The 144,179-nt window shown below is 37.3% G+C and overlaps 1 protein-coding gene and 1 non-coding gene across 2 annotated transcripts; both read left to right on the top strand.

Moving 5' to 3' along the window:
* Positions 1-46,709: 46,709 nt before the first annotated feature.
* On the top strand, positions 46,710-141,522 carry EMCN (endomucin). The gene is made up of 12 exons (XM_029235437.1): positions 46,710-46,913; positions 82,406-82,531; positions 84,127-84,204; positions 95,675-95,785; positions 108,176-108,214; positions 120,052-120,144; positions 120,576-120,629; positions 122,495-122,590; positions 126,082-126,106; positions 127,597-127,658; positions 133,211-133,284; positions 139,443-141,522. Exons 1-11 carry the CDS (start codon positions 46,844-46,846, stop codon positions 133,243-133,245), a joined length of 789 nt encoding a protein of 262 aa, XP_029091270.1. The 5' UTR covers positions 46,710-46,843; the 3' UTR covers positions 133,246-133,284; positions 139,443-141,522.
* LOC114903323 lies at positions 103,756-103,918 on the top strand. Its single transcript, XR_003795709.1, has one exon. It is a non-coding gene; the product is annotated as a U1 spliceosomal RNA (small nuclear RNA).
* Positions 141,523-144,179: the final 2,657 nt, after the last annotated feature.

Here is a 144,179-nt window from a genome sequence, read left to right as displayed (position 1 = left end):
ATGCTAACTTTGTTTATTCCCCTCTTCAATTACTAAAGTTACCACCCTAGACTCTGGAAAATAACCGGAGACGATGTTTGTTTGCTGGCAAATTAGAAGCTGACGTCCCAGCTTTCCCTGAGTGTGACTATGTGTAGGCAGTTTAATTATATTGAAACTGAGCATTATGATGTCTAAACTAACTTTCCTTTATTCTAAGATTGACTTCATGTTTGGGAAAAGCCAGGGAAAGTGGCAAATGTCTTCTAAAGTGGAAAATTTCAGACTCGAGCTACAGAGATGGAATGCACATTCATAATATTTACATAAAACGTAATCATTTCTCCTGTCCTCACCGGAGAGCTGAAGACAGGGGAAGTGAGGGCTCAAGCTGCCGCCCTTAATTGAGTTAGAGGAGTGCATGGTCTAAGGCCTCTATCTTTGGGCAAAGCAGTAAACCATGATTATGACTGTGGCCGGGAAAACATTTTAAATGTAGAATAAGCTAACAGAGGACTGAGAACACCTACTTTATGGACACTGTGGGTTTTATTTTCGGCATTTGTAAATCTATAGTTCTTTATAAACAGAACAAAGTGGTCAATTTTCACAGGGGCTGTGCTGGCACAATGGTACCAAGGGCTTAGTCTGGGAACAAAGTCATTAAAAATAACTACGTACAAAGAACTCAGTCATAAATAATGTGCCACAAAGGATCCAAAGAAATCCAATGGCAATAAATGATATACTTCAGTGTATCTAAAAGTCTGCTGCGGGCTGCCTGATCCTGTGTATGGTGATTCCCCAAAGAGCTTTTCCTATTCCTTCCTCGCTTTCTCTTGCTTCTTCCTTTTTTCCTCCCCTTTTACCCCATCTTCCTCTCCCTGAAAGCTGATGGCTTGCTTTCATTCAGGCAATCAGCAGGAGAAAGAGAGAAAGAAAACAAAAGATAAAAAATTCCTGACACCACTTTGCCTTTCCACTGGGCTTCAAGTTGTGATATAGCCTTTCTGTGATTTTTTTTCTTCCATCAATACTATCTTTAAAATGTAGTTTTCACCAGGATAAAAAAAAGGTTAAAAAAAAAAGAGGGAAACTGACATTGCTTGGAACCTGAAATATAAAGGCCATTCAAGACCTCCATGATCTTGCTTGCTTTTTACTTTATCTTTTCGTCTTTCTCAAATTTTTGTTCCTTCTAATTACTTGTGGCTTCCTCTTGACTCTTCCTCTCATAGCAGACATCAGTGTGGCAGGAAGTTCTGTTGTCTCACTCATGTGTCATTCATGTATAAATAGTGACCTCTTCTTGTCCCCTCCACAAGCCTGGACTTTTCACACTTCCAAGGCTTAACTTACCCTGGGCTCTCTGTGGTACATGGTCATCTCCTCTATGAAGACTTCCCTGACTCTCTGTCCTTCCCGAATAGAATTAACCTCTCTCTTCTCTGGGTCCCAATTATGTGTTATCAAAGCAAATATGACATTTAGTTGATCAGAAAAACAGCAGTTCTTCTCTTGCTAAATGAAGGCCAAGAAAATATTTCCTTCTACACTCTGTCTTCCAGTGTCTGTCACATATTAGGTTCTTAAATGATCCTGGAATCAATGTGTATATCATATGCCTGGCACCCCCAATTGCTTTCTTATAGATTGCCATTTAATCTTTACAACAATTCTATGATTATAAGCATAATGTTTTTTTTTTTAATTAATTAATTTATTTATTTATGGCTGTGTTGGGTCTTCGTTTCTGTGCGAGGGATTTCTCTAGTTGTGGCAAGAGGGGGCCATTCTTCATCGCGGTGCGCGGGCCTCTCACTATCGCGGCCTCTCTTGTTGCGGAGCACGGGCTCCAGACGCTCAGGCTCAGTAGTTGTGGCTCACGGGCTTAGTTGCTCCGCGGCATGTGGGATCTTCCCAGACCAGGGCTCGAACCCGTGTCCCCTGCATCGGCAGGCAGACTCTCAACCACAGCGCCACCAGGGAAGCCCCTATAAGCATAATGTTTATTCACTTCTTCTGTTTTTGATTTTCTGTGACTGAGAAAACTGAAGCTCAGAGGATGTAACTGGTGAGAAGTCACAGGTCTAATTACCGGTAGTGACAGCATTCAGCTGTCATGTTGCCTCTCTTTCAGAGGTTCTCTACTTTGAGTGTGCATCAGAATCACCAGGAGGTCTTGCTAAAACAGATCGCTGGGCCATATCCTTAGAGCTTCTGACTCAATAGGTCTGGGTTGGGGCCAGATAATCAGTATTGCTAACAAGTTAGCAATACTAACCAGGTGATACTGCTGCTGCTGCTTCTGGGAACATACTTTGCGGCCGAGTGCCTTGCATCATCTGTGCATCCTAATCTGTGAACAACTGCACTCAACGTGGGACAGTGCATGGCTGAACCTTTGCAAGGCGTCTAAGAGCTTATTTGTATATCAAGCATGCCAGTAAATTCAATAGTCCTCACATCCTATCTATCTGTCTACCTAAAATTTTAAATTCAGATAGATGTTGTTCTAATCTACAACGCATTGAAGGTGTCACTGAATTGGTGGGAGATTGTTATCATTATATGTTCTTTCCTTCCATGGATATTGGAAACACAATCGCTTTATGTGAAGAGAAAACATGTTTAACGTGTTAAGGGGAGGTTAGTCGTAAGGTTACAATAATTGGGTAAATAACTGTCTCAACTTTATTGGATAACTATGCAGCCAATAAAAAAAAAGGTGTGGTCAAATGTATTTACGGTCAGAAAAAGATGATAAAGATCAGATGTTGAGTGAAAATAGTGGGTTACCAAAGATATCATTTTTAAAATCTATGCACATTTTCATAGAATCCGTATGCAAAAAATAAAACATGAACAGTACTTATGTTTGGCTGGTAGCTTAATAGATGATTTCTTCCTCCTTTTCCTCCCTCCTCCCCCATCCTTTTCTTTTTCCTTCTCCCTTCCTTTTTTTATGTCTGTGCCTTCTTAATTAACAAAAATGTTATTAATTTCTACAATAAATATTATTTATTTATAAGTAAATACATTTTCTACAATAACTATCCCTCATGTAATAAATACCTTCTCCAGATGATGAAAGCACACTTTCACAGTATGTTCTGTGTGTAGACTGTGACTTCTCAGCCTGGAGAGCTCTAGAAATCCCCTGGTTCTGGGAACTCTGTGCAGTACAGCTGTCCCCTACCTACCTCTGGCTTTGTTTTCTGGAGGCCAGCAGTCTGGATGACCCAAGCTCAGAAAGGCACGGCATTATCCTGTGGTACGTCTGGGTGGGGCAAGTCTGAAATCATTGCTCCTTGCTTTGCCCCAAAGGGGAACCCTGTCAGCTTACTTCTTTTCACAACAGTGAGCCTGTTGACTTAAAGAACAAGAGAGTCTCTGTGCCATGGTGTGCATAATTAGATCCTCTTACATTAAACAAAATAATAAAAAGGGGGAATATTTCTATTTCTGAGATTCAGACACTAAACAGAATTGATAATACTTGGAAGACTTTCTAGGCCCCAGGCATTGAAAAAAATATGTCGTGATCTCATTAATGATATCACAATTCACCCAGCTGCTCAAACTTGGCAATAATATTCCCAACACAGTACTTTGTAATTGCTCTTTTCTCTGCCTGGAAAGTTCTCTTCCCTGGTATTTGCATGACTTGTTTTCTCACTTCATTCAGATCTCTGCTCAAATAAAACCTTCCTGGAGCAGCTTTCTCTGACCTCTGTATCTAAAGCAGCATCCTGTCATTCTCTATCCCCTTAGCTTGTATCCTTTTTCACCATAGCACTTATCATAGGAGGTGCCCAATAAATATTTTTAAATATATGAATGAATTTTATCCTCATCACAACCCTATGAGGTGAATACTGACATGATCCCTATTTTCAAGGCTTCAAGAGAGTTGAGTGAATTGCCCATTTGAACCAAGTTGTCTGACATCCAAGTATACATCCTTAATCAGCACATATTGGAATGTTCTTTTATTAACTGGATGAAGTCTATTGTCTTAATGTTAAAAACAGGCACTTGAAAGAGCAGAGATGGATAGATAGTAAAATATCATTGACAATGAAATGTCCAGACACATGACAAAATACTAGGGGTATGAGTATGAAAAATGATGTGTACTTCCAAGCTATCAGCGAGCAATTGAAAATACTTTCTTTTATGATAGAGTCAAGATGGTTTTATTTTAAGATCTTTACTTACCGACAAAATTGATTGAAGTATGTGCAGGGGGAAATATTTCATTCTTCTCTATCTCTGACAGAAAGTGGAAAGAGGAAACACTGAAAACAGGAAAATATGTGTGATATCTATAGAATAGCAGATACGTAACTCACTGAGCAGCTGAAGAATTAAATCAGAGGTATGTTTTGGCACCTTTTACAGGCGCTACTCACTTCCCTTAGATTCTTTTTCTTTTCTTTTCTTTTTTTTTTTTTATCATGCAGGCCTTGGATCTGGAGCCCCTTTTCTGTCCCTATGTCTGACAGTTACAAACTGTCACTAGCAAGGCTCTTTCTGGTTATAGCAGGAAATCATCTGGACATTCAAAGAGTCAAAGAAAAGGGATTCTGGGAATCTAGCACAGGGCTGAACCTGCTGCCCCTGCAGTAGTTCTGAACCTGGTCTGAACCAGGAACATTAGGGACTTACTTGCCAACATGATTATTTCTTTGGTGTAAAACCTACACCTCTGGATAACAAATCAGTTGCACTGAGACCTGAAATTCTTATGCCCTTCCCTTCAGGGACAGTCTGGTCCACTCTCTTTGTCATTGCCTGGGCCAGGTATCTGCCACAAGGAATTGCCCTTTTGTCTGTCATCTATACTCTTATAGGACCTGATTCTATTCTTGTAGAGACTGTCTCTTAAAATAACATTAAGCATCTTCATATTTTTCAGAAAGTTTTAGAAGGAGATGGAGCAGCCTGTAAGTAAAGTTTTAAAAAATTACATTTCAAAGTCTACAGAGTAAATATCACCGTGTTTTGGGTGGATGACATAATTTGGGGGGGGGGGGCTTCAGGTTTCCCTCTAATCATACTGCCACTCAGTATACCAGACCAAGACTCTGTCCCAAGCTCCAACAGAAAAAAGGCCTATAATGCTCTCAGTAATCTGGGACCACCCACTTTGCATATCCTAGTATAACTTCAAATAAGACCCGGAGAAGGTCATTGGTTAAATTACATGCTGATGTCTGACCAAAATCAAGGCAAGAGTATTGAAAAGATTTATTTGCTTCTCATGGCCAAACTTCCTTTTTAGTTTCTTTTCTTCACAAAGAGAAAAAGAAAAAACTACTAAAGCAAGCAAACAAAAACAACTCATGGTATTATATTACCTCTTCATAGGTATGGAAGATAAGCCAATGAGACCCAAGATACCATATAGGGAACTATAGAATAAATTGAAATAAAAGAAAAAAAACACAAGTATTTAAAAATGTAATTTATTAAGGCTTTCCTGAAATAAAAGACTATTGCAGCCTATATATTTAAGAGGGATACCAAATGCAAGAATTCAAGGGAATTGCTCCCACCTGTTCTTGAGGACTCTAACTGTAAGCGAGATTTAGCCAACCGAGCAATGACTAGAAAAGCCACAGCAAAGAAGTCTGTGGTGATTACTGAATATATTTAACCATAAAACAAAGACTGAAATAAACAGTAAGCTTATGAGGTCAGGTCAAAATGTAAATAATATAATCTGCAGTAATTAGAAAATTAACCAAAGTTAGAAGAGTAAATGTCCTGATCTCTTTAACAAAGAGTGAAGATGCTGAGTATATCTAACAGCACCAAGGTAGATATACCCGTATACCATCATGGGATTCCTGGTGAGCCTATAAAGTATTTTTAAAGCTATAAAAATAAAAAAATCTAAAATAATAAAACAGAATAAATCAGTCATATCAATAAATGTAATTAGACTAAGCTTACACAGTAGCAGACACAAAAATGAGAAAAGACTATTTGGATTACAAAGCAAAATGCTATGCTAAAACAAAAGAGGAAAGTTATGCCAGGTGAATGCTAACAAAAGGAAAGCAAGGTTCCACCCCACGCCGGTATGAGACAAGATGTCTTTATGAAAGAAATAGAGAAAGATGTTAAAGACCTTCCTTCTTGTCCAACTCTCCTATGAGCATTGTACCCAGATCATTTCACCAGAAAAATCTACAATTGTAATATGAATAACAGAATAAATGAAACTATTCTAGTACATTAAAAAAGAATGGAAGAGCTTAACAACACACACGTATTTGTTTATATTTGCAAAATACACTTCTGTAATGCTATCCAAAAAACAACAACGTTGAGGGGGAGAATTGCATAACAGGAGGAGACAGGTGTTGAGGTTGAGGGGACTCTTCGTTGTACATCCTTTACTACCAATAGGAGATAAAAATACAATTGGATAAAATTAACGTTGTCCATGGTAGTAGATCTGCTCATTTTGTCAAAGGGCACCTTCACTAGGTTAAAACTAAAGGAAGTTGTATCCTCTTTCAAATCTCAAAAAACCACTGTAGCCTGGGCTTAACTGGTAGGATCAGTCCTGGCAAGGAAGTGAGGAAGAGGAGATGGTGGTCTAAATGGACCAATTCTCTGAGTGCTACTGAGGCTCCAACAGGTGGAGACAACCTCAGTGATGGCTATGCACAAAGCATCCAGACTGTCAGGGTCAAGTGGTCCTGGCAAAGCCCCAGGTAATCAGCAGTGCACTCAGAGTTGACACCATCTAAGTAGGAAGGGGTGAATTTATCATGAAGCTAATAGAGTTTCCGTTTCAGGGACTCTTCCTTATCCAGACTGTACTCAGGGACGATTTCTATGAAGCATTTCTGGCAAATTGCCTGAAGTAAATCTTAAAAGAAAGGGACCTGAATCTCTAATGATTGTGCAACATACTATGATGTGTTTCCTCGTTCAAACTAAGTATTTTCCTCTGTACCTAATTATGTATCTAAAATGTATGATTTTTTTATTAAAAAGGACTCAAATTATATAAGATTTAGTCCCACACAAACCTATTATTGCCCCTGCATATAGACCTGCACTTCACTGATGCCAGAGACCTAGTTTAGGGATCCTCTTTCCTACTACCCTTTTAGACAAGCATAACAGAAAGAGCTCTGGGATCATAGAGAATGTCAAGGTGCAGTGGAGGACAATGTGAGTCCATCTACTGTGGGCTCAGTGATTTCCTGCCCTTGGGACACGAGGCTCGTCTGTACGCTGACGGCTTTGGGAATGACCACCAGGCAGCCCCAGTGAGGACTCTATAGGCCTCTTGGGTGAGATGGAATTTATGACCCATTAGCAAGCAGCTAAGACAGCAGCGACCCATGGGAGTTTTTGACATATCAAACTGGGCTTCCGGCTGAATCAAACAGGTGGGAGCATTGAGTTTGGGTACTCTGTAATATCAATTAAAGAATGACATGGGGCCCTGGGCAGGTGGGAATTGGCCATCCTAGTTATATAACTGAAATTCCATTAAGCATGTTAAATTGAATCAAGGTGCCCCCATGATACCTTTCAGGTTACCAAACATATAGAAGGGAAAGTGGGTTTAATGGGATTCCGAACATCCCAGAAATCACTTTTTTATACCAATTTCCTGCCTTTTAAAAATTTCTCATACTGTTTCTCTTTCTTTAAATTCATTATATTTTTCCAACCAGGGCAAACAGTCGCTCTTGTGTAATGATTATTCCAGCCCTCATCTACGTTTCAGGCCTAAGGATACAAAAAAGTGAACCACCTATTCTCATTTCACAGCTGCTATACAATAGCAGAAAGGGTCCTGAACGTGTCATTATTTCAGGCAAAGGAAAATTAATTGAATGAAGAAAGAAAACCATGCACAGTTCAAGTCCGATCACTGTTTTATGACAGTGTATTCAAGTAGTAGTATAATCATGGCAAGGCTTTCCGCTATTGGCTAGTTAATTATAAAGAAGATATGTATCATTTCTACCTACACTTAGCCTTCAAGCAGGAAATATTTTAAAATAATGGAAAGCTTTAGCAAAATAAATATTTAGTCTGTTATTTTTATTGACTCATGGCAGGGCAGGGGGGTAAGAGAAATAGAAAAAGTAATGCCAATTTTATTATATTTTAAAAATGATTTTTGAGGAATTTGTGAGAAAGGATCATTTTCTCCAAGCTTCTTTTTCAACCCCTGTCTCTCACGTTACAGTTGGAGTACTCATAATTCTACCAGATGGTGAGTATCTGAGGAGGTGGTCAGTCCCTTCTCTGGCCACTCAGGAAGGGTACCTCTCAGGTTACATCACATGAAGCACAGGCCTCCCTGTCCTGTCACTCCTTTCCCCAATTACTTGGAGAGAAAATAGTACCACAGGTGGATTCACCAGGTCCCTCCCCTGAATGGATACCATGAAAGGCCTAGGAAGAGGTTCTAACAGTGTGTCACTTGGTGATATGTTGTTGCCAAACTTGAATATTTTTCCAGATTTCCCAAATAAATTCCCAAACAATCCTACACATTTACATAGAATTATTAATAAGTTATGAATCTGAAACTTTTCTAAACTATCAATCATTAAAAATTGATCAGTTTTAGTCATAAAAGCACAACTAATTTATCTTTCAATTTTTTTCTATAGAAATGGCATTATGAAAACTTTGTCATAGGAGGATATAATCAAAGACTTTTTTGCAGACAAAAAATGTAGGAAAAATATTATAGAAATGTGTTCACTTGTTAACCTTTAAGAATCACGTTAATTTTCCAGATTTCGTGATGCTTGCGGTACTGCACAGCTTTTAAAGCACACAATTTGTTGTAAATTCTTTTCTCATTTTAAATATTTAATTCCAATTGTAATTTTGTAGCTGTGAATTTACTTTTTTTTTTTTGCGGTACGCGGGCCACTGTTGTGGCCTCTCCCGTTGTGGAGCACAGGCTCAGCGGCCATGGCTCACAGGCCCAGCCACTCCGCGGCATGTGGGATCTTCCCGGACCGGGGCACAAACCCGTGTCCCCTGCATCGGCAGGCGGACTCTCAACCACTGTGCCACCAGGGAAGTCCGAATTTACATTCTTTTTCTTACAGAGGACGCCCCAAATTGCATATTCTTTATTTTTTTTTAAATATACCATACTAATGGTATGATTCTTTTTATTTGTTTATTTATTTATTTTTGGCTGCGTTGGGTCTTTGTTGCTGTGCGTGGGCTTTCTTTAGTTGCAGCGAGCAGGGGCTACCCTTCATTGCGGGACGCAGGCTTCTCATTACGGTGGCTTCTCTTGTTATGTAGCATGGGCTCTAGACACACGGGTTTCAGTAGTTGTGGCATGCGGGCTCAGTAGTTGTGGCACACAGGCTTAGTTGCTCTGTGGCATGTGGGAATCTTCCCAGGCCAGGGATCGAACCCGTATTCCCTGCATTGGCAAGCGGATTCTTAACTACTGAGCCACAAGGGAAATCCTGCGTATTCTTTAGGTACAACAAAACCTGGATCCACTTGATCAGGAGTGGTTTTGGTTGTATGTATGGTGATTGCAAGTTAGTGCTCTCTAGTCAGTCTTGGTTCAAATCTTGCCCTTGAAGCTTTCTAGTTATATGACTTTGACATTATTCCTCTACTTCTCTAAGTCTCACCTAAGTTAGAATAATTTTAATGTCTGTCTCATTGGATCAATAAGACAATATAACACATGACACAGTGCATATGAAAGCAGTTGACAGTTGCCAGCACTCCTGTGAATGTTTGAATAGCTGTCATATAAGTTTCTTAAACTTATAAAGCCCAAACAAAACTCTTCTTTTCTCCCTCAAACTGACTTCTCCCTTTGCCTTGTCCACCTAGTGTTAACAATCATCCAGTTTTTCAGACAAAATACCAAGGAGCTTCATGCTGTACATCTAGTTCCATCAATCAACTCTGTTGACTTTACCTTCAAGGAATGACCCTCAATGATAATTTCTCACCACTTCCACCTCCACTGCCCTAATCCAAACCACTAATGTCTCTCTCTGTACTACTGCAGCAGGCTGAAACTGGTCATCGTGCTTCCTGATTTGACTCGTCCCTCCCATCCCAACTCCATTCTCGTAGCTCACTAATGTCACTTCTATGCCATTAACTGGACACTCTTTTCTTCTTCTGAAGCTATAGCTGCCTCTCTATACTACCCCTAATCAACTCCTTCTACCTACTTCTATCACTCCTTCTATTTACTTCTATAGTATAACACCTATAAGATTTCTCGGTCACTTTCACCTTTGTGGGGCATACTGGACATGACTCAGAGTCCACATCTCCAACCCAGTTCTTGAAAACTCAACCTAGAACCTCGTTCTCTATTCCTTGGCCTTTTCCATCCATCCCCCATGCTACACAAACCTCAAACAAAATCATTCTACTTCATGATGACATTTTACCTTGACTGAATTATCACCTAGAAATGGAAATACTTTTAAGTAATAAATTCCAATATCATGTTCTGTGACAAAATTGACTATATTTTGTCTCTCACTCCTCCCACTCTTCCTTCTCTCTGACTCCACTGGGTCTTCTAATCCCTACACTCCTGCCTTTTGTCCCAGTCTCTCCATCCCCTGTGAAGTCGCTTTTCTTCCTAATCAGTCTACATTCCATGACACATCACAGCAACTTTTATTAGAGAGGAGATCAATTATTTTAGAGGGTGGAGGTGTTAGGGCAGTAAAACCATCTGTTTCCTTGTCCTTGCTAGTGAACATTGTTGAAAGAAATCGTATAATCAGGTAGACTGTGGTCACAACAGACTTTCCTCAGTTGGGAAATCCTTTTGTGGGTCTCTGATTGTCTACTTTTATAATTCCCCACAATAATTATTACAAATCTTCAGCATTTCTTTTGGACCGCCTTAACTCCTGCATTCTTTCACTAGTCAATAGTTAACCTTGTCTCGTTCACAAAGAAGGATTAAACAATGGATATCTTTAATTCATTCAACAAATGGTTATTAAGAATCTACTATTTGCTGGGCACTGTTTTAGCCACTCAGATATGTCACTAAATAAATCAGGCAAAGTCCATATTCTCATCTTTAACTTTTCTTTGTTTATCCAAACAAATTCAGAAAATATCCAACAAGTATTTTGAAGTATCTATTTCATGCCAGGATTTTTTCTTGGTGAAAAGAATACAACAGTGAAGAGAATAAGTCAAATAGTCTTTCTTCATAAAGTTTCCATTTAAGTAAGGGGATGGAGAGAAAAAGACGGCAAGAAATAAATAAATTTTAAAATGTATGCACATAAAATGTCAGATGAGACAGGTAAGGGGGGTAGGAAATGGTAAGACATAGAATGTAAAGTTAATACAATTATTCATTAAGTTCAATAACTTTCAAAATTCACATGCAGTTTATAAAGAATGAAAATGGGAGAGCCAAACTTCAGATTCTGTACCCATAAGGAGAGTTGACCTAACCTAATACACAGCTGAAAAATGGGAAGGTTGACTGACCCATCTCTCTTCCCTTCTTTGTCCTTTCTATAAAGCCAACGTTGAATAACAACAGTAATGTTCAAAGGTTCTAGACCATCAGTTGTCAGGTTAACAAATATTCCAAAAGTTTTAGATTTGTGTAAATTCTGTGGTCCCTAAAGTTAGCATTGGTCTCACGCACGTTACTAAAGCCTCCCCCACCTGGCCATCTGCACCTCCTTCTCCAGCTTTCTAGGCTACCAAGCAAGAGAACACAACCATCTGCCTTCAGCAAGTACACCCAGTTGCCTTACAGACAGATTTCCATGAATTTCAAACAAAAAAAGAAAGAAATGGAAAGCAATGGACTTAATATGTTTCCCCAACACCCACTCATCAGTTTCTTCACTAAGTGTCCTGAGCAGATGTTTATTAGTTGCTGTGTTTCATTGCACTATTATTCCAACTAAAAGTAAAATTTTTCTTTAATTGTACATTTCTAAGTTTAAAAGCCTGTTATTTCTTGCAGAGTTTTCTATACCTAAAATTATATAGTAGAATTATGTTGATCTTTGGCCTCCTGGAATCCATTCAGCCTTCCCTAACAGTGCCACGGTTTCCCCCTGGGGAACCACTTCCTCCCAACCCCCAGCATATGGCTTATAGTGCAGTTAACTCAAATTCCAGCCTCAGCAGGGACCTGTGGTGCAGACCTGGGCCAATAGAAGCCCAGTAATGGCTTTGGGAAAGTTGTGTGATCCAGGCAGCTCTAGTAAGATCTGTGAGACTTTTACTTCGGCTGCCGAGAGAGAATGAACTACTCCATCCAACCAAGTGTTGATAAGATTGAGGTGCAACTAAAGATCTCCTAACTGCTGAGTGGAATGCAAAATGGTACAACCACTTTAGAGAACTGTCCATTTTTAAGAGAGTCAAACATAAACATATCATAAAACCCAGACATTCCGCTACTAATAATTTACCAAAAAGAAATGAAAATGTATATCTTGGCAAGGGCCTCAAAACTAAAAATAATCTAGATGTCTATCAATATGTGAATGGATATCCAAAGTATGATACATGCATTCAGTGGAAAACTACTTGGCAATGAAAAGAACTGACTTACTGATAAATGTAACACACTGAATGTTCAGTGAATAAAAACGAGACAAAAAAGCATACATAGTATATGACTCAATTTATTTAAAATTCTAGGAAATACAGATTAATCTACAGTGACAAAAACCATATCAGTTGTTGTCTACAGCTGGATTTGATGGGAGATATCCATGGCAGAGGGGCAAGTAGAATATTTTGGGGGTTATGAGAATATTTTTTTAATTGATGGTGGTGGTAAGTCACAGCATATGCAACTGCTAGCATTTACTGGATTGTGCACTTTGAATATTTGCAAGTGAGTTTTACGTCAATCAAGTTGGGTTTTTTAATTTATTTATTTATTTTTGGCCGCATTGGGTCTTCGTTGCCGTGTGTGGGCTTTCTCTAGTTGTGGTGAGCAGGGGCTACTCTTCTTTGCAGTGCACAGGCTTCTCATTGTGGTGGCTTCCCTTGTTGCAGAGCAAGGGCTTCAGGCGCATGGGTTTCAGTAGTTGCGGCTCGCAGGCTCAGTAGTTGTGGCTCACGGGCTCCAGAGCGCAGGCTCAGTGGTTGTGGCGACAGGCCTAGTTGCTCCCCGGCATGTGGGATCTTCCCGGACCAGCGCTCAAACCCATGTCCCCTGCATTGGCAGGCGGATTCTTAACCACTGTGCCACCAGGGAAGTCCCATGTCAATCAAGTTGGTTTTAAAAATAAAAATTAAATAAATAATAAAGACATTTGAAATCAGTCTGTTTTTTAATCACCATGTGCCAACAATTCTAAATCATTTTTTGTCCATCTAAGTTTTAAACAGTTTCTCCAGTTATGTCGTCATCTATGTGAAAGTTAATTCAAAGAGCTCCCAGTTATACGATTGGCTCCCAACCTTAGGGACTTATTACAGGCAATTATTTTGAGAGTAACTTCTCAAACTTTTGAAATAGTTTGGGCTCACTTTGACTACATTTTGATCTGTGATGTACTGGTAAATGTTTAACAGTGGATCCTTGAAGAAATAACCTTGATTTGATGTACTTCCTTATTTCTTTGGTATTTACTACACCTTCCATGACTAATCTCAACCTGCCAGTGTCATGTCACCGAGCAAGAAATTGGGAAGAGATGCTCACAATAGCCTCTGTGCCAATGTAAGCCTCCACCAGGACAGCACTAGGTTGGATTATCCAGTGTCTGTGGTACTGCCGATCACTACGTTTAAGCATTATACCTGATAAACATGATCACACTGATTATATAATCAAGGATACAGAACTTTAGTTACTTCAGTTCATCATTCCATTTGCAACTTATTAGCTGAATCTTGCAGAGTTTTCTTTTTGGAAATGCTTATTTTTATGTTTTACTTTTCTATCTTTAAATAATACATTAATGTAATTAAAAGTATTAGTTTCCTTTTTATATTATAACAATTTAATTAATGTTTCCATTTACATACCTACATATACAAAGTTCAATTAAAGAACATTTTTACATCTATGATTCTTTTTTTGCATCATTAGAATTTATCTCATTTCGTGAAAGTTACTGAAAATAATTTTGTTGTATAGTGGAGCGTGTTAAAAAATCATCCATTCCAAGAGCCCAATATAAGAAATACAGCACAGAGTAGATTGATTATATAAGTCTGGAAATGTCAGATATAAGCCAAATATCATTTTAAATGAAGATTCCAAATGTGGACAGAGTTTTCTATAAAAATAAAAACCAGACTTGGTACTAGATGTACTATTTCTAATTTATGCATAATTATTCTTCCACCAAAAAAAATAAACTGGAATGACATTTATTGCTAGTTTCTAATTCATACTGCCATAAAAACTTACTTCGTTTCTATTTTTCAGTTTCTTTTTCAATAAAATAAATACCTTGCAATCGATAGTAGCTACCATCTGTTCTATATTTAAAATTCTAAGCTACAAATGGATGTTATCATTTCTTTTTTAGCCTTGACAAATTTTTGCAAAAAAGGTAAAATGATCTAAGGAACCAAACTAGAAGAGGCGAATTCAGGCTGTGTATCTCAGTCTCTAATGAAGCCATAGACAATTATTTAATCCACAGAATTATCTGAATCTTCCAACATTTTTACAAACTTAAAATGAAGCTGATTCTTAAGTTTTGAGAACTGTTTTTCTGGAATCCAATAACAATAGATAATATGATGTCAGTCACTGTGCTGATCATTTTATCAAAATCACCTCACCTGTTTTATGTAACTCCAAAATTTTTTTGATGTCTCCATTTGTAGATGACGAAAGTGAGTTACGGAAATTTTAAATAACTTGTTCATAGTCAAAATGTTAATTTGTGGAAGCAGAAAGCTAAAACTACTGTCTGTCTAACTTTAAAGCTCAAGTTGACACCAATGATAATAATTCTGGCATTAAATATTAAAGTGCATAGATAATTTCTATTTCATTTTGACTTGTGTTTATAAACCCAAAAACTTCTTGATAAGAGATTCAAATTTCAGAAATGGAAATTATAATATCAAAAGAAGGTTTGGAGTTTGCTATGATTCTAGCCAAAATTTCCATCCTCCTACAAATATTCTTCTGAACTCAGAAGCAAAAATATTTATAATTACTGTTACTGTTCTTTTCATCTCTGTCCAGGTAATCAGTACATGACAAAAACTTACCTTGGAAGTGTCATTATTTTTTAGGGTAAAGAACAGATCTGTCATGGCCATCAATTCAGAATACCATCACAATGATGAAAAGAATCTAAACCATTCATCTACTCAGTCCATTTTTTTTTTTTTTAAGAAAGAAAGAGACATTGAAGATATGTTTTCTTGCTCATGCTAGCAAAGGCTGTGTGCTTCCAATTTGAATAATGCTCCTAAGTCATTTTTGCAGGTACAGAAGGAAAAGGATGGGGAAGGCAGAGGACCGTGCTTCTGTATAGAATTAATGTGTTTATGTAAAATTTGTGTCACATTTAGGGAGTATTTTTATGCATAAAATTCTTGAACTCAAAGTAATTTTACAGAAAAAGAGTTATATGCATAGAATATCCATTTCAATGAGTTAAGCACTTCTGAAGACCCTTTCTTCATACAAGAGTGAAAAATACTAGGTATGAGATGGTGGGCTGCAGTTCTAGTTTATCATTCACTAGCTAGGAGATCTGGGCTAATCCCTTAGCTTCTCTTAGCTTCAGATTTTCATCTGAAAAATGGTGATAATATAGAGTTTTGTGAGCTTAGTGGTCAGCAGAGCACTCCCTAAAGGGCAGTAATAGTTACAGCGCTTATTCATCATTTCATTGCATGCTATTCTCTGCTCTCCCTCCTCCTAGTATGCTCAATAGTCTACCTCCATGGTTTTGAGATACATGATGAAAATTCCCTATGCTCTCCTCCTCTTCAACTACTATTTAAATCAATTAGTTTCTCCTTATATTAACTCATTTATTTAATATATCCTGATATATCTGCCTTGCCTTATCTATTTTAGATATGCCCTTCAAGCGCACCAATTTTGTTCATACACTGTTATCATGGTATTGCTATCTATTTACATATTTGTCTCTCCAAATTCACTGAAAACTTCTAACAGCAGGTACCGTGCCCTGTTGCATTTTTCCATCTTCATCATTTTAGCACAGCATCTGTTAGCAAATGTTTGATGAATGAGCGTTTCTTTTGCTTCACAGATTGATCACTACTGTATGCTAAGAAGTATTCAAGCACTTCTTTTGATGATCACAGTGAAATGAAGACTAAAAATAATAAGTTTGAACAGTAGGTATATAACAGTATAGTAATAGAGAATATTCTAGTTATCAGAAAATAAATATAAGTTTTAAAATCAGATCAGATCTTTAAATGGCTTCACTGCCAGTGAGGTATATATTTTTCAGCGTCCTTCTATAAAGTCCTCACCAATCCACTCCAAAAATAAAAAATGCTACATGTAAAATATGATACTGGATTTTAACAGTGAGGATTCCACACTTTATTCATGCATTTTAGTCAACAAATATTTATTGAACTTGCTATGATGAGCACTTTGTTAGGTGCTGGGGAGCTTATGGTGGGTCAGGAGGAAAGAGCCTCTGCCTGCACAGAGCTCACAGCCCCCAGGGAAGTGGGGCATATGGACAAGTTACTGATGATTACAACCTGCGGTGGGGGCTACGATGGGCAAGCAGAGGGAGCTGGTACAGCATCAGGAAGGCCACTCCCACCTAGAAGCTCTAGCAGTCACCTCAGTTCACAGTGACACTTGACTCCTCTCCAATTGGGATCTCATTGCTTGTAAATTCCACTTTCAGTCAAATGATCCATCTTCACTCTGAATTATTTTTTATGAAATTGAAGGCATCTTGGGGGGTTCTCATTTATTTAGATTACTGATTACTCAGTTATCAACTGAAAAAGTAATGTTCTTTGAACTGAAGATCATCTAACCACTAAATCCAATGTTCATTAGATGAAGCATTTTAAAGCTAACCCTGAATCACTTTTAGGACTAGTGAACTACAAAAATAAGAAACTTCACAAGACAATAAGGAAAAAAAATCCAACCACACCTTTACATAGAATCAGAGAGATTTCCCATTAGAAGTGTTTGCAGCAGACACCCGTCCATCTTCCTTTAATTTGATGAGACTTTATCTTCTTAAAGTCTCCTTTGGCATAGAGCTCACGCTCGGAAAGGTTATCATTCCATTTTTGGATACCTCTACTCATTTTAAAGATTTCATTTTATCGCAGAAAAAACATGTTTAACTTCCTCTGAAACTACTAGATAAACAATCTCACCCATCCTTTACATGATAGGCCCTCCTTTACTTACAGGCAGCTGTTATCACTCTGTTAAACCTTCTTTTCTTTAGATGAAATTTTTCAGTTCCTTTTTCTATGCCCCATGTTACACAGTGTCCCTGATTTATTAATTCAATGCATATTTACTGAGTGCCAGTTTTATTCCAGACCCACAGCTAAGCAGTAGAGATATGGGAGCAGTTAAAATATTCATTGATCTTTCCACTCTTTGTATCTATCTCTTTTGGGTGAACTTTATTATGGCAATGTATCACTTAAAATATGCTTTGTATGGTCGTGCCAATGAAAAGAAATGAGGCTGAGATGGATCTATCTACATGAAAAGCCATTTTATACTGTTGCCTACAATTGAATTTGTAATAATTAAAATCTTCTGGGACTTTTTTTTTTAATCATACGATGAAATGTTAAGCCACAAATCTTCCCTTTGTTAACACTGAATTTTTTAAACTCAGTGTAAAACTTTTTATTTCTCTGTTAAATTTCATGTTGTCTATTGACGTATCAAAATTGGGTTGCATTTTTATTTAGAACCCAATATGTTAGCTGTTCTTCATAATTTTCAGCATCTAAAATTTTTTAAAATATGCCTCATGCCTTCATTTGTGATGTAGATTAAAATGTATTAAAAGAGGGTCAACAACAGAGCCCTATGGCAAGTCACTAAAGACTTTTTTCCAGTAAGCTTTTGAGATAATTTTCAACCAGCAGCACACACATCTACATGTATCATTAAACATTAAGACATCAGAAATACGTGTGTTGAAATATTTGAGATGTGTTGTCAAATACTTTTCTGAAATGATAATCATTTGCAAATTAAATATGATACGTACTTCTGGGAATCACACAGCCTCCTCATGATTACTACTTATTTTTAAGTGTTCATATATCATTGGTGAAAAACCTGTTCTTAAATTGACATTGGATTTGCCTATTTATAGTTTCTGAAATATATATACATATATATTCCCCCTTTGAATACTCAAGTATTTGTACTTTTGTAGTATCCTAGGAATTGCTATATTTCCAATTTTGTAGAATGACAACTGATATTCTACAACTACACCTGCAATTACTTTGCACCTAGGTTGTGACTCATATGAACTTTTACTCTCTAATTAAGAGAGAGTCACAGAATAGAAAGAAAATTACATGGCTTCTAATGTCAGACAGGGTTAGATCCCCGTTTCAGTGTTTCTTTTAAATATGCGTTATACCTGTGGGTGGCTTAATGACCTTCTCTTAGCCTCGATTTCCTCTTCTGTTAAAGGTAATGATACCTCTTAAATTCCTAGGAATGCATGAGATGTGTGTATAAAATTTCACTGGTGATCAAAGCTTTTGAACTCATGTATTTAAGTTACTCATCCCTATACTCCCAGAGTCTGTAAGAGAACATGTAGCAAATTTCCCAAAAAGTAATTTTTGAATAAATGTATGGCACTGAACAGTTACCAATTAACATAGGTTTAATTTCTTCTTCCTCGCCTACTTTGGGCCTAACTTCTTAGCAAAGTTCTACCCTGTACACTTTGAAGATCATTGGCTTTCATGTGGAAAGTAGAGGTACAATAAACTCATGGCCAAGACTAATCCTTCCTTTATGGTCTTTTTTCATATAAAATAGAAAAACAGACATTTTTGTTGTCCTCAGTATATTTCACAAACCCTAACTTATTCGGGATTTTAATATTTTTGTGATGAATTTTCTGGCTGGAATACTTTATATTCTTACATTGAAATTGTGCTTCTTTCTCCATGATGTTGCATTCTTAGATAACTCCCTCTAGAGCTACACTGATTTCTTTAGAAGTCACCTCCTTTCCCTTATTTAGAGGATTTTTTTTTTTTATTTTCGGTACGCGGGCCTCTCACTGTGTGGCCTCACCCGTTGCGGAGCACAGGCTCCGGACGCGCAGGCTCAGCAGCCATGGCTCACGGGCCCAGCCGCTCCGCGGCACGTGGGATCTTCCCGGACCGGGGCACGAACCATGTCCCCTGCATCAGCAGGTGGACTCTCAACCACTGCGCCACCAGGGAAGCCCTAGAGGATTATTATTATTATTATTATTATTTTCGGTACGCGGGCCTCTCACTGCCGTGGCCTCTCCCGTTGCGGAGCACAGGCTCCGGACGCGCAGGCTCAGCGGCCATGGCTCACGGACCCCGCTGCTCCGCGGCATGTGGGATCTTCCCGGACCAGGGCACGAACTCGCGTCCCCTGCATCGGCAGGCGGACTCTCAACCACTGCACCACCAGGGAAGCCCTGAATAGTCAGAATTTATTTTCTTAGAGATTCCTACCCTTTTTGAATTACCCTCTTCTTTTAAGTTCCTGAACACAGACTCTTGTTTTTTATGAATATTTTGAAGCTGCTTTTCTAAAGGCCAGTGCACACATCAGACCATACCCTGTATGCACCCTTCCTTTGATTTTATGCCAATGTTTATACACCAAAAATCAGCTCTTCATTTTTTTTTTGCAATGATTTTCAAAGTAGCAATCCCCATAGTTGCTTCCATCACCTTCTAGAAAATGAATCTATTAGTGAGAAGAGTCAATAATGTATCAGGTTTTCTATTTTAAATGGAATGAAGCTTCTAAGATATCTTTATATATTAGGCCTGCAGTATACTTCCGTACCTTTTATATGTTAGTTACACCTCGGTATCCCTGTATTTTAATTGCATTATACAACTTAACCAACTCGTCTAATATGTTAGCTTCTAAAATAGCAGCTGCTAGTACTTTTCTGTCCTTTATTTTTCTTTCAAATGCCTTCCAAATGCAAACCACCGCAATAACCTCATGATTTCCCCTACAGTTGAATGCTACAATAACTTGAATGAGACTTGGTTGTGAGCTCTGTGAGATTCTTATCGAAAAATGTCAGCACGAAGATGCTGGGTCAGGCTGAAGTGACACTGACATAGTATGATCCACCCAAATTTCAGGGCTGGCCTTTAGGTGGGGGATGATATGAGCAGCTGAAATTCATTATATAGTTTTGCTTGTAACAAACCAAGCTAGAGTTCATCTGGTGGGGAAAATACAGCAGCATTATTTCAGAGTATAGGTTGAAACTGGAAGTCAGATGGACAGAGAAGAGCCCTCAAGTCTACGACAACAGTAACTACTGCTGAGCAAGGATGGGAAAAGCAGGGGTAAGTATACCTTCTTACACATGCAAGTATGCCACCCTTTCTAATCAGCTCAGCTCCATAAATAAAGCTTTCTCTTCTGGGAACACTTGTGTGCTGCTGGTGGGATTGTAAACTGATGCAGCCACTGTGGAAAATAGTGTGGAGGTTTCTCAAAAAATTAAAAATAAAACTACCATATATTCCAGCAATTCTATGTCTGGGAATATATCCAAAGGAAATTAAAACACTAACTTGAAAAGATATCTGCACCCCTATGTTTATAACAGCATTATTTACAGTAGCCAAGACATGGAAACAACCTAAGTGTCCATCAGTAGATGAATGGATAAAGAAGTTGTGGCATAGATATATGAATACTATTCACTTTTTTATTTTATTTATTTATTTATTTATTTATTTTTGGCTGCATTGGTTTTTCATTGCTGTTTGCAGGCTTATCTAATCATGGAGAGCAGGGGCTACTCTTCATTGGGGTCATGGGCTTCTCATTGCAGTGGTTTCTGTTGTTGCAGAGCACGGGCTCTAGGCACGCGGGCTCCAGTAGCTGTGGCAGGCAGGCTCAGTAGTTGTGGCTCGCAGGCTGTAGAGCACAGGCTCAGTAGTTGTGGCACACGGGCTTAGTTCCTCTGCAGCATGTGGGATCTTCCCAGACCGGGGCTCAAACCCATGTCCCTTGCATTGGCAGGTGGATTCTTAACCTCGGTATCCCTGTACCACCAGGGAAGTTGTGGTACATATATACAATGGAATATTACTCAGCCATAAAAAGGAACGAAATTGAGTCATTTGTTGAGACATGCATGGATCTAGAGACTGTCATACAGAGTGAAGTAAGTCAGAAAGAGAAAAACAAATATTGTATATTAACGCATGTATGTGGAACCTAGAAAAATGGTACAGATGAACTGGTTTGCAGGGCAGAATTTGAGACAGATGTAGAGAACAAATGTATGGACACCAAGTGGGGAAAGCCGCAGCGGGGGTTGGGTATGGGGGTGTGCTGAACTGGGCGATTTGGATTGACATGTATACACTGATGTGTATAAAATTGATGACTAATAAGAACCTGCTGTATTAAAAAAAAATTAAATTAAATTAAAAAATTAAAAAAGAATCCTAAACTTTCTTTGGGTTATTTGTATGGAAATATGTTAATATAAATGTTTCAGACATTACATGAAATTCCTGAATATCTTATATGTTCTGGTATAATGTTATAAGTCATAATTCTAGTTATTACTTTAAAATGTATATCTCAGAAATAACTAAATTTCCTTGTCTATTGCATTATTATGAACTTTCATCGAATCTTTACCCGTGGTCATTTTTAGTCTTTTGTCATTTCCAGACAGTTCTGGGTGGACTCTGATGCTTTTGCAAAAATGTTCCTATAAAGGGTTTCATCTTCAAGGAATTCATGGAAAAGACTCTGACACGTACAGGTTTCTGGTAACTGACTATGCTGCTGAACTGAATGAATAAGCATTTTCAGAACTCTAACGGAAAACTGATGAACTCATAAAAGTGCGAACAAAAGATCAAGATGAAAAAAATTAATCACATGAGACCGGGTGAACTGATGAGGATGATGATAATTTTTGTGACTTTCTGTTTGAATAAAAAAATGTTAAAAAAAATGCATTCCAATATGCATCAGGTGCAGACAAATACTGGTTGATTCCACTTATATGAGGTACCTAGAATAGTCAGTTATAGGTCAAAAAGTACAGTGGTAGATGCCAAGGGGAAGGGAGGGCGGGTGGAATGGGGAGTTAGTGTTTAAAGGGTCAGAGTTTCACTTTGAGAAGGTGAAAAATTCAGGTGATGGATGATGGTGAGAGTTGCACAACAATGTGAATGTACCTAATGCGCTGAACTGTACAGTTAAATATGGTTAAATAGTATGTCTTATATTATGTGACTTTTACCACAATAAAAAAATTTAAAAAGAAACCGCGTTTTCCTTGTGATGAGAACTCATGATTTACTCTCAACAACTTTCATATATAACATACAGCAGTGTTAATTATATTTATCATGTTGCACATTACATCCCTAGTACTTATTTATCTTATAACTGGAAGTTTGTACCTTTTGACTACCTTCATCCAATCCCCCCTCCCCCAGTCCTTCGCCTCTGGCAACCACAAATCTGATCTCTTTTTCTATAAATTCGTTTGTTTGAAGTATAATTGACCTACAACACTATGTTAGTTTTTGGTACACAACATAGTGATTCAGTATTTCTGTACATTTCAAAAAGGTCACCACAATATGTCTAGTTATCTGTTACCATACAAAGATATTACATTATTATTGACTATACTCCCCACACTCTACATTTCATACCTGTGACTCATTTATTTTGTAACTGAAAATTTATACCTCTTAATCTTCCTCACCTATTTCTTTCTTAGAAATATCTCTCATAGGAAATATCTGTTTACTTATTGAGAAATAGCCATTGGCTCTAAATTCCAATTTATAATGTTTACGCCTTTGAACATAATCTTAATTGAAACATTAAAACATATTTTGCTTTTCTCTTCATTTTTATTCTTGAAGAGAAAATGATGAAAACCTGTGGGCATCATCTTATAGTCAACTTTTAAAACACTTTTCAAAGGCCTCTGTTGCTAATTGTTCTTTAGCATTTATGTCACATGTTGACTTTTGAAATCTTGGTTATGCTATCAAAAATTTGTTCAATAAAACATTTTAGTTATGTGAATACCAATTTTAAATAGGACCACTTTTTTACATTTAAATACTATAGCTTTAATATTATAATAATATTTATTTTACATTGACATTCATTTGTCCAGGTTTCTGGAGTAAGTCCTCTGTGCTAATTAGATTTTTCCATTTTCTGTAGTCCGAAATTGAAGAATTTAAAGAATTTGCATGTGGAGTCACAGGCACTATATTTTTATAATCTTAGTTAACATTTCATTATTCCTACTCACTATTAATAGAGAAGGAAAACAAGCCAGTGAAATTTACACAGTGATCTCCACCATGAATTAAAGCTGACAGAAGAGAGAATAAATGTGGAGTGAATGCTGAAATACACTTGGGATATCAGCTTCCTACGCTGCCCATTAAAGGTGACATAGGCCCAGAAGAATGAGCTCCTCCTGATCAGAGGAAAAAGGAGACAAGATTAGTGTCCGGGTAGATAGTGATTGAATTTTTCAGTCTTCTGGAAAATTAAAGCCTGACCCAAACATACACTTCTGTTTTGTTTCCTTTGAGACAGCCAAGAGTATGAGATAATAATTCCAAGCATTTCAAATACCAAGAGATGCCAAGACTGATGCACTGTTTCCTATTTCATGAGCTCAGGACAGGATGCTCAGCTCATAAACACATTTAGGGAGCTTCATGGGACACAAAATCACTTACACAGCACTATGAGTCGCCATGTTTAATTCCCCTCCAAATTAATTTTTATGACTTCTCAGGAAGTCTTTTCAATTCCCTACACAGGTCATGAAATTTTGATTAAACATTTAATGAGATTCTTTGCATAGATCTGTCTTATTTCCCAAGCTTCTTCATTCTACCATATCTATTCAATTCAGTGGCCCATCCCTAAAATAAACTATTAAAAGAAACTCATTATCCCTTCATAGTTTTAGAGCATACAATTTTGCAGTCTCGGCCTCCATAGTTATAAGTTTTTTAAAAATATGTTTTTATCTAACGCTCGTTGGGAGCCTACTATGTGCTAGTCACTGTGCTGGAGGGTAAAAAAGACAGAGATAAATAAAAATGGTAATTTTTTTTCTCTCAAATAATTCACAATATATTTGGAGATGTCAAGAAAGGTATTTGCAGTGTGAAGGTGAGATGAACACAAATTGCTATGAAATATCTGGTGCACTGGTACTTTCTGGCACATCATTTTTTTTTTTCAGTATGGTGTGGATATAAATTCACTCAGAAATTAATCTAGATTTATCTGTTCAAGGCAAACAATAAAATTAGTCACTGCATCTTGACTCTTCTACCAATAAACATGCAGCATATCACATATACAAATATTTTAAAAAACCTTTATTTTATATTATTATTATGGTGATAGTTATTAATGTGTGTCTGGTGTCCAATATTTCAAGTGTATACTATAGATTTTGATGTTAAAATAAGGTAAAATAATGATAGAAGAAGAAATTAAAGCGTTGTTGATGTAAGAATAATAAGAACAGAGAGCAGAGAATAATGAGGAAGAAGCTACTAACTCTGCCTGAGGCTGAGGAATTAGGCAAGGCTTGATGAGGGAATCACATTTATATTGAGATTCAAAGAATAGACATATAGATAGACACATAGCTAGCTCGTTAGCTAGACGACCAGATGGATAGATAGATCGATCGATCGATAGATAGATAAAGAGTTCGTGGTCAGGAAGAGATGGGAGAGAGAACACCTTAGTAAGAAAAGTAAATGTATGATTAAATTTGTTATTAAATATCTTACCATAAAGAAATTCAGATCCAGATGATTTAATTGGTATTTCATACCACACATTTAACGAAGAATTAAAGCAACGTTATCCAAACTCTTTTGGAAAATATAGAAGGGAACATATCCAAACTTGTTTAATGAGGCATGCTTAGCTCTATTACCAAAACTTGACAAATACACTAGAAAAACTAGAATCCATTAAACCTCCATGAACATAGACAAAAATCCTTAACAGTAGCAAAAAATATTCAGCAATATACAAAATAAATAATTCACTATTGAGGGATGCAAGTCAAAAGCAGTCAATGTAATTCACCATATTAAAGAGAATAAAGGGAAAAATACCTTAAAAAATGCAGAAAAAGCATTGGACACAATTTAAAACATACTCATCAAAGTTGGAATCAAAGAGAATCTCCTCAATCTGATATAGAGCATCTACAAAAAATACCTGTAACACATATTTAATAGTAGAAAAAAGGACGTTTCCCCATGAAGATTGAAAAAAAGAGAAAAGTGTCTGCTCTCATCGTTTCATTCAACTTTCTATCGGAGGTCCTAATCAATGCAATAAGTTAAGATAAAGAAATAATAGCCATAACGTTTAAAAGAAAGAGTTAAAACTCTCTTTAACAGGTACCAAAATTGTTACATACAAAATGTTTAAAACTTTAAAAAAATAAGATTATAGAACTCAGAAATAATTTTAACAAAGTCACAGGATATAAAGTCAATATACAAAATCAACTGTATTTTTTAAAGCTAGAGGCAATAAATTGGAAAGGAAATTTTAAAAACCCATTTACAGTAATGTAAAAAATATAAAATACTTAGGATTAAATTTAATGAAAGATGATAAACCACTGCACATTGAAAACTATCAAACGTTTATGAGGAAAAGTGGAGAGATGAACCATGGTCAGGAGTTGAAAAACGGTTAAGAGAGTAATTCTCTCCATTGATCTACAGATGCAACTCAATCCCAATCCACATCCCAATAGACTCTTTTGTAGAAATTTAACAACTGATTTTAAATTTATGAAAACACAAAGGATCTGGGATAACCAAAATAATTTTTAATAAGAACCAAATCTGGCTTCAAACTTTCTATCAGGCCACTTTAATCATGCTAGCATGAAAACAAAGTGACCAGTGGAACAGAGTCATTTGTTTTTTTAAAAAGGTGCCCAGGTAATTCAATTGGGATAGAAAAAATCTTTTTAGCAAATTTTACTGAAACAGGTAGCTAATATATAGAAACACAAACTTAAACACTTGTCTCACACCACACACATACATGTAAATGCAATTCAGATGGATCTTAGACTTAAATGTAAAAGTTAAAACTACTAAGCTTCTTGAAAACAAAACGTTATGAACCTGGAGTATGCACAGTTTCTTTCAAGATGACAAAGAAAGCACTACTGGTAAAAGGAAAAAAAATAAATTGTACTACGTTAAAATTAAAACCTTCTGCTTCACCAAACAGCATTAAGAGAAAGAAAAGGGAAGTCCTAGATGGGGAAAAGATATTTTTAGTACATATATCTGATAAAGTCTTGTATCCTGAGTATATAAAAACTTCTATAAACCAACTTGTAAAACAAGTAATTCAATTTAAAAATGAGCAAAATACTTTGTTCCAGTTTTCTATCACTGAGTAATGAGCCACCCCAAGATTAATGACTTGAAACAAAAACTATCATTTATTTTGCTCACAAATCTGCAATTGGAGCACGACTCAGAAGGGATAGTGTATAACTGCTTTATACGGTGAGAGCTCAAATGGCATGAAGACTGAGGGTAACTCAATGCCTGGCGGTTGGAATGAATTATCCGAAGGCTTACTTATTTGCATATCTGGAAGCTGCTTTTGGATGAAGATTGGTACCTCATCAGGGACTGTTGTGCGTAACACACTGCACATGTCCTGCCCATGTGGCTGCTTGGCTTCCTCGTAGTGGAGCAGTTGGGTTCCAAGGGTAAGCATCCCAAGAGAATGTGGAAGCTTCAGGTTATTAAGGTCTACACAGAAACTGGCACTGTTGAGTAAGTGGCATCTGTTGTCTATTATCAGGAGTAGAAGTCTGAACACTTCTGCCCATCGCATCTTGGTATTGAAGTTGCCAAGGAAAATACGAGACAGTCAAACACGTGTATAGAGAAGAGACAGAGCTTGCTTCAGTAGTGGGTGTCTGTCTCCCATAGCCTGTGGGTTCCGCCTTGCATCCTATGCAGGGCAGTGAGCCTGCACACACCCTTCCCGTGCTGCAGCAGAAGGATCCTATCGCCTTCTTACAGGTGACAGGTATTGCAGTGGGGCTGGTCAGGTGCTGTGTGCCATGTTTAAGCAGAACAGAGGAGCACACGTTGAGTGTCAAACAGGGAAAGATATTTTCACACAAGTTGAGAAGTCCAGCACTGGCTATGAGGAAGAAACTGTTTGGTGAGGAAGTGTTTTGGTCGCAAGGCCCATTCTTATGTGACTAAGTGGGGGTTGGAAGACTGCAGGCACAAGACTCTTTCCCAAATGTCACAATGCTTTTTCTGCCATATAAGATTAGTCAAACTGTCACAGAGCCTAGAACAATGAAAGGAGCTATAGAACCTAATGAAAGAAGTGTCAGTGAACCTTGGGACCATGTTTTAAAACTTCCACAGTCTACCTTCTAGCCACAAATTACTAGTATTCCTTTCACAATGGAAATACACTCACCCCCTTCAAAAAAACCCTTAAGTACATATCTCATCCATTACTTCATCAGGCTCAATTTTAAAGTCCAGGATTTTGTCATCTAAATGAGATATTGGTGAAGACAAGGTGAATTTGTTTTAACTTCTAAATGTGGTTCGTTTCAATATGAAGATCTGTGAACTAAAGAAACAAGTTATCCATCCTGTCCCCCAATTCCCCTGCCATCCAACATATACTGGTGAAAGAGGCAAAGAGTAACTGAATAACTGCTACAGACACATTCAAAAGGAGGGAAAATTGGAGACACATATCAGTTACCAGTCAGTAGCAAGTTAGAGATCCAGCCGGGCATATGTCATCACTTTCTTGATTAGGGTCAAGTACTGCTCCCTGAAAATGATTTTCTGTAACTCATGGCTTCATACTTTTTTTTCTACTTAAAAGATTTTATGAAGCATCGCCTTAGATCTTCCTGAGCTCTTAACAATGGATCTTAAGGTATCCCCCTACATTGAATTTTTTTCTCTGAAATTTTTTCTTACTTTGAGAATTTTCTGCCATCTGGAAAGGCTGGGAATGAGGAACAGTTTTATTTTCAAATCCAGAAAGTACGGGCTTCTTTATATTTAACCAGTCATTCTTAAACTCATCTCTCTCCTCTTGCATTTTATCACAAACAAGAATACATAAGGTGGACCTTTCAATATTCTACCTGGATATCTCTTTAACTGTATGAGGGCAGACTGTGTCCTGCGATATGATGTCTATTTCTGTAAACAAAGTTTTACTATAACACAGATGTGCACATTCATTTATGTATTTTCTATGCTTGTTTTCACACAACAATGGCATAGTTCAGTAGTTCTGACAGAGATTGTACAACCAGATAGCCTCAAATATTTACTTTCTGGCCCTTTAAGAAAAAGTTTGCTGACCCCTGATAAACTTATCATGGAGTTCGTTTGATAAATTTGGCAAATTTCCTATTTTCCATGTAACCTCAGATGCCAGTATCACCACATATCTCACCAATAAATTACGAGGGTCCCCTTTCCTCCTGCTTCCAGTATTTTCTTCACATAACTTTAAACCTTCACTGCAGCCTTCTCTTAAGCTTCTGCTTGATGTCTTTAGGATTTTACTAATATCCTTTGGTTTTCTCTCACCATTTAATCACAAAGCCATTGTCACATGTTTTAGTTGCTGTTATAAAGCAACCGAAGTATATTCTAACGTTGTATAGCAAACCATTCTATAGCTAAGTCTCAAAACAAAAACAATCATTTGTTTTGCTCATCAATCTGCAATCTGAGTAAATCTCAGTGGAGACAGTTTGACTCTGTTCCACTTGGTATCAGCTAAGGCAATTCAAATGGGGCTAGAGGACCCACTTGCAAGATGGTGCACTCACATGATACAAGTTGGTGCTGGCTGTCTCTTCTTATCCACGGGGATCTCTCCACAAGGCAGCATGGGTTTTCAAACTGTGTGATGGCTGGGTTTCAAGAGAGAGCATCCCCAGAAAACCAGGTAAGGTAGGCACTGTCTCACTTGTTTTTAAGATGAAGTGACATACACCCCTAGTGGCAGGAATGTCAAGAAAGCATTGTATGAGAAACATACGTTATGGGCGATATTATTGTGGCTCTTTTTATTATCATTATTTTGGAAAATGTATCTGCAACAGATTTCAACAGATCCTTCACAAAAGAAGATAGATAGCTGAGGGGTGAGCACACACAAAAAGAAGTGCTCAACGTCACTTGTCAACAGGGAAATGCATTTCCAGGGTTTCCAGGGAAACCCCAACAAGGCACCATTTCACAGCTACAACCATTTCATGTGACTAAAATTGAAAAGACTGGTAACACCACACTAAACACTTGCAAAGATGTGGAGCGACTGGAACTTTCATATGTTGCTGGTGAGGACATAATATGGTACAACCACTTTGGAAAACTGGCAGTTCCTTAGAAAGTTAATAGCAATTCCACACCTACGTATTCACTCAATAGAAAGAAAACATTGTCCGCAAAAGCCTTGTATAAGCATTTTTATAGCTGCTTTATTTATAAAAGCCAGAATACAAGATACAACCCAACTGTCCATCAGTAGGAGAATGGATGAGTGAGTGTGGTATGTTTGTACAGGGATGAATAAATAAAAAGTAGTTAAGTATTCATATGTGCAACAAAGTGAGGTGACTCTCAAAAGCATTATGTTGAGGCAAAGTGTCTAGATACAAAAAAGTACATAATAATACTTAATATATACTATGTAATTAAGAACAAGTAAATCTATCTATGGTGATAGAAATTAGAGCAGTAGTTGCCTTTGGGGATGAAAATTAATTTGGTATGATGAATATGATATATATCCTGGTTAGAGTGGTAATTGCCTGGGTGTATACATTTGTCAAAAGTTATCATGGATTTTTTTGCATGTAAATACCTCATTAAAATAGTTTTAAAACTCATTGAGTTGTACACATGATTTGTGCATTTTTTCTTTTATGTTCTATTATAGTAAAAAAAACATTTGAAGAAAAATTGAGATAAATCTGTGTGAGTTTTTAGGAAAAATGTGTGAAAGGTACCTGTCCTGCCTGTGACCCTCATCACCTCTGCCCCCTCTTTAAGAGCTATATGGATGTCCCTGAGTTATTCTTGGCAGTTTTATATAATTTGAATTTGCTTTTGAATTCCCAGTCTCTGTGTGATTCCGAACTCTGGACTCTCACACTTTCAACATCAACTACATCTCTTGACATTGAAATCCCAGCTCTCACTAGTGTAGCACTTTTCGAACTTTACTGTGCCCAGGAATCTTGTCAAACTGCAGATTCTGACTCAGGAGGTCTGGAGTGGGATTTGAGAGTCTGTACTTCTAACAAGCTCCCAGGTGATGTTGCAGCTGCTGGTTCAGAGGCTGTCCTTAGAGTGACAAAGCTCTAGTGCACACTGGTGTGGCTTTCCTCTCTGACTCTCACTGCCCTGAGTGGGCTCAGGCAGGAATCCTCCCCAGTTTCTGGCACCATAAATACAAATTATGACACTACCCGCCAGACCACTTCCTAAGCCAGGCTAGCCCCAGGTCCAATACAAGGGAATTATTTAACCACTAACCACATGGAAAGTATGTTAAGTATCTCATTTATCTGGGGATAAATTTTTCCACTTGTTAATTTTCCAAATAACTGAAATTTACTCTAATCTACATTCATATTATTTTTGTGCATCTAACTCTTTGTAAGACTCATTACACTTCCCAGAAGTCATATTTGGAGAATACTAAAAATGATTGAATCTTTCATTAGTAACTCAGGGACATTACCAGTCTGAAATTCAGTGATACCGTCTGGAGCTATTGAGATCTGTTTATCCCTACTTGAAAAGGTCCTAGACTGCCATTCTTTCTGGGCTTTTATTTCCAAAAAACTTTTGGAAATAGTTTTTGTTTTCCTCATTCCCCAACCGACTCTCAGCTGTTAGTTCTTAGTATTAGACTTCAGCTTGCCTGTCTCTAGCAGGCATCTTTCTCTCTTCTAATTGCTGTTTTGATTCAATTATAAAAATTAAAATAAATGATCAAGCATTATTCATTTGTTTAAAATAAAATTTTAAAAAGCTCTTAATGAGGCCATAGAATTTCCTCCTGTTGGAAGACGCTGGAGCTTTAGTGTCTAACTTTCACCAATTTGGTAACTTAGAAGCTAATTTTGCCTTCTTTTTATTATGGACTATGTTCTACAACAGTGTTTGTTTATATTTGGTTTATAGACAATGTACAATAGGATCAGCTGTGGCACTGACATAAAATTAAGACTCTAGGGCCCAGCGTTAGAGGTGCTCACACTTAGATCCTGAGTTGGACCCAGGAGTCTGCGTTGAGCAAACACTTTGGAGGCTTCCTGTCTCAAGCAAATTTGAAACCCACCGTTCCTGTGCAAGTGTCACTACTCATCTGAGGATCATTGTGCCTTCTTTAAATTCTCTTTACAGTATCTCTTTTATCTCCCATCTTCTCGATTATAGCTGAGACACTCTTCATGCTGCATTAGAAGACTCGTTTGTCACAATTAGGAAGCTTCTTATCACTTAATGACTCAATCCTTTCCATTTCTTGGGGGTAGAACATCAGAAGGGAATGTACTAACTTACATATCAGTCCTCCACACCTGATCTGTGACCCTTCAAACTTAAACACTGACTGGGTAGAGCATCTAAGCTGCAAATTCACAGATCTGCCAACAAATACACGTTTTTCCTAGATGAAAAAAACGGATGTAGAACTTAAGGTTTAAACTGAAGCTCCTCTTGTGGATGTGGAAACAATTTCCTCTATTTTAAATACGTATCATGTATCCAACAATTAATAACTCTTGTCTGAATTTTAAGAAGTCCTCCAAAAGTGACTCATCTTTCATTCTTTTCTGTCTAAAGTTGCATGAGACATAAAAGGAAATCCAAGATTTTGTCTAAGGTAGAAAACCAGAGAGAAAGGACATCTCTGAGACCAATTCTCGTGGAAGAAAAGCCCTCTCCTTCTCTGTCTCCCTGTGCCTGTCTCCCAGCAATTGACAGGTGTGGAAGGAAATCACATACTCATGGTCACCACTCTCAACTTTGTTCCTGTGTTACCTTAGCACGTTTTAATAAGCACCTGACTCTCCACTCTCTATAACAATTCATGTATTCCACAAATATTTATTGAGCATCTATGAGGCAGGAACTGTGCTAGTTGCTAGGGATACAGGAGCAAAAAAGGAGATTAAAAAGCTCTGCTTTCCTTGCTTTTACATCCTAGTGGGAAAGGTAGACAATAAACAAGACAAAAAATTAAGTGTGTAGTATGATAGGTAATTATAAGTGCTAAGGAGAAAATAATAAAAAAGGGATGGAGATAAGAAATGTTGGTAGGACAGTTGACATCTTAGTGTGGCCAGGAAAGTCTTCTCTGAGAGGCAAGTTTGGGGTAAATCCTGAAAGATGTGAAGAAACTAGCCACTTGGACATCCGGAGAAAGGGAATCCCAGGCTGAGGAAGTAGTGAGTGCAAAGGTCTTGCACTGAGATCATGGCTGGTGTTTTCATGGAAGGCTGAAGCTGAGTGAACAAGGGAGAGAGGAGTAGGGGAAGATCTCAGACAGGAGACTAGGAGGAACAGAGGCAAATGATATGATGCACAACAGGTCTTAATTCTTGGCCCGGTTCTTCATCTGAACCAGACAAGTCATTGGTGGGCTTGAACAGAATGATATGATGTGAACTGAGTTTTAACAGGATCATGCTGCTGCTACGTTGAGAACAGATTGGAGAGAGATGAAGATAGAAGCAGTATGAATGGACTAGAGGTTATTGCAATAACCTAGGCTAGAGATGAAATGATTTCTACTTTTCTATACTGTTATCAAGTTCCCAACATACCCTTTTCCTGCTCACTCTTAGATGATGGTGCCATCCACCGGGAAATGTGGAGCAATCCCACGAGAAGTCCCTCACCTTCCCACCGTGAACTTATTCATATCTGCAACTGTGGCGAACCTCTCTTCCTTTCTTCTAACCACAATGGAGGAAATTATCTTCTTCTAATAAAAGGTACGTAGTAAAATACACTGAGTGAATACTGGCTCTGGAAATAGATGCTTGAAATATAATTTTGTCTCCTCCACTTAAATTCTCTGTGACTTGGGAAAATTCCCTGTAGTTCTACGCCTCAGTTTCTTCATCTGCAATATGAGGACAATCGTGAAAATCACTTCAACACATTGCGTGAGAACTAGAAAACCAATAATAGTATATTCCTATCATTGAGAAGGGAGCCTGGCACATAATTAGAGCTCAGTAAAACTTGGTTTCACTTTCCATGCATGCTCTGGAGCCCCTCTTGCCTCTGTCCTTGAAAACGACACCCCAGTGATGAGTCTCCCTTTCTCCTGCATTTTCAACATTTTCTTCCCAACAAGATCCTTTTCTTCAGTGATTAAATATGCTCAGGTCTCCCCTATCTTTAAAAAAAAAAAAAAGGCTCCCTGGACTCTTTTATTAGCTCAGGTTTACTATTAACTAGGAAGCCTGTTACAAAAACTGAAGCACGAATGCCATATTTGAAAGGAAAAGAAAAGTGAGGCAGGGAAGGCGTAAAGCAACATAAAATGAGGTGTTATCAAACAGCTACCCCTTCATTATTAGCTCTCAAGTATGCAGAGGGTTATTCAACAGATAGGACTGCTTGACTCTTGCACTTTCTCTGGAAAGGCTGCAAGAAGAAAATGTGCCCCTAGTAGTAGCGGGAGGAAGAAAGGTGAGGGAATCGATTTGCCTAACTCTTGTGTAGCTCTCGTTTTCCAGAGGGCAATGCATGGCCTTTGAGGAGTGAATTTCTCTGCCCTTTGGAGTTTGTGGTCTGAGTCTCTGGGATGCCAGAATCCACACTGGAATATGTCAGTCTGGCTGTGGTTGCGATTCATCCAAGCTTAGAAGTGACAGGAGAAGCCAGAAGATCCTGTGGTGCAACTGGTCAGCTTGGCCACCTAAAGGAGCCAAGAGAGAGCCTATTGCGCTTAGGGGCAAGTGACTGGTCAGGCCCAGACAAGGAACCTGTGTTGGTCAGAGCTGTTTAGCTGCCATTGAGGCTGAGCATCTGAGAGGCGGGTGGTGCCAAAGGAATATGAGTCACAAAGTACGTATGGCTGATGCAGCCTCATAGCAACTCACATTTACTCCTGTTTCTTCAACTCTTTACCAATTTCTTGAAATAGCAGTCTATACACTCTGTCTCTTCTTTACATCCTATTAGCTCTGAAGTTGCTTTTCACACTAACCCTAACCATGTATTCAAATGGCTCCCAGTATAGTCATCAGCGACCTCTATGAGCCTAAATCCAAATAACGTTTTTCAATCCTTATCTTATTTGACTTGTCAGCATCATTTCCTGCAAATTGATAATCTTCTTCTCTAGTCATTCTCTGCCCTTGCCTTCCAAGACAAGGACTTCTAGATTTCCTCCTATCTTTCGGCTTGCTGCTTTCCTTCTCCTCTACCGCGATTCCTTTAGGTGGTAGAGTTCCTCAGGGTTGCATTCCAGATTGTCTTCTCTCCTTTCTCTACTTGCTCTCCCTTGATATCGCATCCATTGCATGGCTTTAATTACCACATATAATCCAGAGCTGCCTCCTATGAAACTATACCTTTGACCAAATCTCTTCTGAGGCCCAACCCAACTTCTGTTTATTTTTATTTGGTGTTTTTATAGACACCTCAAACTTAATCCATACTCAAAATTTAATGCTCAACGTGGGAATCATCCTTGACTCCTCTGTCTGTCTGTCTCTCTCTCTGTGTACATATAATCACCATGTCTTGCATATTTTACTTTCAAAATCTTTCTTGAATTCATCTAGCTCAACCCATTTCTTTCCTAGGTCAAGCCGTCTTTTGCCTGTATGAAAACAATGACCTTATCTTTAGTTTCCTCTCATGGGCCACTCCAATCTATTTGCCACACTGCAGTATAAGTGATCTTTCAAAACTATTTCTTAGGCCCTGCACCCACCTCCCAGTAGTAACTTCCCTCTCCTCTCTTCTCAGCTGAGCAGAAAAATCTCTAATATGTACTTGCAATCTACATTTCCTGTTTCCCATCTCCTAATCATAATTGGCCCACTCCAAATGAGTTTCCACCTCCCAGTAATTCCCTCTCTTCTCCAATTCTTCCCAGTTAAACTAAAAAAAATTAAAATTGCTCATATAATTGCAGTCAACATTTTCTCAGGATAGTTCCCAATCTTCTAATCATGCATTAAACCATTCCAAGATGGCTTCCATCCACATTGCCTGCTGAGATGTTGCTAAATCCACAGGGGCATTTTAAAGTCCTCATCTTATTTAACCTCATAGCAGCATTCCAGAGTGCGGGTCTCTCCACTTTTCTTGAGATACTCTTCTTTTTTCTCTGTCAAGAGGTTTTAATCTTATATTTTAGAAGTTCCTTTTGTCTTCATAGACTCCTCATCTTTCATCCAACAATCACGTGTTAGAATTACCATAGACCCTTTCTTCCTTTTCAGTTTTATCCATTGCATTTATTTTAAATGACAGTGTATGTATAACATACACTAAATTCACATTTCTAGCTCATGCTTTTTCTCTTATCTTCAGATAGATATATGCATGTGGCTACTTATATCTCATCTTGAATAGCTCAAGAGAACCTAAAACTCAACATCTTCAAAACCAAACTTATGAGCTCACTCCCGAAACCTTGTGTATTTTTATTGTTCTTTGTCAGTGAACGGCACCACTAGTCTTTGAAGTTTGCAAGTCAGAATCTTAGCAACATTTTACTGTCCTCAATTGTTAATTCAGTCCTGCATCAGGTCAGCTCAATATAACCTTCTGCATATCTCCTTAAATAATATTTTCTTTCGCAAGGCATCAGCAACTCACTCCCCTGCCTAGAATAATTCCCTGAAAACTTTTGACCCTTATGATAAATTTCAATATCCTTATCACGGCAGGCTTTTGCATGACCTGGGTCCTGATGATCTTTCTGATCTCATATTGTATTACCCCCTTCTTGCTCATTTCTCTCTAACCACAATGACCTCTTTTCCTCTGCCTTGAATGCAATAAGGTTTTTCAGTTTCTGGGCTTTCACAATTTCCCAACGAGGTATCTCTTTGCATATCTAAGACTCACTCATCTTCTAGGTCTTGAGTTAATGTCTAGTCCTCAGAGAATTCTAAACGACTAGAATAGAGTTTCTTTGTTATATATTTTCACTGCATAATTTACATTTCTTTTGTAACTCTCATTACATCTTTAATTAAATGATGATTTTAATAGTTAAATATTTATAATTATGTTTTTATATATTTTATTAAGTGCTATGGACTGAATCCCATTCCCCCCCCCCCCCCCGCCCCGCTCTAATTCATTTGTTGAAGTCTTAAGCCCCAGTGTGATGGTATTTGGAGATAGGGCCTTTGGGAAATAATTAGGTTTAGATAAGGTCATGAGGTTGGGCCCTCATGATGAGATTCATGCCCTTAGAAAAGAGACACCAGAGAGCTGGCTCTTTCTCTCCCACCATGTGAGGACATAGTGAGAAGGAGACCCTCTGCAAGCCAGGAAGAGGGTTCTCACCAGAAACTGAATCAGCAGCATCTTGATTCAATCTCAAGAACTTCCAGCCCCCACAACTGTGAGAAATAAATTTCTATTGTTTAAGCCACCAGTCTGTGGTACTTTATTATGGCCGTTTGAGCAAACTAATACAATAAATCATTAAATATTATTAATTAAAAAATTTTAAAATAAGATTTGCATTCACATCTTAGATATCATGAGAGCAGGGACTATATCTGTCTTATTGTTTTATACCTGTTCCCTACACCAGTGATGAGCTCATAATAGGTACTCAATAGATATTTGCTGAACAAATGATGATTTAATCTTTATAAACTGCTGTATCTTATTTGCTTGATTCCAGTTATTCTGAGAATTCCAAAATTGTCCACAAGTCTTGAACTCTAACTAGTTTTTAAGCCCTGGGTTTATTTTTTATTTTTTATTTTTTTTTGTGGTACGCGGGCCTCTCACTGTTGTGGCCTCTCCCATTGCGGAGCACAGGCTCCGGACGCGCAGGCCCAGCGGCCACGGCTCATGTGCCCAGCCGCTCCGCGGCATGTGGGATCCTCCCGGACCAGGGCACGAACCCGCGTCCCCTGCATCGGCAGGCGGACTCTCAACCACTGCGCCACCAGGGAAGCCCCCTGGGTTTATTTTGTGATGCTGAACCTTAATCCATTGCTATTTTAGACCTACCGTCTCTTGCTGGAGTTCTGGACAGAGAATAGGAGTATAACCAGAAAAGCACTGGACCAAGAGCAGGGATGCTGGTTCAGAGCCTAACACTGACCTAGTTAGCTTCTGAGACTTTAGTATGAGTGTTATACCAAATGAGGACCTCGCAAGTTTATTAGCATAAACTCATCCAGCTAAATGTTTTTCCTTTACTTCAAAGACTTTGTACAAAAAAATAAAAATAAATCCAGTCAGTAGTTTTGTAGATTTAGTTATATATGATCTATTCATCTGATCAAGGAATATCTTCCTTCTGGTTTTCTCAGAGAGAACAGAGCCTTTCTTCCACACGATTTTGAGTTGCGTTCTTAGTTAGCATGTGCAGCATAAGTAATCAAGGACAACTGCTCAGAAACATAAGAGGAGTTTAAAGATTTTCTCTCAGGAGCCCAGAGCAGGTAAACATTGTTTAGAGACATAAAGGCTTGAGAAGAGTGATCTTTCCAAGTAGATTTGGAGTCAATAGAGGGGAAGTATTATTTGGTCTTTTGGGGAAACAAGAAAACAAAGTTACTGTAGAATTCCCTCACTGAGGCTTAGTGATTATCTATGCAAATTACAATGTTGAATGTAGAGAATGTCTGTTCTGTTCTCTAAAGTATGAAAAGCCAAGACAGCCTCTGTGTGTGTGTGTGTGTGTGTGTGCGTGCGTGTGTGTGTGTGTTAGAGAGAAAGAGAGAGAGAGAGAATGAAAATGAAAAACAGAGAACTGGTACAGTTTCATGCTACCTGTACAGATTTAGAGACATTTTTCCAGAACCATATTATTTTTTAGTTGAATATTTTAGACATTTTAACGTCCTCCATTTAGCTCCTCCAGGAAGGACAAGAAAAAGATTTTGTGGGAACTGAAGCTTCTAAAAAGTGATAGTTATTTTTAAGGAAAGGATATAAGGTATGAAGGCAATTATTCATTTAGAATGAGAGGGAAAAAGCACAACTGATGATGTATTTTAAAAGCCAACAAGTATCACAAAAGTCACAAAAAACACAGTTCTGTAATACTTATTTTCTACATATTTTGGCTTTGTAATATTTGATCACTTCCTCATATGACAAAAATTTTGTAAAATCATTTTCTACAGGGAGAAGAGAAAGATAATCATTCTTTCTCTAGCTGGGTTGAACAAAATTTGTTCTAGGTTACTTATAGTTTAGACGTCTAAACCTGTGACTGCACACATATATACTTGCTACTTCTGCTACTAATCTAAGAGATACTGGCAACGTGATAAATTCTACTTCTCATGATTCTTATCAAAAAAGAAAAAAATTACATTGCATTTTTATGTGAATATGTGGCATTTGTTGTTTTCCTGACAGAAGGGAACAAAAGGAACCACATGTTCAGCATGTAATTTGGTGCATCTCACGATTAGAATTATTCACAAACTACCATTTGACTCCATACATTTCAAATATTATTTTGCTTCCACAGTCCACAAAATTCCAGTTCCAAGAGCTATCAAATGCATTCATATCACAATCAGACACATGCCTATCCATGTACAGCGCAAGGCCTGTCAATGCAGTGACCAGTGAAGACATTCCTGAAAGGCAGTAGTGCGTTGAAGCAACTAGCAACTTAATAATACATAGAAGTGACTGTAAACCACAAAAAATACCTGTCACCAAATCCTAACTAAATTCCCAACTCAATTTCCCCTAAGCCATAGCCTCATAATATCCATTCCAATGCTACCCAGCAGAAGAGGAAGGGAGACAAGGGAGAGAGAGACAATAATCCTAACTAATTTCAGCTAAAGCATCTTCCTTTTATAAAGTTTATAGCAAAAACATATAACTACATGAAAACTTTGCTAAGTCCCCCCTAGATAACCTTGATATTAGTATATGCATGTGAAAGTCTCTGAAACATAAGTTTCATTAGCTTTGTGATAAATCTGCTTTTGCCCCCAGATCTGTCTCTGGTGGAAGTTTCATTCATCAATGTATGGTGTTTCATGCAGAATGAAGCCTGTGGAAAGGACAGTAGGTGGAGAGGAAGCCTGGCCTCCTGCAGAGTAGAGGTTCCACATGGCCTCTTAAAGGGCCATTAGTCCTGAGCCTCATATTTTGTCTTCTACATCTTTGTCTCTTGGAACATCAAAGGGGAAAATATGTTTAGTATAGCAGGAGCTTCCATTTTTCATTATTTTCATCATGAAGAAAATCAATCAAAGGAATAGACACTGCTTTTCCAGTGATGCCCAGGCAGGGCTGTCATAGAGGGAATACGTGGTCGGGCCACAATGGATCAGTATCTAGCGTTCAGTTTTGTAGCCCCAGAAACTCAAACTTGTTGAATCTGGAGAATTAAACCAAGCTAGTTACACTCAAAGAAGCTGGTTGGAGAAAAACACAAATGCTTATTTAGTAATTTAATAGAACATAATTACTGCTAAGGAGCTGAGACATTTGCCCTATGGGTCAATATGTTTTTTGGTTGTTTTTGGTTTTTGTTTTTTTCCCAAGAAAACTTGGGTTGCAACTTGGGTTGCAAAGGTGTTATTAGAAGATTATTTGGGCAGCACAAAACAAAACATGGTATTATAAACTGATTAGATAGAATGCCCTTCTAATAGAATCACACCTTGGTCACCATGTCTCAAATTTGAGTGTTCACAAAAACACCTCGGCCAAATAGAAAGGAAAAAATCTAAAACCACTTTGAATATAACCATTACTTCACGAGTTGGCAGTATTTTATTCTTGTTCTATGAATCAGGATGCAAATATAATGAGATTTAAAAGGGGTTCATGAACAATTATTCAAGGCAGTTTGGAATGTTTGGGATTTAAGAGCTCAGAATCATAAAAACTAAATATGTCTTTCCACATGGCCACTTGAAAAGATCATGACAGGCTTAATTAGCTGTGAGGCTGACAATATAAATGGAATTAATGGAATTTATATTTTAATGTAAAGCAGTAAAAATTCTGTAAAAGTGAGTTTCTGAGATATTGTTGCTGCTTTTTTATTTTTTATTTTTGCAGTATGCGGGCCTCTCACTGTTGTGGCTTCTCCCGTTACAGAGCACAGGCTCCCGACGCACAGGCTCAGCAACCATGGCTCACGGGCCCAGCCGCTCCGCGGCATGTGGGATCTTCCTGGACCGGGGCACGAACCCGTGTCCCCTGCATCGGCAGGCGGACTCTCAACCACTGCGCCACCAGGGAAGCCCGTCAGCCAGTTTTGACAAGAGTCAGGGTGGGGTGTATGGAACATCATAATCTGGGAAATCTCTCCACAGGTTAGTAAAATGTTGATCTGGGATACAGCATCCAAGGGGAAACCAAACTGAAACATCAGTAGGTAGAGGCCATTATGAAGGGCATCGACTGGATCCTGGGAGGGAATGACCAAAGAGGATTGGGAACAAAATAGACAAAGAGAGCAAACAGCAGTTTCTTGAATCCCCGGGGGAGTAGCCCAGGAGGCATTAGTAAGGTAACTCTTTCACTGAGTTATGTGTAAAGAGTGGTTTATTAAGAGGAATGAACCAGTACAGACACTCCATTTCTAACTTTAAGTTTATATGTTTCTATGAATACCAGAAAGCTGTGCCTGCAGTTGGCTTTCTTTATTTGGAAAAACAGAGAAAAAACAACCCAGTTTCTAGAGAATTAACTTCAACTTCCATTTGTCTGGAAGTTTGGAAGGGAAAAGTAAATAAATCACCTCATCATGCTTTTAAATTGTTTCAGATCTAGTCCTGTGAAAGATTCCTTTGAGTATTACGAAATGGCCACAGAGATGGACAATGCAAAAAGGGATGTGGGAAACAGAATAAGAACTAAAATGGGTAGAAAAAAGGAGTAAAATCTGAATAGGTAAATTAGTTAAGCTGGATGGAGTATATATGAAGTGAAAGCACTTAGATGCCATTCGGTTATGTCACACTTTTGTATGAACATATCTGTAAAAAATCCCTGGCATATACTACTCATTCAATTTTTATTAGGTATCATTTGACATAAGAAAAGAATATTTCCCTAAGATACTATTTCTAGCACACCAAAAATAAGACATCGGAGCAGAAATCTTGGACATAGGGTATGTGGTAACAGCTGAGCTAAATGGAAAGTTGAGTAAATAATGAAGCACTTTATATTTGCTTATTTATCAATATTTCTGAGTTCATTTACATATTACAGAACTCCAAGGAAGTAATCATACCTGTGCTTCATTAGATATAATTAAATGAATTATATTCTATCTTATTCCCCAAAAGTGCTTATAAAAATCTCATATCCTTATTAATATGATTAATGGAAAAAACCCTTAAGCTCAGTTTTGTACACAAAAAAAACAATTTATGACAATGATTTCCAAAGCTTCTTAAGACAGATAAGGATGAGAAATGGTGATTGAACTTTTTAACAAGAAGCGTGGCCCAACAGGAGAACTGCCTTACAGAGTAATGAGCCCCAGTCATTTCTACTTTTGACATGCAAGCTCATTCACCATTTGTCAAGGGGATTCCTGACAAATGATAATGTTACTAAGAATTGTACTAAAGTAACTTTTTTGAATATCTTATCCATGAGCGACTGTGCTTTTACAATTTTCCCATATTTATGCCCTTATATATCGAGACTTAGAGACTGAACCCTATAAGGTTAGGGAGTTAGTGTGAGGTGAGAGAATTGTCTTTGTATATTGAGGTGTAAAATTATAATGGACCACTGCAGAATGTAAAAGACAAGCTCTTTGGAAACTTCAAAAATCAGCTTACCGTGTCTTCTTTTAACTTGAGCAATAATGAAATAGCACTGGCCCTTGGCCACTGGGAGTTGATTATTAGAAATACAGTAAGTGAGGAAGATATTTTACTGACATAAGTTTGGCCAAATGACTGGGCCCGCCCACTATTGATCCTCATATCCATTTTGGCTTTGCTGGAGGGGGACTTAATATCTCTAGGACCATGAGCCTGTTTGTCTTCAGCTCTGTTCCCAATACCTTCAGGAGATTCCCCAGTTGCCGTTTCAGATAGACAAGTAACAAAAGGAATCTGTTAGGTTCTCTCTCCACTGAAGAAAGGACCTGATATTTAAAGAAACTTAAAAGTGGAACATGGAATAAATTCCTAAAAATAAGATTTGGGAGTCTGTTTAATCTGCTGTCAACAATATTTTGGGACTCTCATCATTGGAATACTTCTTAGGAAACTGGTCAATCACTTTGGAATAATATGGTTTATTTAAAATCTGAACAACCTGAAAGCATACCATGGAACGAAGACAATCTATTTTAGCCTAAACTACAAGGTTAAGGTTTGTCTGTTTTAATATACAATTTTAGAAGACTTTCTGGAATCTCACTTAATTCTCTAAACACATTTGAAGTTTCCATGGTGATTATCCCCTTTTTTTCATGGGGAGACCAAGGCATAAAGAGGCCAAGTAATTCAGTTGAGCCATGAAGGACCAAAAGAAGGAGCCAGGATTGAACACAGAGCTCATGCTCTTTGCTAGTTCATGATCCCTTTTTTTTTTTTTTTTTTTTTTGCGGTACGCGGGCCTCTCACTGTTGTGGCCTCTCCCGTTGCGGAGCACACGCGCGCAGGCCCAGCGGCCCGCGCGCAGCATGTGGAATCGTCCCGGACCGGGGCACGAACCCGTGTCCCTCTCATCGGCAGGCGGACTCTCAACCACTGCGCCACCAGGGAAGCCCCATGATCACCTTTTGGCCTTCCTACCATTTTAGGTGATTTTATTCAGTGACGCGCTAGGAGAGAGGAAGGAGGCAAGGATGGAGAGGAAGTTTAATTTGGGGCTGAGTAATGGTGCCGGCTGAATAATCTTCTCAGCACCACACAAGTTAAAGTATGCCCATCAGTGTTGGAGTCTTCACTATACAATTTCTTCAGTGTCAAAGATGTCAATTGCAAACCTTGAGATGTGCTGGTAAAGAATTCTGAGATTGCTCTTGCACGACCTCACAACAGCTTATCTCTCAGATTCAACAAGAATGCAGAGGACGAATTGTGAAAAAAACAAAAGCAAAAACATCTTTTCATTTCTCAGATTAGTTTGTAGTGGTTTAGTTCTCTTCACAGGTTTTCTGTTAATAAAGTGCTCTTAAATCACACACTTCCAAATAATGAAAACATTCAAGTAGGTTAGAATACAAAATGTTTGTATAAATATTCCCTCAAAATATTAAATTAAACAAAAAGTATCAGGTCAAACAAAAGCTTTGTTTTGTTTTGTTTTATGATAGAGATAATACGTTTTACTCTGAAAATGTTTTTAAGAAAAATAAAAAAATACAAGATAGAAACCATCCACAATTCGCTGCCAGAATATAAGCACTGTTAACATTTTCTATTTTAAATACATGTATGTATTCACACATATGTATATATGTATATGTACATACAAATGCATAGATACATGCAACAAAATATCATGAAGGTGTTTCCACATCCATAAAAAAATTTTTAATACTATTTTGTGGCAGAATATTCCATCTTATTCCCCAATAATTAATGTCCCTGACAAGTGTTTATAATAACATAAACTTTAATGAGCATCTTCCTTTTTAGAATAAGTTCCTAAACATATCATTGCAAGTTCAAAGAGTATGGTTCTTTAACATAGATGTGTATTGTTTTGGTGTATCAATAACCTTGATGTATATTGTCAGGTCACACCCCCCTGAAAGGTCATACCCCAAGAATAAGACAGTAACTTTCCTTGAACATTAATTAAAACTGGGTATTGTCAGAAAATATACCTAATTATATTGGAAAGGCAAAAAAAAAAATCTGTTATCTCAGTTCTTGAATATCCATGTGTTTAATTTCTACTGAGATAAATATACTTTTCCATTTTGTTGGCCTTCTCTTTCTTCTATGATGTTGTTATTTTCAGGTGCAAAGTCATTGTTTTATTATTGATTAGCAAAAGGTCTTTTCATATGAAGGATATCAAATCTGTATTATGTACTATTTTTTCATGAACTTTTACATTTGCCTTTTCATCTTGTGTGTTGGGCCAAAAATCTTTTAATTCCTATGAAAGAAAAAAGATCAAGTCTTTCTTTTATGTATTCTGCTTTTGGAGTTATGCATAAAATGTCCTCTCTACCCCAGTTATATGCAAATAGTCACCCATGTTCTCTTTTAGAATGTTATAATTTTGTTTTTTATGTTTAAATCTTTAACATATAAGAAATTTATTTTGGTATTTGAAGTAGATAGCTAACTTTAATTTTTTTAAGATGGTTAAAAACCTGTCAAAAATCACCTATTAAATAATACATTCTACTCATCACATTTGCTGTATATTAAATTCATCTATATCTAATCTCTCCACACACACATATGGGCAAATATACCTATGTATACATGTAGATAGCTATATATATTTCTGTGTCTGTACTTTCTATTTTATACCATTGATCTGTCTCTTCTTGCAGTCGCCACTGTTTCAGTGAATTCTTTTACCTTAAAGATACCCCTGATCTATTAAGATAAAGCTGACCAAATGTATTACTCCTATTTTTCCTTTTTTTCTTTTGCCTAACCATTTAAAAATGCATTTCTCAGATTTTGTTTTTATTTTCTTCATCTACAGGTCTTATCTTTTAAATGGACATAATATTCTATTATCAAGCATTCTTGGAATAGGCATCTAATGTTTTTCACGGAAATGCCTAGCAGTCAGGCATCAGAATCAAAGAAATCAAAATGCTATTGAATTCCTGCAACAATGATTGTGACCAACATCAGGACTGACCATGTGTGCTGAAAACTCCCTAGTTAAAGCAGAGCAAGGAGCAGGAAGTGAGGTAATGTGAGTGGCTCCACTGTGAGTTCATGGCCACACCCCAATTTATTTCTGGAAAGTACATGTGACATCTATTCACATACATTGCTATCTTTATACTCTCCAGGATATGACAAATAAAGTAACAGCTCCAAAGGCAGTCTGTTTTAGAAAATTACTTAGAAGAGAGGGTAAAATTAGGTTTTTACACAAAATAGACACTTAGAGGCTCTTCTGAGACTTGGTATAACTTAGGATAAAACAACCTAGTTTTTGGGGTGTTTTGATCAATCAACTTGCTCTATCCACTCTCGGAATAAGTCCTTCCTTGCACCGTGCAGCAGTGAAATGTATGTCCTCCTTATAAACAGATAAAGGTGTACTTTTGGAATAGTTTTCTTGGCGGAACAGATGAATTAATATTGACCCACTGACACTCTTTTGTCCAGGGACTTCATGCCTAAAGGTATATAAAGGACGATTGGCTGAGTTTAGACGTGTAGCCCGTGGCTGGGGAGAAGTGTAGAATTACTTGGCACACACACACAGGGATTTTAGTCAGGGCTGAGGCTGCATTAGCACCATGTTTTAATCAATTGCTATTAACATCAAAGAGATCCTTAATACACAGTGTATCTTGCCTGATTGGCATTCTGGTCCAAAGACTCCATCTCTCCCTACTTCATTGACTTGTTACAAGGGCATTCCATCCCAGTGCCATTCCCATCACATTTCCTAGAGAAGAGTATCCACAGGGTATTATAAGTATTTTTTCCTTTTCCTTCATTGAATTCCAACAATAAGACCAGGAATGAGCCATGAGCACTCACGTGTCTTTACTTAATTCTATTAGAAATATCCTGAAAAACCTCCCTGGCCATCAGATAAGAAGTCTTTTCACTTACTCAAGTCAGAGCATGATCTACTTAATAAAGTTTTGCACTTATCTCCAGAAGGTGGTCTTTACTAATCTGGCTTTCAAGTTGGAAAGAGAGAAGAAAAGTTGATTCTTTGTGGATTCTGCTCTCAAATTTAACCCTCAGGCAATTAAAGCCTCTTTATCCAAACCAAGTCGTTGTTTAATAAGGCCCCTTTATAAACACTCCAAAACATACTTTCAAAACAAAAGTTAGAAAGCCTGTAAGATCCATTCCCAAGAAAGATCTCTTTCTGTTCAAAACCCGTCCTGACCTTTTTGTTGAAGAAGAACAAAATAATGTAGTAACAAAAACACAAGTGGCTGCCAAAGGAAGAGAAAAAAAAAAGTTCCTGTAAGGGACTGAAACAATAAATCTCCTCTCTGCTGAACTCCCAAAGGGAGTGTGTGCATTTCCTCCTGTTCTTTATCAGAGCCCCCGAAATAAGTAGGCATGGGCAGTGGCTGTTCAAATCCAGCACACCTTTTCCATTTGCTAAGAAGGCCCTGCCAGGCTGGGAGGGAGTTGTCCCTGCCTGACTCTGGAGAGAAGAGCCACTGTGACGATCCACAGGCACCATGAAACTGCTTCAAGGGACCATACTTTGTCTTCTTCTGTCCAGTCTTTGTAGCGGTTTGGACGACGCAGGTACCCTTTTCTCTTATTGTTCTGACGGTGTGGATCAGAAATCACTAGTGGGCGGCTCTGAGCCTCAGTTTACCTTCAGGGAGCCTCCCCTGAGAAGTAGACGCAGCAGTGCATTTGCTGAGTTGAGTGTGTGTGCGTGGACGGGGGGATGCGTGGAGAAGGCTCCGCAGAGAGGATGTTTGTTTTCACGGAAGGAAAGTGCTGCTGCAGCGGCCTTGAAGTGTGTTCCATGGCATCGTAAAGGTACCGGGAATATACAATAGCCTTTTCAGAGAGTAACAATCTGGGGATCAAATGCTGGCTAAAAATGGACTATTTCTCAAAAACGTGCTCTTTTCAGACGTAAGTCTAGAAATAACAAGATTGTCAGGTACCGGTGAAAGGCTGTAATCAGAAACACTGCTCGGCAGACGCTGGCCTATATTTGTCCCAACTATCTTTTGGCTCTGATAAATTGAGAGGTTGGATAAAACTGCCTGGGCAAGTGAATCTTAATATCTTGAGCGGTGAGGGTGAGAATGGAGGAGAGTCACTTGATTAAAGTTTATGGATGCTTGCTCTAGAAATTAACACAGATCTACACACATACGTACAATACTTTGCATAACGTTTCAGGGAATTTATAGACATAAAAACCTTACCCATTGACTGCAGGTTCTGAAACTTAGATAAAGGATATATATGCACCTACATAAGCCCTGACTATATTAATGACCAGTTGCAAGAAATTATTACATTTGACTTTTAACCCTTCCGGAGGGATTTACTGTAAGCAATTAGATTTAATCAATATTTATTAGGCTCTCACCATGTATTCAGCAGTGCAAGGAATACAAAAATGAGTTAAGACATTGTCCTTGCCCACAGTGGCAAATGCACTATCGGGAGAAATAAGCATGTAAATCTAACATAAGACAGATTTAATAGGTGCGAAAACTAAAGTACAAACTATCATAAAAGAACACGGTTGGGACACATTGATTCTGGCTCTGAGGAGCCCTGGAAAAAACTCAATTCTAATTTTATTGTGCATGTGTTCTTTTCAAACTTCACTGCTTACAAAATTCCATTTGCAGTGATTAGGTAGGAAAAAATAAACACAGTCCTTCTTGAACAATATTTATCATTAATTTCTCAAAATATGTATATAAATTTAGTACAAATGCCCAAACACTGCAAAATCACATACGATTGATTACAATCCATCTGGGACTTTCCAGGGTTAAGCTGAAGTGGGTATAAGACCAGAAAATTTAACTTAGATGAGTTACAAAGTTCTGATTTTTTAAAAATAAAGAATGTTTATGAGATGACACAGAAATCAATGCACTAGCTTATAAGTAACTCTTCAGTTTGCATGGGAGAGATAGATAGGAATGGATTACATGTACTTCAGAAAGCAAAGTGGAATAGAATCAATAGAAGTAGCCTACAAAACCTGACCGTAAGGAAGCTGGAAAGGTGAAGGATAACCCAGAGATGACCTGGCAGATTTTTCTATTATGATCATTGTAGGAATAAAACCAGCGTCCTTTAGCTCATTGGTAATGAGCGCAACCTCTCTATTAATAGTGTCTTCTTTCTAATGAACTATTAACCAAAGTAAGATAATTTCTTTTCTTTTAATTTATTTTTTTATACAGCAGGTTCTTATTAGTTACCCATTTTATACATATTAGTGTATATATGTCAATAGTAAGATAATTTCTTATTTGAGCAGAGACAGCGGTTACATAATGACTATCTCCTTCAACCTCTGCCAGGGAGCCTTTGTTAATTTAAGGCGAGTGTCTGTAAAATCTACCCCATTTATCCTAGAAAAAGAAGTGCTGGCTCAGGAGCATAAATTGACCATCGGAGTGAGGCCTACAAGGAACTGGAAGAGATTTTCCCATCCACGTGTATGATTTTTTTTGCACCTGGTTCTGCCTGTTTTATGTTTTCCTTCCCAGATACGGTTCAGGAAATGAAGCATTTCCTAAGCTGATTTATTATGTTCTTTTCCTAACCCCCTGTACCGGAAACACATTGATTTCAAAGCTTTATATGTTCCCCAAGCTTAGAATGCTTATCATATCTCATCAGCAGAGTTGATTATAGGAGTACAGAAGGAGGCATTTCATCTGCCTTAACTTCACAAGTTGTCAAGAAGATCCATGCTTTTTTGCATAGTAATTTATTCCTAAATAATGATCTTTTAGAGAAATTGACTACTTTTCTTTCTCTTTCTGTCTTTTTTGTCAGTTTCAGATTTAAATAAATACAATATAGTTTTTTGTGCTCTTCGTGAAAACCAAGGAAATCTTTCTGCATGGCAGTGAGTGACTTTATTACTTGGTGAGCGGTACAATATTTTACAGTTTCCAATTTGGAAAGCTGTTCTATTGAAATACGTATGGGAGGTTCTTGAAAAGGAACTGTCATTCTTTCCCAAGGTTTTCTAAATTGTATTTAAAACTGAACAGACCCCTGCGTGGCTTTTAAGCTCCTTTGGCTTTTAAGTCTAGACTGATGAGCTTTAGACTGTCAGGACTGAGAAAAGTTAAACGAAGAAGGATTCCAAGAAAAAGGAGGCCCTGGAAGCAATTTACTTTTCAAGTGCCATTTGCTTTTTGAACTTTACATTAATTTAGGAAAGATTAAAATGTTTTAGCCATCTGCAAGCAGGAACACACGTCACTTTATTGGTGTCTGAAGAAGAATTTAATTGCTTGTTGAAATTCATTTGTTAGGGATTGAACATTCAGTGTCATGGAAAAAAAAATGGATTGAACACCCTCTAAGACAAACACTATGCTAGATGCTGTAGGTTTATAGTGATCACTGTGACTCAGCCCTTGTCCTAGAAGTGGTGGGGAGAGAGGAGCGCCAAATAATTACAAGTTTGATTCTATCGTAAGTCTTAAGTGGTAAATAAAGAATGCTGTGGAGAATTCACAACTAGCTTAGTTTGGGGTGTAGGAACATCAGAAAAGCCTTCATATAAAAGTGGAAATTATGATAAACTTTGAAACTTGAGAAACAGGTTGGATGGATGGAATTTCTTGAATAGGAACTTTAAAACATCAGTATGTTCCAGTCTAGAAATGTAAGGTCGTCACAGATTGGACAGAGGTTAAGTGTTGGAAATATAGCCTCAGGATATGTTGAATACCAGGATGAGTAATATTGACTCAGGTAGTTAATTATATTGGATTCTCTAAATGTGTTTGAGCATGGGAATTATCTGATTGGGACCATAAACTGAGAAGATTAATCTGTCAACAGGGTATACATTAGACTATTGCAGTCAGGAGAGAGAAAAGCTAAAGAAAATGGTTCAAATGTTATTCCAAGTCTGAAAGTCTGTCAATAAAATGAAAAGAAGGGTCTAGGGAAGAGCTTTAAAGAAATAGAAAGTTTGTGACGCCATATTATTGACTGGCTATGAGAGAGATAGTGACTGAGATGTAGAGTGTTATTTGAATAATAGAAGTAGGGAAATGGATTGGGACCAGACGTATGGAAAGATAGGAGGAGATGGTTTCGGGAGAAAGTGATGAACTTGATTTTGGACATGGTGAGTTCGAAGTCTTAATAAGATATTCAAATAGAGATGTCCAATGGTAGGTTAAAATTGTCTGGTTGGTAGATGGAATGCCCCTGGAGGTGATGGTGGGGGATGAGTGTTCTTTACACTTGTCTGCCAAGAGATTTTAGTCCTGTCCTACTCACTGGAAGATTAATAACATAGCGAAGCAATTTATTTCTCTGCTGGACGCCCATATTTGTAACTCTCTTATGGCACTTATTTTCCAACTTTATCTTAGTTATTTGTGTGCATATCTTATCTCCTGTACCAGACTATAAGCACCATGAAAGTAAGGGTCATATTTATTATAGTCTGTATAGTAACAGTTCTAAACACATAATAAGGATATAATAAGCTGAATGAATGCATAAATGAATGATATAGTTGCCTATCCATTTTTAATTTCTTCCTCTGATAATCACTTTTTGTTTACTACCTTATCCTTGTGAAAGAGTTGTGGACAGGTATGAATCACAGAACATAACATGAAAACAAGTGGAGTTTTTTGATTCCTGGCTATGAAAGCGCGAGCCAAATATATGGAAAGGGGCTTCTTATCAAAGTAAGTCAATTCCCAAACTCCAGCAGAAGAGAAGATGTTAGGGGTAGGTGGACAACCTAGTACCAGGTGACAGTAATTTACAGCAAACCTGGACGAATAAACTACTCTGACTATAATCATTGGGAGGAAGAATATCTAAATACAATTGATTCTACTTCTCCTTTTTTGGGTATCAAATACTTTATGTAATATCTTCTATGGTTATAAATATTCAAGGAGAAACCTTATTACCAACCAATTTCTCAAAAATACAAAATGGCTTTTTTTCTAAAAGCAAAGTTCACATAAGAGAAGTTGGAAAAAAATTAAATAAATATCGTACATCATTAATTCATGTGTTATTTTAGGTAACATATGTGTTGCTTCAGAGCAGATTAACTTACTTGTTACTTCCTCTTAGCTTAGTCAGTATCAATAGATCTTACCTGAAGTGGGTGATCTACTATAGAAAGAGTGAATCAGTGTGGAAACAAATTCAGTGGGAAAAGTTTCCAAGCCTTTTATTTAGCATACTTTCCTTACTACTCTTTTTTTCTTCAATGATCTTTAAAAGTAGAAGTGATCATTCTAGAATTCTTATTTTTAAGAGATTCATAACAGTTGTCACTGGCAAATTGGCAATTTTGTCTTGCTGATTGTAATTATTCAGATATTGAGAAAAAAAGATGAACGTCTGAACGTTTCAAAAAGCTTCTAATTTACTGGATAGTTGCCCATCCTTTCCTTTTCATTGATGACATTATATTTCAAGCTTCAGGTAAATATTTTAACTTGTGAATAATTATCTAGTCCAAGTTCCTTATATTCTCTTTTTCTTAGTCATCACTTTCCAACTTCCTCTTTACCTCTGAGAACAATTTGAGATGTGTTTTTCTCAACCTTGAATGTCAAAGCAGGAATTTACTCTAAACGACATTCCATTCAATTCCTGTGTGGTAAATGTCTCCATTCCTGTTACTGAATTCCTGTGAGTCGTTATAGCTCTGTCAGGTTAGGATAATAATGCCTGTTGAGTGTTAAAAGAAGCTCTTTTAGTTAACAGGTAAGATCCTTTTTCCTTTTCTACTGTTGCACACAATATCAACAGTAGCATGGGAAACATTAGTGGTGTCAATCACATCTAGAAGGGCCACTATATGATTCCCAAATTTCGGCAACCATAAAAAAAAAAGTTTTCTAAACTTGAATAGAGGTTTTGTGTCTTGTAGAATGACATATCAGTAGAGATAATCATAACTAGTCTCTAAATAGAAGCAGCCACCTACATCCTCTCTGGATGCCTTTAATCTAACCATTGCTATGGCAACCTCTCAGGTGTAGCTTGACAGTATCTTGTCTCACGTGAATGAGTATCTCTTGCTTTCCTGTCTCCTGTTGTTCTCATACTAAGGCATGCTTCACCTACAGAAACCCACCTGGCACTGTTGTGTATCTGAGCTGGAAGTGCAGGAGCCTTAGCCCTCTATGAGACAGGCTTTGCCCAAAAGAAGAATGGGGCCAGTGAATAAATGCTGCTCCATTTTCACTATTTTAGTTGTCTACTCCTTTTCTTGAGATCACTTTCCTTTACAAACTGCATACAAACCCTTGTCTCAGGCTCTGCTTTTTGGAGAAATTCAGGATTGATTATTTTCTGATGGGAACATCTTCGTTTGGATGATAATATATACATTATACCAGAGTTTCTCTGATATTCTAATTGATATTCACTACCTTTCTTCCTCTTCATTTCAAGAAAAAATTCGATAAAGCTTTTGTTGAATAAGTTAAACAATATTCTAAGCAGGTCCTTTCCTAAGGCAATCATTTGTCTGTATAGAGTCAATAAGGAACTATATTGTGAGGTTGGCAGTCAAAAATGTCAATGTCATTGATTTTTTTCTTAGTGTGCTGCTCATCTGAAATGTAAACTGATTTTTATTCTGTTTAATCAGTCATATTCTGGCCTAAACCTAAATTAGTTGTGTCAAAAAACAGAGAATGGAGACTTCCCTGGTGGTCCAGTGGTTAGGACTCCACACTTCCACTGCAGGGAGTGTGTGTTCCATCCCCAGCTGGGGAACTAAGATCCTGCAAGCTGCAGGGTGTGGCCAAAAAAAAAAAAAGAAAAGAAAAGAAAAATGGAGATCACAACTAGGTCTGGTCCAAGTTAACCAAGATATATATTGTTACAACATCTACTGACATCTACCATGTGTTGTACCTGGCACTTTACACACATTACTTCCATCACAACATTTCAAGGCCAGCTTTGTCATTCCCATTTTACTGATTGATTAGGACACCGAGGCTTGGAGATAGTGTAAAGTTATCCTAGAGTGATAGTGCTTAAAATCAAATCAGAGAATATTCTTCTTCAAAATCTTCCCTTCTAGCTTGCTATCTTCCAATGCAGTACAACTTCAATAAGTTGAGTTTTTCTGATCAAAAGAATAAGGGTAGAGACGTTCCACTTGAGTCGTTTGGAAGCACTGCTGCCTCTCATAGCCCCTTCAGCACCTCTAAACTGCAAACTAAGACCACAGTGCTATGAATGAATTTCTACTTAGTGCTAATTAGCCACTTAATATCCTGGATTCAATTAATTATTAGGGGATGGGTTAAAGGAGTTGTAGTCATTTCCCTACCTACTCACTGTTATGTTGGTTGGAAAAAAATAATGTTCTTGGCTCTGATACAAATGTCAGTGTAGCTAATATGGGACTTAGAAGAGAAGGAAAGAAGCAAAGAGGAAATAACTATTAGTGAAATAATTACTTAGTGTCACATCTATAATTCTCCTGGAGCCAGACTGTCTGGGTTCAGATTCTAGCTCTGCCACTTACTATCTGTGTGAACTCGGGCAAGTTACTTAACCTTCAGCTTTCTCAGCTATAAAATAGGGATGAGTACAGTCTTACCTCATAGGGATATTGGGAGGATCGTGTGAGGTAACACACAAAAACACTGAGAACAGTGTCCAGCATATAATGACTCTATTATGTTTTGCTGAGTTTGGGAACTCAGAATCCTACAGATTATAATACCCCATTCCTTAGACAAACTACTTTACTGCCAAGTTGATTCCAATCTAGAATCAGCAAATATTTAAATAATTACAATGTTCATTCTCACAAAGAGAAAAACCAGCACATAATTTTTCACAATAGAATTGAAGTAGGAATGAAATACGATTGCCAGTTATGTTCTTAATCATAATATATACATTCACAATTTGACATATACAGGCTGGTATATTATCTAAGATGCTTTTCAGATTTGTAAGTTATTTAACTCACCGTATAAACTAATCACTCAAATTAATAAGCAAAATTGTACTTGTGTTTAATGAAAATTCTAACTTTTTAGTCTGAGAATGGTCAACATCCTCAAATATTATTTCTCATCTTAAAGTATTGAGCATTGCTTACTCTTAGAGGTGGGATAGGTTAGTGGAAGGAACTTTGTTCTTAATGTGAGAACCAACCAACTTTGGATCCAGCTTCTTAGTATGCTGAAGCCGGCCAAGACACTAAATGCTTGTTACCCTCAGTTTCTTTATCTAAAAATGAGAAAAATGATAATTGTTGACACAATATTGGTGTTAAATGATCATTGGAAAACCTATTTTAGATGCTCTGTAAGTCATAAATCACTATTAAAATTTAGTTATTAATATGCAACCTAACATTTAACTCACGGAATCAATAGATGAAGAGGAATGTACTTCATAATTTGAGAATTTTTCTTTACTGTCTGGGCCTTTAACTGCCAATCCATCATTGCTCTTTTAGCCATATACCTTTACATATTTTTTTATGGCTGCTACACACTCAAATTGCCATGTGTTGAAATTATGCCCAAGTTAAAAAAAACACACACACAAAACACAGAAAATCATTTGTATCACACATTGAACTCATTTTTTTCCCCCACATCTTTATTGGAGTATAAGTGCTTTACAATGTTGTATTAGTTTCTGCTGTACAACAAAGTGAATCAGCTGTATATATATATATATATATCCCCATATCCCCTCCCTCTTGAGCCTCCCTCCCACCCTCCCTATCCCACCCCCCTAGGTCTTCACAAAGCATCGAGTTGATCTCCTTGTGTTACGCAGCTGCTTCCCACTAGCTATCTATTTTACGTTTGGTAGTGTATATATGTCCATGCCACTCTCTCACTTCATCCCAGCTTCCCCTTCCCCCCCAAACTTATTTTTAACTGAAGTGGGAAAAGGAACGATTTGTGTGTGTGTGTGTGTGTGTGTGTGTGTGTATGTGTGGTATGAACTGTGAAATCGTCCTCCTAGGGCATTCAGCAAGTATGAGGACATAAATTCTGAACTCTCACACACTTTCCCTAGGGAAGAGAGGCCACTCCTGCATTTGTCAGCTCAAGGCTATTCTGACAACTCCTCTGTCCAACAGTGAGACATCCCCCAGTTATCTCTCCCCTGCAAATCCAATTTTAAAAAGTGAGAATCACCTTTTTAAATGCACATAATTAACTAATTTAAAGGTTTATTAATGGTAATTGCATTATTGGGATTAAGATAATTAAATTATGTGAATCTATAAACTTTCTTTTTTTTCATTTTCTGAAGGCCTCATTTGTTGGGTGCAAGTTTTATATCAATTAATGTTTAAAACTCTATAGATTTGCAAAGCAGAAGAAAAATGACAATGTTGTCAATCATTTAAAAAACCCTTATTAGAGTCCATTACAACCTAACTAAACATAAATCTCTTGGAAGCAAGGACAATGTCTAATTGATCATTGTTTTCCCCATGACCTATCTTTGAACACATAGGTGATGCTTACCAACTGGCTCTTGCTTTAATTTGGAGAACTGTATTTCTTCAAAAGTCAGCAGAGTTGAAAATACCCCAAGGCATTCCTGGCTTTGTTTTCAGTGACTTGAGGACAATATTTATTTATTTATTTATTTTGCGGTACACGGGCCTTTCACTGTTGTGGCCTCTCCCATTGCAGAGCACAGGCTCCAGACGCGCAGGCTCAGCGGCCATGGCTCACGGGCACAGCTGCTCTGCGGCATGTGGGATCTTCCCGGACCGGGGCACGAACCCGTGTCCCCTGCATCGGCAGGCGGACTCTCAACCACTGCGCCACCAGGGAAGCCCACAATATTTATTTTTATCCTTGGCCTGGGTTGTGGAGAAGCTGTGAGTGTCATTTTAGGATACTCTCTTCATTGGTTGAACTTATTTGATTTGCTTTATGAAGTTGAGCTGTCTTATATTTGTATGAATAGCAGAAACATTGTTTACATCAACTGTCCAAATCACACAAGAATGGCGTGATTATCTGAAGGCAAGTGTTGAATCATTCCTGTGTCTCGCTCACAAGAAAAAATTGGTATCCTTTTATTCTAGGCACCGAACGTTCATCAGGTAATCCTGAATCATTTAGCTCAGAATAATCCTTACCCCCACTAGAACAAAATGTAAAATGATGGAAATTCAAGACACGCTGATTACAGAAGTCACCTCTCTGTTTCTGAAGTCTTGGTTCAGAAGGTCGAATAAATAACTTTACCCTATCTAATCCTGTTCAGAAGTAAAGGTATCCAATAATTCAATTATTCCCAGGTTTTAAAATTGTCACTGATCAACAAATAATCAAAATGCCATCTGGGCAGTTGACATGGGACTAACAGCTTTTTCCTTTGTCAAATAAAAACACAAAAGTCCTACAACGCATGTACCATTTTACGATCGTATTACATAAAAGAAAACCTGCTGTAGCTCCTTCCATATATTTGGAATATAAGATGCTCTCTTCCCTTCTTTTCTCATTGAGCTCTGGCTGGTGTCACAGACCAACGCTGTGCACCTGTGCGGGGTGCGCCGTCCTCTGAGCCAAGACCCTTTGGCTTTCGTCACCAGCAGCCGCAAGCTTGCTGTGTGACTGAGCTAAGCAATTTTTTTTTTTAACCTCTCAAGACTTTCATTTCTCCATCTATAACATGATGTGGTTTGACTAATCGATACTGAAGTTTTCTCCTGGATCTACAATTGTATGATCTTCCTGTAGCGAGCAATTTCTGTACATTTCGCCTCAAGTTATCTTGCTTCATTTTCATTCTGTGATTCCTAAATATGTTCATTCTGGAGCAAGATGTTCAATTCTGTTCCCTAAGGTTTACCTCCTTTGGGAATTTTCAGATAGGGCTGTTAGAACGGATCTTCTTTGCATGTGAAAAAGCCAATTCTCTGCCGTGAGCAACATTTCTCAGAGTACGTACCAATGAAAGATATTTTTTCCATTTTTCTACATGGCATTATTTGTATTTGGCTTGGCTGAGGGAGGGGTAGAAAAAAGGACTGAGAGAGAGAGAAGGAAATTTTCTGACATCAGAAAAAGATTGAGAGGAAAAATGAGGTTAAAAGAGATGGAGAAAGTGATGGAGGCTGATAGAGAGACAGAGGCTCTCTGAAGGGGCTGGGATGGAGAAAGGTCAAGAATGAGAAGTGGAGGAAGGCTGATAGAGAGATGGGGAGACATTCTTTTTTTTTTTTTTAACATCTTTATTGGAGTATAACTGCTTTACAATGGTGTGTTATTTTCTGCTGTATAACAAAGTGAATGAGCTATACATATACATATGTTCCCATATCTCCTCCCTCTTGCGTCTCCCTCCCACCCTGCCTATCCCACCCCTCTAGGTGGTCTCAAAGCACCAAGCTGATCTCCCTGTGCTATGTGGCTGCTTCCCACTAGCTATCTATTTTACATTTGGTAGTGTATATATGTCCATGCCACTCTCTCACTTCATCCCAGCTTACCCTTCTCCCTCCTGTGTCCTCAAGTCCATTCTCTACTTCTGGGTCTTTATTACTGTCCTGCCCCTAGGTTCTTCAGAGCCATTTTTTTTTTTTTTTTTAGATTCCATATATATGTGTTAGCATATGATATTTGTCTTTCTCTTTCTGACTTACTGCAGTCTGTATGACAGACTCTAGGTCCATCCACCTCACTACAAATAGATGGGGAGACATTCTAAATGCTCTAATGATTTGGGAGGAGCTTTCCCCATCGGCCCTCTAGCCACTTTTACAGATCCAATACCTTGTAGATTTCTTTCTTATCATTAAATCTCTTGCCAGTTCATTCCTCCATCCATTGCTTTGGCTGAATGCTGAATTTTTCAAAGCACTTTCACTGATCAAATATCTCATTTAATCCTTGACATTAGCCAGGGGATTGGCCAAACTGGTGTTATCTGTGCTCATTATCAGAGGAGAAAAGCCCAAGGACTCACACTTAGTGACTCAAAGCAGTAGCCCTCAGTGTTAAAATATCTATTAAAATATTTTTTCCCAGTGATCTCCAGGCCACTCCCTTTCAGTAAAACCCAGAAAACTATTTTTCCAGCAGTTACTGCAGATAATTTTTATACACTTGTACATTGAAATACCCTCTGAGAAATCCTAGACTAGACTCAAGTTTGTGACTAGTCATCTGAGCTCTTTTCAGTGTCCCATACCTGCAAGATAACCAGAGGTGTCTGGAGGTGTTTATCTTTCAGAAAAGTGCTAGGGTGTAGTGCCTTCAGGGAAAATTTTGGTATTAATTCAGTATAACCTAATTTCTTCTTTTCTTTTTTACTTATACTAGTTTAGGATAATAGGAAACTTGATTTGGCCAAGACAAATATTAGTGGAAACGCTGAAATCTTCCTAGTCACATAGGCTTAAATTCCAGCTTTTTTTGACCATCTCTTTATAAGGAGAGAGTCTTTACTCCCTATTCATTGTAAGATCTTATTGATTGCTTTCCATTCTGCTATTAATCTCCCTTCTGTTTTCATTAATACCAAAAGACCATGAGCCTCTGCTGTATAGGCTGCTCAAGAAAATTAGCCACCTTGAATAATGGATTGATTAGGGAAACAGCTATAGTAGTCCTGTCAAAGTTTCAAGTGGGGTCAGGATGTGTTTGATAATCCAAACACAAGTATTTCTGGTTCCCAGAGAACTGTTAAGAGCCAGAGGAATTTGAGAAGGTAGGGAGGATTAAATGATTAGCATTTGAGCATGAAGAGAAATGGAGAAGCGGTGAGGTTATGAATCTGGGCAATATATACAGGAAAACCTCCAGTATTAGAAAATGACAAACAAATCTGTAAACTGGTCATTACCCTGCTATTTCTTAATAAACCAGGATAAGATAAGTTTTAGAAAGAAGTCAACAGCCTCTCTTCCAGAGTTTTACAAACTAGAAACCTCTGATATCTAACTGGCAGAAGTGTGTTGTTTGGCCACACAATGTTTTATGACTACAAGCTACTATTTAAAAATCAGCAAGTTTCACAAAACAACAACAGCGACAGAGAAAGAAAGAGAAAATCTTATTTTCAGCTCTTTTGGCAACTCTGGGTTTCATATTTCCTCACAGCAGCACTCGCTTAAACCTGAGTAATAAGTGCCCCCTTTAAATTGGGGAATGCTCTCATTCCTACAAAAGTATGTGCACTTCCACCCAATCTGACTCTCTCATTTGCTGCTTTGCACATGTGGGCATAGGGTTAATCCCTTCACCTGTAGGATTTCATCTAAGCATTACGTGTGCAATTTGCAAAGCTATCACCATGTGCATGGTGGTTCAATAGATTTTTGAAAGGACGGGGCTCTGGGACAATTTTCTACAACTAACTAGGCTTGCCAGCTCAATCTCAGAATTTTACAGACATTCCAGTCACCATTTTCTTTTTTCTTTTTCTTAAAAATTAATGTTTTTATTACAATATGCTATAAATAATTAACTTAGCCCTGATTAGTACTCTTGTTCCACAGTCTTGAGAAAGCATAAAATTTAGAAAATAATTTAAAGAATTTAGAAACAACAAATCATAGCATACAATTAAAATGTTACTTTATTTTTCTTTCCCATCACCTCTTTAGAATTTATTTGGTGAACATAAACTTCCTGCCCTTAATAAAAATATTGAAGCTCCATGACTTTTTTGCTTGCTCTTAAGAAATGGACAGTTCTGTGGACAAAATTTGCAGAGGCTATCAATTTAAAATTAGAATATATGATACAAAATCATAACTGAAAATTCTCTCCTGTAGCTCATGCCTGTGTCAGATGGAATTCTACAAGTGGCTTCTTTACAAGCTCTCTATTTTCTGGTTCCCTATTCCCTCTCCAGCCCCTTTCTGACCACTCCACATTGGGAGCAGGGTAAGAGAAGAATGAGACAGTTGAATGAAACTTATTACTTGACCTGGCACCATACGTAGTGCCCAGAGCCTGGAAGATGGTTAAAACCAATAACCAAATGGTGCATTTTCATGGGTTCCACAAAGGTGTGCTTTTGGACCTGTCTCCCCATGCAGCAACTTGGTTCATGAGGATGGATCCTAGTCTGGGAGTTCAGTGGTTACTCCTTCCAAAGCACTGGTAATCCTGTGTTACCTCAGAGCTTCTTGATGCTAAAGTGTCCGACTCTCCACACAGTCCCAAGGAACAGGACTCAAAACAGCCCACTCTTTCATTCTCGCTCTTCATTTGGTCCACAGGAAACAGTCTTATATCTCTTTCTCTAACACTCCTTGCTCAGGTAGTCTTATTCTCAACATAGTAATAACCTTCCTGGTCCTACACCAAAGCAGCTAGGCAGCAATCCTTCATTCTCTTGATTTTCCTGGGGTAAATCAGATCCAAGGCCACTATGCCTTTCAGCTGTAGGGACCACATAGTAAGGTAGGTTTGAATTGCAGGGGCACAGACGAGCCTGGCTCCTTAGGGGTGAAGGAAGTTGGAATGGGATTCAAAAGAAGTATTTGGCAAAGATGACCTCTACTCAAATAATATCTATATATCTCTCCACACTTTTATTCTTTTTATGTTATACAGTGGGTAAAGAGATTCAAGGGTCCACAGACAGGTTTCAGATATTTTATTTGAACTTCTGCATACAATGATTTATCCCACCCCTTTGTAATTTTACCTATTTTGGTACCTGATTAAAACTTTAATGTTCACATATTGTGCCAGATGTCTTACACCAACATTTCCTTTGAAACAGCTAAAGACCTGGATGTGTATTTTCTCTTGAGTTTATTGTAATCATGCTATAAACCAATATTATAATTAGAACAGTGAAATTTCTGTATGCTTAGAAATGAAGATATTCATTTATAAAAAACCTATGGATATAGAGAAAAGAATCATGATAGAAATTAGAACGATATTTTGAATATGAAGGGAAATAAAATATTTTATAAGGGTATATGTATGATACAGCTAAACCAGTAATTAGAAGAAACTTTATAGTCTTAAATGCACACATTAGAAAGAAAATAATTTTTAAAAGGCTAAAGTAAACCCACATAAAGTATAAGGGAGAAAATAATAATAAAATCAAAGTTAATGAAATAGAAAAGAAATATATAATGCAAAGAATTCATGTGTATATTAATAAGATTGCTAAACCTCTGCCAATACTAATCAAGCAAAAGGAGAAAAGAAGCAAATCAATAAAAATGAAAAATACAGGATCATCTGAACACATGCAGGGAACACACTTTTAAGAATTCAACATTTCTTCTTGATAAAAACATTTAGGAAACAAGACTATAGGGGATTTTCTTAATCTGATAGGGTACCTTCAAAAACTACAGCAATCATTATACATAATGGAGAAATGTTAGCTTTCGCTTGAGAATGAGAATGAAACAATCTTGCCCAGCAATGCTACTTTTATAAAACACTATACTAAATATGCTAGCTAGTTCAGTAAAACAAGAAAAATAGATAAAAAGTAATTAGAAAGGAAAAATAAAAGCTGCTTATATCTGAATCACTTTGCTGTATACCTGAAACTAATATAATATTGTAAATCAACTGTATTTCAATAAATAAATAACTATCTTTTGTAAATCATCCTTTCAAGTAAAAATGGTATTCTGCAGAAAAAAACAGGAAGTTCACTTTGTAACTCAAGCTGCATAGGTGCTTTTCCTCGAGACACCATTGTACTTGTTATGCTGCAGAAGTGTTTTATGAATACTTCTTGTTTTGTCACAGATAACAATTAAAAAGTGCATTCAAATAATATTTAATAACTTTTACTGTCATTAAAGAGATCCTAAGAGAAAAAAGAGAAAACCTTAAGAAATACCACGAAAAGTTATGGAGAGAAATGTCAGCAGCCTTCAGAAGCATTTTGTGACAAGAACAATCTTGTTTTAGCAAATCAATCTCTATTGTCATTAATCATACACTATTTGCAAGTTCCCCATTTCCCTCACATCTCTGGAACAAATCCCTTATGAATAGGGAAGATACTGTGTACTTTTTAAAGTTTTAATTTAGCTATTATTGATTTCCTCCCAGTCTCATTCTGTTATTCTCTTACTGCAGGTTGCCATTCACCTTTACTTACTTAGGGTCAGAAGCCTTTCACCTAGACTTGCCTTTGCTCAGGTTTGTCCTCTTGCATTGAGGTAGCCTTTTGTAAGACGTTTCTACCTGGGATTATCTAGTAGTCAGAGGCATTCATCATATTTAATTTGCGTAGTTGATTTGTAAATCTGCCCCACTAGACTGAAGCCTGACCCTTATGTTAGTGTACCTCAAGATCTCTGGTCTCCACCAGGTCCTTACTGTGAGGCTAGGACCTGTCTTCTGAAGTCTAGATTGAAGCTTGCTTTGTATGCTTCTTGGTGTTTCAGATAGGCTGTCATGAGAAGGAGCAGTGTTTAATCCTCCTTAGGACTTTAATTTCATTCAGATTCGCCTTTCTCCTATCTCCATCTAACTCAGGGTAAGAGAAGTACTTTAAAAATTTTTTACCATTTTTAAAAACTGTTAAAACATTTATTAAAAGTACTTATAAGCAAAGCCATGTGCTTTGTTTTCTGTAAAATCGTTTCAACAAAGTGGCACATCTGACTTTATAATTTAACAATAATGCCATATTTGCTTATTAATTGAGATTTTACAAAGTACTTTTACATACATTATCTCTACAAAACCCTAAAATGCAGGCAAACTGGTATATGTTAACTATTTTCAATTTATAAATAGAGTTTTAAATACTTAAGGGAGTTTAATTAACCAAATATATAAATGGGATTAAATGTTAAAGAGACCCTAAGTGATTGCTAAACTTTCTATATTAATAAGTAGAATAATAATATTTGTAAATTGAACTTAAAAACTTGAGAGAAATAGACTTTTTATTACATGAATTAGAAAAAACCCTGAATATTAACTTCAAAACTAAATTAATCTCTACAAAACCTTTTCTGCACACAAAATATATACTTGGGGACATTAAAAAAAAAAAGTAAAAACACACATTTAACAACTTGAAGAATATACTTGAAAAACATATATTAAATATCAGTATCATAAATATAAGATATATAAGTGAATTATTTGGACTCGTAAGGGAAATAAATAATTAATTGTATGCCATCACCTAGCACAGTCCTAGAACATAGTAGGCATTCAGTTATCATCTGTGTTAGATGAATGAAAAGGGACTCATTAAATGTTCAATTGTGTGATTTAAGAATTGCATATTTAGAAATTCTGAGGAGAGGATAGTCACTGTAGATGCAACTAATAAATAAGGATTCATGCAGATACTACAGCTTCAGTTGAACTTTAAAGAAAAAAATTATCCATGTTCTATAAAAGTTTTATTAAATAAAGAAGAGGGAGGAACAACACGAACAAAGCTACAGAGTAGGAAATAAAAACGCGATGCTTAAGGGATAGAAAACCAGATTATCTATTGGGGAGCAATGGGAAATTTGAGTGGGTAGATTCAGATTTTAAACAAAACTTTGAAGTTTCTTCCAGAATACAAAAATTTATTTTTTAAAATTGAATAATCTTTGTACTTGAAAGTAACCTAACAAATTGTAAGTAATGTGGTAGCCAGTCTCCAAGATGGCCTCCAATGATCCTTTCCTCTTGGTATTTAAGCACTTGGGTGGGCCATTCTCACACTTACTTAGGACTGAATTGTGTGAGTCCTGGAAGTCAGTGGAAGTGATGTGTGATTTCCAAAGCTAGGTAGTAAAAGACACATGGCTTCTACCGAGGTCTCTCAGATTACTCTCTCTGAGGGAAGCCAGCCATCGTGTTATGTTGTGAGAACAGTCAGGCAGAGAGACCCAGTGGAAAATAACTGAGACCTTCCACTGACAGCCAGCACCAACTTGCCAGCAAGGGGAGTGAGCCACCTTGTAAATGGATTTTCCAGACCCATCAAGCCCTGAGCTGACTGCAGAAACTGTGAGAGACAATAAATGATTATTGTTTTAAGACACATGCTTAGGAATAATTTGTTGTGCAGCAATAGATAGCTAATGCAAGTGTCATCACATAAAATTTGAAATACATTTGAGTTTTTGACACTCAGATGAACAGAACGAACATCCTGTATCAAGAGAATTTTTCTAGATTGCAAGGTAAATTCTTTTCTCTTAAACTATATCCACAGTAAATATTCGATTAATATTGGCAACATCCTTGCCTATTAAATTCATAAAGTTGAGAGCCTTAATTTACCATTGAAGAACTGGTGTAGATAGAACTAGAATGATGCTTTATTACCTTTTTTGTGATACTATATTACTACTACCAACAGTAATAAATTTTATAAGCATATAGTTTTTTCTGTTCTTCCAACATAGATAATTAAAAAGTTACACATTCTAATTATGGAAGTTATCATGTTATTTTCATGGCAGATATATTTTACTAATTAATTTGGTTTATAGTTATTATTTGCATTTCATGATATGCTTACATGAGAATTAATTTGTTAGTGAACTGTATTTGTCCATTTATTTTCTCTGCACATTAGTAAAATAATTACCAAATTTTTTCATCTAATGAAACAAAAAGGTGAAATTTTAGGGTGAAATTTTTAACTTTCATTCACGTATTGGGAAATTAAGTTAAGGAGACAAATAATATTAAAGAAACAAATTTAGAAAGGATTAAATTAGTTTCAGATATTATTCCCTCAGATTAAAGAGTAAGTCATTCCAACTCCTTTTTCTTCTCCTCCTGGAATTCAGTTTACCTCTTTACTCACATAAGTTTCTGTTCTTTGACAATTTTGCTCCTATTTGTTTAAACTGCAGAGATGTAAATTGAATTCATGTTATAATAAAAATCTAACCACTACTGAGCAAAATAGCAATAGTTACTTCTTAGTTGTATAGCACGATCTCGTCACACAGTTCCATTTGCAAGTATAATTTTATAAAATATATTTTATAATATGGTAAGTATCATATTAATTATTCATTTCTTGCTTAGAGTTTCCTTTGCCTTTACACCTTTTTCTGATGTACTTATTTTTACCCTGTTTTACTAAATTTGCACATTTTTTGCATTTGCTCTTTTGTTGTTTACTTTATATTTATTCCTACTAAACTTCGTCCTGTAAATGAATAATAATTTAATTATTTTTATATTGCAAATTTCCTTACTATTATCCAAGATATTAAAAATGCAGCTCAACACACTCTCCTTTAAAAACCTGATTTAGATTCTAACTGGATTATTGTAGGTCATATGGCCCCTTTTTTTTATACAGTTGATCCTTGAACAACATGGGTTTGAACTGTGTGGGTCCACTTATATGTGGATTTTTTTAAATAGTAAATACTACAGTACTATGCAATTGGAGGTTGGTTGAATCCATGGATGCAAAACCTCAAATACAGAGGATAAGGAAGAATTGTGGAGAAGGAGGGCAGACTATAAATTATGTGTAGACTGCACAGAGGGTCAGCACTCCTAGCCCCCATGTTGTTCAAGGATCAACTGTATAACATTTTCTCCACATAGGTATTTGAGACATTAGATAATTATTGATCACCTATTCAGCCCTTAGTTTCTACCTGTATTATCAGTCCCTTAAACAATACTAAGCTTTGGGCTGCTTTGACCCTGATTGTTAAAGAAAGATGGGAATAACGCATAGTGGTATGAGATAAAAAGGGAAGGATAAAAACAGAGTTTGGGCTGACGTTCTGTCATATGGAGAAGCTAAAATTTAGGACATTACAAGGTACTTTAAAACTTACTGAGTGGGGACTTCCCTGGTGGTGTAGTGGTTAAGAATCCGCCGGCCAATGCAGGGGACACGGGTTCAAGCCCTGGTCCAGGAAGATCCCACATGCCACGGAGTAACTAAACCCATGTGCCACAACTACCTAGCCTGTGCCCTAGAGCCTGTGAGCCACAACTACTGAGCCCACAAGCCACAACAACTGAAGTCCACGCACCTAGAGCTCCATGAGAAGAGAAGCCACTGCAACAAGAAAAGCTACTGCAATGAGAAGCCCGCAGACTGCAATGAAGAGTAGCCCCTGCTCGCCACAACTAGAGAAAGCCCATGCGCAGCAACGAAGACCCAACACAGCCAAAAATAAATAAATAAAAAAAAAAAAAAAAAAAAAAAGACTTACTGAGTGGCCTTAAAAGGCTCTCACCTAAAGCAGTATTTCCAGGGTGTGTAATGGGTACAACTGGTTGTACTTGAGATAATTTTAGGCATAAATGGAATTAAACAACATTGACTCAAATCTCTATGATACTTACAGTTATACAAGTGTATGTTTGGTGTTATGTCTTACTCTGCTGTAACACTCATTAATTTCACTTTTCAACATAGGGAGAGCAGGACTCAAGCATGGAACCATCATAGTCAATGATATCTTTATAGAATATGAATTTTGTCATAGTATTTATTTATTTGCGGTACGCGGGCCTCTCACTGTTGTGGCCTCTCTCGTTGCGGAGCACAGGCTCTCGACGGGCAGGCTCAGCAGCCATGGCTCACGGGCCCAGCCGCTCCGCGGCATGTGGGATCCTCCCGGACCGGGGCACGAACCCGTGTCCCCTGCATCGGCAGGTGGACTCAACCACTGCACCACCAGGGAAGCCCCCATAGTATTTATTTTTATAGTTAATTTTTTAAGTGAGTTGATTTTAAGAAAAAGAGTAAGGAACCAATAGCAGATAGAGTAGAGAATATGAATAAGCTCATAAAACTTGTACAGGAGTGAATGAAATTTTGGACACACTTTCCTAGAGATTAAACCTTAGGAGGCTGCTATAACCAAATATGGCGTTTCCTTTTGCCAGCTTTTCTTTTCTCACTAGGAAGTTGCTAAAATGCACAAGAGTTTTAAAGACACTTTTATAGTTGGTAAGTGACTCTTCTGAATTTTAACAAACATATTTCACTTCAACCTTTATCACCCAGGAGAATAGGAAGTGTAATGCTTTCAAATGTTACAGAAGTCTCACTAGAAATAAGAAAAATGCCCAAAACATAGAAAATTCCCCATAAATTCTTCCCAGATTTTAAAGTGACCCATATATCAGAAAAAAATCATAAATCCAAGTTTATGCAGCATTCAACACTGTTGAGTTCACAAAAAAAGCAGAGAAATGTTTACAAATAGTAATAAAGCATAAAGGAATAATGATTCAGCAACAAATTTAAACTCAGAAATTTTATTTCAGTATGAAGTTTCAATAGTAGATCATACGTTCAATATAAATTCAACCCAAGTTTGTATTTTCTATTTTTAGTTTAAAGTGATAGATTAATTAAAATAGTTTGAAGATTCTGGCTATTCCGGTAAAACTTATATTTAGCATATAATAAACAGTTAATAAACACCTATTGTCAAGCACTAGTAATGGGAGATACACAGATAAATGTTAATGCTATTAGAATTGCTTGAAAATTGATTATTCTGGTATATTTTACATAATGATTCTAAACTAATAAAAATGTTTAGTTATCACTAATCAGTAGAGAAATGCAAACCAAAACTGCAATGAGTTATCACCTCACACCGGTCAGAATGGCCATCGTAAAAAATCTACAAACAATAAATGCTGGAGAGGGTGTGGAGAAAAGGGAACCCTCCTGCACTGTTGGTAGGAATGTAAATTGATACAGCCACTATGGAGAACAGTATGGAGGTTCCTTAAAAAACTAAAAATAGGGGCTTCCCTGGTGGCGCAGTGGTTGAGAGTCCGCCTGCCGATGCAAGGGACACGGGTTTGTGCCCCGGTCTGGGAAGATCCCACATGCCGCGGAGCGGCTGGACCCCTGAGCCATGGCCGCTGAGCCTGCGCGTCCGGACCCTGTGTTCCGCAATGGGAGAGGCCACAACAGTGAGAGGCCCGCGTACCGCAAAAAACAACAACAACAAAAAAAAACTAAAAATAGAACTGCCATACGACCCAGCAATCCCACTATTGGGCATATACCCTGAGAAAACCATAATTCAAAAAGAGTCATGTACCACAATGATCATTGAAGCACTATTTACAATAGCCAGGACATGGAAGCAGCCTAAGTGTCCATCGACAGATGAATGGATAAAGAAGATGTGGCACATACATACAATGGAATATTACTCATCCATAAAAAGACGAAATTGAGTTATTTGTAGTGAGGTGGATGGACCTAGAGTCTGTCCTACAGAGTGAAGTAAGTCAGAAATAGAAAAACAAATACCCTATGCTAACACATATATATGGAATCTAAAAAAAAAAAAAAAAAAAACGGTCCTCATGAACCTAGGGGCAGGAAAGGAATAAAGACCCAGACATAGTGGACTTGAGGCCATGGAAAGGGGGAAGGGTAAGCTGGAATGAAATGAGAGAGTGGCATGGACATATATACACTACCAAATGTAAGGTAGATAGCTAGTGGGAAGCAGCCGCATAGCACAGGGAGGTCAGCTCAGTGCTTTGTGACCACCTAGAGGGGTGGGATAGGGAGAGTGGGAGGGAGGGAGACGCAAGAGGGAGGAGATATGGGGATATATGTATATGTATAGCTCATTCACTTTGTTATAAAGCAGAAACTAACACACCATTGTAAAGCAATTATACTATAATAAAGACGTTAAAAAAAATGTTTAGTTATACAGAGCACCATGCTTCTTAGGCATACTGGATAAAAGAAACTAAGTATGTATCAATAATAATGCGAGATTACATCTATTGGTTTTCTCTCATTAATATTGCTGTTAGGAAAGTAAATTTAATTGTTCTGGCATGAATTCATCTTCAAAACCAGAAAAATCAGTTTACAGATAAATGTCAACTGCGATCTAATGGTAACCTTCACACTTAGAAAACACTTTATTACTTAATAATGGTGGTATCTCAGATTTAAGTAATTATCGCTGCTGCATTGAAGTGCTTGTCCTATAGCTCCGTAGTCTATTTGTTCTGATTACCCATCCTGCCATATTTGTGAAGCAAACAATTTATAGCCAACTCTGGAATAATTTGCTATAGAGCAAATTTACAATTATCTTCTGCAGCAAGCACGTAACTGTGACTCAGCCAATTTGATTCTGAGTCTGGTAAACAGCGTTTAATAAAATAAAAATAATTTTATATAATTCAGATAGCTCCTGGATATCTCCACCTTTAATGTAAAAACATGTTCAGATTATAGACTTACTTGCTGCTCTGGGAAAAAGCCCAATGCAGCCCATTTCTTCAAATCTTTCGTGGTGGAGGGAGGATTGAGTTCTCATGTTCACCTTTCTTTCCACCTTCTTGCATCCTTCAAATTTTGTACTCCACTTGGCTTCTTGTGACATTTTCTTTAACTTTGCACTGGCAACAACAAAAATGTAGTTCTCCTTTCTTTCCTGCATGCCCAGAAAGATCCACTTAACTAAAGTCTTGCTGGGTATTTGCGGACTGCATGTGGAATAGGTGACTTTACCGAAGGAAGGGAGGTTTTACAACAGAGTGGTGCAAAGTTAAGAATGTGTTTTAGGTATCTCCGTTCTTGAAAGTCTTTTGGATGCTTTACCTTCTTTCTTGGTCTATTCTCTCTCCTCCTCCCCCATATCTTCTGCTCTCTTACCCTCAAGGGTAAAAAATAACAGATCATTTCCATTTTCTTGGGCAGAACAATTCAGTTCTCTCGAGCTCTTTATCTTACATTTCTTATAGTTTTGGACATCCTTTTGAATTTCCAAAATCACTCTGACAAGTGTACACCTGACTGTTTGCTCTTAGATAAGAACAAATTTTCCATCCTAGTCGTCATCTTGGCATTTGGGAAGGGATTTTGGAATGGTTCTTTCTTCTAGTTAAATTTGAATGATATTATGCGAGAGGGCACTACTTTTAAATGATGAGGCAAATTTGAGTTGATTGAGAAATAAAAGTATACAGTCATCTTTCTCTTTAAATATGGATTTCCTGATTTCTTCCATTGTCAGCAGAGCTGAATGTATCAGAAAGATACTTTCCAACCAGGCTTTGAAAACATATTCTGTAAACATGTCTGTTGCCTACTATTAAATAACAAAAATCTGTTGCAATGTTCAGTGTAAGCTCTTTCTTTTTCCAAAGGCTGCATCTGTCCCACAACACGCAGAGTTATTTTTAAATGTGTTAGATTTAATTAACCCATCACAAGTGACTCTTTGATGGCATCCTAAAGGTATGTTCAAAATATTTTTAATTTGGAAAATATACCATATAAAAGCTAGTCTCCAAAATCAGAAAGTAGACACCATGACTTCTTCTTTGTTCTTATATAAATACATGATAGGCTTCTACTGGGCATGTGGTTCCATCTGAGCAAAACTGAGCAGTTTTTCCATCTCCAGTGTGGAGAAACCGATTCACAGAAAGAAAAAGTATGCTTTTATTCTAGCACTTAGAGCCGGCACATATTGGAAACAAAGAGCTATAAATCCCCTTCTCTGTAAGTCGCTGCTTGTTTGTTTCTAATTAAAAAGTATGAGTCATGGGTGTTTAAAGACTGACCCTAATTATTTGCAGGGAATGGATAAGACAAGATATCAAATTCCGGCTCAGTCTGTGATGCTATATAAAGTCATCAGTCAAATAAACAAAATTGTACTGTTATTGACATACTAAGATCCACAAAGGAGTGGTCCCCCAATGTTTTGAAGATAAGTACCTCATTTACATGGAAATTGTGAACCCCTTCCCAGTAAGATAATAATTGCACCCACTAATTGAGAAGACAATGCTGCTAAATATTTAGCAATTTTTAAACATTTGTATTTCATTAATCACAATAGAAACTATATAAATTTTAAAATGGTAGCATATATGTGTGAATCATTTTTTTTCAATATGCAGACAATATTTACTTTGAATATAGATTCAGCGATCCCTGGTTGAAACTCTGTAGATCCCAATAGTACTGTGCCCACCACATGGTAGCAACCATGGACCTATGGAACAGCAACATGGAAAGCCTCTTTCTTCTACTACATGAAACTGACTTTCATGTTTTCTTTATTCTATCCTGGAATCTTTCTGTTCCATTATTATAATCACAGTTTCTTAAAAGAAATGGTATAAGGATATCAGAAAAAGATAATACTAAAAATAACTTATAAAATCTGGCAAAGTTGTTGTCCAAGTTAGGATGTAATTGGGAGAATCAGGTTATGATTTAGGGAGGAGCTTACGTTTTATTTAGAAAGACTTTACTAGCTTGAACTTACTGACTGTGTTGGACATGGCACTGTAAATAGTTAATCAAGTATTTAGGGACAGTATAAGCAAGAAACATCAATTTGTCTGACCTATTGGTAGAGCTCTAAAATGTATCTCATGTCATTGACTTTTTTTTTTTTTTTTTTTGGTACGCGGGACTCTCACTGTTGTGGCCTCTCCCGTTGCGGAGCACAGGCTCCGGACGCGCAGGCTCAGCGGCCATGGCTCACGGGCCCAGCCGCTCTGCGGCATGTGGGATCTTCCCGGACTGGGGCCCAAACCCATGTCCCCTGCATCGGCAGGCGGACTCTCAACCACTGTGCCACCAGGGAAGCCCGTCATCGACTTTTTAATCAGGATAAATTCAAGTGTAACCTAGATGTTAGCTGCATCTCTCAAGCTTTTATATATATTAATGTTTTGCTCTGCACAGAAACCCTACGTTTCTATAATTTTAAAAACAGAGGCTAAAGAGATTAAGTAATTTGCATAAGGTCACATAGCTGGCAAATTGTGGAGACCTGCGGTCACCTACTTCCTACACTACACTGCCCCTTGTTTTATTCTGTGCTAAGATATTTTTTTCATTTATTTAGTGTCTTTTCTTGCATTCACAGAAGACCCTGAATATATATGCTAAAAATAATTTGATGCAAATGAAATAAAGAAGGCAAAATAGTTATTTGATGTGATCAATGTAAATTAATTGGTGATTTTGCTGTAAAAGTGAGACTGAACAATAATATATTCACTATATCACTGTTGCTTTACCCCAAAACAAGAAAGGAAAAAAAATTTTTTTATCATTTCCCTAAATCCAGAACTAACAAATAAAGGACACTGACAAAAATCATGTCTTAGAAAGCCCTTCATAAATTTTCTGAGTCATATGATATTACAATAAAAGTTACTTTCTTACTTTAAAATTTTTTAATAAAGTTGTTTCACACTAATATTCTATTGATGAACAAGATAAGATATAACTCTGAGTGAAAAGATTTTCCTCTGTTTTATTTAATAATCCCTGATGGATGATGTGACTGGTCCACAAAAACAAAAAAGGTGGAGGTACTACTGATGACAAATGCTTTCTACTTTCAGTAATTTACCTTAATTAGTTTCATTTGTTTTCATAATTATTAGCAACAATATGAGAAAAACAGTTGTGCTCTAAAGTACTCTAAATAACACCGAATAGTAGCACAGAAATACTGCAACCACAAACGTGACATTGCAGTTCTAAGACTAGCCAATGTGGAGGAAAAGCACATGAAAGATGGGATTAGAACATCTGAGTGTAAACAAGGCTCTAACATCTTCCGCTGCTGCAGAAGGTAATTGTAACTGTGACTCTTGGCAAGTCACAATCAGACCTCAGTTTCTTCATCTATGAAATGAAGATAACAGTATTGTCTGTTCTACTGTTCTATGAAATTGTTAAAATCAAATGATGTCAGTGAAAGCAATTATTGTTACACATGTTTGCATTCTTGGAATGTCTGTCATTTATAAAGTTTTTTGTCACTTCAAAGAATTCTTTTTAGGGCAAGAAAAGATTGTCTTTGACTTTTCAGAAGATAGAAATAACATTTTGTCCTTTTATTTTACCCCTTAATAACTGAAATTACCATCTTTCAACAGATACAAATTAAAAAGCATTTAAAATCAGAGAGTTCTTCTTTACACTTAGAGAAGACAAAAATAGAGTAGATGAGGTGATAAATATGACATCTCAAAGTCAGCCAAATATCATTTTCTAGCTTCAAATGCAATACTGTAGATTTTTTACAAACTCAGCTGTCACTCATTAAGTGTAGACATGAACACACACACACACACAGACCTACACATACACATTGCTGAGAAGGAGCTGTCTAGCTTATTGTATATGAGCTCTATTCATTCACGTAGATGCTAGTTTACCTATATAAAATATTTCATCATTTGTTCTGCTATGTAAAAGAAAAGTTTCAGGCCTCCCTGGTGGCGCAGTGGTTGAGAGTCCACCTGCCGATGCAAGGAACACGGGTTCGTGCCCCGGTCCAGGAGGATCCCACATGCCGCGGAGCGGCTGGGTCCGTGAGCCATGGCCGCTGAGCCTGCGCATCCGGAGCCTGTGCTCCGCAGCGGGAGAGGTCACAGCAGTGAGAGGCCCGCATACCACACACACACACAAAAAAGTTTCAACACAAAGTATTCCAAATACCTATTCCAAACTTTGTCTTTCACATTTTCTCTATTTCTGGGTAGACTAACACCCTAAAGGGAAATACATTTTGTCCAGGTAACATTATCAGATTGCAAATAAACATAATCATTTTCTCCCTTGTAATACAGAATGCCTTTTGGGGCTTAGATTTCTCCCAGGTGATGAGTTGATAACTCTATAAAGTCTTTGTATATAACTGCTAAAGTACAAGCCTCCTTCTTGGTATGTAGAAATGCAACTTATGCTCAATTATTTGCCATAATGGATATTTACATTGTAATTTAATCTTACAGGTAATATAATTTTACAGTTGAAGAGATTTTGTTCAACAGACACTTTTCATAGAGAGGAAACTGAGGCCCCAAGTGGTGAAGTGGCTCACACAGCTACATAATTAGTTGATGTCACAATTGCCAAGGCTGTGTGTCCTTCCACCTCCCGTGGTGTCATTTCGTGTGTGTCAATCACTCTTCTAATGCCACTGCTAGTGGAAAGTGTCTAGTGAGACCTTCCCTGTTCCTGAAGAAATGCCAGGAGAGCCTGTAGTGAAGACCCAGGATTTCAAGTGGCGACATTCTAAGCTCAGAGGAAAGCTGGGGGCGCCATTAGAGAGAGAAGAGGACCACCTTCTCCTCCGTTATCACTGCCCCTGTGTGGAGCCCAGACAAGGGACAGAGCAGTGCTGTTCCTCCCAGGACTGAGAGGGCCCTTGATTGATCCCCTTCCTGAGACAAGCCCAAGAGACTTGCTTGTAAGGTTTGCTGATGCCGACAAGAACCTGCAAAGCCTAAGCATCTTGTTTCCTGGGAAGATGCTTTTTGAGCCACAGAATCACAGCTCCTCTCTGGGGTCAGAGCAGAGCATGGTAGGAGGGATCTGGGGATGGTTGATCTAAGAGCCCAGGAGTATGGCCAGGTCACTCCTTTCCCCTAATACTCCCACTCCTATAAATATTAAATATAACCTTTGCTTTTTTATACCTCAAAGAGCTGAAACTTTCCAAACCTGATACAGTATACAAAAAGTCCCCTTATAATAGAGTCCACAATCTCAAATATCTTGTTATTATGCAACCTGAGTTTTAAAGAATCACAATTATTTTGTGAAGGAAAAATACCTGCATTGCCCCATAATTCCAAACCTGACACGTGGGTGAGTGGAGGAAACTTGCCTTGGGAGGCTCCACCTGTGTGCCAGCCAGAACACCCTGGATTCTCAGGTCCATTTTGCAGATATTGCTTTCTGTTTAAGAAACTCGCCAATGTACTGCTGCCTTCCCGTTCTCCCCAGAGGGGCCAGGTGGCTGAGACACCTGTCCATGCTCGAGCCTGCCAGGCCTGGCACTCCTTCCCCACCTCACAGATGGCTGGCAACCCGAGGAGATTCGTCTTTAAGGCATAGCTCTCTCCCACTTACCTGCATATTTTCCTCTCTGTGAGAGATGAGATCTTCTTTTTCTTTTTATTTTTTTAACATCTTTATTGGAGTATAATTGCTTTACAATGTTGCATTAGTTTCTGCTGTATAACAAAGTGAATCAGCTATACGTATACATATATCCCCATATCCCCTCCCTCTTGCGTCTCCCTCCCACCCTCCCTATCACACCCCTCTAGGTGGTCACAAAACACCAAGCTGATCTCCCTGTGCTATGCGGCTGCTTCCCACTAGCTATCTATTTTACATTTGGTAGTGTATATATATGTACATGCCACTCTCTCACTTCGTCCCAGCTTACCCTTCCCCCTCCCCGTGTCCTCAAGTCCATTCTCTACATCTTCGTCTTTATTCTAACTTATCCCCCAAATTCATTCCACCTAGGAAAGGTAAGCATTCTAAAACCTTTTGTGCTCACTACAGTATTTTGTCAGCCTTAATCAAAAAAGTAAACTTCAAATCCTTTTTTTTTTGAGTTGCCACTAGCTCTGATGTTTTCATTGAAAATTAAATTTTTCTGTTTTCCTCTCCCCAAAGATTCTATTTTTAAGTGTCTAATATCCCCAAGGCCCCATTTCAGGCCTTATGTTATATAGCCTCTGTTTTATTTGGCACTATTGTCTTTGCCCTTCTCTTTGAATATCCTTTCTTCTTTTTCTACCATGAAGCATGATTTTTCTTTCCTTCTTGTGCTCATTTATCTGATTCCTTTTGAAATCTGTTCCACGGAGAAAATGATTCTCATTATCCTAGACACATAGACATCACCTTACTTTGATTTCATTTGTATAGAATGAGCTATGCATAGCATTAATTATACAGCACCATTTTTATATGGCACCTTAGCATAACCTTATAGGTGTTTCATGCATGTATAGCTTGAGTATCAAAATAAAGTCTAAGATCCTCTAGGAAAAACATATTTTTAATTTTTGCTTAGGTCTTATTGAAATAGATGCTTAGTAAACGTTTATTGAGGTATGTTACTCATTGGCTAGTAGTTTACGTTTACATTTCATATAAGATATCATGAAATTTTTAGATCAATGCAAGTAGAAGTCATCAGGAATACATCATCACGTAATAATTGTTGTTTTATTTTAATTGAGGAAAAAAATTAACTACATTTAATGTGGTTGGCAATGAACCAAAGTGACCTGTGCTGTATAAAAGAGCAAGGATCACCATTAATGGAAAAACGTGTTGCTATGACACTGATAATCAAGAGGAGTTGGTGCCTTGTCTTTCACAAAGGCTCTCTTTTGATGGGAATATAGAAAGTGGTATCATATTTCATTTATTTATTTTTATATTACTATAGAAATATATTTTACTTATATATAAATTTTGTATATTATACTATGTAATTAACATTTTAATATATTTTTAATGGGTGAGGAAAAATTGAAATTTTCCACTTAAACTCTGCTAATTCTTTGCTACTTCTTTTCTGACAAAGAAGATATAGGGTATATGTTGAACAAAAATTATAATTCTAGCAACTACTGACAAAGTACTACGAAAAAGGACCTTCTCACTATTTATAATACCCCAATTTGTGCATTGCCATCACATACAAACGTTAAGAAGTGGATCTCTATTCACTATAAGCCATGATACATAGGGGAGAAGCAACCACAAATGACAACTGAAAATTGACAATTACTTTATTTCAAGATAAAATCTGTATAAAGTTCCTAAAAGCCTAAGGGGTGGCATATATGGGAGATGGCATTGCATGAAGACAATATGAAATAGTAGAAATAGTATGTTGTAAGCTATTGAAACATAAAATTAGCTACTTTACCATCAATTCCATAGAGCAGCTGATCTAGGTGATGAGATTATTACCTAATAATGGTACTTTGAAGGTTTATAAGACCATTTAGTAGTTAGCATTTTGAATTTACTGTAATTATATATTTCTAAAGAAACCGTTCTTCTGTTTCCTTAAAGAACTTAAAACCTTCTTCTGAAATTGTGTTTATGGTTAAAACTAGCAAAGTAAATATTTTCAAAGGGAAACTTCAGCACTGTCTCTGCCACACTTGCATTCCAGGTACCCAAATGGTAGAATTAGAAAAAAAATCAACTTTTTACTAATTGGTGCTATGATCTTTTGAAACTACCTTAAACTCATACATTTTCTAAGCTATAAAATGTAGGACTTCTATTACATTAAGATCTTTTTGAAAAGTTCTTTCCAGATCTCAAGTTCTAGAATTCTAAGTTACTGTCACGCAGTGTTTGTGTTGATCTAGAAGAAGCAAGATCAATCTTCTTTAGTAGTGGATTTTCAGTGGACTTTAGAAACAGAATTGGTAGGGAAAAAGAAAGCTGGAGAAGCAATTGCTCCTTATGAGGATGGATGAAATTCTAACTCTTAGAGACTATTCATGAGTTACCTCTAAATGTAATTACAAAGCATGTCTGAGAAGACTGGAGTCGATGACTTGATCATTTGAAAACAGGAGAAAGTATGAATCTTGGTTTCTAGCCATAAACTGAATTCTCAAAGTTCTTATGATTTTTATAATTAAAATACTTATTTTATTAAAATCCCAATAATGCTTCATCCTTTCATAGCGTAGGAAACTGGTGCTATGGCATCCCTTGTGCTCTCTCAGTTGGAGTGTATGGATATAGGGTAGAGTCAGGATGAAATGCCATCTGTTTCTCCCAAAAGCAGCACTATCTGGTTTGGCACAAGCAAAGCTGTGAAGCACAGGTCTCCTTGTTAAATTATTATTTAATCACTTTGGAGATAAAGAGAGGGGAAATGCTACCTCACAGTGTCCTATGAAAACACTTCAGAATTAACCATTTTCCTCAATGGTTTATTATGAGATCAAATCAGACCTAGAAGAGATTTACAGATAATACAGTAAAAGCATAATTGATGGTTACTTGAATCCTGGTCAATAAAACGTTCAACAGTGGTAGTTACAGGGAATAATTCTTTTCCACCGTATGAGGAGAGAAAGTTTCTATTTGCAGAATTTTTTTAAACTCACTAAATCTCTATTTTTATTTTTCAATTATAAATAGTTTTAAAAGATTGGAAATATTTTAAAGCTTTCAGTCTACTATGGAAACATTTTATATGTGTGTTTATGTATAGGTACACGACAGTATGAATGCTTGTTATTAAAAAAGAAAAAAAACAGTGAGGTGTTTTGTCTGTTTCCTCATCCTAGGCACATAGAGGTAAAACATCGGTGCATCTAGTCACTTCCACATTTTTAATATCACACTCCGTCAAAGGCAGAAAGCAGGTGGGGCGGGGGTATGTGGCTTGGCATGGAGCCACCTTCCCATGGCCAGATGTGTGATGCTTCAGGGTATCTTCTCCGGAGTCAAAGGTGTCTGGATTCAAATTCCAACTGTATTACTTCCTATAATATGGACAAGTTGCTTACCATTTTTGATCCTCTTCTGTAAAATGGTGATCTAAGCGTATAAACATTGTAGGGTCTTAGAATTAAATGATATAATCCATGGAAACTATTCACATACTACCTGGCGCATAGTGACACTCAGTATTCTTAGGGGTTGTTTGTCAGTCCTTGCCAAAAGAGGGAATACTCTCTGTTGAACAATCTGAAGAACTAGTAATGGAGACATTGATGAGTGCTAATGGATTAAGGTTTTCCTCAGGGAAATCCGTGGCCAAATGTGTAGAAGGGCGGTAAGGAGGAGAAGCCTTACAGCACATTTCAACCTTACCACATAAGTAGCTAGAAATGTGTCTTGTTGTAGTTTGCCTCAAGTCATTGTACGGATGAGAACTCACTGATCTCACATGATGACTTCAAGAGGGCCGACCACATTGGTAAACATAAAAATGGTGGCTTTCAATTCTGTTCCACTGGTATCTTCTCATTCTCTGCCCCACTTATTTCCCCATTGTGTTTCCTACGGTTGAATTTCCATTTGGTCACTTCATATGTCTCCCCACAGACTCGTAGATAAAGTCCCAAGTCTCTGGCTTGGTGTTCAAAGTCCTTTACAATCTGGTCTCCAGAATTTTACCAGACACATCCACCATGTCCTGTCGTAGTACACAGCAATACAGCCAAACAGAGCTCTTTGCAGTGCCCTCAAATATGTCTCACTCTCCCACTTCAGACCTTTACTCATGCTCTTTCCTCTTCCTGTGTCACCATATTACTCACTCTTCAAGCTCCAGCTCCTATGTCAACTCTCTCATGAAGTATTCCTTGCTCATGCCAGCAGGGTGGTCATTTTTTTTTTTTTTTTTTTAAATTTTGCGGTACGTGGGCCTCTCACTGTTGTGGCCTCTCCCACTGCGGAGCACAGGCTCCGGACGCGCAGGCTCAGCGGCCATGGCTCACGGGCCCAGCTGCTCCGCGACATGTGGGATCTTTCTGGACCGGGGCATGAACCCGTGTCCCCTGCATCGGCAGGCGGACTCTCAACCACTGCGCCACCAGGGAAGCCCAGGGTGATCATTTTTTATCTTATAAATTCTTGCCCCAACTTTTTCTTGTCCCACAGTTTTCACATTTTTAGCTGGAATCACAGTAAGAGATACATTTTGCATTAACACACATTTCATTCTCAAACACACACACACACAATGCTAAACAAAAGCTTCATGAAACAATACTTACCCTCATTATTTGCAGTATTAATCTAATATTGCCTCTTTTCTCTTTCATTTGGAAAAAAAAAGCTCTGGCTGCAATGTATTAAATAGACTTAAATTACTCTTTAATTGTATCATAATCTGAAGTTTGAAAAACACTGGTCTACACAACTCATACAGAATATTCTTTATTATTTATTGTGTATAGGCATTATGTTCCCTACCAGATTAAAAGCTACTCAAGGGTGATACTATGTGGTGCAACATAGAGTCTTTTGCAGTATCTAATCATGCTTTTCATATTAGTTCCCCAATAAGTATGTGTGGAAGCAAAAAAGGAAAGAAAAAAGTAAGGGAGGGAGGAAAGAAATATGAAAAATATCTCTGGAGTTGTTGATTATACTCAGAAATTAAGGTTGTTGCTATTTAGCAAGTCAACAGAGAGAGATCATTCAAGTTATTTACTGATGAAATTTCCAGTCCATGGGGGTATATGCCTCTTCAAATAACTTCTTCTTCAATCTCAGTTTAAACTTAGAAATTAATGTTACCTCATGGACTCTAGGACAGAAAGAAAAATAGTGAGAACAAAATGACTAATAGAGAAAAGGTAACCTCATACACGCTGTGTTCCTTTTCTCTGCTGAGTATTGAGGGGAAGGAGAGGATGGGAGTAAGACCAAGGGTGTGAAGTGTTTCTCCAGAGGTGAAAAAAGCTTTTGACTTGATTTCGGTAAAGCCCTTGAAAAAGCAGTTCTGTCATTCCTGTATGTGCGGAACACATCGGTATGTGCTGCATACATCAAGCAATTTCTGTGAGCTGTCTGTAAACAAAGTCAGCGCTAAGCACAAACACTCCCAAGGCCCTCAAGTCTATAAAATAAAACAGGAAGTACACTCTATCTCATGACATCTCAAATATTGCTTTTCAATGACTTGAAAGATTTTTGGTTTTTTTTTCTCAGATTCAAAGAGGAAAATTTTGGATGAAATTTAAATTTGAGAAGTCATACAAATGACATACAATTACTGTAATGACATACTCAGTTTGACTGGGATTTGAACATGAGTCTTTGTTATTCAAAGTCCATCCTCTCAACTACCTGCTGTACTGACTCTGTATACAACTGACCCTTAAATAGCATGAGTTTGTACTGCGTGGGTCCACTTATACACAGATTTTTTTCAATAGTAAATACTACAGTGCTAAAATCTGAAGTTGTTTGAATCTTTGGATGCAGAGAAACCTCGGATAGGAAGGGCCACATATAAGTTATACTTGGATTTTCTATCGCATGGAAGGTAGACGCCCCTAACCCCCAAGTTGTTAAAGGGTCAACTGTTCTGTATACAAAGTAACAACATAAAAATAGTGCTTTCCATGAACAGGAATATTTTTTCCACATCCTTTGTAAACATCTGTTTGCTGTTTTTTGATCTGCAACATAACAGTAAGTATACAGAGACAAGTCCAACAAATGCAGGATTAAAAAAGTATATAAATGCCAATAAGTTACAATAATATTATATGAAACAAATCTTTCCATAGATCACTGAGAATTAAATCCTACATACTTTACTTTTAAAAAATAACATTGCAATGGAAGTTTTAAGAATTATTGTAAGATATTGGCTTTCTATTGCCAAAAAATAATTATTAAAAATAAATATAGGGCTTCCCTGGTGGCGCAGTGGTTGAGAACCCGCCCGCCTGCCGATGCAGGGGACACGGGTTTGTACCCCGGTCCGGGAAGATCCCACATGCCGCAGAGCGGCTGGGCCCGTGAGCCATGGCCGCTGAGCCTGCGCGTCCGGAGCCTGTGCTCCGCAACGGGAGACGCCACAACAGTGAGAGGTCCGCGTACTGAAAAAAAAAAAAAAAAAAAAAAAAAAAATATATATATATACATATATATATATATACACATATATATATATGTATATAAAATATACATAACAACGTACTGTCTTCACTTCTGTGCCTTTGAGAGAAATAAGTCATTTGAAAAGGCAGATTTATGGTGGCTCTATTCCCAAGAATGTAGGCTTGTTGCAATTGTTGAATTTCTTTAAAATTTATTGTCTCTTTAGAATATATATGTAGTATATGGAGAGAGAGAGAGAAATGCTATGTACCAAAAAAGAGATGCACTAATACTGAGATTTTAGTATTTAGTAACTTTAACATGCTCTAAAACATTCAGTAAAATATCACTGCCCAGAGAGTGCCTATTTAATGATTTCATCGGACAATGTTAGTTTAGTTGGATTAAAAATATTGTTCAGCTTCAAACTCATACATTTATTCCTCACTAGTTTTGTCAGATATTATTTTGTTTCAGAACCACAGACTGATTCTGCCAACCATCTTAAAAATTCACGCCATTGGTGAGAAGCAGATGGAGTTAGTGAATGAATACAGAAATCAAGGCTGAATTCATTACAATTAGAAAATTAATTCCAAAGCCATACCCGATGCAGTAGTATACATACAGTTTACTTTGTTTAAATATACTAGGCTGTTGATTGGCAAAATAAATGTAAATTTTAATGCAACTGTTTTAACACAATTTACTTTTTTCAGAAGTCAAAGATACAGCCACTCCTGTATTATCATCAACTTCTGCAACAAAAACGTCTGTACCAACATCAAACACAACGTCATCACCAAATGTTGCAGAGAAATCAACAGTTGAAATATCTGCTAAAGGTAGGATTAACTCTTCATGACACTTACTTTAACAAATTAAATTAGTAGCACCCATATAAATTAATCATAGGAAAATAATTTGGGAATCTCATATCTGTGTTATGAAGGTCTAGGTTATTTCACTATTTTGAAACTCATGTGTTATTTTGGGTTGAATACAGAACCATGAGATCACAGTGGGGTTCTTCGATGATATCGCTTTGGGTCACTTCCTGTTTGGGAATGATCCTATTGTGATGGTTACATATACAAAGTTTATTTTTAGAGAAGAAAAACTGTCATTTCTCAGTCATAAAAATATCTTTCTAAATATTCCGGTTCCCTACTTAAGCAGCACAGCTCACAAGGTGAAACTGTATTAATAACAGAGCTGCTTGTATATTTTGGAGATTAATCCTTTGTCAGTTGCTTCCTTTGTCAGTTGCTTTGCTTGCATAGCACAGGGAGATCAGCTGGATGCTTTGTGACAATTTAGAGGGGTGGGATAGCGAGGGTGGGAGGGAGGCTCACGAGGGAGAGGATATGGGGATGTATGTATACATATAGCTGATTCACTTTGTTGTACAGCAGAAACTAAACACAACATTGTAAATCAATTATACTCCAATAAAGATATAAAAAAATAAAGTACTAGGTAAACTGTGCAGAGCCAAATATCTCCTCCCTCAAACACAGCATGTGTATATATAAGAACCAAGATGTTATGAATGTCACATAGTAAAAATAGAACCCTTGCCCTAATCACAAAAGGACATTCTAACATGTTTTAAGAGAAAAGGGAATGCTACCATGAGTAGCAAATCAGTAAGTTGTGTTCACTGCTTAAAGCAGATCTTTATCCTTTTGTTGGTCCCCCTGTCCTGTATGAGTGCCATCTTATCTGAAACAACATTTACTACATGCTCACTCTATGCCAGGAATTATTCTTCATACGACGAAGATTAAAAAGATGACTAAGGGCCAGTCGGAGCATGCGGCAACTGCGGGGAGCGGGGGGAGGGGCATGGGAAAAAAGAGGTGACTAAGGGTTAGGTACCTCAGACGCCTAGGAGAGGGCTTTGTACAGAGTGGGAAATCAATGAATTGTTTCATAAATGAAAAAAATTAATTAATTACAGGAGTTTGCAAGTTCCTTTATTATTTATGTTTATTGGAAGTTTCAAAGCCACAACTAAATCAACAAAATGAAATCTTATTTTGGGAAAAAAAGGCACATTACTCCTAGGTCCTATTGACCAGGTAATTTTTCCCACTGGGAAAAATAAAATGATTTTAAATAATTCACTTTTAAAGAGACCTAAGTAACAATCTGCAGTAGAAATTTGCTTTTGGGACCTCTCATACAAAAGTGTATGTGTGTGTGTGTGTGTGTGTGTGTGTGTGTGTGTGTGTGTGTTTATCGGGCCACCCAAGCATTCAGTACTTACATTCCTCACCTTGGACAAAAGAAGCTGGAAAATGGAAAAATAAAGATAGACAAAGGTTTACCCAGTACCTATAGAAGGATTTTAATTCACCTTCAGATTTGACTTACTTTTCTTTACTCCATGACAGGTGAGATGAAATTGTAATTAATAATAATGTCATCTATCTAGGAGCTACCAGCAAGGAACCCTTAGAAACATCTCTGCTGTCAACACTGTCTTCAGTAACCACAGCAGTTAATGGTGAAGGTGAGTAATGTATCTGCTTTGTCACCATTTTTCTTTTATGTATATCATCACATACCATACCGTAATAGTCACCCTTTTAAAGTATTCAATTAAGTGGGTTTTAGCATATTCACAAGCTTCTGCACACATCTGGGACATCTTCATCACCCCCAAAAGAAACCCTACATCTATTACCAATCACTCTCCCACCCTTCCTCTAACCCCTGGCAACCACTACTTTCTGTTTCTATAAATTTACCTATTCTAGAAATTTCATATAAATGGAATCATATGATATATGATCTTTTGTGTCTGGCTTCTTTCACTTAGCATAATGTTCTTAGATTCATCCATGCTATAACATGTATCTGTAGTTTATTTTTTTCTATTACTGAATGATATTTCATTGTGTAGATAGACCACATTTTGTTTATCTGTTTATTAATTGATGGACATTTGGGTTGTTTCTACTTTTTGCCTATTGTAAATAATGATGCTAAGAACAATTATGTACATGTGTTTGTGTGGCCATGTGTTTTCATTTCTCTTGGGTATTCTCAAAAATTAATGAACAGAAACCTCAGTATTTTAAATAGAGTTGATGGGCCAGAAGAGGGAGCTCTCACACCCTGAGACAATAGCAGAGCCCAACAGGAAGCAGAGACTCTCTTCTTTCCTGGCAAGGACTCAATCAATGAAAAGTCAGGGACTCTTTGTTTACTATCGCCCTCCCCTATCGCCCTCCCCACTTCCTTTTCCCCTCTATAAAAATTTCTTCTTCCCTTGCCATGTGGGAACTTACACATGACTTGCCATGGTTGCAGACCCTGAATTGCAATTCTCTTCTGATCTCAAGTAAGTGCATCTTGGCTGGAGAAATATCTGTCAGTCCATTGGCTTCAGGTCAACAGTGAATAGGAATTGTGGAGTCACATGGTAACTCTATGTTTAACTTTTTGAGGAACTGATTTCCAAAGCAGCTTCACTATATTACATTCCCACCAGAAAGGTATAAGGGTACCTTCTCTGCACTGATGAGTCTGTCTCCAGTAAAAGGAAAATTTATATCCTGCCTTTAGGCAGAAAAGGGAGGTATTTTTATGCATTTGCTACTTCTTAATTGCATTCAGTTTAAAATAATTTTATATCAAAGATGCATATTTTGGGGTGACATATTCTGGTTTCCTTTAGTAGTTTATGCAGTGGATCAAATCAGAGAAATACTTGTTCAACTCAAGATCACAAAGATTTAGACCAACGTTTTCTTCTAAGAAGTTGATACTTTCAGCTTTTAAAGTCTTTGATATAGTGTGAGTTAGATGTCCAGCTTCATTCTTTTGCATGTAGTCATCCAGTTGTCCTAACACCATTTGTTGAAAAGACTATTCTTTTCCCACTTGAATTATGGTAGAACCCTTGATAAAAGTCAGTTGGCCATAAAGGTATGTTTTTACTCCTGGACTTTCAATTCTAATCCATTTATCTATATATCTATTCTTATGCCAGAATCATACAGTCTTGGTTATCATAGTTTTGCATTAAGTTTTGAAATTGGGAAATGTGAATCCTCCAACTTTTTCTTCTTTTTCTAGATTGTTTTGACTATTCTGGGTCACTTGAATTTCCATATGAATTTTAGGATAAACTTGTCCTAACTTTCTGCAAAAAGTCAGCTGGGATTGTGATAGGGATTGCATTGAATCTATAGATCAATTTGGGAAGTACTGCCATCTTCACAGCTGTAAGTCTTCCAAATCATGAATACAGGATGCCTTTATTTAGGTCTTCTTTAATATCCTTTGATAATGTTTATAGTTTTCAGTGCAGAAGACATTCACTTCTTTTGTTCAATTTATTCCTAATATTTTATTCACTTTATTGCTACTGTAAATTGAATCATTTTCCTCAATTTTGTTTTTGGATTGTTCATTGCTACTGTATAGAAATACAATTTATTTTCATATACTGATATTATATCCTTCCACCTTGCTGAACTCATTTCTTGGTTCAAGTTGTGTGTGTGTGTGGTGTGTGTATTCCTTAGTATTTTCTATATATAAGATTTATCTGCAAGTGGAGATAGTTTTACTTTCTCCTTTCCAATATGGATGTCTTTTATTTTCTTGCCTATTTGCCCTGACTAGAACTTCCAGTTCAATACTGAATAGAAGTGGTGAGAGAGGGCTCCTTTTCTTGTTCCCAATCTTAGGGGAATGCTTTCAGTATGTCACCATTAAGTATGATATTATTGTAGGTTTTTCAGAGATGCCCTTAATCAGGTTGAGGAAGTCATCTTACATTACTAGTTTGCTGAGTGTTTTCATCATGCAAAAGTGTTAGATTTTGTTAAATGCCGTTCTTAGTGTATTAAGATTATTATGTGGTTTTTAATCCCTTATTTTATTAATATGGAATATGACATTGATTTTCATATGTGGGACCAATCTTGCATTCCTGTGGTAAATCCCACCTGGTGATGGTATATCATGCCTTTTATATGTTGCTAGATTTGTTATCAATTATTTTGTTAAGAATTTTCATGTCTGTATTCATAAGAGATATAAGTTTGTAGTTTTCTTCTGTTGTCTTTGTCTGATTTTGGTATCGGGTTAATAATAGCCCCATAGGATACACTGTGAAGTGTTTTCGTCTCTACTAATTTTTGGAAAAATTTGTAAACAGTTGATGGTAAATATTCTTTAAATGTTTGGTAGAAGGTACCAGTGAAAATCTGGGATTTTCTTTGTGGAAAGCTTTTGATTACTAATTCAATCTCTTTACTTGGTATAGGCCTTTTCAGATTTTCTATTTCTTCTTGACTCAGTTTTGGTAGTTGATGCAACTGGGGTGTTAAAGTCTTCTATTATTATTGTGTTATTGTCAATTCTCCCTTTATTTTTGTTAATATTTGCCTTATATATGTAGGTGCTGCTATGTTGGATGCATGTATATTTACAATTATTTGATCTTGTGGGTTGATCCCTTGATCATTATATAATGTCTTTCTTCATCTCTTGTTGCGGTCTTATTTTAAAGTCTATTTTGAGTAACTCAAAGTGGAGTAAATACTGCCAGAAGTTTACATTCAAGAGTTCAGAATGCTACTCCCACTGGAAGGGCTGTGTCCTGGCAAGCAGCCCTCTGCCTGACTTCCTAGAATGCCCTGGACGGTGCATTTTTCTGACCAACAGTCAGAATTAATTACTTTTTCAATTGCTAAAATGTGGGGGCCAGAGCTGTGTAGACTTAGATGAAAGGGAGGAAAATATTTCGATTTTGCAACTCCAGCCTGAATGGGCAATATTGCACATTGCTCAGCTTGATTTGTTTGTTAATTCAATTAAGCTCAACAGCCCACCTACAGGGGTTTGGTTAAATAAATTATAATACATGGATTTAAAAAGAAGTAAGTAGCTCTAAAATATACCATCATAAAAATGTGTCTAAGGTATGAAGCGTTTAATGCACTTTGAGCAATCATACCCCAATAAAGTGGTTTTTTAAAAATAAATTAAAAAAAAAAGTCTAAATTGTCTGTTATGAGTACTGCTACCCCAGCTTTCTTTTCATTTTCATTTGCATGGAATACCTTTTTCCATCCTCTCACATTCAGTCTATGTGTGTCTTTATATCTGAAGTGAGTCTTCTGTAGGCAGTGTATATATGGGTCTTGTTTTTCGTTTTGTTTTGTTTTTTTAATCCGTTCAGCCACTCTATGTCTTTTGACTGGAACAGTTAATTCACTTACATTTAAGGTAATTATTGATAGGTATGTATTTACTTTCATTTTGTTAATTGTTTTCTGGTTGTTTTGTACTTCTTTTCTGTTCCTTTCTTCTTTTGCTCTATTCCCTTATGATTTGATGACAATCTTTAGTGTTATGTTTGGACTTCTTTCTCTTTTTTGTGTGTCTCTATTATAGATTTTTGGTTTGTGATTATCATGAGATTTATATATAATTCTCTCTCTCTTTCTCTCTCTCTATATATATGTTTAATGTTTTTGACATCAACTTTTACATCTTTTTGTTTTAGGTATCCCTTAAATACTTATTGTTGATCTAGATGATTTTACTGCCTTGTCTTTTAACCTTCCTACTAGCTTTATGTGGTTGATCTACTACATTTACTGTATGTTTGCTTTTACCAATGAGATTTCTACTTCCATAATTTTCATATTTCTAGTTGTGGTCTTTTCTACTTCACTTAGGGAAATCCCTTTAACATTTCTTGTAGAGCTGGTTTAGTGGTGCTGAACTCTTTTAGCCTTTGCTTGCCTGTAAAACTCTTTATCTCTTCTTCAAATCTGAATGATATGTTTTCCAGTTAGATTATTCTTGGTTGTAGGTTTTTTCCTTTCATTACCTTGAATAAAGCATGCCACTCCCTTCCGGCTTACAAAGATTCTGCTGAAAAGTCAGCTCATGGTCTTATGGGAGTTCTCTTGTACGTCACTAGTTGCTTTTCTCTTGGTGCTTTTAAGATTCTCTTCTTATCTTTAATATTTGTCATCTTAATTATGTTTCTTGCTGTAAACCACTTTAGGTTCATCTTGTCTGGAACTCTCTGGACTTTCCAGAAATAGATGCATGTTTCCTTTCCCAGCTTAGGGGAGTTTTCAGCTATTATTTCTTCAAATATGTTCTCTGCTTCTTTCTCTCTTTCTTCTCCTTCTAGGACCCCTCATAATGTGAATGTTAGTATGCTTGATCTTATCCCAGAGTTCTCTTACACTGTCCCCATCTTTTAAAATTCTTTTTTTCTTTTTTGTTCAGCTTGGGTGATTTTTCACTACTCAGTCTCCAGTTCACTGATCGTTCCTCTGTATCATCTAATCTCCTGTTGATTCCTTCTACTGTATTTTTTATTTCAGTTATTGTATTCTTCAGCTCCGTTTTATTCTTTTTTATATTTTCTAACTCTTTATTAACTTCTCAACGTGATCGTTCTTTCTTCTCCCAAGTTCACTGAGCATTTTCATGATCATTACCTTGACCTCTTTATCATGTAGATTACTTATCTCCACTTCACTTAGTTCTTCTTCTTGGGTTTTGTCTTGTTCATTCATCTGGAACATATTACTTTGTCTCTTCATTTTGCCTATCTCTATACATTTATTTCTATGTATTATGTAGGTTGGTTATGTTTTCCAATCTTTGAGAAGTGGACTTATGTAGGAGACATCCTATGGGGCTCAGCAGCCCACATCCTTCTGGTCACCAGAGCTGTATGCTCTAGGGGTGCCCCCTGTGTTGACTGTGTGGGCCCTTCTGTTGTGGTGGAACCAACTACTGTGGGCACACTGGTAGGCAGAGCTGGCCCCAGGCCAGTTGGCTGCCAAGCTGTAACTCATATGGTGACTGCCAGCCCACTGGTAGGTAGGGCCAGGATCTGGTATGGCTGGCTGTGTGACCCAGCAGGTCCCGGAGCTGGTGCCTTCCTGCTGGTAGATAGGACCAGGTCCCAGTGTGGCTGCTGTGCAACCTGGGGAGTCCTAGGGCTGGTGACAGCGTGTTGGCAGGTGGGGCTGGGACCCAGAGCAGCTGGTGGCAGAGCCCCAGATCTCTAGGGACTGGTGCCTGCCTGCTGGTGGGTGGGTAAGCCCCTGGCACTTCAAGGCTGGAGGGAGGTTTCCAAAATTGTGCTTGTCATCGCCAGCATCCTCATGGTAGAACAAGCTCCCCAGAATGTTTGCTGCCAGCATCTATGTTCCCAAGGGGAATCCACGTTGCTTCCTCTCTCTCTGTGAGGCTCTCCAAGATCAGCAAATGAATCTGACGCAGGCTCCTTTCAAATTACTGCCTCTGTACTGGAACTCGGAGCATGTGAAACTTTGCGTGAGCCCTTTAAGAGTGGGGTCTCTGTTTCCTATAGCCCTCTGGCTCTCCCATTACACAAGCCCTGCAGGCCTTCAAAGCCAGGTGTTCTGGGCACTCATTTTCCTGGGAGTGTAGGACATGCAGGTAGCGGGTCCCAATGTAGAATTCAGACCCCTCGCTCCTTGGGGAGAACCTCTGGAATTGTGATAATCCTCCCGTTTGTGTGTCACCTATCTGTGGGTGTGGGTCTTGACTATACTACATCTCTACCCCTCCTACCTGTCCTGTTGTGGTTCCTTCTTTGTATCTTTAGTTGTGGAAAATCTTTTCTGCTAGTCTTCAGGTGACTTTCATAGACAGTTTTCCTGTAAATAGTTGTAATTTTGCTGTACCTGTGGGCAGAGTTAGCTCAGCGTCTTCCTACCCCATCATCTTGCCCACACCTCAGGATATATTATCATTTTTTAAAGATTATTTTAAAATTGTTTAAAAACCGAAAAACTGAGTTTCAGAGAGCTTAAATGACTTAACAAAAAAGCACAAAATTCATAATAACAATTTGGAATTTGAAAGTTGGCTCTTTAATTTAAAATTTTTCTCTCTATTGAACTAATTCATAATCAACTATTACTTAATGAGTATTACTATTTTAATCTCAACTATTTAGACTTCACCATTTAATAGTGAGCCCCTCAGGTTTTAACAGTGCTTATATAGCACTTTTCCTTCCTACACAAAATAGTCACAGAATTCTATAACTTTTTGCCTTTCTTTTCCCTTTTTGGTGCATGTTCTGGTTCTTTCCCTGCTTTTAGGCTATATTTTGGGTGAGATTGCCAGACTGCTATGAATGGTTATTTCTTTCAGGTTGCTCCTTTAAGTGGAAAACACATACACACATACATAAACACACACAACCAACTTGTTAGCATTGTGTTTTAAAAAGAGTAAATAAGTCCAAGTGAAAGGTGATATTCTTGAGCATAGTATAGAAACATTATTAGCACATGAATTTCACAATAACACAAGATCTTGTTATTTCTGCCTACTCTGTTGTTCATCTTACTTTCAGTGTGGTCAGACAATGTCTGATTTTAGGACCCTCATAATTAATGCCATTAGTTGTTGTCTAAAATTGTTTGTAATTAGCAGAAACGTTTCTCATAAAATCTTTTGCGAAAGTCCAAAATGTGAATATATCAGATAAATAGAAGTTGAACCTCCCAGTTTGAAGCAGTGTGGTGGTATGTGCAGGGTGGACTGCTAGCCATTTCTCTCTCTTACCACCAAGCCTGTGAGGCTTCCCTACTGAACCCTCAGGACTTTAGCAGTACAGTTAAAATTTACTGAAATAAGTCATTATTCTGTTTAGTTAAATTCTATTCATAGTAAAATAAGTAATGAATGTGTTCTACAACTGGAAAACAAACAAAGTAATTCTTTTGCACCCTCCATCTAAGCTGGGAATAACCTCATCTGTAATTGTTAATTACAGTTTTTCCAAAGGGGCAGCTCAAATGTTTGAGAAGCTTTTAATGTCCCCATAAGCACTGTTGCTGATTTTTCCTATGTAAGAATTTATAGGGTAAATAGGATCAATTGATATGAGAAAATAAAGAAGAAGCTCCTACCAATATTTGCTCTGGCTCCAAGAAACACTGTTAAAATAGATTTTAAGGAAATAGAAAGTCAACATCTATTTGTTAGTGACGTCTCTAAGAAAGAACGAAGGGATTAAAAAATTACTACATTGCTCCGAGGGCACCAAATACCTCAACCCACTTGATTTGGGGGATATATAACGCAAAAAGCCACTCTAAGTACAGATATAAGTTTATTCATGACCTAGGATCAGTCCCAAGTTCCTATATGAGCTTACCTTGGTAAATTGGGTTAGAGAATTGATAAATCTGGAGACACCTAAACACCTTATTAGGCCAGGCCTAAACAGCAGGGAGCTCTCAGCAGTCTGCTGGGGCCTACTTTCCTGGGGTCATACTACACGGTACTTGATGGTTTTGCAAGAGGTAGGACATTGCTAAACACCCAATTCCAAGGGACCCTTAATGCCTACCTTAATCTACCCTCTAAATAATATGGAAAAGAAAAAGGAAATTTAAATCTATATAGAAATAAAACTTTCCCCTCTTCTTGTCTCCCACTGAAAGCTATAGTCCTACTTTACGTACATTCCTTCACCAGCACCATTTTGTGCTTCTCCAGAGTCTCTGGGGACACCGGGATAGTCTGGTTGCATGATCTGAGCTCCTCTTCCTCAGGAGTGAGTACTGGAGAGAACGACGTCTTACGTTCTCTTTGAATTGTTCAGGTATTTGGCCGACATTCCTTCACATCTTTTTCCCTTGGGTTTAGCATTTTAACTTATTTACATTCTGAGGTATTGCTTTTCACTCCAATGGAGGCGTTCAGAAGAATCTGAGCAAAACCTCAAGCAGCTTCTTTTCCATTCTTTGCCACTGCTTTGACACATCTTCCTAGGATCATTGGTATAAACATTTAGGCCCTTCACAGTCTTTCTATGGGCTCTTTAATATTACCTCAGAAGTCACTTAAATGAATCAGGATATTAAATAATTTTACCCCAGACTACCCTCATTGCTATGGGTACATAATTTCTATGAAGCACTAGCCCATAAAATGATGCCTGAAAATGGAGCTACTTGGGCAATTGTTTTAGAAAATACTACCCTCAGAGGGTTTTACAATGCACAATAACATCTGTAAAAATTCTCAGTAATCCTAACACAAAGACATTCATTTGATGTTTTTTCAGAAACTATGCAGCTACAAATAATTTGACTATAAAAGTGTTTTTTAACATAAACAAAGTAACATACCAAAGTACTGGTATTCTATAGCATATGTTTTAGTAAATGTTGATTTCGTCAAAAAGTCACTTATCCCATATTCTATTTCTGAAGACAAAGTGACCACACAAGAAGCTTTTGTTACGCATATCGGACAAAACAAATACTGTAAGTCAAATTATGTAATTTCAAAGGAATAAAGCTGCTTAATCCCCTTTGCTTCACAATTTAACTCCATAAATCCTCCCTTTCAAGTCAGTCCGTTGTAAACACACCTTAAATTCCTAATATAATTAAAGTTCACATTTGTTGCTTACTCCCAAAAATTTAACCTCCCAAAACATACAACATGAATCTCACATTGATAATACCAAGACAAATGATAAAACAGCCCATATTCCTCATTCTGCTTAGTTCTAGCCAATGGTTCTAATTTAGGGCTCTGGTTGGAGTCAAAGTCTCTTCTCTGCATTTACACTCTGGTATCGATGAGACTTTCTCAAGCATCTCTTGTGTTTGATTCTTTATTTCAAGTTCAATATGGTTTAAAAATTCCTCATGTTTTGTCTTTCATACATTCCACCTTCTTCTAAGACTTAAAAGAACATAAATTTCAAAAACACAAGTCCTAAAGGTAAAGCCACTATTATCTTGATGCTGTGATTTAAATTAGTATTGCTCAAGCAAAATAATGTTTGTCAAATCTAATACATATATTATTACCGAGACTTAACAGTGTGAGTCACACCTGTAGACCACTGCTGGTATATAGTGTTTTCTGGGGGAAAATGGCCAGACAGAAAAACTGAAAGAGAGCAAACCGTATAAGTTTAAAGAACAGCTTTGAGATTGGTTTCCTTTGGCTCTGAGGTGTCAATCACTTCTTGGCAGAAGTCCAGAATCTACTACCTGTGAACCTGCAGTGCAATTGGGAACATTTTCCCAAGAAGATGTTAATATAAGACTATGATTCTCATATTTTAATAAATGTAGGTTTTACTCATTTTCTTTTCTTCTGAGATTAGGATTTGAAATATTTAGTACACCAGTAAAGTTTGAAAGTTTATGCCTGTGGCAGCATTAGTCTCCACATTTTTCATCCTTTTCACTTTTCATTCAATACATCTTTCATTCTATTCTATTTTCATTGTCCACCATGAATATTTCTAAATATTCGGATCACTTTCAAAACATTCCTGTCTCCTTCCATGGCCTAATTGACATGTGTAATTGACAACCTGTCCTGAATTGAGTGTGGGCTCTAATTCTATTCTCATTTGTGAAGTATATTCCACATTAATAATAAGCAATTCTCTAAATAAAATTTTGGGGGTTGTGCCCCCAGCTACTCCATTATTCTCCTTTTCTCTTTGTATTTTCGTAAACTGGCAGCTCCTCGCATCTTCCTTAGCTATACATTCTATTTTTTCCCATCACCGAGACTGTTGAGTCTGCTTTATACAAGGGAATTCTTTAGCCCATCAGGATAGCTTTTTCATGCTTTCCAATTTTAGCTCAGCAGAAGAATTCTTCTCTGAAGATTTCTGAAGAAGAACTCCTGTTCTGATGTTTTCAAAGCATATGTTCTTGGAGTTCCAGTGAGAAGCAAGATCTTTATCCCCACGTTCCTTCATCCTCAAGTGTTGAGTTTCTGTAACTTTCCCACTTCCATACTATTACAAAGATCAATTTCTGCTTTCCTTACATAATAAGACATTTCTTTTCTTCCTCAAGTATTTCCCTCTCAATTTAATCAAGATTCCTCTGAAGTTGGTGACCATTTTCACTCATTCTTTCTCATATGCAGTGTCAATCCTGTAGCCTCTATTCAAATTTATTCACTTTCTTTAGCATATCAATTTCTAAAGGCTTTTTGCCTGAAGACATATTTACCCACTGTCTATGAGGTCTTCCTGCAAACTATAAACTTCTCCAGCATGAATCTCTCAAGTGCACTAAGAATTTGCATTGCACTATAGATGCTTATTGCCATAGAATGAAAGCTCATTGGCACTTCTGGAAGGCACCAGCAGTTCAGGCTTCCAGACCTCTTTGTGGTAGGAGTCTATTAAACTGTCTTCCCCCCATCTCCAGCCAACATCGTATCTAGCTAACACTAAGCGTGCACTAACCAGCATGCCTATCTTTTCTTTACTAACTCAATGTTCCCCATGCTAGACTTTGAAAAGACTGAAGGTCATCAATCATTTTGTTTTATAATATTTGTGCAAATATAGATTATTTAAAGTAATCTTATTCCAATGCTATTTTTGAAAACTCAGCTTATTTTTTCTTTGTTGCTGAATTTCCTTTTTGCCCCCCCAAAATGAACTAAATACAATTAAAAGTTTATTCTGTTTACTTCTTGTTATCTCTCTCCTCCCTGCTATTCCACCTACCTGAAAATTCTCTCCTAGACAGCATGGGAATCATACTACCACTTTCAACTACTACCACTGCCTTACCACCCCCTTTCTAGGGTAGCTGCTATGTTTTACATCAGAAAGGTTTGGCTCTCTGTGACTGTGGGAAAATTATATAACTTTTCAGAATCATACGTAAAATTATGATAATTACTACTTAATTCATAGAATTACTGTTATGATCAAGTGAAATAACCTATATCAGACATGTAGGAGAGTCTAATGTCCCTCCACTTTTAAAAATGTAGTTAAATGACTCACCAAAAGACAGACATCAAAACACTGGATTTCTGTATCTTGATCAGAGGACTTTAAGTAACTAACCTTCAAGTTGTAACTGGATGTTTATATTAATATTAATGATATGATCTAGTGATTGTTTACACCCCTGATGGCTACTCATTCTTTTTTACATAATTAGGATCTACAGCCAAAGGTGTCACGAAGACTGAGTTCATCACTACAAGAACAACAGTGATAAATCTTCCACTTCCAAATGCTATTTCAACATTACAAAGTCCCCAATCCAAGAGTAAGTACAAGAATTTGTGCTGAAATGTTAAACTAGTATATTGGATAGAACTAAACTCAGAATGTTTTCCAGCCCACAGCTACCAAAGAACAATGCCTTACTTATATTCTCTCCTAGTCTCTACCAAATGGGACAACCATTTAGCGACATTGCTTTGTACAGTGATACTCTATCCCTCCATAGCCACAAATGAGTGGATGCCAAGGAGGATCAGTCCAAGCCTGAGCAATAATCCATGATATCACCTGGCACAAAAAGGTGAGCTTGGCCAAAAGATTAGACAACTTTGATGAAACGGAAAAATTCTTAGAAACAAATTGCTAAAACTGCCTCAAGAAGATAGGAACACTGAAAAGACCTAAAGCAATTTAAGATTCTGCATTAGAAATTTAAAATGGGCCCATGGAGAAAACTCCAAGCAGGATGGCATCAAGTGTGGATTCTATCAAAATATTCACAAAAGAAGTAATACTAATTCTTCTCAAACTCTTTCATGATGTAGAGGAAACATCGCACAGATAATTATGTGAGACCAGTATTACCCTAACACCAAAGATAGAAAAGAATGAAAAGAAAACACAAATAAAGAAAGCTACAGACCAATATCCATCATGAACACAGATACAAATATCCTTAATAAAATATTACAAAAAAATCTGTAACATATGAAAAGTGATATAAAGAATGAACAAATGGAATTTATCCAGGAATGCAAGGTTGGTTTAACATATGAAAATCAAGTAATGTAATACACCATATTAGTAGACTCAGTAAATGCAGAAAAGGTATTTGACAAAATATAACACCCACTCATAATTAAAACTCAATTAAATATAAATAAAATGGAACTTCCTCAAACTGGTAAAGGATATCTATGAAAAATATACAGCAAACATCATACTTAACAGTGAAAGACTTAATACTTTACTCTTAAGATCTGGAACAAAACAAAGATTCCACTCTCCCCAATTCTATTCAAAATTATAACTAGAGGTTCTAGATAGTACAATAAGCTGATAGATAGATAGGTAGATAGATAGAAAGGGACAGATAGAATCATTCATCCAGATTGGAAAGGAGGAAATAAATGTGTTTCTCTCAGTAGACTGCATCATTATCTATGTAGAAAACCCAAAGATCTCACAGTAAAGCTACTAGAACTAATAAAGAGTATTCTATACCAGAGGATACAAGATATGCACAAATAAATCATATTTCTTTATGTTAGCAATGGCAATCCAAAAAATAAGGAAACAATTCCATTCATAATAGCATCAGAAAGAATAAAGTATTTAAGAGTAAATTTAACAATAGAAATGCAAGATTTGTACACTGAACTATAAAACACTTCTGTGAGAAATTAAATATATAAATGGAAATTTCTGAGTTGGTGAACATGTGAAGATTTGAGGAGAGTGGTGCACTAGGAGAGGACATGGAAGCTCCACGTCCTTTCTCCATACCTTGTCCTGTGCATCTCTTCCATCTGGCTGCCCCTGAGTTATATCCTTTTATCATAAGCCAGTGATCTAATGAGGCAACGGAGTGAATTATCAAGAAAGATTTGTCCCCATCAGTAGGGCTAGTGAGTACCAGAATTAACACCTGGGCATATCTGATTCCTTGCCCTGTGTTCTCTTCTTTATTGCATGCTGCCACCTCCCTGAGTTTTTTGTCTTAAGGCAGACAGTCATATGAGTATAACTGAACTAAGTAAGACTAGTCAGTGATACCTGGCACATCACCTGGAGGGGCTCTAGTGGGTGTCTGGGACCCTAAAAAGGACACATCATGGGGTCAGTTTCCAGGCAAGAGGAGCAAAAGAACTAAGGGACCCCCAAAGCCAAAGCAGAGCTGAGCCTATTCTGATCACATGCTCTGGACATTCACAATGTGGAGCCTGGTATCAGAGCACATCTGGGAGATGTGGCAGGTGTGAGCCAACAGGCCAGACACAGCAGAGCAGGGAGCGAAAGGCAATATATGCATTTTTAATGTAATGCACACACAATTTAAATAATACATTTATTTTAGTATTATGTGAAAAGACCACTTGTTAGTTTTAGTGATTCAGACAAGCCCACTAAGGATCAAAAATGAAAATTTTTCATTAGTACAATTACATCTGGTACTTGAGCAAAGAAATCAGACTTTAAAACATTACTGCCGGTGGGAAAGTGCTAGTGAGATGCAAAAATGACATCATTTTGATTCTGACTTTAGCCACATGAAGCCATTTCAAGGGTTCACAAGAAATATGGAATCACGGGGGAAAGAAAAGTAGAATATGAGTGTGTTGCTTCTGTATGTTTAAAAAATTTTAAAAGCCAATGATGAATGTTTTGAACATTTGCTTCCTTAGGTTTTATACTGTAATAATCTACCACCAGTTTTCATAACAAATATATTTGTTTCTAAGTATATAACCATCAACAAAGACAGAAATAGAAAAAGTTAAATGCAAACAGAAACACTTTACCTAACCATATATAAAATTGTTAAAAAAGCACACAAAAAGAATCCAAGTACTTTAAACAACATAGTCTTAACTGCATACCCTCCTCAGTAGAACAGATAAAAAGGGGGAGAGAAAAGGAAAACACTGCAGAGAAATCCTGAAATTCACTTGATGAGTTTGTTTTATTGAAATGAATATAGCGAATCTAAATACTTGGTACTACAAGATTGAAAAAACATATAGATGTGTTCTCAATGTGAAAAGGGGAGATACAAATACAGAATGGGGGAAGGAAAAAAACACTGCATTATCATATTGAAACCAAAGGCATCAGCATAACCTCACGATTAAAATTCAAATACGTATTTAACATTGCAAAGAATAAATAAATAAATAGACAAACATTACATGTTTATGGATTGGAAGACTTGATATTTTAAGACGGCGGTTGCTTCCAAGTTGATCAATAATTGATAAAATAGTCAGTGCAATCCCTATTAGAATACCAGCAGGTTTTTTGCATAGAAATTGATAAACCAATCCTAAAATATATATGGAAATGAAAAGGACCTTGAATAGTCAAAACACTTTTGAAAAAGAACAACAAGATTGGAAGACTCGAACACAGCCAATTTCAAAACTTACTCTAAAGCTATAGTAATCAAAACAGGGTGTGGTTAATGTGTTAAGAATAGAATGATTCATAATAGTCAAACACTGAAAATAATCCAAATGTCCATTAACTGGCGAAATAGAATATCTCATTTGATTTTCCATTTGGAATTCATCTGTAATATTCCAAAACATGGGATATCTGTATAATAGAATACTATTCAGCAATTTAAAGGAACAAAATACTGATACATTCTGTAATAGCATGAATCTGAAAAACATCATACAGTGAAAGAAGTCTTTCTCAAAATACAACGTATATGATTCCGTTTCTGTGAAATATCCAGAAAGGATATTTTTATAGGGACAGAAAGCAGATAAGTGGCTGCCTACACCTGGAGATGGGCCTGGGGATTGACTGCAGAAAGACCCAAGGAAGTTTTTTGTGTTGAAGAAAAGGTTCTAAAATTGTAGTATAGTGATGGCCACACAACCCTATATACATTTACTAAATATTATTGGGTTGTGTACTTAAAATGAGTGCATTAAGTGGTGAGTTTCCAAATAAAGATTTGTTTAAAAACAAAAAGAAAGAGAATGTTGATCTAGGCCAATAAATTCCCTTCTGGGTAATCTGAACTAGAAAACCCAAAGAAACCAAGGTAGCAAGGTTTTAGTAGAGTGAGTCTGAGACAGCCACGGTGATTGGTGTGTATGCCTGCAGCATAAGGAAGCAGGTATTATGAGTAAGCAGAGTTGGTAGAAGAAGAATGGAGAGAGACTATGTGCGGAAATAGAGAGACCCGGCGAGCAAGATGAAGTTGTTCAGGCGAGACAGAGAGAGTAGCAGTTCTGAGAGGTCCCCTGATTCCTGACAGATTTCCAGTTCCAGTCCACATGTATCTTCACAACAAGGACTTTCCTTACTCTGGCCTCTGTGACTGGAAGTAATCAGTACTTTTAGTCAAACTATCCTGAGTAGAAAAGCTAGCAATCTTCTGTAAGAGCCTTATCAGATCCCGTTCATTATAAATACAGGATGTACTGTTGGCATACCCATAGTCCTTAAGAAAAAGCAGCTACAGGTGACTCACAGTCTCCAAGTCTCTTCTTGGGAGACCTCTAGGGTAGAATGACACAGCAAGTGGGGACTGTGGACGCCAAAGGCCCACTGTTGTCTAGAAACACATCGAGAACCTCCATTTCCCCCCTTTTTTATTGTAATCATCTTAGGCACGACATAAAAAAGGTTATCTAGAAAAAGTTGAATTTCACACCATAATTGTAAACTAATCATTTTATTTAATTAGTCACCACATAAAGGAACTTAAAGAAGAGGGTAATTTTTCCTTCATAAGAAGAACATTTTTTTGTGGTAGTGTTTTGGGCTCTGATGAGTAGAACCTATTTTGTAGGCAATATATGTCTGAAAAGTACCTTTGGCAAACCAAAACCTCATCCATCTCATAATATGACTGCACCCAAGACAAACAAGAATAAAAGTGAGTACGCATCTGCAAAATGTGTAGTAGTTGAGGATTAAAGTCAAATAATTTGTACTTTGCCCTGACACCCACCCAGGCAGTGCCTGATGTGGAAAATGTCATTCAAGAACCATGGTTTATTAAAATTAGCACTTAGAAGTCTGTGGTCAATCCCATGGGTCACTTGAGGTTCCTAATTCTGCCTTGATTCATGCAATAAAATGCCCTCTGCATCTCAGTTCTGGAGACTCCTGTATTTATTTAGCTTCTAAACACAGTCTGAAGTGGCTTTCTTCCAAGTAGTTTAAAAAATACACCCACAAAATCATTTCTTGAAAAATGAAACACCCTGGAAAGCAAGGTAATGAAAGAAGGGTACTTACTGCTTCCCTTTGCATTTGCCATTTGATTAACCAGTTCTACGCTAAGTCCTTTAGAAATTTTATTATAAAACTCATTCTTTGGGCAGCCATCCTCCCTAGATCTCTCTCATTCCTCAAGGTGCTTCCTGCTAAGCATGGACTCCACTTGATATAATGAGTTTGCACACATTTCCATCGGTGCCTGATGAGGCCAGGAGTCTGCCCAGATTCCTGGTTAGCAGGGCAATGCTCCCTTTCCATCTCCACCCCTCACACACACAAGCATTCAAAATTAGTGGAACCAAGACAGAGAAACAGAAGGAGAACAAAACAATCTATAGGCAGGGGAAGGTTGAACACCTCTTAAACATATGGGCAATGGGTCCTCGCAGAGTGACTCTCAGATAAAGGCACTGTGGGTACATTATCTCAAATGCAGGCTTGTTTTAGAGTAGAGCTATTGAGGTCTGTTGCTTTACCCCCTAGAAAGGTGGAATGTAGATCAAAAAAGCATGTTCTCCAAACATTTCTAATTGTTTCCCATTCTCTTAAAGTTGTGTGTATTTCTCCTGTTTTATTCTTTTATTCTGCCTGTAGAAGACAAATTTCTACAATACTAGGATTTTTAAGATAGAAATCCTCATTAATTCAGTGATCTGACTTTATAAAGAAACGTGGGCCCTTTGGATTAATTAGTAAATTAATTTATTCACTAAAAATCTTTTGGAGAGCATCGGTGACCTGACATGCCCCCTAGCTTCTGGAAATTGCCAGTAATTCTCTGCATTCCTTGGCTTAGAGATACATCACTCTAATCTCTGCCTCTGTCTTCACATTGTCTCTTTCCCTGTGTGTCTACATACGGCCTTCCCTTCTGTGTCTCCTCTTCTGTCTGTGTCTTCTTTTTTTATAGAGACAATTTCTTGGGATTTGGGGCCCACCCCAATCCGGAATGATTTCATCTCAAGATCCATAATTACACTGGCAAAGATCCTTTTTCTAATAAGTCTGTATTCACCAGTTCTAGGTACACATATCTTTCCAAGGAAGTCAGGGGGAGGGGGATGTCACCACTTAACCCACCCCAGACCGTGTCCTGAATTTACCCTTGTTATGCCTAGATTTCAACATCCATGCATTTGTCACTGTCCATTGGTAGGGCTACCTCACTGGGCACTGAGGAGTGATTCAAAGAAATGTCAATCACAGGAGTCCCCATCCTCCAGTATCTAAACTGTGGGAAAATTGGACGTAAAACTCTGTTGTAAAATTACAAATCTTCTCTTTCTGAGTTCCCTGTTTCTGCCAGTGGCTTAAAAATGTGGCATCCTCTCTGACTCTTTTCATTTCCTTTGCATACCTGATGGTTTCTGAAGAGAGAATAGAGAAGTAAAAGGAAGATGGAGGGGAGAAAGCAAAATAGATGCTTTTCTTGCTGGAAACTTAGTCATTCAGATATCTATAACCAGATTTGAAAGCAGGTATAGTTCACACTGTAAGAGATTGACAGGGAAGGAGAGACCATTGCTCTTTCTCCCTTTGGTGGATTTTATCTTAGCTGAGGAGAGAATGTGGAATAAGGTTATAGGTAGAACACAAATTGAGATGGGCAAATGCCAGGACATAACTCTACTAAGGCAAGTGCGTGGATAAAAATACTTCTCAGGTTTTTGCCACTTAGAGCTTCTGCTACCACAGCATATACAATATTACAGACTGGAAATCTGAAGGGAAAACTCTGACTTTTGTTAAGTAAAAACGAGTAACATTTATAAGTAATCAGTAAGTTATTTAGTCAGAGTTCATAACATTTATATGTAACAAATAGTTTATCGTATATGTTTCCTTTTTGCATAATTTATCCTAGTTTAGTATGGAGTTTGTTTAACACAAAAATCATATATAATTGTAGTAATCAAGTAGCCACTTCAGATATACTACTGGTTGAACATGAGGATGGCCTCTGCCCAAGCCTGTGCTTTTCAAGACACCACAACCTTCTTAAAATAAAAAAAAAAAGGGATCTACAATCATGCCAAGAGGAAGTTAGCTTATTGGTTACAAACAATGATTCTGAAATCAGATAGCTTAGGTTCAAATAATAGCACAACCATTTATTTGGACTGGGGCCTTTGGTAAGCTCCTTAACTTCTCAGTTTCCTCATCTGTAACGTGGTTGTAATAAGACTACACCCTTACAGGATTCATGTGACGATTAAAAGAGGTAAAAATATATAAAGCTTAAAACAGTGTCTGGAAAGTAAATAACACATTTTAGCTATTCTTTTATTAATGACAGTCCTTATAAAAGCCAGGCAAAGTTGGTATTTATGATACCAGTTTCACAAATAAGGAAACAGGTTCAGAAAGACTAAGTGACTTGGCCAAGGTTAAATTAAAAGATGAAATTCAGACCCTGTTTTTCTCGCCTCAAATCCCATAAAAGTCACTATACCACACTTGTTCTCATTACAACTGTTTTACATAAGGTATCTGAAGGAATTAGACAACAACTAGCTTTTAATTGGGTGCGTCATATGCTTGACGAGTAGGAGTTCAATCAATATGAGAGACTGACGGACTGACAGGCTGGTTGAATATAAACCTGTGATTCTCACCAGGGTGGTTCTCTTGCTGTTACCAGATTTATTCCTGACTGCAGTATTTGTTCATGCTGCCCTCCTCATCTGTATGGTCCTTCTTTCAACCCGTTGTCCTTCCTCCACTTACTTATTCAAATTCTACACAACTATCAAGAGCCTCTGCAAGATGCTACCTCAGTATTTCCCACAACTTAATGAGTGTTGCCAGATACGCGCACCATCTGCACTATTATTTATTTAGTACTTTCTTTCAAGTGATGCACTTTTTATTCTTAAATTTGTTTGAAAAGTAAACCATCATAAATGAAAAACCAGTTTGACTTGGCATAAACAGAAGCTAGAAAGTCACTATGATGTAAGCAAAATAAAACAAAATTCTAGTTAGATTTTGTTGCTTGCCAAAGGCTCTGAGTTTGAGGCTTGCTTGTCCTTGTTTAAGAAAATAAATCAAATACTTACCTGGAAGGGGAGATACCAGGATCATGAAGGTGGTTTTCCCCCGTTGAGGCTTATCCATAGCACTCTGGATGTGCTGTGCTGACCCCTGTGATTTTCCCAAATGTGGAAAACTCCACTGAATAATTTGTGATTGTTGGGGACTGCATTCTTCCCGCTGTGGGGTGAAAAAAAAATGATAAGCACATGCTACGTATTAATGACATATTTGCATCAAATTGAAATTTTGAAACTTCGTCATTGAAACAAACAAAAAAGCTGAAAAGAAAATAACTTTCTCATTTAGTGTTTCAATCTTATTTAATGCCACTTTCCAGTACTGCCTCATAGAATCTCTCTTACAATGCTATGCATCTTATACTTTGGGAAACACTAATTTATCTGATCACCTATCCTCATTAGTTCTCTTGTGAATGTCACCATTTATCTATGACATTTATTTGGGAACTTAATTACAATGTTTCTTACATGATATTTAATTAGTTTGTATCATTTCATGTGGGCTGATAAAGGAGGAATACTCAGGATAACAAGGTCTTAGTCACAAGTCACAGTTTAGCCAAACCAGAACTCATCTCATGTACAGTGGCTCAGTCAATGCTTTGTTTGGAAGGGGGTGGGGGGTGGAAATAAGAAGGAAAATCTGAATTGGTCCTAGTAAATTATTTTTAAGCAAATCAGAAAAGAATTATATATGGGAATGGCTGTATATATTTTTTCTCCTGGGCCTGTTAATGATAAATCATGTTCTGTGTGTAATTACATACAGCTATATATAGCTGTAAATATAATGGCCTTCATAAGATAAGAATATTTAGCAAAGTTACTTGTTGTATTATTGCTTATTATTTCTGTTTTAAAAGCTGACAGTTTAAGCAAAGTTTAGCTTTGGATTAAACTGTGGATTAAAGTTTAGCATTTCAAAATTCATTTGCATTTCATAAGACTTCAGTTTCATATTAGAGACAAACTCAACCAAGAAATTTTAAGTTGCCAGCCACCCTGATTAAGGATTTGGTTTTTACTAAACATCTAAGTTTGAGACTAGGTTACACACTTATTTGCTATTTGACTTCACCTACTTCCTTTTCTTAAAAACACATTTGCATTATGAAATTTATAAATAAAAAAAAAACAAGAATAATACTTTAGCCATATTCCATAGCATTCCTCTCTATTAAGATTTTATATCCACAGAACTGATTCCAAATTTGAAAATAGTATGCCATATGAAAACACTTTATTATCTTCAGAATAATACATCCTTGATTTTAGGATAAAAAGGTATATGTATTCCAGTATTGATTAAATATTTAAGATTTACAGAATTTTGTTCTCAGAATAATAATATATTCATTCATATATAAAAGTCTGGACCTCTTAAGATTCAATAAAAGGATTTTGAATTTTTTTTAATAAATTTATTTATTTTTTCTTTGGCCACGTTTGGGTCTTTGTTGCTGCGCGCGGGCTTTTCTCTGTTTGCAGCGAGCAGGGGCTACTCTTCGTTGCTGGGAGTGGGCTTCTCTTGTTGCGGAGCACCGGCTCTAGGTGTGTGGGCTTCAGTAGTTGTGGCACACAGGCTCAGTAGTTGTGGCTCGCAGGCTCTAGAGCGCAGGCTCAGTAGTTGTGGTGCACCGGCTTAGTTACTCTGCAGCATGTGGGATCTTCCTGGACCAGGGTTTGAACCCGTGTCCCCCGCATTGGCAGGCAGATTCTTAACCACTGCGCCACCAGGGAAGGCCGGATTTTGAATTGTTATATGTTATTTTTTTAATATTCAGCTACATCTTTAAGGCACAGTTATTTCTCTTGTGCGTGATATGTCCCTCTAAAATCATTATGCATTTTAAAAAACATCTTTATTGGAGTATAACTGCTTTACAACGGTGAGTTAGTTTCTGCTGTATAAAAAGTGAATCAGCTATACGTATACATACATCCCCATATCCCCTCCCTCTTGCGTCTCCCTCCCAGCCTCCCTATCCCACCCCTCTAGGTGGTCACAAAGCACCGAGCTGATCTCCCTGTGCTATGCGGTTGCTTCCCACTAGCTATCTATTTTACAACTGGTACTGTATATATGTCCATGCCACTCTCTCACTTGGTCCCAGCTTACCATTCCCCCTCCCTGTGTCCCCAAGTCCATTCTCTCATTATGCATTTTTGAAGGATGAAAAAAATGCAAAAAAGGCTAGTCAGAAGGTTTTGTCTGATATGAGTTTAAAAATTTTTCATTCTCTGTAAAGTCTATCAGCAAGAAGGTTATGACCTGATATTAAAAGCAGGAGGAACAAAAGGTTTGGATTTCATTTGTATTCTAATCCTCTGGCAGCTGATAAATATTTTAACTGCAACTTTCAAATACAACATTATGCCGTGTCCAAAAGTATTTTAACTAGTTATCAAAAGTAGGAATTAATTACATAAGCTTTCCACTCAGAACAGTTTAGTGGAAGGAAAAGCTGTCTCTTTGAGTGAAAGAGAATGGACCTTAGAACCAACAGGCCTGAATTATAATCACGGTCCTCCCTTTGAGAAAGCAGTTTCACTGCTTTCAACTAATATTTGCAGATCTGCAAAATGGAAATAATAATGTCTTTCTCGTAGACATCAGCAATTAATATATGGAACTGATCTTAAGAGTTGCTTGAAAAATAGTAGCTGTAATTATCCAAGCAGGAATATTAAGTAAGGCATTCATTTTCTCTTAAAAATTGAATTCAAAGAGGTAGAATTAGGTTTATTATTATTACTTTCTACTGTTATTCGTTCATTCCTTATATTTTTACCAGAGACCTGGTAGTAGGCTCTGCGATTACAGCTCTGAGTAAAACAAGAAATCTTTGTCCTCCTGGAGTTACATTCTAACTAACAACAAGCATATTTTTAAAGAATCAATGTCCCTGGAGTGATAAAAGTACTGTTGAGCAGATGAGGCAGAGTGGTGGACTAGAGTGGAGGGAAATGAGGCTTGTGCACCTGGGAGACAATTGTACCATGCTTTGATCTAAGATGGTGAGGGCGGAGGTGGGTTTGAGGATGCTAGTCAAGAGTTATGAATGGGTAAAGAAGATGTGGTATATAGATACAATGGAATATTACTCAGCCATAAAAAAGAATGAAATAATGCCATTTGCAGCAACATGGATGGACCCAGAGATTATCATGCTAAGTGAAGTAAGTGAGACAGGGAAAGTCTAATATTATACTACTGCTTATATGTGGAATCTAAAACAAAAAGATACAGATGAACTTATTTACAGGAATAGACCCACAGGAATAGACCCACAGACATAGAGAACAAACTTGTGGCTACCAAAGATAAATTAGGAGTTTGGGATTAACATATACATATTACTGTATGTAAAATAGACAACCAACAGGGACTTACTATATAGCACAGGGAATTATACTCAATATTTTGTAATAACATATAAGGGGAAATAATAACATATAAGGGGAAAAAATCTGAAAAAGAATAAAAAGAATATATATAAAAAAAATATATATATATATATAAACTGAATTACTATCACTGTGCTGTACACCTGATATTAACACAACATTATAAATCAACTATACTTCAATAAAAAAGAGTTCTGTTTCAGGCATGTTAAATTTGAGATGCTGGTGAGACAGTCAAGTGAAAATACACAGGAAGCAAGTGAATATTTTTAAACTATCATTATTGGGCTTCTATTTGTTTCAATTTTTTTCTATACTTTTTCATTTGGCAAATCTTGGTTCATGGTGCAAACACTCCAAGTTGTTGAAGTGATCTTTGATTATAATTCTCTCAGGTGATTTTATATGTAGAAGCTCTTCTGAGCTATATTTACTTTAGAGGAATTCCCTAAGTTTCAGAGGAATCTGTATGAACCATTCTGAATCTTCCTCAGGTCAGGAGATGCACAATATCTTAGTAGGAATATGACACATGGCAGTGCCACTCATGAAGTACCTACCAAAGTTTCGTAGTTGTCTGTGTTATCTAGGCGTATTCAAGATGTGGGGTTGTACTAGCTGCTCCAAAAGAGGATTCAGCAAAATACAGCTCACAGGCCAATCCAGACCCACACCTGTTTTTGTAAATAAAGTTTAATGGGAATACAGCCATACATATTCTTTAGGTATTACGTATAGCTGCATTCACACTACAATGGCAAAGCTGAATAGTCACTAGAGACTTATGACCCACAAAGCTTAAAATACTATTTGGCCCTTTAAGAAAAAGTTGGCTGACCCCTGCTCTGAAGTTTCTTCTAATCAGGAAGCCTCTTGATTTTATGATTTGATGAAAGTAAATCAGAAATGAGCTAAGATCTATATCTATTTACCACCTGAAATAATTGTGAGAGTACATTTGATATTCAACATTTAATTTTAGCAATTTTCTTTTCTTTCCTCTAAAGCTGAGATTCAGAGTTCAATCAAAGCCACAGAAACACCAGGTAAGTTAATTTTCTTTCTCTGAAAATATTCCCGGGTAAAATCCCAAGAAAGAGACAAAGTAGATCAATCGGTCTGAGGACAGAGTGAAATAGCACAAAGGAAAACATTACATGGCAACTAAAATATTTAGGAAATCTTGTGTTAAAAAAATGCAGTCCCGGAGAATATACAATGATGTGCCTCAGTGCTCTGGGGCTGGGATGAGTGGAACCAGTTCTGGTAAATGCATAAAGCCTGCGGAATTTTCCTCTGCTCAGAACCTACTGTTCCTGGTCTGTTCTGTTTCTGTGGTCAGCTTGCCCTCTCTCAGAAGTAAAGAGTGTGTGTTTGCTGTCTTCTCTACTTTCTAACAAAGCCTGGTCCTGGCATCCAAAGAGATGATGTTATAAACCACAGTTAACAGCCTAAAATGTTATCACTTAAAGAAGTGCTCATGCTTTGCCATCCTTAGTTTTAAACTGAATAAATTTTGGATGATGGAGCAACAGAAATTGAAAAAGATTATTGGGCAGAGGAAAATGATAATGTTGAATCTTCCTATTGTTTTGAAATTATAATTGTTTGGGGGATTTTTACCTTCCTACATCCTACCTGGTACTTATATACATGACAAATCTCTTAGGTTCTCAATAATAACCACCTTTGGTATATATAAAATGAGAAATACATGAAGTAAACTTGTAAGATCATGTAACTTTTTAAAAAATTGGAAAAATAAAGCCTTGAAAATTATGAGTGACTCTGATAACATTTTCACAGCAAATGTCCTGAATAATCATCATAGTTTACCTTCAAAGAATTAGAAATGAAAATTATTATGCTTTTAACTTTTCATCATTTATCTTCTACATAATAGATCAAATGAATAAAGAAGTTATTTTTATATTGTTAACTCTATTTCACCTTATCGCCATATTTTTTATTCTTATTTCCATCTACATAGTCTAGAAATGCAACAGAAAAAACATTGGGAAAAACAAAGCAAAACAAAGCATAAATATAGTACATCCAGGCAAAGTGGGTAGCTTTACATTGGCTGGTGCTTTGCACTGTTCTGGAGAAGTCCCGTCCCCCCGCTTCATGGATTGGTTATCAAGGAGAAGTTACAGATGAAAGACAATTGGGAAGCTGACAAAGTGTCAGCTCATTTTAAGGGGAGACTGAAGCATCTTTTATTTTGTTTAAAATAATGGTATTAACATAATGCCAACTTTAGCTATAATTGATTTTTAAATGTAATAAAAAGCCCATTTAGACTTTAATTTTGAATTATAGAAACTAATGCTCCTAAAACAAATAATAGACAAACCACTGATTTGAATAGCAGACTAGAAGGAAATGAGGCTGATTCTATCAGCTGTAGAAAAGTCAGTCTGAAACTTCAGATGTATGTTTTGGCTGAAGACTAAATCCAGATACACTCAAAAAAATTCACAAATATTCACCCATATGATCAAGGAGAGGCATCTTCCTTAAAATAATTAGCATTTTTCTTTTAGGTAAAGTTGAGGTAGACTTCTTGACCACAGAATTATTAGTATTGCTTCCTTCCATAAATATGAGTTAAATATACATTTAATTTTTGACTAGAACATACTGAGTTCTCATGTTTGATACCTTCTTTCAGATTATGCATCTGACTTCAATTTTCTTGAAAAATTATGTTTTTACCACTCTCTTCAAAAACTATTTTTAAGGATCTAGAAATTGTTGATTGTTTTATGTAGGATCTTTTTTTGGAATTCAGGATAAGTAAGGCAACTATATATAAAATGTGAATTATAAGCAACTATACATAGATATGACATTCAATTTTATGTAATAAAGATAAAAGAAAGATAGTCATAGTTAGATGGAAATGATCAGTCAAAGTCAGAAGACATGTCCATTCATCCCATTCAACAGAGCAAAGGTAGTATGAATGGACAACTGAGTTTAACCATGCTAAGCATGAGGAATTCATGGCCAATATCTAAAGCATGTGGGAAAGTCTAACTTCACCTGACCACTGTAACATACCTGGTGAGACTCCAAATTTTGTATAATCCCCTGCCAAATATACAGAATGGTATATTCAACCAATCACCACTAACTGAGGCATTCAATAAATATTTGTTCTGTTCCATCACACATAGCACTAGCTAAGAGTTTGAGTGTTACATGGAGCCTGCCATTAGGGGTTACTAAAGACTAGTCAATATTATAAATAACTATAATCACTCCAGCAGTCATGTAGGTATAAAGTGATGTGTCATAGATGAGCCTCAGATAACCTTATGCTAAGATCAGAGGAGGAAGAGAGTTTTTTCCCTTTAGCTGCTGTTGTGGTATACATTGGGTGGGAAAAAGCAGGTTAAGAAAGATGAGGAAGGGGTTCATGAAAAAAGCGACCTTCTAGCTGCCAGATTTTTCTACCTACTCATTTTTTTAGCTCTGAATTCAGAGCTAATGAGGAGACAGAAAGACCCACTAAAAAGTGATGAAAAACTGTTTATTCCCCAGAGATATATGCAGCCATCATGCGGCCATTACAACAATTTAAAGCAATGACAGAATTCACTTTTCTTTAGCCTTATCATTTTCTCACAGACAGGCAGAGCTAATAATTTGTCCTTGAAAATGAACCTCTTGATTTCTTTGATAAGAGACCTCAGCTCCAGAGAAAAATGGAACAATATGCCTCAGAGTATTGGGAAAGGAATAAACCATCTGCCCTTAACTTTCTGAAAAGGCAACTATATTTGTCAGGGTTTTCCAGAGAAACAGAACAAAAAGAATATATATATATATATATATATATATATATATATAGTATTTGTATATATGCATGGGAATCTCTAAAGAGATTGATTATGAAGAATTGGCTCATGCATTACAGAGTCTGAGAAGTCCTAAGATCTCAGTTGGCAAACTAGAGGCCTGGAAAGGTAGGAGAATGGATGGTATAGTTCTAGTCCGTCCAAAGGGCTGAGGGCCAGGAGAGCAAATGGTGTAAGTTCCAGTCTGAAAGCTGGCAAGCTCAAGACCCACGAAGAGTCGATATCTCAGTTCAAAGGCAAAGGAAACACTGATATCCCAGCTCAAGGCAATCTGGCAGAAAGAGTTCTTCTTACTCCAGGGAGCCTTTCTGTTCTATACAGACCTTCAACTGATTGGATAAGAGCCATCCTAATGGAGGGTAATCTATTTCACTCAGTCTACTGATCTGAATGTTAATCTCATCCAAAAACACATTCACAGGCACACCCAGAATAATGCTTGACCAAATATCTGAGAACCCCATGGCCACGTCTAGTTGACACATAAAATATCTCACCACAACAACATTCTCATAGTCACCAGCACAGCTTGTGAAAGTTCTCATTGTACCCATCTTCTTGACTTTCTCAACTGTGTTTCAGGACCTCAATTGTATTGTAGACATTAATTTTGATGGAAAATCAGAAGCCAGTACAGACAAAAGTCCCATCAAAACTGACTCCTGGCCTTTGGAAAGGAGGATGCTCTGTCTTGGTTCATTCATTATGCTTGACATCTTACATAATGCCTGGGATTGGTTACTCATCTCTCAGAATCCGTATAATGTGAAGCATGAATTATTTTTATACAGAGGATTACTTACCTGAATGTTTGAACTTTGAATGACAGAATCTTTGTTCAGGTAGAACTTTGTTCGGGTAGAACTATTGACAGATACTATTGTTCAGGTAGAACGTACTCAAACTAGAAATATACCCATAGCGAAGTGATATCCAGAGTTGTTTTTATTAACTTGGAAATTTTATGCTGTTTGAAAATTAGTTGAGAATAAAATAACTCAGTTATGGAATGAAAAATATATCAATATTTATGTGATAGGGTCTGGCATAAACTTCCACTTAGGAAATTGTATGAATGTATAAATCTAGGTATGGCTATGTGGGTTCTTCTCTAGTTCAGGGATCTGATAACTCTCTAAGAAGTGCTCGGCCCTGTTCTTGTGGCTCTCTAGTCTACACTGAAAGGTCATAAAAACTCACAGTCTCAACTGATTAGCTAGCCAACACTCACTTTAAGAACCAACACATTTCAATGATATTGCTAAGGGTGTGAGCTCTTCCAATGAGCTCTACAATGTGCTTTATTTAATACACTAGGAATAATTCTGTCTGCTTGTATGTATATGCAGAGTCTGGTTTGGCCTACTGAAGGAAGGAGGTGTTTAGTTTACCTTGGTAGGAAGAATACCTTCTCAATTGGAGCCGAAATTGAAATAGATAATATTTCGTGTAACAAAAATAAGAGGCATATGCACTTATAACTCATTCCGACTGAGGAGCAGAGGCTTAGGCAGCACAGAATTGTGGTTGACAGAACAGAGTCTAGAGTTTGCATTCGAACCCCAGCTCTGTGTGACTTTGAGCAAATTATTTATACTCTCTGGGCTTCAGTTTCCACTTTATGAAATGAAAATATTATTAATACAATAGTGAGTGTAAAACACTTAGAACGATGCCTGGCACACAGTGTCCCATAACTTGAAAATAAAGTCCTTTTTAACATTTTCATGTCCGTGTTTTGGATCGCTTACGCTCACATTCTCAGAAAGCATACGGCACAGGAAGAGTTACACGTTGAAAAGCTTCTCAGTGTTTTCAGGTCGTACTATCCAAATTGTGAATTTCAGGTAAGATGATGTATATATTTTGGGAGAGAGATGAGAACATTCTAAAACTTTCAGAATGCTGAGAAAAAAATTTCACTGGTCTCATTGATAATGATACCATTAACAAGTAAGATGAACTCAACTCACTTGAAACCTGTTGGTTGCACGGCATAATGGAAAGGAAACAGATAGGGTTTTGAGTCATACTTGGCTTATGTCTTAGCCCTTCTACTTATTGCCAGACATGTTACCTTATCTCTCTGAGCCACAGTATCTCTCATCTTTAAAGCACATAATAAAAATGTTTAAGAATAAGGTGAGTTAGCACATATGGAAGTAATTAGCAGTGCCCCATTCATTCTTTGTGCATTGTATATAATTTTCTGGAAATTAATAACTATTTATATTAAGTCACAAAAGAAAAATATGCCCTCCTTCTTCAACGTATATTTCTACAGAGTTACCTAAAGTAAACAAATCTCTAGTCACAGTTATTACTGGGTTAGAGGATGCTATTACTTCTGGTTAGTTATGCTGATGGCCCAAAGCAAAGTGAAAGAACTTTGAGATAAAAATTGTTTTTGCATAGCTTGAAGTGTACAATTAGGTCAGAAAGTTCAGGTCTGATGAGAGCAGAAATTAATTTTTATCATGTGAAGGCAGAAAAGTTTCCTTTTGTCATTTTGCTCATTAAGTAGATGAGGGGATCCCGTTAAAAGTGAAAATGCAGACTAGCTATAACAAAATCTGAATTGAAAGGAACCCTGACAAGAATCTAAATCTTAAAGCTAGAAGAGACCTCAGGGATCATACCAGCATATTCCCCTCCCAAAACAGAGAATGGGACCAACCATACTCATAGCATTTATTGACTGGGCCACTGATGTGCCACTTACTTATATAATAGATCATTTTCCACTCTGATAATGAAAGCCTAGAGTAAACCATGCTCCCTTTCCCTGAGTGTCAGGATGCTCAGAACCAATTCTTATGGCCAACACCAGCAACCGTATTGATGCTTGGTATTAACTCTTAGAAGGAGCTTATTTGTTTCTTCCAGTTTCCTTTGTTCTGATTTCTCATTTTTATTTTATTCATCTTATGGCCTATATCATTGCTTAAGCACCTCTAATTCTTTCTGTTAAGAATTAATTTATAAGTAAAATTCAATTAACAATAACATGGTATCTCTTATTTTAATCCTTGATGTACTGTTTGTTTTTTTCACATCAATCAACTTTGTGCTGTTCACCTTCCCTGTGAGAGCTCCTTAAATGAAATAACTATCTCATGTACTCTGTTGTATTTCCTTCAGCATCTACTGTTGGACCCAGAGTAGGTGTCTATTTTTTTCTATTACTTCAGAATGAATGAAAAAAATTAATGAGAATGATTTTAAATAAGTACCCATCCTAATATTAAGGCAAAAAAGGAAAACACATGAATTCACTTCCTCCTCAACAATAGTTGCGTCTGCTGCCAAAAAATTTGTTTGTCCATTCAGCAAAACTTATGGTCGCTACTTGTACACACTCTCTAGCGTTTGGGAACTATCAGTGAGCAAAATAAAGATTCTTGCCCTTGAGGATCTTATATTCTAGTATAAGTATAGACAAACTATAATCAATACACATATTAATTAACCAAATTATAAAGCAAGGTGGGAGGTGATAAGTGCTATGAGAAAGAGAAGATGTAGAACAGTGTAGAAGGGAGGGATTATGAGTGCCAGAGAGGTGGGGACCATTTTCAGTATTGAAAAAGTGGTCAAGATAAGTCATAAAAAAGGTTTGAGAAAATACAAGAAGGAAGTGAGCCACCTAATACGTGGGGGAAGAGCATCTAAACAGAGCTACAACTTGAGGAGAGGACTGGTGTGTTAAATAAACAGGGCAGGGAGAAAGGCAGGGGATATACCAGGCAGATTACCTAAGATTTGGTGGGTTATTTCAAGGACTGTGATTTTTTTCTGTAAATGGAATGGAAAAACACTGAGGATTTTAAACAGAGGGGTGACATGATCTGACTCATGTTTTATAAGTATAACTCTGATTGCTGAGGAGAGACTGTCAAATGAAGCAAGACTATCTTTTGCAAATTTTCGAGGAGAGAAATGATGGTAGCTTGGACCAGTGTGGTCATAGGGTCATAGGGTGGCATGCAATCTCCAAATTCCAAATATATTTTGGGGGTGGAGCCTATACATATTCTTGATGATTGCATTTGGAATAGTATAGAAAGAGATGAATCAAAAATAACTCTGAGGCTTTTGGCCTGAGCAACTGGAAGGAATATCTGCCATCAGCTAAGATAGAAAGGCTGCAGATAGAGCAGAAATTCAAGTTTCGACATGTTGAGTTTCAGATTTCTATTATTTGCCATGATTATGAATCTGAAATTTAGGAAAGAGGTCTAGGCTGGAAGTATAAATTAGGAGATCATTTGCACTGATATTCTATTTAAACCTTGAAATTGACTGAAATCACCAATGAAATTAGTGTAGTTAGACATGAGGACAAAGGACTGCATCCTGGGGCCCTCCAAGACTGAGTCAGAAAGAAGAGACGAAACCAGCCAAGGAGACTGAGAAGAATAAGACATAAGGTAGGAGAAAAACCAGCAGTGTGTACTCTACTGGAGCCACATGAAGAAAATGTGTTAAGGAGGAGTGAATGAGTTATTGTGACAAGTGCTGGAAAGTTCTTTTTAAAAGTGAGACATGAATCCATCAAATTGCAGTTAGAGACCAGTTCCAATTATTTATAAATAATGAGAAAAATGAATAAGCATTCCGTTCAATTGAATTTAGTCCCTCAAACACATATCAAATGCGTACATATCAAAAAGAAGAATAGGAAACATGGTGAAATGAAAATAGAACACACAGTTTTATTTTCTTTCTCACACTAGAATATTTTATCCTCTACGGCCTCTCACACTTTTTCTCCTGTTAATATCTGTGTATGGTATGCCTTCCTTTAAGGAAGGTTTGAGAAGGCCATCAGGGACTCCTCCAGCTCAAGTCCCTCCTCAGGGAAACCCACGGTTCCCAGGAGCAGACCTGCTTTCATATACTTGCCAGGCTCAATCACTGGCTGGGAGCAGCCCGCAGAAGGTATGGCATCAGCACAAACACAGTGATGGAATTCAGAGAGCAGGTGGGGAACCTCGGTCAATTACACTGTAGTTCGCCTTCCATGAGGTGCATTCTCATAACCACCAGAGGTACCCTGGGACATCAATAAGGTCTTCTGTCTTTAAAACTTCCAATGATTTACCTAGTAATTGGTTTACAGCAAGAGCCAAATGTGTTCCACTGTCAGATGGCAATAGGGTAAATTTGTTTTTTTTTTAACTTTTTACTTTATATTGGAGTATAGCCAATTAACACTGTTGTGATAGTTTCAGGTGCACAGCAAAGGGACTCAGCCATACATATACATGTATCCATTCTCTCCCAAACTCCCCTCCCATCCAGGCTGCCACATAACATTGAGCAGAGTTCCCTGTGCCATACAGTAGGCCCTTGCTGGTTATCCATTTTAAATATAGCAGTGTGTACATGTCAATCCCAAACTCACTGACTATCCCTTTCCCCCATTTTCCCCCCGGTAACCGTAAGTTCGTTCTCTAAGTCTGTGAGTCTGTTTCTGTTTTGTAAATAAGTTCATTTGTATCATTTCTTTTTAGATTCCGCATATAAGGGATATCACGATATTTCTCTTTCTCTGTCTGACTTACTTCACTCAGTATGAGAATCTCTAGGTCCCTCCATGTTGCTGTGAATGGCGTTGTTTTCATTCTTTTTAATGGCTGAGTAATATTCTTTTGTGTGTGTGTGTGTGTGTGTGTGTGTGTGTGTGTGTGTGTGTGTATATATATATATATACCACATCTTCTTTATGTATTCCTCTATCGAGGGGGATTTAGGTTGCTTCCATGTCTTGGCTATTGTAAACAGTGCTGCAATGAACATTGGGGTGCATGTATCCTTTTGGACCATGTTTTTCTCCAGATATATGCCCAAGAGTGGGATTGCATGGTCACATAGTAGCTCTATTTTTAGCTTTTTAAGAAACCTCCATACTGTTCTCCATAGTGGCTGTACCAATTTACATTCCCACCATCAGTGTAGGAGGGTTCCCTTCTCTCCACACCCTCTCCAGCATTTACTGTTTGTGGATTTTTTGATGATAGTCATTCCAACTGGTGTGAAGTGATACCTCATTGTAGTTTTGATTTGCATTTCTCTAATAATTAGTGGTGTTGACCATCTTTTCATGTGCCTTTTGGCCATCTGTATGTCTTCTTTGGAGAATTGTCTGTTTAGGTCTTTCCACTTTTTGATTGGGTTGTTTGTTTTGAGGATATTAAGCCTCATGAGCTGTTTGTAAATTTTGGAGACTAATCCATCAGGTAAATTTGGGTATACATTATTACAATAGACTTGGTTCTTCAAGTCTCTTTATTACAACAGACTTTATTCTGAGGTCTCTGCCTCAAACAGCCTACTCCAATTTCTGGCCTGAAGTTTGCAAACTAAATTTAAGTCATAACATACCATATCTGCAATTCAATAATCATTACAATCACCAAAAGTCAAGGTCTAAGAGCAAACTGATGTCATCTAAGAACACCATATACTCCAGTTTCTCCAGTTCCTGACTAGATCAAGGAAGCTTCTGAAAACATGTAAGTGTCTGAAGAGTCATATAGCTTTACACTTAGAATACCTGAGAAAATTAGATAAATTGACTTTGGTGAAAGACACAACTCTGTAGGTGCCTAATCACAATATAACAATAGGATATTATTATAAAATAATATATTAATATAATATAAATTAACATAATTTTATAGTAATTATATATATTATATCCATATCAGTATCAACACTTCTAAGCAATTTAAATTTATTTTTACTCATTTAATTTTCACAACGCTATGATGTAGAAAAATTATAATCACCATTTGTAGATGTGGAAACTCAGACACAAAGAGTTTAAGTGCCTTGCCTAAGATTCCACGGCAAATAAGTGCTAGAGTCAGATTTGAGCCTGCGTACTCAGTCTTCAGAATCATGCTCTCAACCATCCACTGCACCTCTCCTGTACCTCCTCTGCCGATGCCGCTTTAGTAGAACGTGGCATAATACAGTCTCAGTGAAATCCACAGAAATCATAAGCTCTGAACACACCCTGGCTCCATCTTAATTGCAGGAAGAAGTACATTAAACTCACAATTTATGAATTCAGCCAAGACCTTTAATTTCATCAATATGATCATGCTAATGGACAGGGTTTCTCAAACTGTAAGTTAATTCCCATTAGTGGGTCATGACTAGTATTTTTTAAAATGAAGTAAAAGAGACTAGAAAACACCAGAAATCATTCAATGTAATAGAGGTGAAGTGTGTGTATGTGTGTGTGTGTGTGCTGGTTTCAGAAATGATTTATTAACTAAAGTTTGCGGTTAAAAGAAAAAAAAATAAGTCTTTGTTCAAGGAGCCAACAAATCCTCTTTTAAGAAGGGTTAATTCTATTGCCTCCCTGTGGATCATTAGCAATAATGGCACTGGACAGTCAACACGTTTTAACCTTTTAAGGAGGAAAGCTTGGAGTTTCATCTGAACCAGATAGATTATACTCAGAACTGTAGCCGCCACTTAGCCTGTCTATGAGAAGGTAATAAGGTAGAATGTGGAGTCTTGAAAATTAACCCTTGGGAAATCCCAGGGGAATTAATGCCATTGGTTATTTAATCAGCCATCTCATTCTCTACCAACACAACCAAAAGACCATTCATCCTCACTAGAACACTTGACACTGGAAAAAGCAACTAAGTACCGAGGTTTGAGCTAGTTCCCACTCTTGTATTTAAGATTCCTTTTTCTGCCTGCTCAGTGCACGAGCCTGACATTTTTCTTTGTTCTTACGGGCATATAACTAGCTTCCTCCCACAGATCTCTTGCCTGGCAAGAACAGAGTCTTAACATTATTCTCCCCCCACAAATGTCAAAAATGCATAAGCATGCAGTGCGTGCTGGGCTGTGGGTGACAAAGAGAGAAAGATACAAGGCAGTCATAGGCAATATCAATTTCTTTCATGCAATTATGCATGGCCTTCACACTCCTAAGGGGGCCATAATTGTAAGAGGTGCCTCTTAGTTTATCCAAGCAGTCAGCTACATCTTACTGCATACCCACTGTGGTCAGAGCTTCGTGTGGTGGATGGTGGGAATTACAGCCCTCACACTCCAGGAGCTTGCAATTCAGTGTAGAGACAAGGCAAACAGGTGTGATTAAAAGATATTCCTTCGTATTTCAAGAAAAAGAGAATTATTTTTCAAAAAATGTTCAAAATACAAATTACATTTTATTACAGAGTCACAAGAATAAACGTTGTACACTTAGAAAACATACAATTATCTCTGTTTCCTTGAAATTTATTGAGATTTATGAGTTTTGAATAATAAATTTTTATTTATTATTTTTTTGTTTTAGTCCTTCTGACTAAAGATGGCAAATGTTGACTTATGCAAACAAATAATAATAATCAATTTAAAATTAACGTTTGCCATGGTAAAAAGAGCATGGACAGTGGTCGAAATGCATCCAAGCAGCAGTTACTCTAGAAAAGGCATACAACTGTAAACCACTGCTGAGATAAAAATGAAGGGATCTTCTATTATTGTTTTCCCCAGTTCTTCCAACCAAAGTCTCGATTGCAATCTTTCTCTTTGACCACTAAGAAACGTTATAAAATCTGAAGTCCTGGGTATTTATGTCCATTTTAAGTATTTATAGTGAAAAGAATCGCTATCACTCAAAGTTGTAATATCTAAACTCTGATTAGTGCTTCTGCATGGGTTTGCATTCTTATGGGAGGCAGAACTTCATGCAGTAGGTGATACAGTCTGTAGCCTAAGATGAGAAACTTGCTCACGTTTCTTTGGCCGGTTTTTGAAGGTATACTACTAACACCCAAGTTTTCTCATTCCAAATTTAATCATCTCTACAGGAGGAGATAGAGTGAACTCATGATTTAATGTATAATTGTATGTATCCCATTATTCAACAATAAGCAGTTTTTTACAGATGATCAGAAATGCAAATTATTTGAATCTGCAAAGAAATCCAGTAAGAAGAGCAAATACTATAATCTGACGCTACATTTATCATTTTCCTGCAGTTAACACTCTCCAACCAGATGCGTCACCTTCCAGAATCCCTACATTATCCTCAATATCAGTAACAATTCTGGAAAACATCTCCCAGTCTCAAGGTATGACTTCTGTGTGTATGAGTGGAAGCTTGCTTCGCCTGACCCCTCCTCACCAAGAAAACCTCACCCATTTAAAAAACAGCTTATTGAGGTATAATTTATACACAACAAAACTACACATCCTCAAACAAGGGAGGGGACACGAGGAAACTTTTGGAGGTGATGACTCTGTCTAGTGCCTTGATTGTGGGGATGGTTTCATGGGTATATGCATGTGTCCAAACTCATCAGATTGTATACATTAACTCCCTACCAATCTTGAGTCATGAAACAGAACTCTTTCAGAGTGAGATAAAATGTTTTCACTCCAAGACTCATACCTATAAATCACAGAGGCTTACCCAAACGGGGAGTGGGGGAGGTGGGGGGAGGAGTGTGAGAATTGGCACACATTAACCAAAGGTGACTTTTTTTCTTTCTTAAAATAATAGGCACTGAGAACGCAAAAAATGCAAGCTCTTCTTCAACCAGCCCCTCTTATTCCAGTGAGTAATACGTGCGTCTTCATTCAAGGCAGTAGAACTGCAAAAAGTTTGAATGTTACCAATAAGGGAAGGGATTCAACTACAGACAGCCTTTTCTCAACTTTACTGAACCTGCAATCCCATTATAATCCTATATAATTGCCACCTACTTTGAAAGTTCCCTCCCATTGAGTCTGGTTTTAATAAATACACTTTGGGGATTTTTTTTTTTTCTTACCTTAGGGCTAAGCAGCTACCACCGGGGTCAAGGTGAATTGATGGGACTAATCTCTGATAAGCCAAAGTGCATGGGCAGAGATTCCATAAAAATGAATTTTCACCTTTACAAAACTTTATCTTAATGTTAAAAATGGCCTTTTAAGCAAAGTTCCATTTTAGCGAAAACATATATATGTCAGCCACTGTTTATGCTAGGACTGAATAGAGAATATTCATTAATTGCCCTGAAAATTAAGAATAAGATGAATATATATGAAGCTGTGATAATAAAAGATTATCTTAGGTTTAGGTAAAGTCATTCCATTCAATAAGTCAGTATTGCATTTATTGAGCTGCTGATTCATGCCATCTTCATTTTGGGAGGCACTAATGATCTCATGTAAGGTCTAATATGAACCCAGCAGAACTTACTTAAAACAAATATTTAACCATAACAGTGAAGTGTAACCCACCCTGCAAATGAATCTCCTGGCTGTTCTCAATCCCCCGGTAAATATAAGGAGTACATATGCCCACAGATGAGAACACCTAACCAAACAGTAACTATAACATCTATATCTCCACTTATATCCCTATGACAGCTTTTTCCTTTCTTCACTCTTGTTTTAACCTGGGAAATGACTGTCAGAAAAGAAGGCAGATGCTAAAACAGACAAACAGACGACAGCAAAACCCTTCTTTTGATGAGAACAGCAAAAACTCACCCTAGTTTACTGTAGCAACGCCACTCCCCCAAGCAGACATTCACAAATACACACATGCTTATCTTTCTTGGACCATATTGTTCCACCATGATATCCATCTATATCCACTTATGTTATTGTATGCCTTTTTAGTCCTAAGATATTTTTACAGAAAGATATTAGTGATTTTTTTTTTAAGAAGCCAGCTTTATGACTAGAGCATTTCCACTAGAACCAGTAGAGGATATATATTTCTTTTTCTTCCAGTTTTATTGAGATATAATTGACATACAGCACTGCATAAGTTTTAGGTGTACAGCATAATGATTTGACTTACATACATCATGAAACTTATCACAATAAGTTAGTGAACATCCATCACCTCATATGGATACAAAATTAAAGAAATAGAAAAATGTTTTTTCTTGTGATGAGGACTCTGGGGACTTGCTCTCTTAACAACTTTCATATGTAACATACAACAGAGTTAATTCTATTTATCATGTTATACATTAAAACCCTAGTTTTATTTATCTTATAATTGGAAGTTTGTGCCTTCTGAATGCCTTCATCCAAGCTATGTATTAGTAACTTCACTATAAACTAGTAAAGAATATAAAGTGTGAATATGGTTCTGACCATAGGGGACAGCTTCTTCCCGGCCAGTCTCCCACCTCCTCATTCCTTCAGTCACCAGGAAAGTGGGAACTGTCTTCCTTCGGTTTGGAGTTTTATTTCAGAAAGGCTACAAGACTGACATCAAGTGGATACATCAGAAATGACAACTAGGGCAAAGCCCAGGAATCAGATAATTATCTTCTTTGCTTAAAAAAAAAAATCTTCTTTTAAATAAAATGATGTTTAAAGAAGAAAGGAAGCATACATGCTTTTCCTCAGTTCATGAATGATTTGTTGTGAAATTCAATAGCCACTCTAACTGACAATGTCTCCAATACTTTTTAGGTATCATTTTGCCTGTGGTTATTGCTTTGATTGCAATAACACTTTCAGTCTTTGCTTTGGTGGGTTTGTATCGAATGTGCTGGAAGACAGACCCAGGTAGGTAACAGTGTTTTGTTTCATTTTGTTTTCCTAAAAGGAGAATAAACATGCTCAGTCTAAACTTGAATTTAAACTCTTAAGAGGAGAGAGGCATTATACACAGAAACGAACTGCTGTATTGCTTGATCACAGAGGTAGAGGGAAAGGGGCAGAGAAATCCATTGAATGCCGGTGAAGGTAAGGAGTAGAAATTAGCTACTAATGGCAGATAATATCAAATATGGACACATTTTTTTAAAATGAAAAAGTCCTGGTTTTGTGGGTGGTCAGGGGAATACGGTAGTAAAGAAGGCATAAAGTGACATGCGTTAACTATAGCGAAGATTTGTTCCATTTCCGTATAACAGAGAATAAAGGGAAGTATCGCTAAGAATTTCCCTTTGGGACCCATAATTTCAAGAAGAGTGTTTTGTGACTTACTTCCCTCCTGGGAGGCACAGCTTCCTTCCTATGAAGGTGTCTTCCACAACTGTGTGTTCTGCTAATTGAATCAGTTCCTCAGGATTGAACGCTATTGCAATTTTTAGAGGGATTCTAGCCCAACAATTCTTTATTATCCTCCTTAATCTCTCCAGTGGCTTTGGAAAGTCTTTCTTCTTTCACTTAAAATGACACTGCCTTGTTTTACAACCTCACTCTTTTTCTTCTTTTTGCTGCTTCATCTTCTTCCCCCTGCCTCTTGAATATTTATGGTTCCCATAATGGCATTACATTTTAAAGTCTTTTTTTAAATAAACTTTTAAACCTTAGGATAGATTTAGATTTACAGAAAAGTTGTGAAGATAGGTAGAGAGTTCCCATCTACCCTTATGATTAATATCTTACGTTAGTATGGTATATTTGTCACAATTAATTGACCAAAATTGATACATTATTAACTAAAGTCCCGATTTTATTGAGATTTCTTTTGGTCTTTATTCAGTCTTTTTTCTGTTCCAGGAACTTGAGGTCTCTTTTTATTTCATGCTTCCTCTGAATCTCCCTCCAGTTCCTGGGAACTCGCCTATGTTATCTTAAACTTCAATCTATCTTTCCATTTCAGACACCTTCCTGGTTGTATAATGTAGTGCCATGTATTCTGCTTCATCCATGTTATTCCTTCCCTTGGAATGTTCAGCCCACTGCTTAACTTTTATAACACACCTTAACTTTTATAACACACCTAATCTCCATCTTATCCATTAGGATCTAGCTTAAAAACAAACAATCCATATTTTTTCGACACCCCATCTCTTTAAGCAGAGTGGAGTGTTCTATTACTTCTAATTCCACAGAATTTAATGATAGTATTCATCACACTATAATATAGTTACTTCTCTATAAGCCTGCTTCCCCTGAAAGTCAAACATCTTATTCTGTCTAGGCTGCTGTAACAAAAATGCCATAGATTGGGTGGCTTAAACAACAAACATTTATTTCTCACAGTTCCCGAGGCTGACAAGTTCAACCAACACACCATCAGATTTGACGTCTGAGGAGCGCACTCTTCCTGGTTTTCAGATCTGCCTGTGTCTTCTTGTGGCAGAGGGGACAAGAGAATTCTCTGGGGTCTCTTTTATAAGGGCACTAAGCCATTCCTAAGGACTCTGCCCTCATGACCTAATCACTTTCCAAAGGCCCAGCATCCTAATACCATCACATTGGGCATTAAGATTTAACATATGAATTTTGAGGGGACACAAACATTCAGTCCATAACTTCAGGCAACCCCTCCAAGTCACAAACTACGTATGACTCACATGGCATTGTGCATAATAAATAGCAGAGAGAGCCTTATGATACGCTTGTTGAGTTAAATTTTGTAATTTTCGGTAAAATAGAACCTTTCCTTTCCTCACTTTAATTCTAAACAGTTCACTAACAGAACTCTACCTAAGTCTCATATACTGTTAAAAAGTAAAAATGAATCATTTTTATGAGCCACGCTCTTCTTTGTTTACCCCATGGACAATGTGCCCCCAGGACACTAATGGATGCTGTTCCTGAGGCCAATCCCTGACTGTGCAGGGCACGGACAGTTTGGTGCCTGAGCAAGACAGTGCAAGGGAAAGTAATGATATGAAAACAGCAGTGTTCATTTTAGCTCTTGCTGTAAAATAAGAAGAAAACAAATCAACGTCTTTCCCTCTGGGAGTTAGTGAATAAACTTCTTAATAAAGTCTGAAATATGTTTCCTCACTCAGTTTCCAGAGGGGAAATAGCATTTTTATAAATCAGTTTAATTTCTCTAAGTTTCTAAACCACCAATCCTATCTTTTATGGGAACTTAACCAATCTAGTTGAAGCCAGTGGGTGTTGAGTATACAGGATAGGGAAAAAAACTGTGGGCTAAATCCATCAGTAAAAATACCCTGTAGTGAAAAACTGCTTTGCATAGGAAGATTTGCAAATAAGTTATTTGAAAAGTTGACACTTTCTATTAAAGGGGACTTTATAGGTGAACTGGATTGTTGTTAAAACCCTACTGATGGTAGGGAAGATGAAGTTAGATCTAGTTGGTGAACAGCATACCGTGCCATGAATTAAATTCTAGGGATTAAGATTCATGTTGGAGTAACTTAGCCAAGGTGACAGAAATAGCAGTAGCCAAAATTTTCGTGGAAATCAACGTCTTTATAAAACAATGATGGTCAAAGTCAAGAGAATGATATTCAAAAGGCATATCCTGATACGAGCTACCTTAGAGATGAAAAGAAATCCAAGAGATGGGAGCCGAGCCATGGAATAAAATCACAGCAAAATCCGGAATAAAGCAAGGCCCTTAAGTGATTACATTAAATATTTTGCCTAATAGGCCACAGGTCAGTGCATGGTTTGACCAGCATGATCTGCTCCCGAGAGGCCATGCTCTTGTGCAGAATGAATCACTCTGTGTTCTCACGAGCCCGGCTTGCTTTCTACCGACCCTCGTGGAACAGCCTGGCAAAGCGGACAGAAGATTAGTTACAGTTAGTAGGCTCAGTGACATTTTGTAGGGCACTTCTGAGAAGCTGAAGCCGTGGACTTCAGATGCAATTAGAAGCAATATCAGCATCGTGGCTCACCACAGATACAGAGATTTAGGTCCCCAGAGAGAGCAACATATAAAGAAAAGCCAAAAATTCAATTCTTTGTTTTAAGAAGGTAATTCAATACTCTGAGAAGAATTTGTTTCCAGAGATACTGAAACCTTTTTTGGTGTCTGTGGGATGTACAATAATGGATAATAGTTCCACACAGTGATACGAAACTATAAGATTAAAATTAGTCCAGAGCTAAGTTCAGTGGAGTTGGCCTAGTTGAGACTATACCATGAATGTATTAGCTGTGACTGAGGAATGAGTAGTCACCACGTCTGAGGAAATGGTCAGTGGGGCGGGGAATGGGGCGAGAGACTGAAAAGTTAAAAATTGGCTTTAGAGACATCTTTGAGCAGAAAGTGGCAGGGGTCTCAGGTTTTTTGCAGCTAAGCTCCTCACAGCTCTAATAACAATTCCCTCCTCTCCTAGGCACACCTGAAAATGGAAATGACCAGTAAGTAATGCTGCATCATTGTTTTCTTCTAGAAGCTCTGACCCTGTCATTTATATAGAGGAAAGTATTGATCCTCTACTCATACTTCTTCGGGTTTTTCAAGCATTTTGCAGAAGGCATAGTATATGGGGTTTGGCTACCTATTTGTCAGAGAGCTCTCAAGTATGAGAAATTCAACTGAGAAATTCCAACAACTGGCTCTTAAGCTTGGGTAAAGTGGTAAAATCAGAAATCAAAAGTTGCCCAAAAAATCATAGAAAAACATAGCTAGAGTTTTAAAATAGTTTTCCCACTGAAATTTTCAATATGCTTCTCACAATTAGGGAAAAATCATGCCTGCACCTTGAGACAGCTCTGAGTGGCTTTACTTTAACAACAGATGGTTATTTTGCTTCAACTTTACTAAAACAAACAAAGCAGTTGTTAGCAATCCTACCAACTGTTACAATCAAGGTGCTGCAAAGAGACAAACTTTTTTAATGTCAAAACCAAATTCTGTGGTTAAGTTTTCTGTGTTGACCTTACTTTGTAGCCTGCCTTTTTGTGGGTGTTTTTGTATATTCATTGGGATGTGAACTTTAAGAATAATGTCCCAGGCTTCCCTGGTGGCGCAGCGGTTGAGAGTCCACCTGCCGATGGGGACACGGGTTCGTGCCCTGGTCCGGGAAGATCCCACATGCCGCGGAGTGGCTGGGCCCGTGAGCCACGGCCGCTGAGCCTGCGCGTCCGGAGCCTGTGCTCCGCAACGGGAGAGGCCACAACAGTGAGAGGCCCGCGTACTGAAAAAAAAAAAAAAAAAAAAAAAAAAAGAATAATATCCCTACACCACCTACCATTCTTAATTAAAAGTAGAGGTTCTTGAGATGTCCAAGGAGAGGAATTGGGGTTTGAAACTATTTTGAGTCTGAGAAGGGATAGGTGGGAACTCTTGTTGAAATAGACAGTTCAGACACTATACTGCAGTATCCACGACCTCATGAAAAGGAATTACCCAGAACTCAGATCAGTCCAAAAGGTTTGGAAACATTTCTATGTCTTCCCCTCACAATTAAGAAGTGGAAGCACGTGCAACATGGACCTCATGACAGGTGGGTTTTTTTTTTTTTTTTTTTTCGGCTGTGCCGCTCGGCATGAGGGATGTTAGTTCTCCCACCAGGGATCGAACCCTTGCCCCCTGCATTGGGAGCGCGGAGTCTTAACCACTGGACTGCCAGGGAAGTCCCTACGTGACCCATCTTGATGTTTAATTTAGCTGATGATCATCACCATAACAGAATAACAGAGATTTATTGGCTTGATTCCAGAAATGAAAGTGCTATAAAAGTATATGTGTCTGTACATGAAGAAACACAAGTTTTGCCATAGAAACACTTAAAAATATATATGCACGTGTATCTTCTTCTTTCTGTTTGTATCATGTTTACTTTCCTTCACAGATATGTAATGCTAATTACTGTGGCGCTAACTTAATGTTTTCTGTTCCCAAATAGACCTCAGTCCGATAAAGAGAGTGTGAAGCTTCTCACTGTTAAGACAATTTCTCATGAGTCTGGTAAGCTCCCAGATTGTCGATTAGATGAAAAATGGTTATTTCAAAATCTAACTTGGATTTTGTTCATGTGAACATAACCAAAAAGCATAACTTCTCTAGGAAAACTCAATCTAACTCCCAAGAAATACAAAATTCTCCTATGAAGGAAAGATGAGCCCTAGAAATATCATTTTTGGTAAGATTATTAGACCATCTGGCTTTTGGAGGTTGCATGCAGATGTGTTCTAAAGAATGGGTGGTGACTAGAGGCATTTTCTATTCTGCAGTAGTGGCAGAAAAAACACTAAGTATGCCGCAGGGTTTTTTTTAAAGTATTGCTGTTGTTTTGTTTCATTTTTGGTAATGGCTGTGTACAGTCAACTGGAACTAGGATTCATCAGTTAAAATGTATATCATATTTTATATCACTTCAAATACTTTAATTGAGCTTCTCAGTAAGGACAAAACACAATTTCCTACTGATAAGATTTACATTTCTTTTTTCTAGTTTCTTAGGTTTTGATTTTGTTTGGTTTGCAATCTAAAAAGATTTTCAAAATACAGATATGATTTGTATGAATTATATTTGTATCGAAAGCAATGAAAAATGAGATGCTAGTTTTTAAAAATTAAAAAAACACAGATTACGTTTTTGTTTTGAGTAAACAAAATATTTAAAACATCAATATGACAAAAAAATAAAAAGTAAATAAAAAGTAATTATGAGTTTTATGAAACAATCTATGTGGCTCTAATTTAAATATCAAGTTACATCAAGACATTTACTATATTCAGTCCCCCCAACTTTACCTATACAAAATACTCCCACAATACATATGTTATGTGAAGTGAGAGCTATCAGATGATATACATTATAAATATGTTGCAAAAACCGATTTTGTAAAACAAAAGGCTATAAATATAGTCCCAATTGAAGAGCAAGATATCAAAGGCTGAATAAGGTCCCCATTTCAGGTAGGAGATTCTAACTAGAACAAACTACAACAGATAAACAAAAGAGGTTGAAAAGCAAGGGCACCCAAAATCTGCAGCGACATGGCCAGATCCCTCATGGGAGCCATTTTCTTTTAAGAGAGACTTTCATTCTTGTATCTCTTACACATTTCTTTATTCCCACACTGTTCTATTGAAGGTAACCATATGAATGAATGAAAGAGTAAAATTCCTCCACAGGATAATTGGAAACCACTCACCAGTTTCTCCTGGCTGTTTACCAGCCTTGACTAAGTAGCTGAGCCTATTCTACTTGGTCAAGGAAAACCTCCAGGCAAGGAGACTAAACGTGAACCAGTCCTGAGTAAGGTTATGAAGGACCCGGAGTGCGACTACACCATTTATCAAGAAAAGTTCTCAGAATCTGCCTGTGACTTGTGAGCAGCATGACAAGCTGTAATTTCATGCACACTCCTTTATCCCCTCGGGATTTAAACCGAACACTCGGCAGCTTCTAGGGGTCTCCAAGCTGTGGACCAGAAGCCTCCGTATAGGAGCCCTTGGCTCTCCTGGTAAGGAGGGGCCTGAGATCAGGATCACCTGCTCTGCTACCTGTTTCTACCAGGGAAATGACAATTGACACCAGAATCGCGGCTTTCAGGAGGGGAAATCCACAGAGAAACCTTGTGTTTCTTGGTTGCAAATTTGCTTTCTGATTCTTCTTCAAGGCCCAAGGATAATTCTGTGTAAGCTACTATCTCCCACCCTCATACTAACTGCAATAATAAGTGGGTAGATCACGGTGGGATAGTTAAGAAGACCCTTAACTACCCAAAGTTCCTTTTCTTCATAAGTAGCTTTTCAGGTCATAGGTCTAAGGAGGAAATATTACTATGGAAATAATAAGATCTAGTCTCTGGTACTTTTATTTCTGCCAACCTCAAGTTAGGAAGCACACTTCTTTTAATAAAATAATCTTTCAAAAGTCAACCTAGCTGATTATAGAAAATATTTGGTAATAGAGGAAAACTAAAATGGGTGACTCTGAGTTGATTTCAATAGCCTAGAACTGATAATCTAAAACAATGCCCTCCAAATTCTCTTTGTACTCCCACAGTTTTTATTAAAGTCTGTCCACCATTAACAGGATTTGATGGTTCCTGAAACACCTGCAAACAAATCTCTTTCTACCTTCTTTCAAAACTTATTCAAATATGCTTTCGTTATAAAATTATGCTCACCACACTCAATAGAAATTACATTATTATAATTATTTTCACTTAAATATCTCTTCCCTAATAGTGACATCATTCTAAAATATAACTAGAATAGTCTGAAATGATTAGGTTTTATATAAGTTCACAGGTTTAGCCTAAATTTCCACTATCTCCTATATACAAATTTTTAAATAGTTAAAAAATACAGAAAAAGAATTTGATAGAATATGTGACTCTTCACCACTCGGAACTGATGATTGTTACATATTTCATATTACGTGCTACATGGCCTAAGGGACATAGCATTAATTAATGCACCAGTGTGGGTAACAACATGAAATTTGAGATTCAGTGGTCTTAAGAATTCATTGGATTGGTCAGTATGTCAATTTATAAACTCTGGTCTTATATCTCAAAATCAATTTTGCCATTTTAGAGGTCAATATATCATGTTTCCAAGGAAACAGAGCTCTGCAGCAACTCACCTTCAGGGGAATGCCAGTGGATGCTAAATTTTCTGGGTTTCTACAAGCCTCTATGTGTAATGGCTATTGTTCTGAGTATTTTCTCTGGATAAGACAGTTCCTTGCCTCAAGTCCTCCTCCTCTAATTGGCCATGGTGTTCATCCATCCACACTTCTTGCTTCTTCTAAATACGTTCTTTCTCAAGCAGGGTTCTTCCGTTGAAAATGTGGCCCATAACATTTAAAATTTGATTATTTCAATTGGGAGCTTTCTTTAATGTAAAAGAGAAAGCCTACTAGGGCATACACAAGAACGTGCTTTTGGAAAAAAATGAGCACCAAACATAGCAGATCACGGAGTCCTTTATGGGAACATATAAGATGCCACTCAGGTTTAGTAAGAAGTCTTCCAAGTTAAACATCCTCATGATTTACTACAAAATATACATGTGACATGATGCATTTTAAAGATGTTTCCCACTTACACCACTCCTCAGAAAGTTAATGTACATTATCTCATTTTTAACATGTAAGGCTATACAAATATGAAGAAAATTGCCTAAATTAAGGAAAACATGATTCCACAAAAGAAAGAAAATACTGTATCACTGAATTTAATTTCAAAGCATCACTTGGTTTTGAACTATTTGGAGGAAGAAAAAGCAGATCTGAATCCATTTATAATTTTCCTTTGCTTAGAAAACTCTGATAAGTTTTAATTACTTAAGATTAAGTTCCAACACTTTAGCACGTCTACAAGGCCTTTCATGATGTGCCAGATTTCACTTGCTCAAATTTTGAACCACTTAATAACATGTACTTCCCAGATGTCACTCATCTCCTATCCTCTGTGTTCCTCACTGAGCTCAAGCTCTTTTGAAGGAGGAGACAGCACCTTGGTCTCCTTTGTCACTCCCACCTCCCCTCCTACGCATTGTGGTAATTACATATTATTCATATATTATTAGTATACTAATACTAATTAGTATGTTATGGTAATTACTCATTAAATGTACAGTTACTTTTCTGTTTATTTATGTTTTACAAACGTTCATTAACAACTGGAAATGAACAACTGTAAAGATGAGGGAAAGATTCATAGATGTATAAAACCATACAGAGATTCGGCATCTGTCTTCACAGCCCTTCAATAGTTGTTGCGTCAATCTCTGCATTTACACCAAGACTTCCTTGACTGTCCCAGCTGTACGTGGTCCTTCTCTCCTCTAACTGTTGATTGGCAAGCATGCACTACTGCCTTGAACATCTCTTCGTGGCTTAAACTGCCATTTTAATATTTGACCACGTTATGCATAATGGAGAATGGCGGAAAATGGAGAATAGAAAAGAATTAAAAATTACTTATGAGAGAAAACCTTGATATGATCAGTATTGGCATTTGGTGTATTTCTTTCCAGTTGTTTTTTTCTAGGTGTATATGTACTTTGTTGGCTTTTACCGTATATATCATTATTGTAACTGTTGTTTGAATCATATGGTTATTGAATCTTTCCACACTTTCTATTCCCAGTTAGACAGACTTTGGGAGGTATTAAGAATTGAAGTTTTTCATATGATTTGTTTTACATGACTCTGGCAGACAGTAGGGGTTCAATAAATGTTTCTTTTGTTTACTTCTTATTCCTGTACTTTATAGCCATGGATTCCAGGACATGCCGTGCTTTTTGTTAAATAAACAGTAGTGAGCAAAGGGTTGTAGTGGGGCAGGGGCTGTGAGGGCTGTTGCTCTGAGCCTGACATTTTTTGAAGGAGAAGACTTGAGGAACTCTTGAAGGGGAGCCCCAGGTTTGTTCTTCTTAGGTCTCTGGTACTATTTACTATCGCCATGACAGTGCAGGTAACGGGTGACATCAATGGAGTCCCCAGAAGACTGGTTTCCTAGCTGGCAGATAAAAGCCGGAGCAAAACAATGACATTTGTTCTCAAAGGTGGACACTTGGACCCATACTGCTTTTATATAATGTGACTGCTGTTGTTACTTGAATCCACATGAAAGACACAGGTAATGTGAAATGCTTTGAACACAAATCCAAGAGCAAGTAAAAATGCTTGGGGGCTTCCCTGCTGGCGCAGTGGTTAAGAATCCACCTGCCAATGCAGGGGACACGGGTTCAAGCCCTGGGCCGGGAAGATCCCACATGCCACGGAGCAACTAAGCCCATGTGCCACAACTCCTGAGCCCGCGTGCCTAGAGCTCGTGCTCTGCAACAAGAGAAGCCACCGCAATGAGAAGCCTGAGTGAGCACCTCAATGAAGAGCAGCCCCTGCTCGCCGCAACTAAAGAAAGCCCCCGTGCAGCAACGACGACCCAATGCAGCCAAAATTAAATAAATAAATAAATTTTTTAAAAAAGTGCTTGGGGCCTCTCAGCTCCCCATCATCCTAAGTTAATATTTATCTTTATATTGATGATGGAATAACATGGTTATTTTGAGCAATGTTCCCTGTGCTGCTTTGTACGTCACCACAGTATTCATGTTGGCCTATAAATTCATTGTCACAAAACTCTCACTGAATTATCTAAACAAAGGACCCTAGAACGTTTTCCTGATAAAATGGCATTTTCAATATATGATGTAGTTTTGCTCAGGCAGAGCCAGCTTATGGAACAAGCAAAATTCAATAACTTATTCCCTAGGGCGCCTCTCTTGCTATCACCTCCCAACTCACACCCCCTATCTGCAGGGAGTGAGTTAGCATTGCTCCTCTAGGGTAAAAATAAACAATGGCCGAATAAAGCTCATAAATCTTGGTGAACAATTTCCAGGCAATACCAAGAGGTAAGTTGTGGCTCTAATGACGTTCTTGAAGGGAAATTGGACTTGCCTTGAAAAACAGAAAACAAGCCAAGAAACTTTTATTTTCATCGTTATTCACTCTCTGAGCTTATAGATCAAAGCATATCTTCTGCTTTTAGGTGAGCACTCTGCACAAGGAAAAACCAAGAACTGACAGCTTGATGAATCCTCTCCACACCTGGGCAATAAATATGTAAGTTCCCTAATTCCACTCACTGAGATACTCATTAATATCTGCTTTGTTAGCCTGCGGCAGCTCAGATTATTTTTAAAGACTTTTATAACCTGAAAAGTTAATAGCTTGTGTCAGTTAAACCATCATTTTCTATTTGTCTAAAAACAAACTCTAAGAACACTTGCCAGAGAAATAAATGTCTTGGGGGCTGTAGAAGATTCTTCCAGTTGCCCTGCCTACCTCAGGAATGATACACTTCCTCCTTTCTGCCTGTTGGTAATGCTTCCTCATAGGTGCAGTTTGCCTCTGCCTGGGTCAGCATATATATACTTAACAGTGGCAGTTAGACAGCGTTCTATTGCTAAGGAAGATTTGCAGGACCCAAAATGACAGTAAAAAAAATATATAGTATATGATATAGGAGCTGCATTAAGGTAAGAATGCGCATCACAGCCAAAGGCTGGCTCAGGGAGAGGGGTCCAGAGATTCCAGGTGGGAGGTCCAATTGTCCTCTCTCAGTAAGAACCGTACCCAGATGTACTTTCTCTCTGGAGCCAGGAACCATGGATGTGTGCACAAAGTACCTCAAACGAGGTGATCCAAAAGGCACTCTCAGCTGGGGTTTCTTATACAGTAAGTCCCTACATATGAACCTTCAAGTGCGAACTTCCAAAGATGCGGACATGCGTTCCATCAACGTCAGGCATGAGTGAAACTGCACTCTGTCTCCTATTGCTGACGATCCTTCAGCTCTACCATCTCCCACCTCCTCTCCCTCCTCCAGTCAGTAACTCCTCTTGCCTGTTCACTCGATGCCGGCCCCTGTAGGCCAGCTGTGGTACTGGACTACTGTACTTTTCAAGGTACTGTAAGAGTAAAAATGTTTCCTTCATTTTTTGTTTTTTTTAATGTATTATTTGTGTGAAAAGTATTATAAACCTATGACAGTACAGTACTATACAGCTGATTGTGTTAGTTGGGTACCTAGGCTAACTTTGTTGGACTTACGAACAAACTGGACTTACGAACACACTCTTGGAACAGAACTCATTAGTATATAGGGAACTTACAGTACCCAGATGGTCATGTAGGCACATTCTTGCTGTATAACTAGATGAGTGACAGAGCCCTCCAGGTGTCTCAATGAGACCAGATGCAAGGTGATCAATCTCATTACATTAATTGTTAATCAATGAATAATTGAAGCCTCTCAAAACTATGATTACAAGCAACTGCTATTCTGTGTGTTCCATTCTTTGACCAGGAGTCAGTGCAATGCAGGTACATGTCTTATTTCAGTAAAACAACTCAGCCCGATTTCAGGCCTGCTGGAATTAACCTTTCCAGCTTAGCATGGGACCGTCTTTTGCTTTTCTAGAATTGGGTAAGAAAAGTTTCTTTTGACTTATTTTTCACAAGCAGCATTGATTAAGTGCCCTCACAATTAGGGTTTGATAATTTTTAGAACCTGCAGAGAAATTTACCCTTTAGCAACTAATAGTAAAAAAGCAAAAGAACAGATAAATAGGTGTATGCCCAGAATTGGCCTACACACGATGGTAGTCACTCTGGGTAGCGTCCGGGGGGAATATCATTGTTATGCCCACTACCTATGTCTACTTCCCAGCACAAAGACAGTGCTGTTATGGATACTCAGCCAGTGTTTATTGAATAAATGATGCCAGCCATGCTTCTCTGGCCAGGAGCAGGAGACGTAAACAAAGGAGTGTCATCCAGACATGCATCAGTGTCAGAATTTCATCCTTGTCTAGCCAGCAAGGGGTGGGTTAGGATGAGAGGAATCTGGGCCTTTGCCTATCCTTTTGCAATGCACTCTTTCAGATGCAAGATTCAAGAACCTGAGAAGTGTGAGAAATTTGTGGAGACGTGGTCCAGCCCTCTCTAGTATATGGCAAGCTTCCTTCCGTACAAGCTATGGTTTCTTTGCAATCCTGTGGCTAGTAAAAGGATGCTTTCCAGATTGTTAAAATGCTCAAATCTTAGTGACTAATTGTCCAGTTTGGAGGAAGAAGAAGTCTTCTGTTCAGTTGGAAAGAGAAAGAAAGAAAAGTCTCTATGCAGGAGACAGTCTCTATACAGAAGAAAAGGAAGAGTACTGACCCAAACAAGCTCAGCAAAATGAATTATTATCCAACTCCCATTCCTTTCAATTTTTGTACTTGAAAAAATATTCCTAGCCTCTAATCTCATGTCTTTTGATTTGCAGAGGTAAATAGCTTCTGTTGCCTTTCTGAGTAATTGTGGAATTACATAACAATGTTCTGAAGAGTAAAGATGAAAGTAATGGGAAGAAACATATTTGAAATTGGTCAGTTCTATTGTCTATTTGTCTTACTCTTTTTCAATATATTTCTATTAGCAACCATTGTACTTTAAATGTAGTAACCGCTGAGTACTTGCTTTCTCCTAGAAATCAGATATCACCTAGAAATAAGATATCAACTCAGAAATTCAGGATAAATAGGAATGCATTTATCAGAACTAGAAGTTGAGAAAGGAAGTTGAGAAGTCTTTGGATTAGTATGCAACCGCAAACACTGATACGGAAACATTCACTCATGTTAAAATTTTTCACCTCAGGATACATTTCTAGATGTATTTAATGCTGCTGCTTCGTATAATGATCATCTATTTTGTGCTGAATGTTATATTTAATGGAATTCCAAAATACCTTTAATCTATGACCCTTGCCCTCTCTGCAAAGCTTTGTCTAGTGAGAACATGAAATCGCACATAAGAAATAAGAAAATAGAGAAAACAATTAAAAAGCTATATGGGCATGATTGATACAATTGATCAATTCAATCTAGTTCTAAAATCTCTTAAGACTTTTATGTCAACAAGAGGAAGGTTGATAGGAGTTTCAAAAACTATTATCTTTCACTGCAGATTTATTGCTATATTTAGGGACCATAATTTATTTAGAATAAGAAAATGATTATTTTAGTTTAAACTTTCCCTGTATAATTCATTTTCCTCCCAGCTATTAGCTGATCCCTCCCTCAAAATGGCTATTAGTACAAAAGTAACTTGTGGTAAGTTTTGAAGGCCGCTGGAATCAAAGATTAGAGATACATTAGCTGTATGTACTTCTATACATATTTGTGCTCACTTGTAATGCAAATATGCTCTGTGATCTTCTTCTGAGATTAATTCTTTTATGACAAGAGATTAATTATTTTATGACAAAGTGACAAGGAATTGATTTGCTGTTACATAGGACTTCTGCTAAGGCCAGAATTTTTATGCCAAAATGTAGAGCAGGAAAGCACATCCTTTTCTTACTGATGCCAACAAATGGTCTGAACAAATTGGTTAATAACGAGTGTGAAGGGACATTAGCTAATAATATCTATATGGGGAAAATATATTAAAAAACTAAATGTAAAAAAAAGTAGAAGAAAAATTTGTTAGGTTGTGTTATGTGTCTGATTAAGAATTTTCAGACCAGGAAACAATATAACACAATGGAAATAATAGGAATTCTACTACATCATGACTTAAAATTTCCAAACATAAAAATTATCATAAAGAAAACTATAAATTATAAATCGGGAATATGTTTGTCATAAATATGAGACCAATTCATTAGTATTTTAAATATACAATGACAGTTATACACATCAGAAATTTTTTAAATGAGCAAAGGCCAGGAACAGGCAATTCACAGAGGAGGAAATAAAAATGGTAATATAAAATTATAGAAGAGTTCCTGTACTATTACTAATCAAAAATGGAATTAAGACCAAAAAAATTATAACCTTCAATTACTTGAGTTTTTCTTCTTCTAATTTTTAAAAATCATACTGGTGAAGCAAATAGTATATGCTACATTTGACAGTATAAATTGGATTAACTGGATTAATCTTTCCAAAGAGCAGTTTGGTAATATTCACTAAGAGACTTAAAATATTCACATTTGTCACCTAGTAACTTCACTTTTAGGAAATTTTCAAAAGGAAATTATTTGAAATGTGATTAAAGATTAATATACAAAGAATGGTAGCAAACATTTAGAAACAGCATGTCCAGTGGTATGGAAATTTCAGATAAATTAGGTATGATCCAATCAATGACATTATACAACTAGCAAAAGTGATTATCAAGACAATTTTTAAATTGCATGTAGACATGTCCAAGATATATCTTAAATGAGGGGAAAAACAATTTTAGAACTGAAAAGAAAGTCTTTTGATTGTTCTGAGAGCAATCCTGTGCTTTAGAAGGGAGGAGACCTACTGCCACCTGGCCGCTCCCTCTCCAGTAGGTCTCCTGTCCGTTCTGTTCCAAGCCACCTGCCAGTTTAAGAAGTGAGGGGAGTTTCAGATCAACGAAGAACCAAGGGGCAGCAAGACCAATAACTTGTATGAAAGTCTCATCCCACAGATCCTCAACAAAGTGGAATGTTACCCATTTCTATTTTTCTTGCAGATACAATTCACTGTACTTCTGTACTTTTCTAAATGATACCCTTGATAATCTAAAAGCATCTTTGTGAACTTCCAGAAAAGCTTAAGATGTTCTTCAATTATTTTTCTTACATTTTAAAATGAAGAATGAGGGCTAAAAGGAAAACATCACAAGTAAAGCAAGATTTATTTTCTGATCCTAGTCTATGGCCTTCAACAAATTTCTTTATAATGCTTTGCAGTAGGTTCCACATCTATAAAACCAGGATAGAATGACCTTTTCTCCTAGAACCATTGTGCTTCTTTGCTTATAAAGTGTTGTCAATATGATTAAAGAATCTATCATGGGGGCTTCCCTGGTGGCGCAGTGGTTGAGAGCCAGCCTGCCAATGCAGGGGACACGGGTTCGTGCCCCGGTCCGGGAGGATCCCATATGCCGCGGAGCGGCTGGGCCCGTGAGCCATGGCCGCTGAGCCTGCGCGTCCGGAGGCTGTGCTCCGCAACGGGAGAGGCCACAACAGTGAGAGGCCCGCGTACCGCAAAAAAAAAAAAAAAAAAAGAAAGAAAGAAAAAAGAAATGCCCTGCTTTACAGTCCTTTCCACAGACTAAGGCTTGACCTGGATCCTGTGTCCACTCTCTGTTCTTCCAACTGTCCCGCAAGACACAGTAACCAGTGTCCGGCTCCCGCACTGCAAGGCAGCAACGCAACCATCCCTAGCAAAGGTCCTGCCTCACCGACCATGCCATGAGGGAGCAAGATGCAGGTCTCCACGCTGGTCCACTGCCCACCCTCACCCCCACCATATCATCCTCCTCCCAGACTCCAGCAAACCACCAGCACTGCCATCAGCAGCACGACAGCACCTACCCCGCCATGCCGGGCATGTGCCCCTTTCCCAGTTAAAGCACAGAAGCTTCCATCTCCTGCTGTTTTGGGGCGCCAATACAGAAAGTTCTTTCTGTACCGCAAACAAGAAAACCCAAAGTAATAAACCAAAGCCCTGACTCTCCTTTCTGTGAAGGAGAAGTGCAGAGTTGCCTGTTCACTCTTCTCCCTGATAAGTACACGGAAGCAGAGCATGAAAGTTGCCAATCAATTTCTTAATTACTCACATTGTTACCCCAAGCAACAGACCTTGAACGATGTCGCGTTAGTGATAGGGTGCGGTGAAGTGCTTTAATCAGAAGAGGAATACGATGAGATTTGTGCTTGAGACACATCACTGAGTGTTCAGTGTGGAAGATTAATTCAACAGGAGTAAGACTGGAAGCGGAGAGGTCAGAGGGCTATTTCAGTATTCCCCGGGAAAAGAACAAGGGCTTCACCAGGTCTGCAGATACAGTAGGGATACAGAGGAAGAGGCAGAATAGAATAAAGAATTGTCTGGAAGGTGACATTCTCCAGAGGTAGGGATTGTGTGAATGTAGGCATTGGGGAAGGAGAACTATTAGGGGTATAGATTATGCCCACACATCTAGCATGAGTGCCTGGATGGATCATGAAGGTAAGAGCAAAGATTGGAATTACGGAGCGAGAGGGAATAGGTTTGGGAGGCAGTCTAGTGGGTTTCCTTTCAGACTTGTTGAGGTTGAAGTGCTTATGAGACATTCCAGTGACTCTACTGGGTGGAAAAATTCAGCTGGTCGCTAACATTTCTTACCAAGAGATGGTGTCCCCAGCATCTCTACGTTCTTCACTTTCTTGGAATCTGACCTTTTTTGTTTCCCCCTTTCCCACCCCACAGGCTTACTCTTCAGCTTCTGTGCTCCACGGTTAGAAAGGGAGAAAGCCCTGTGGATTCAATCCTGACCTCCAATCCTGCTCGCCAGTGTGCACCTGTCCCAATAAAGTGATGTCCAGATGACACGCAATAATCTAAGAGAATTGGAAACCGTCCTGGGCCTCTCCTGTCCTTTAAGATGTGAAAAAACACATTACCACATTTTGTAGGAACATTCCTAGGGGAGGGAATTTTAGGAGGGGCATCTGTGAGCAGGTAACCTGACAGCCCAGGCAGGTGCCTTCACTGATGAAATGACTGTCCCTTGAGTTTAAAGTTTTCAGAACTAACATTTCTTATCCACGGAGACTTTCCTACTTTCTCAGTGTTCTTTTATTACCTAACGTTTGTATTTATTGTTTTCTACTATGTTAATGCAGGGAAACTTTGCAAGTGTATTATTAAATATTGGGTCAAAATCCTGCCATGCCACTTTGTACATAAAGATATTTTATTCATACTTACATGTGTTACTTTTCATGAATAATAGCTGTACTCAACACACTAAAAATATGATAATATGACTGTGAAAATGGCAATGATATTGTCTTCCCATAATTATGAGTATTTTTGGATTGATTATTAGACTATGAGAGCTCACTAATGAAAGGCATCTAATAAGTGAGAAAGGGACAAAGGATTCACGTATCAGACCCTGTTCAAGGGAAGTCAATTTACCATTTCTTTGGTCTTTCTCTTTGTAATTCACACTATGTGACAAGGATGTAAGGGCATTTATGACACTGTACTGCATTCATTATGAAGATAACAGGACTGTGATTTTTCATAATCGATTTGATTGACACTATCTCTGTGCATTTTTATTTTCTTTTAGAAATGTATTGATTTGTTCTAGCAATCATTCTTAAATCTCCAGTTTGTAGAAACCAACATTTCATAAATACATAATTGTGATATTATTTTTCAGTGTATCACTTTCCTAAAAATACCATATGATTATAGCTGCCGCTCCATCAGGGTCAAATTCTTCTGTTGAAGGCTGAATGATAAACCTTGACCACTCCTTGGACACAAGGGATCAAGACATCATGATGGCTGAAGTTCTGTGGAAAGTTTTGGAACGAAAACGCTGCCTGGGGCAGCTCTTTAACTTTTATGATTGCCTAAGCTGATTTCAGTACTAAATTATCCTAGTGATACGAGGACAATGTAGTAGAGACAGAGGGTACATTTAAAACTACCTTTTACAATTTATTTTGTTGCAGTGTATTTTAAAATGTTCAGCGTTGAGGATTATGTGAATAATCACTTTGGTTTTTGCTCCCTGATGTCTGCACGACTTCTAATCAAGGACACCAAACAAGAATACTTATATTTTTTTTACTGGTGCCTCTTTATGTTTCTTTGAGAAGAAAAATGGGGAATAAAAAAGAAAAAGAGCAACAATAGGGTATAGAAAAAGGCTAGGATCTCCAGTACCTACACTTTCCCTTGAGGGATGCTTTGCCCATGCTTAACTCTAACCTAGAAGTCTTTAAATGGGTGCAGCAGTGGCTAGAGCATGCCAACCATGGAGCATTTGTCTTCAAAAGAAAAATATTCCAACACCCCCAGAATGCTTTACAGAGCAAAAGCACTGTTACACAGAATGTAGTAAAGATACAAACTCTTCTGCAATTTAAATTACTACAAGTGATATGCTATTTTGACTTCTAGAAAAACCATTTTCTTGACCTTTAATAAATATTGTTCGAAGGGAGTTTATAAGGATCAGGAAGAAGGAAAGCTTTTTAAACATAATGAAAGAATGAAATTCACTCTAGTTCAAGAATTATACATAAGGAATATGCTTTATACTTACAACTATAGCATTAAATCTTTAAAAAGTCAAAGTGATAAGAGGATTGAGATATTTGCAGAGATATTCATGGCATTTTGTAAAGTCAATCTCAAAGGTAATGTCTGCATTTTTATAAGTCAACTTGAATGTCTGTTGAAATAAGGCACTTGGTTTTCAAGCCAAAATTATCATTAATCAGATTTTTTTTAATTATCTGATTTAGATGATTTACTTTTTTTTTGCAGCCCCCCCACCCCACCCCCGCCCCTACTATTTTTATGCCTGATTTCTTATAAGTTTTTTATTCTGATATACAGTTCAAATGTCACTGCAGCCAAGGAAAAAATGTATTTAGATCAAAGGCAAACCTTTCTGTGTGTTTGTTCTGCATGACAATATGAATATAATTTAAGTCTATCAATAGTCAAAACATAAACAAGAGCTAATTAACTGTTGTCATCTAAGAATAAGCGGATGTTGTTGTCTGACACACTGGCTGTGATCAGTCAGCAGAGAAAGACTTCTAAATTCCCCTTGCTGAGCTGAAATATTCCCTTACATATCTGACAAATCTGTATCTTATTTCTTGTCTACCTGCCAAACTTAAGTTCTTGAGGATCAACTTAGGACACCGACAAACCTTCAACAATGAGCAGGCTAGCTCTTCCGCCTGATTTTTCTCCATCGAGAATTTATGGGGTTCTAAAAAGTCCTTTAAAAGCTGTTTTTTGAGTGGTAGTCTCAAGACTGTGAATTTGTTAATGATTGCCTAATATTGAAGATATCCATCATTGTGATTAATTAACTAATAAGTACCTTGAACTGAGAATATGTCATGGATTATCTACAGAACTTCTGGTCAAAATTTCCCCACAAACGCAAACAAGACTTCTCATGTTCCTTTAAATGAGTATACTTTGTCTTTTCTTCAAGGGGATTTATCCTATGGGCCTGAACACCTTTTTCTTGTTCTGGATACTTTTTAAAGGAAAAACAGTTTTGATAATTAATGAAAAAACCTCTATCTTGTTCATCAATATTACATTCCTGAACTTAAAGTCAGAATTCTACCAAAGTGATTACGGATAATATCATTGGTTAGTGACACTGTGTCTGAGGCACTGTTTCCAGGCACTGTGCTAAAACCTTCACATCTGTCATCTCAGTTAATAAGAAAACAATGATAAGATACAACTTCTAATATTACATTATATTTGTTTTATTATTTTTCTCAGCAGCAGCATATTCATTTTAGATATATGGAAACCAAGACAGAAAATTAAATAACTTACCCAAGGTGGTACAACTAGTAAGCAGTAAAAATTTGGATTCCAACCTAAACCCCAAATCCCTGCTCTTCATCACTTTATTACTTAGTCTTTCTAATCTCAGTTTACCTATATATAAAAATGGGTTAACAATTATGCTCCTGGCTATAGTTAGTGGTAAAAGGACCACTTTACCATCCCATTATAAACAAAGGTGACAAAGTCATGCATTAATCCTATGAAATCTCCAAAAAACCTACCAAAATTAATAAATTAATTTGTAATAGTTGAAGAATATAAGATCAATATACAGAATCAACTGATTTCTTTTATTTAGTAACCAAAAAATGAAAATTAAAAATATATATATACCATTTACAATTATGCCAGTATATATAAAATTCTGAGGGATAAATTTTACAAGGTATGTTCACTCCCTGTACACTTAAAAACTGTCAAACTTCTAAGAGAAATTAAAGAATACTAAATCATGCATTAAAAGACTCAGTATTATTAAGATGTCAGTTCTATTCGAATTGATCTACAGATTTATTACAGTTTCAGGCCAAATTTAATTTTCTTCTTTGTAGAAATTGTTAAGATGATTCCAATGTTTATATGGAAATAAAATGGACTTAGAATAGCTAAAACATTTTCTTAAAAGCCTAAATTTGGAGGACTCACAATACTGGATTTAAAAACTTACTTTAAATCAAGACAGTTCAGAACTGACCTAAGAATAGAATTTAATCAATGAAATAAAATAGAGATTACAGAAAGAATCAAATGTATGCTTTTCTCCTATATACACATGAATATATGGTCAACTGATTTTTGACAAGGGTGCCACAATAATTCAATGGGGAAAGGACAGTCCTCTCAACAAATTGTTCTGGGGCTCACGTGATGAAAAAGCAAAGCTCAACACTTACCTCATACCACACACAAAACTGACTCTAAAGTATCATAACCTTAAATGTTAAATCCAGATCTATAACATTTGCCTTCTTTAACGTCAGTAAAGATTTCCTAGATAAGGCCCAAAAGGCCAAAATTAAAGACAACATCAGTCGAACTTTAAACTAAAAATTCTGCTCTCCAAATGAGCGTTAATAAACTGAAAATGCAAAGCCAAAGGATAGGAGAAAATATTTACATTATATATATCTGACATGGCTTAGATCTAGGACATATAAGGAGCTCAAAAAGCTTAAAAATAAGAAGTCAACCCACTGAAAAACAGAAAAAAATTAGAAAAGACAATTCACTAAAGGGGATATATGATTTTTTGATGAGCACATGAAAAGACACTCAATATCAGTTATTCATCAGGAAAATGCAAATTTAAAACTACAGTGAGATACCACTACATATCCACAGGAGTGGCTAAAATTATAAAGGCCAACAATGCCAAGTGTTGATGGAAATATGGAGAAACTAGAACTCTCATACATGGCTAGTGGGAATGTAAAATCATTCAACAATTTGAAAAACAATTTAGCAGATTCCTCCTGGGATAAAATTTAAAAAGGTAAATATATACTTCTTATATGACACACCATCTCCACTCATATGTATTTACCCAAGACAAATGAAAACACATGTCATGGCTATACAAAGACCTGTAACCAA

This window comes from Monodon monoceros, unplaced genomic scaffold (assembly GCF_005190385.1).
Source record: "Monodon monoceros isolate NGI ecotype Baffin Bay Population unplaced genomic scaffold, NGI_Narwhal_1 Super_Scaffold_20, whole genome shotgun sequence".
In the NCBI taxonomy this organism is placed as follows: Eukaryota; Metazoa; Chordata; class Mammalia; order Artiodactyla; family Monodontidae; genus Monodon; species Monodon monoceros.
Note: the sequence above shows the minus strand (reverse complement) of the source record. Positions and strands in the feature narration are given on the sequence as shown.

Coding starts and splice junctions, on each gene's coding strand:
- EMCN (XM_029235437.1), top strand. CDS start 46,844: ATGAAACTGCTTCAAGGGACCATACTTTGTCTTCTTCTGTCCAGTCTT. Junction 126,107..127,596: donor CCTGAAAATGGAAATGACCA/GTAAGTAATGCT, acceptor GTTCCCAAATAG/ACCTCAGTCCGATAAAGAGA. Junction 127,659..133,210: donor GACAATTTCTCATGAGTCTG/GTAAGCTCCCAG, acceptor TTCTGCTTTTAG/GTGAGCACTCTGCACAAGGA.